This window comes from Tyto alba, unplaced genomic scaffold, assembly GCF_018691265.1.
Source record: "Tyto alba isolate M040663 unplaced genomic scaffold, T.alba_DEE_v4.0 Super-Scaffold_1, whole genome shotgun sequence".
Taxonomy (NCBI): domain Eukaryota; kingdom Metazoa; phylum Chordata; class Aves; order Strigiformes; family Tytonidae; genus Tyto; species Tyto alba.
Genome location: NW_024881261.1, coordinates 3482845 through 3597305, shown reverse-complemented (window position 1 = coordinate 3597305; position 114461 = coordinate 3482845). Strand labels below are relative to the sequence as shown.

Genomic DNA, 114461 nt, shown 5'->3' with positions numbered 1-114461 from the left:
ACTTAGACACTAAGGACCCAAGGGGGGAAAATGCCAGGTTCCTACTGAAACCAAAGGGGATTTTGGCACTGACTTCTATAGAAATGTCTCTAGTTGTTGTAGTGAGCTATAACTGGATGAAAGCTCAAAAGATAATCTTTCAGATTCAGTCTAGGAGACCGTGTGTGGGTGTGTTTATGGCTATAATTTATCACTCTGTGGTAGAGACCCACAAGTCCACCAGAGAGAGAAAGGCCCTCCTGTGTGAGACAGGCCACATGTTTTTCCTGGAAAACAGCAAGAGGGATCAATGAACCCATAGGAGAGCAGATTTACCACATAGCTGAACTGCAATGCTTGGAGGATGCTCCTTCTTGCAGTCCTTTTTACAAATTTACTTGGAGCCATTTGTGGGCCAGCCCTGACTGGTTTCCAGTACAGCATTACTTGGTTAAAAAGACTTTTTTGGGGGAAGAACCCTGGCAGTTTCTTCCTCAAAGCCAGCATTACCTTACCTTACACGTCCTCTCAAAACGTATTGAATTAATTGACGAGTTTTTAAAGACATCTATCTGGAATGCAATGTATTCATTCAATAAATCTCTATCATCTCTGTGAGCAAAAATTAACGTCATTAATCCTACTTTACAAACTGGGAAGCTGAAATACAAAGAGGCAAAGTAATCTAACAGAGACAGTCAGAGCACAAAATATAACTAGATTCCTTGTGTCCAGCACAGATCACCCAGCTGGAGGGTATCTCAGTGGTCAGAGCCCAGCTCACAAACATCCCTCTTCCAAAAAACCTGACCTTACATCTCAGGCTAGATTAGAAAAATAAAGCATAGATATCAAAGGCCAAATTCCAGCCCCATTCAAAACACACTCAGTTGAGTGTTCGTTCAGCAGAGGTTAACACTTGCAGTGATTTTTATGGGCAATATTTTTTACCATAGGATTTATGGCATACAAAGGCATGACTTCTCAAGCAGTTTCAATAGCTGTGTTATATTTAACAGTACCAAATAAAAACATAGCAGTTGGATCAATATTATATTCATATTTTATTCCATAAATAAACTTCATTGGTTTGTAAGCTGGTTGTTTTTACTTCCAAAATGTACAAATAAAGATTTAAATATTTTTGGAGGAAACATTACAGATGGTTTTAGTTCTGCAGTTTTGATGCAAACATACTTCTTGGCACCACTTCTTAATATGCCATTTCTATAAATACTTAATGCTCATAGAAGTGGAGTAAAATATACATTACAATGAAAAACACAAAAAACAGTGTTATAATCAGAATTTTAAGTATTACTCTTTAGCAGGTAAGCTTTCTATGTAGATTCACTATATAAACAGGAATAGAGTTCTTCAGAGAGCTAAAATACTGTTCCCTTTTGGTATGTTAAGTATTAATGTGAAACTGCTGCCGCTATGATTATGTGGTAATGCTATTTCAGCTAGTTTCTAAACATAACAAATAATGATATTCATTTTTCTTTACTTCAAGGATTTAACTCACAGGAAATCAATTAATAGAATACTTCTGAGAAATAAGTTTTCCAGATCTTATAAACCCAGCTCTATTGCTACAGAAACATATACTTTTTAAAAGATTAGATAAATAATACCACTGTAATTCAGTATTTGCATTAAAAATTCTTAAAATTATTTCCTCTGGGTAAACTGACCAAAAGGTGATGCTCTGAAACAGCTGTGTTCCCTTTTAGACTGTTTTTGATTACTTGAAAGATGCCTTGAAATTTCAATTGAATATAAATGATCTTTCTTTTTATAAAGAGCCAAAGATAAGAAAAATACCTCCAGGTAATTGAGATAATGGTAAATTTTATGGCTTATCTAGCAGTCAAAAGCATTCAATATCCAATTAGGATGATGGGCAAGAGAATCCTTTGTCACTCAGTGTTTCTTTGAAGGAGCTGGTCCAGTAATTGCTAAGAAAAAAACAATGCAAAACAGCCTTAAGATACTGTTAAAATACATGAGTTAGTTCTAACAGTAGAAACCTTCAGTGATACTGTAGGTGAGGTGGTATTAGCATTTTCAGACGTCAAATCTACTGGCTACATTGCTCAAAAAAAAAAAAAAAAAAAGCCCTAAAAGCTTTTTCATCTTGGACAGAAAAGTTGTAATTGGAGGAATAGAGCACTTAAACAAGGAAAAACTGGTAGTTGTGTGCAACGTGGGGCAGGATTATCTGGGAACGTCTCAGATCTGCACCTGGATTAACTGCGCTAATGCAGCTTTCTACCACAGTTATCTAATTACTCATTTTTGAAAAACAAAAGTCTAGAGTGCTTGTTCCAACACAAGGTTCAGCTGTTAATTCAAGTTTAAGGAAGTAACTAACACCAAGTTCAAGATTTAAAACACATCCTTTGCTGTCAGGGTTTGCACATGGTTAGCACAGGCTCCCCAGGCAGGTGCTGCCTCTGTGGACCCCCCTTCACAGGTAAAGAGGGGTTAAAAAACTATATTTGGCACTCATGGTAAATCCTTACCTTTTTAAAGATCTCAACACGCAGTCTGTTACTCTGGATGATGATCCGCTTCTGTTTTTCTTCTTGTTTCTTTTTTACTTCAGGTAAATTGTTGTAAATCCTGGAATGGATTTAGAAACTTAGCTTCACATGTCATCCCCAGGGTTCACAAATAATTTGTTTTTCCTATAGGAAACGCTTGCCTTCAATGCAGTACTTGTCATTAATGGGCATCTCTAAGTACTTGAATTAGATTTATGACATGGGAATTATAAATTATTATCAATAATGGTTTTGTATAAAATCTGGCTTGTTGGAAAACACTCCTAATTTTGAACTAAAAAGTAAAGAAAGAGACGGGATCAGGTTATCTCAATGCAGCAGCATAATTCTAGACCAGCTTCTAACGAGCTCAGTGGAGTTGGTTTCAATTTATAGCAACATAATTCAAACCAGAATCTGGCCTGTACACTTCTTCATATTTATGTCACAAAATTAAAACCAAGCAATTATTTTCAAGTATTTTTCTAAAATATATGAAAAACATCATTATGAGAATGTAGACTTAACATTTTTTCACTGTCATTAGGAATTCTTTTTAGCAAGGAGAACATAATCTGCCCATTTTAAAATTTTGAGTTGCCCTCAAAAAGGTGATTTCTGGTCTGATCTTTTTCCATTGAAACCAATGATAAAATTCCCAGCAGTTTGTAAAGAAAGTTGGACCTTCCTTTGCAGCAGTCCTGTTCTTTGCATGCATACAAAGCATGTTTACTTCTGATTTTTCCTCATAATATTTTGCAATACAGAGTTCTGATTTGGCTAGAGATTGTATTTTGGAGAAGATAAACAGGACACATCTTGAGCATTCTTAAAAACAGGATGAATTCTGCATGGTAGTCATTTGCAGCTTTTCTTACTGTAAACGATGGTATGAAGTGCAATGCAGTCAAAGATCAGGCACCACCTTCCTAGTAGTTTGCTGTACTTCCCATACTGTGTGCCATAATCCGGGTGAAAAAACCCAACAAAGTGGCTGTACTGCTTACATTTTTGAGTTTCCAACATGAGGTACCTGTCAGGGATTTTGCTTTCACGCCATGGGTACCCCATGCTGTCTGAAACTGCTAGAAAAGGGGTGTTCAAAGGGCAGGGTTACCCCAAATCTATCGAACTGATGCAGTGAAAGAAAACCAAGGGGTGGCAAGCAGCATGACAGACCAACCCTCCCGCGTATGAAGATAATGTGGGAATGTTCTGCCTTAGGTGTGAGATGGCAGTGATTCTCAGAGAACTCTAAACCGAAGTGAGTTGTACCTTTTCGATCTCATATGCATCTCTTTCTCTGGAATGAATCTTTCCTTTGGTCTGAAGAGGTTGTCTAGCAAAGAGAAAATAAGGTTAATATTGGAGGAATTTGCATTTACTGAAATTTTAAATGTCACATTCCATGTAGTCCTGATATGCTATTTCTGATTAAATTTCTGATGGCTTAAGGCCAGATCCAAATCTCCACAGGTCAATGGGAAGGCATTTAACAACTTCATCTGGAGCTGAATTAGCTGCTGGAGCTGCCCTACAGAAAGGGAAGGATGGGTAAGACCCATATCAACCACCTCCACTGCAGAGTTAATTTATTTTAAATGCATATGACTGTCGTCATGTCCCATGCAGCTGAGTATGCCCTTTATTCAGATCAAGAACCAGCGATGATTTCTGCTATATCAAGTGATCCATTTTCCCCACGTGCTCCCACAGGCAATTGCACCCACGCACACCGGCCGCATCCTCAGCTGGTGCGTGTTGGGAACCTGGCCTGGTATGATCATTTATGATTCAATTTACACCTGTTTTGCTGGGCTGTGAATAATTATGCTGAGCATTAGGAGGAGGAAAATTACATTACTCTTTCCTGATCAAATATGAAGATATCTGTGATGATTCCAATCAGCATTTCCCTGGATACAGGAAAATAATTTTGGATCTTAGTGGTCGGTGAGTCTCAGGACTAGGTAATTTTAACACCTTCCTTGCAAAAATGGTTTCTGAATGAGAAGGAATGGTGTTCATACAAGCTGGGAAGCCAGTAAATACATAACTAGAACCGATTCTTGATGAAGGAGACTGTGTCTAACCACGTGTATCAGGCAGAGCAGGTAGGAGAGGACTGCTGCCTGCACAGCTACATTTTTTAGATGTACACCAGGATGATGAAAGAAAAAAGTCAGGGGAAGGGGAAGGGGCAGGGTTCCCCTTGTGTGCAACAGGACGCATCCAGAGCAGGGGATGGAACATCCTGGCGGTGCACAAGCTGCCACCATGATGCACACAGGAGACGTGGATAGTTGTAACTTGAGCTTCTCAGCTCAGGTGTACGAAATAAATGGTTTTACGTTCTGGTATCTGAACACAAGGATGACCAGAGCGTTGCCTACGCCCAGCTGGGTTCAGGTGGTTTCCCCAGGGCTTTGAGGGCAGGGCTATGATGCCCTAGGTAGTCACAGCAATTTGAACATCAAAGGTAGCTCCCAGTATCTTTGCAGAATATATGTATAAGATAAATACATGTGCAAAGTTCTAAGCCCTTCCATTTTCCAAGGAAGTTTAGAAGACATAATATATGTCACAGCAGGCACCATGTCGGCCTCTTTCTGCCATCTCACCGAAGAGACAAAATACAATAATCAGGGCAGAGAAGTGAATACAGAGAATAATTCATTCCAGAACTGCCCAGTGCAGACGCTGGTCCTGAACAGATCCAGCAACCACTGCCCCAGAGAAGACCCCCTTCCCCACCAGGTTTGCTTCCCAACTGGTTAAGACACCAAAAGTTTCAGGGATATTTATGGGAGACGCGTTAACAACCAGACAGCCCTGAGCAGCTTATGGGACTACACCAAGAGGCAAAGATGTACTCAGGTAACTGTTTTATTTTTTTTCAGGAAAACGCTACATGTCCTTTAAGGTCACTGCTGTGCCTCGATGTAAATAGAAAAGGGAGTTTTGCAGCAGTTTCTATGCTGAACTGGTACAGTTTTCAAAACACAAATCGAGAAAGGAGGGGAAGCTGCAAACCCTCCTCTGCCTGAGGACTAACTTTTCTCCACTCAGCGGTAGTCTACACTTAATCATGTCTATTAAATCTTCAACACACACAAGGAACATGCTCAATTTGCTAGGGAAATATAATATGCCTTTTATTTATTAGGTTTTTTATGTTCATTTACATGTTGATTAACTTAAAAGGAACAAACACTTGGATGCTATTGCAGTCCAAGTAACCCTGAATCTTAAGGGAGCAGATTGTCTGTGACCCGAACAGTCCTGGCAAAGGATTAGGGTCCAGGCTGATTGATTTTCTGGGACCAGTGTGGATCCCAGCACACTCCAGAGCAGCCTCATCATCATCCCTTGCTGCTCGAGGTTGCACACCTCATTCTGACAAAACTAATTGTTTTAGGGATCCCTCCACCACCACTTTTTTAATAAATAAAAGCTGTTAATGACACATTAACATTTTCAGACCTCTGTCCGTAACCAGCAGAACATGCAGGGGATGAAAAACCCAGCTGGAGATCTGCAGGCCCGCGACCTATCTTGTAAACAGCGTGCCAAGTTAATCTGTATTTTTTCTCTGAGTTGTTAAGACAGGCTGGCCTCTGTATTTGAGAGGGGAAGCATCTCAGAGGCAGAGAGCTGCGTGGGTGCTGGCACACACAGCTGTTCCTCCAGAATAATCCTCTCCTGATGGTATAGAAACTGTCCTGAAAGGCATCAGACCCATCAGTGCCCATGATTCTGCCTGGAACTAGGTATATGACTGTGTTGGTGGCTTTGAAGGGAAGGATTAAAAAGACACTCTGGTGAAAATGCTCCAAGAGAAAAATAAATCTATTTTGGTTATAAAAATACCCTATGTGAAGCAACTTGGAGTCATAACACTTAGGGGTAAAAATTCAGGTAGTATCTCTCAGCTGACACTCAGGTCACTATGTATAAAAAAGTCACATGTAAGCATCAAGCAGAAATAGGGCTAATCCTTGATGGATTTTAGGATTAGGATTCAAAAATTAACTGAAAAGTAAATGAAAACTGGTATAAATGAGAAAATAAAAATCATACTTGCAATTAAATATTTGTTAATACTCAGTACTGAGAAGAAAGCGTATTTCAAAGGGGAAGAGCAGCACACGTGCAGACCTACAATAACCTGTTTAACATGATGACCTGAATTAACATTCTTTCCTATCAAGAGAAGAACAAAGTGTGGCATAAAGTGGACAATTTCCCAGGTTGGTAGTCTTCTAAATTATATTTTATCAAAGTTCCTTATAAAATTTCATAGCCTTGTGTTACTTTTGGAGAAAACTGTTCTGAAGGATAGAAGAGAAGGAATTTCAAAGCCGACATTCAGCATTTCCAGTGATGCACTGCAGTTAAAAAAAAGGTATAGACAGATAGGCATGAAACACTTCACTGGTGTTTTATTCAAACCTTGTGAAACTAATGAACTTCTGGTATTTACACCAAATCTGTGTGCAACAGTGGTCTGACACCTCCATACTGGGAGAAAGGAGCCACTTGATCAAGTTGTAAATGAAGGTAATTGGGTCATCACTGTAATATATTTTAACTAATGTTAAACTGCACCTCAGACAGGATGAGTAACTTCCCTGCTCAGGAAGTTAGTAAATGTTTAGACAGAGCAGAGGTAAAATTATTTTATCACAACCATCCCCTGACTTCCTATTTACCACTGAATTACTGAAACATTTAAAGTAGAAAAAGAGTGGCAAAATTTATGAAAGGCTAAACTTTGCCCGTCAGAATATACATACTTTTTCTTCTAACATGAATGTAAATTCTCAAAGTTTGTTAGATGTTAAAATGTGCCTTTGAGGATGTGTTGCCAGTCCCTGCAAAGCAAAGCGCTGATAGTGGTGGTTCTCTAATTAAACTGCTTTTTTACTGAACTGAAAAAATAATTCACCAAAATTCCACTTGCCCAGAGAAGTCCTAAGACATAAAAGATTTTTTTTAAATACCACTTTTTTAAAATCAAGAGTCCCCTACAAAATAAATTAGCCTTGAATCTAAGATAAATGTCAAGGTGGTATTCAGCTTAGCACACCCCTAACACTTGACTGGGAATTCATCCAGAGAATATAAACTAGTGCTTACACCCAGGGGTGCTGCCCAAACTTTTGCATATTGTACATCAATGATTTTTTGCAATGAATTACTTTAGCTGCAGTCAACAGATGAGGTTTTGGTGTTATCTATAAAAAATACAATAATCCATTAGTTAAAGTGTCAATGGTCAGCCTGCCTGGACTTTATGCTCATCTCAGAGAAATTCTGAAGCTTAAAAGTAGTCCTTCACCCAAGAGGACCCACAGAAAAGTGATTCATGAGCTTTTCAACCGCTCAGGTCTGTCCTACACTGTGGCTATTGAGATTTCTGTCCCTCCCTAATATTTCAGTCTTAATGATGGAAAACATCACTAATATCTCTAGAAAAGCTATAATGTTTACAGGTTTATGAAAACATTTTCATACTAAACTAATTTTGGGCATGATGCAGGAGATTTCAGTCCCCTCTGTCCAAATGATACTTGAACATTCACGGATTTTATCCAGAAAAAAAATTAGTTAGCATCTCACCTGGACTTCCTAAATCACTCTTGTTTGTTTGGAGCATGTAGTCTTGAAAAGCATAACATTTCTTTCAAAAAATAACAATTAATGGAGAAGGCATGACAGATCTTGGTGAATTCATCCAAAGATTAATTAAATCTTTGGTAAAATTTGCACTAGCTTCTTAATCCCAACTTCTTTAGTTTCAATTTCGAATCATGAGTGAAATCAGACCTTTTACTCCTAGATTATAAAGTCTATCATCGAAAATTCAATTTTACTTTTGGCTACTTCAAGACTCCAATGAAATTATCCCTCAGAAAACTGTCTGAACTTTGTGAGTCGCCCATTATAAGGCACATTGTTTCAATGCTGTCATTATCCACACAGAAAGCTCTTCATATTTGAAGATTTACCAATTTATAGCCACCTTCCTTGCACAGAGGCTGTCTATCTGCCCCTTTCACAAGGATGAGGGCTGGTCATCCCATTCACTGCATCACCTCCTCCCCTGTCATCACAGTGAGTCCGAGCATCGGGCTCCCAGGGGACAGTGTCACCCACTGCCAGTGACCTGCAATGTGATGCCATGTTTAGCTGACTCATAGGCACTGTTCTAAGCAATATGATGAATAATAATATCATAAAAATAGGTCATTCCTCTTCTTAATTCACTTATCTGGCTGCAGCTTAGTCCTTAGTCAGAGCTGTCAGCTTTAACCAAGAGGCCGAGTGCCAGGAGGATCAGTGGCACTACTGCTAACTGTGAGTTTTGACAAGGATGAGGAACCCAAGAAATGGTACAACCGAAGTCTCACATGAACAAGAAATGGGCTGGTGGCTGCAAACATCTCATGAACCATCAACAACATCTGAAGACCACGAGGATGCACATTAGCGGCTGCAGGATTTGCCGGCTGCACACTTACTGCAAATTCTCTGATTGTCATTTTCTCCTCTCTTCACAGTCCAAATAAAAACCTCCCTGGCATAGAGCTTCTCAAGAAACCAACCCCTTGAAAACACAAACAAACAACAGCAATCCTCGCCCTCCAGGCTTTTGCAGTTACAATAAAGCTTTTTGGAAAGATTTAGAAGCACGACTGAGGAGGTATAAACTTGTTTCCAAAATATTACTAAAGATACAGGATTTGGATACAAATCCAGAGAAATACAGCAGGCACCGCGGTAGGGGTTGAATGGTAATGTTCAACTTATATTGCCATTGCCAATGAACCACCACCCTCTCAAAGGAAGGGAAAATGGAAGGTATGAAAAAACCATATGTGCCTGAGAAATTTTTTTAAACCTCTGAAAGTGCTTGTGTACACTAAGATCACAAGGCTGTTCATTATGCAGATTTAAAGGCCTATAAACAGCTGGTAGTCCTGTCACCGAAGTAATTACATTACGGTTTTCGAGATTTAAATCCAGTTATTTGAACATTGTTCCTATTCAGTTCGTCACAGTGGGATGTCTAATTTGTTCAACATAGTCAACAGCAGAGTAGTCTATCTTGGACTAATTAGCACTCTCGAAATTTAGCAGTACACATTACACAGCACAAAGGCTAGCGTGAGAGTTGCAGGTTCTCTCCCTTCAAAGTGCTCTTGTGACGATAAAATCTTCTGCAGGATAAACATTTTCATTTTTCTAAGATTACTTTCAGCATTTCATAAAATCCTGCTCATGAATTACAATTAAAAATGGTAAACAACTTGGGTTTTTTGAGGATGAGAAGGTGAATAGAAACTGCACAGATGTTGATATTTATATGGAAACGATGCTGAATGCCAATTATTTCTTTCTACAAGAAACCAAAGTTGTAACAACACTGTCAAAACATTGGAAAACTGTGCTAGCTAATAATTTCATATTATCAGTAAAGACACTTTAGTCTGACAGAATGATCTCAGGTAGAGAAAACTCTCTGAAGGTCATTGCTCTTTTTTCTGGGTGAAAATTATTTTATTGGAATAAAACCTGCAAGTCCAGAGTGAAGTGCATGTAACAAGCTTATTTCAGAGAGATAAAATTGCAGCAAACTTGTCAAGTACAGAGGGAAACGTCTCAGGCTGCAGTTTAACCCCCATTTATGCCTGCATAAAAGCAACTGCCACCCAAGGGGACAGCCCCATCTCTCCCCGTCCTGTGCCACCTTCCCGGGCAGGCATGGATGTGCACATGGGGAACTGGGCCAGGGAATGTCCTCTGGTGATGGGAAACTAATCGTATAATTAATGTTATTGCCATTGCTTGCGGCAAGCATGCTGCAGCGACCTGCTCTGCAAGGACCTCGGGGTTGCACAGAGACACTCGACTCCTGCCCAGCCACAAATGTGCTTATAATCCATCCTTGGGGTCACGACGTTGGGGTCAGTGGAAATTAAACTCATCAGCCAACCTGCTCTTACAAAAAAGACCATTGGAAAATGTATGAGAGTGTGCTGGCGATGAGCCCTGTGAGCCCCAGAGCCGTACAGACCTCTACCTCCACAAATCCCAAAGACATCCAGAAAGAGGAAAAACAAAAAAGGAGGAAACTATCAGACTGAAAAAATCCAACCACAAGATCACACCCTGAAGCCTAGAGGTGCCATCAATACAATGCTGTATACTTAAGCAAGTTTCCAGGTCATCATTTCACCCTCCTGGGTTCTTAATTTCAAATGTTGTTTCAACGATTGTTGCTGTGAAAGAGCAGCCAGCTTCCCGAGACCAAGAAACCTTCAGGCAGGTTGCATTTGGTAGAGATTTTTTTAAGACTAGCAGGGAGAACAGGACACCCAGTAGTACTGGTACCAAATAAAATACCAATGGTTATGGGGACATGGCAAAACAACTGCCCTGCACGCACAGAAGTGTTTGGTGCCCAGTTCCATTGACTTGTAATGACGGTTGAGGTCTACTATCTGGTTTGGCCATAGGCTTCCAGATGACTACAGGAATGTGTGTGGCACCGTGGGGGGGACATACGTCACGTCTGTGCCCTCTTCAGCTGCCCAGTGCACCCTGGACAGCAGGACCATACCCTGCAAAGTGATGGTTGTGATAATGCAACACTGAGCCTCAGCCACCAACCCCCGTCCCCGGCTTTGGTGTCACGGGCTGCTGCTCCTGGACCACAACCAACTCACAACCAGGTATAGCCAGAGATAGCGGTGGCATACAGGACTTTCTGTGTTTGGACCTACAGACACACCTTACTATATTTTTCCTCTTCTAGGCCTGTATGCCCTGCATAAATCCCAGGCTCTCTACCCCTTGAAAAGTTGGCTTTGAAAGACATAGTCGGGGATGAACCCTGCCACGTTTCCTTTGCTCAGCTAGCTCTGGTTGACAGGCAGATTTTTGTGTCATCTCTGCATGGGTTCAGTACACAAACAGCCTGGGAGCTCTCTTCCAGAAGGGTATGGCCTCATTACACCCGTAAAAATGAGAGGCTGGTTCCAGGGGAGGCAGTGCTGGTCTCCTCCCTCACCACCTCCCACCCTCCCTCTCGCCTCCCCCCGCGCCAGCTCACCCGACCACAACTCTGTCTGACGAGCTGGATCAGTCATTTGATCTGATAAAAACTCAAAAAGGGAATCTTAATTTAAAAAAAAAAAAAAAAAAAAAAAAAATTAAAAAGCAGCTCCTGCTAGATCCAACTGAAATATGGGGGCATGGATGGGCTGTGCACAGTGGCAGAGCAGGCAGTGACACTGCTGCCTGTGCCCACAGCCTCCCTTGCACCCAGTTATAATGTGAAACGGCATCCTCACGTCGCTGGGATTTTGATGTCCACTTCTCATCTCAATAAATTAAACAGTGCTTGCATCACCTACCTGGACTACAGCTATATTTTAATTTCATTTTACTTTTGTTTTCTAAAACAGGATACAAAGCCCTTCCTTGCTTTAAAAACATATTTTTCATGTTAAAATGGCTTTTCCAGAGAATACAGAATAATGATGACAACAAAGGATAACTTCTCTTCCATCCAGCTTTAGGGACAGGCAGAAGGGAAGGAGAAGGCTGTGACCCTGGTGTCATCAGCAGAGACATCAGAAAGATACAGGCAGCCAGTGCCCTTGGTGAGCACCATTAGGAAGCCCTCATCTCTTCTGCGAGAGTGGTTGCAACTAGAAAAATTTGGGAGCATCTCTAGGAAATAAAGATTCCCCCCACTCTGGAACTCATTACTGATCCTAATCCTTCTGCATAATAGTATCCACCAGAAACAGTCCTAAAATACCGATTGTCAGGACTGAGAGCAAACTAAATCTGCTCGGTACACTCCTACACAGCCCTCTGACTGCTGCCTACACAGTTGTGCTTTATCAGGAATCTAGGGTTTCCATTATTAATTACAGTTATGCTTAAATAACAGATATGTGACACTTCTGTCATTATAAAAATATTAAGAACCCACAAACAGAAAATTAAATGTGTCTACATGAAGGCAGATGAGTTACAGAAACAAAAGATTCTCTTTAGACAAATCTGTCTTTAATGACCAACCATTGAAAGAGGGAAATAGTAATTAACTTGAATAATTAATGAATATATTTGAGTGTTATGATTTTATTACTCATTAAACAAGCACAAAGATTAATCTTTAATTACAATTTAAGGAGAAATAGGTTTAACCTTTCATTTTTCTGTTTAGAAAAGTATTTGCAGAGTGGTTTGGGAGACTTTCAAAGATGACTATAAAAAGGGGGGATATATACAGACAGGGGGATCAATACACCCTCAGCAAGTTTGCCAACAGCACCGAGCTGTGTGGCATGGTGACACACTGGAGGGAAGGGATACCACAGGGTTTGTTCACCCCAGGGAGGGTAGGGCTCCAGTTACCCCTGGGGGCACCACTTCTGCTTTGAATCTGATCCAGTGTGACTGTATCTGGGAAGAGGGATGGGGAGAAAAGGGATTGGGGAGTGGAATAATCACGGCTAATTTCTTACCTTAACTATGGGAAAATAGTCCTGATCAAATCTTATCTCTTTTGAATTCCTGCAGCTTCCTTACCCTCTTGGTGATGACACTGAAAAGACGGTCACCTGCCACATTCCCCCCGGGTATCATCTTCAGTGGAAACGAAAATCCAAACCCTAGTATGATTATTGCAATGGCATTTTGTGATAGGACAAAGGGGTAACAATTTATAATTGACAGAGGGCAGATTTAGGTGAGATCTAAGGCAGAAATTGTTCCCTGTGCGGGGGGTGAGGCGCTGGCCCAGGGTGCCCAGAGCAGCTGTGGCTGCCCCCTCCCTGGAAGGGTTCAAGGCCAGGTTGGACGGGGCTGGGAGCCCCCTGGGCTGGGGGAAGGGGGCCCTGCCTGGGGCAGGGGGTGCCACTGGGGGGGCTTTGAGGTCCCTTCCAACCCAAACCATTCTGTGATTCTATGACTTGCCACTTCTGTGATATATGACAAACTCCTGTCCTGTGCCCCTGCCTGCTGGGAGGGCTTGCTGGTGCTGGCACAGAGCCCCCAAACCACAGAGCAGTGCGGCCCCAAGAGATCTGAACCCAAGTCAATTAACTTGAATAACCGAAGTGGTGAATTAGTTTTATCGACTCTTTAAAACATAACTCATGTTTTGTGCTTTGTTTACCTATGCTTATTTAGCTCTTACTATAAAAAATCAATGAGTGTCTGATGTAAGGTGTCATACCACAGCAAACGGCACAGATGTCGCAATAGAAATTGGTACTCTCCAGTGCCAAGCATGCCCAGAGCCCCAAGGTGGGGACTGAGCCCAGCTTTCCTGCACTCAATCTCATTCCCCAGGAAGCAAAAAATATATGTTTCCCAGTTTGGGGACATCAAAGGTTTTCTTTCCTTGCTTCCTTCAGTTGACCCATATAGCTGTTTAATGTTTCATTTGATTTTCTTTTCAGTAGAATAATGTGTCTTCAAACAGCCACCAATTGAAAACTAAAATGTGTTGGTCTTTTAAAGAGAAATGCCAATCAGTCAAATAAATCTTTTTCTTTAGTCAACTGAATTAAGTAACAGCCAGATGGCAATTAAAAAAAAAAAAAAAAAAAAAAAAAAAAAAGTAATTTGTTTAACATATTGTGCCTAGATAATATTTACAGATTTGTTATTTGAAGGGAGCTGTGAGGGAGTTTCTTGGAGAGTGCCATTTTACTTGTTGGCTACTGAGTCTGTTTACCACTGGGGTAATAAAAAACCTAATCAACTTGAATTTGGAAATCACAGAGTTCAGATGCACTGATTTAGCAGCTTTGCATACAGCTGCTGGGCAGACAAGCGTTCTTTCACAGCTAGCTCCCTGCTGAGGGCTTCACGAGTCAAGTGGCAAGTCTGCACCTGAGGCTGCTGAGAAGACTGGATTGGGCCTCCCACTCCCAAAATTCCATCTGTGCCCCTACCTCTTGCCACTTCTCTCCCCAGAGTGGCCTAGTTGTGAGAGGTATGAAATGCCATTTATTGCTATCACCACTACAACTAGCAGCAACCTGCATCACGGTGAAGAACAAGATTGCCCGTGACAATGACAAAAAGTCTCCACGAATGTCTCCTTCTGCTGCCACAGACCACAGAAAAGACCTCATCCCCACTAACCCATCTCTGAGCTTCAGAGATTTTCTGCTTTGAGCATTAGGACAGACGCTGAAGAGCTGGTGGGTGAAACAGGAGCAGCGGGTCTCATGTTTTTTCCACAAAGTTAGGATGGAAACACTGTACACGTGGCAAGATTTCAAAGGCAGCTACAGACCTGTTGCTGGCCGCAGTTCAACTTACCACTGAGAGGGTGAGGAATGGTGTATTGCTTTTTTTTGCTTGAAGTGGATGTTGAGGAAAGCTTGCGAACAAGTGCTTCTTGGGTGCTTGCAGGAGCATCGCTCTGCTGAGCTTTCCTCAGCTGGACCATATGTTCGAGCCTCTTCAGCCTTTCTTGTGAACGAGAGATGAACTGAGGCTTATGGATCTCTAGTGCTTCCTAAATGAAACAGAGAAACTGCTTTGTTTTAAAAGAATTAAAAGGAAGAAAGAAATGTGATATGCATCTAACTGGCTTCAGTAAGAGATTATCACTGAAGATGATTGCTTGTCTGCCTTCCTATCTGTCTTTACCTCCTTTTACTCTTAGAAAGCTGACTTGGTGTGAAATTTCCAGATCAGACAAAGGAGAATTTCTGAAAAAAAAAACCCCAACTTTCAGAAAACATATCCAAAAGGTTTTGAATTACATACTTTTATAAGTGAGCCAAATTCAAGTTCTTGATGTTTTGCCTATTTCCTTGTCTCACCCCATCGCCGAAGCAGCTTGTCACTGACAGTTCGCAAACTTTCCTGTTTATTTAGATTGTCATGCAGATCTATTCATGGATGATCCAGAAAGAAAACGCTTTCCAGTCAAAGTCTGCTTCAACATTTAGGAATGTCTTGGGACAGAAGACAGGAGTAGAGATTGGTCTGCAACACGTGCCGGAGGAGGAGGCAGGAAAGCACATCTGCTGCGGGGGCTCGGTATCGACCCGGGGTCGTGTCCGTACCTACGGCTGCTGCTCGTGGTACTGGGTGTCGTGCCCATTTGGGAAATGGGCAGTTTTGAGGTACCATTTCCAAAGTGTCTTTGGGAAACTTGTAAATCCCCAAACTTTTAGCATGTTCCTCTACAAGAATGCCAGGTGGGGCTTAGAATAGGAAGCTTTTACAACAGATAGCCAAGCAAGTCTTGGTAGCTTGTGCAAGGTAACAGAATTTCATGGGAAAGGAGAAAACCCAAGGAAATGTGAACTTCTGCCCTCAGCTACTTCCCTGGATGAAAACACCATCCATGGGAAAGGAAAAAAAAGAAAAAAAAAAAAGAAAAAAATGTAAAAGGAGAAGAAAAGAAAGGAAAAAAAAAAAAAAAGAAAAAATTAAAAAAAAAAAAAAATTGACATATTAACAGCAATAATAGCAACAAATTGATATTTTACCCGCAGCGTCCGGGGGACTGGTGGAGTTTTCTTGGGCTGGGAACTGGTTTCTGGCCGGGTGAATGCATCGTTTTTCTCACGAGTAACATCTGGTGAGCGAGCCGTGGATAGTGTTATCCTGCTGGCTCGCTCCCGCTCGTCCTCCTCCTTGCGCTCCTTTATTTTGTCACTTGAACCACAGAATTCATAATCACCTTCGAGAGATTTAAAAGTTCATTAAGAGTGCATGGTTAATTTTTTATTGGGTTCTCCACCTCATTAGACATAGAGGGCAATTTCTGAAATAAGAATGCCAAGGTATTATTAATAGGCCTCATTAAGCAGAATGGATCAAATCTAATCATAGGTGCTACTCCCTGCCCTGTGACACCCAGAGTATCTTTCACATTAAGCCAGACATCACATTGAAGAATAATTAAACTGCTCGGATGCTTAGCTCCATTTGCCGGTATTCGCTTCCCAAAAGCAAGACACTTCTGTAACACAGTTGCATCATGGAAACCAAAGGATATCACGCTGAGACTTGCAGTTAGAGTTCATTTCAATTTATTGCACGTATTGTAGGAAATAACATATTGTTATAGGCCTTAATCACATATCATTTCTCTTTGACCATACTGAGGTTTTCATAAACACTTCTCTTGTTTTTTTCTTTGCTGATAATATGGTTTGCTTGCTATCGTGTCTATATATTCATTAGCCAGTGGAATGACTCCATGAAAAAAAAAAATAAACAGAAGGTTTATATGCATTATAGCATATTATTATGAAAACTGACAATTCACGAAGTCCTCTATTGAGAACAAAAAGATTATTCTCTACACTTATAATTATGCTTTAATGCTCTATAGCTGATTCTCCCTGTATGAATTAGTACCAAAAGAGGCTATGTGCTCAAAAATCAGAGTTGACAAGATGTCTTATTTAGAGGACAGAATTAATCCAAAATAACAAAAGAACTTCAGAAGAGCTCCATGTGAACTGTTTTGAAAAGTCACACTGGAGTACCTCTTTCTTGCCAAATAATTTGATTTCTAGAACTAAGTATCTGGGAATAAAGCCCATTACTGTTTTACTTCAGTTTCTAGTTACAATAAACTTAAAATATTTTCCTCTTTATGACATATTGTACATATTATATTGTACTTAAAAAAAAATATTAAAATGATCTTTGTTGGGTACATTTGCCTTATAAAAGCCTGAAATGTATTTCCTCCCTAATACTGTTCTTGTTAACATTTTGGAAAAAAACTTGAAACCTGTGAACATGAAAATAAACTCTTCGATAATCCAGGTTTACAGAGGTGTCTATTAACTTTATCTTTGATAGATCTCAATGGATGCTTCAATTTTGTAAAACTAAGTCACTTCCAGTTAGTGAAATGGCGTGATTTCACTCCAGGCACTAAAAGTAGAATGTAGGCTTTTCTCATCTAAATGGGTGTTCTATTCAGTAGCTTTACAGTCAGTAATGAAAAAGTTTTGCATACCTGCTTACAAAAAAAACTGGAAGGGAAAACACTGTAGGAAAAAAGGCTCTATGATCATTCTGGAATTTTTAAGGTATTCTTGGAGTAAATTTCTCACAAACCTACTGACACTAAAGACAATTTAACCTATGGTATATCTATCTCAGTTGTCTTTGGCAAAACTACCTTATGCATGTGTACAGCTGCTTGTGTTATCTCCATTTTAGCTGTGTGAATAAATGTTGAAAGTAAGACATCCCAATCAGTGCTGAACTAGAAGAAATTATGTTTTACGTGCTGAAACCTTGTTGATAATCAATTGTTAAAACTTTTCCTTTTTTTTTTTTTTTCTTCATGACAATCTCTCCAAATGAGGTATTTTGTGCTGTGTATGTGCACCACATAGTTCCGGCTGTCATGTCAAAAACAAAAAAAAAATTGCAGAAGTGAAAGAAAGGTATCAGAACAAGGTTGTAAAATAACCTCACTTCTGGTGTTTCTTGGTTGTATTGGGACTGCTTGACTCTGCAATTTTAATGTTTTTTCAAGATTTTCTTGAATCTACTTACAAAGTAAGCCTATCTTTCTCATTTTAATCTTGTTTTCTATTAACCATAGCAATGTATACAGTCAGATTAGATGATTGATCTCTCACCAGATGACTCATACTCAGCACTTAAAGCTGGACAAAAATGGACTGACTTTCCATTATTTCACTTTTTTCTTTGAGACTGATCTCATCTTATTATTGAAACCATATTCCTAACAACCACAGTAGGATTTGTACCTTACTTTTTAGGAGCTGGTTTTGCCTGTGAACATTTTCTTCCAAGAGGATTCTTGATGAAGCTTTTATATTGCACATACTACTGGAGAGAGACATTTTTGGTTTCAGGATGCCCTGTGCTTCTATCTCTTTGGATCTGGAGGGACCTCTTTTTTTCGATGAGCCATCAGTAGCAGCAGTGATTGTCTTTCTGGATGCAGTGTCTGGAAGGGAGCCAGAGGCTGTTGCACTGCTCCTGCCTGTGGTACATTCCTGCTTCTTGCTTCCCACCAGCATTTGTATTCCTGTGCAAAACAGAAAAAAAACAACCATAGATTCTATAACATAGGAACATTTTTATTCTCAGCCCTCTAGTCTTCGTAATTTTTGTTTCCTGCAAAACTGCTCTCAGTCGTATATTTTAAAAATTGTAATTGATACAAATTTTATCATGACTGCCATACAGCTGTACTGCAACAAAATGTTAATGATAGAAATAATCGCAGAGAATACTCTTCATAAGATTAAACTGCCTTTCTAAATAATATATATACACTCTGAGAGGTAATGTGGAAGAAGTCAAAATACCTCTGACAAGAAGGCGTGTTATGTGTCTTTGCTTTATCTCTTATTTACTTGAGAGGAACATTTTAGATGGATTAAACCTGGTCACAATTACAGTTATGGATCCAGTGGTGGCTGTGATGAAAACTGAGGTTCAGGCGGTTTTGGGAGCAGGGTTTTAACCTCTGCAGTGGGAGTGGCTGCCTCAGAAGCATGACCCATCTCCAACATTTCTAGTGCCTTGTTCTATCTCTGTGCAAAGCCACAGCAGGAACCAGCAGCAAAGAGGTCCGTTGTACAAGATAGGCTTTCCCCTGAAACTGTTTTGATGAGAAGGATGTTGCACAGCGGCTACAACTGCAGGACCCTGTCGTGTCAAAAGCGACAGAACTGCTTGGGTAAGCTCTTCACTGTACAAACCTTGAAAGAGGATTCAAGCTGGCCACCCCTACCGCCAGCAAAACCCTAAAAAACAGAAAGTGTGAGCAAATAAACACATAGAACTATCCCTTTTCCAAGGTGCACTTTAGGCAGAGTTTTGAAGGATGAAGAGGTAGAACGGTGAAAAAAAAAAATCAGGAAATTAAATCCAAAGAATTAGGGACAGCATGGAAATGGCATCAGGATCAGCAGGGTGGGGAGAAAGAAGCAGCAGTTTGGAAGTATTTTATGTCCCCTATAACCCACTCAGTGGTGGTCCCTGGTAGGCAGGCACCCCCATGGCCGTGCCCACAGCATGACTCTGCTCTTCCATGTTAATCACATGCATAAATTGCCTATTGACAGTCCTAGTCACAGGCTGACCTGAGACCTAAAGATTTATGTAGATGGAAATGATCAATAGTTATTAAAAAACTCTGAAAGATGGCAACCAAGAGATTTGGGAAGTACAAGGGAAAAAACCACAACCGGTTTCAGACCTAACCATAAGCCCAAACAAGCCAGACAGGGATTGTCCTGTTCTATATTGTGGACATAAAACATTTAATAAATGATCGCTGTTTCATGACAAACACTTTTTAAAAAGTGGCCACATCATAGTTTTCTCTGCTGACTCATTCTGAGAAGCTGCCCCTCTCTAAACACTTATTTCCAGTGTCTTGGTTGAGACAGGGAAGTAGAAGTGTTTTTCTCCATTGATCCAATACATGAGAAAGGGTGAAATGGCACATCTTGTTAGAGACTTTCTCATCTCATAGTCATTAAGTAAAATTAGATCCTGCAGGGTGGTATGGGAAGTTTTCAGTTCAATCTTTAATACACTCACAATAGATGAGAAATATTCTTTGCCACAAAATGATGGTTTCCTACACAATTTAGTGATCTGAATAGCTTTTTGATCATCCTGAATTTCTGAGGAAATCAGAGGCATTAAGGTACAGTATCTAGTGTTTTTCCCTTACCATGCAGATCAGAAAGTTTTTAACATCCCAAGTTTCTTTCTGTAACTGCCTATACAGGGAGAAGGAGTCAACTTCTCAGGGGATCCTCTAGTGAGGAATCCCTAAAGATCAGCATAAATAGAAAAAAAAACAACCCTTTTTTCTAATTAAATTAATTGATATGAACCCCAGCCTAAGCAATTTCACAGCCATACAGAAAATCTGGTCAAAGCAAGGAAGTGCACACAGAGCTCCCCAGTTCTAGACTAGCACCCAAGCTATCCCTCTTCTCCGTGGTATAACTTGTTTTTCTCCTTGCTTTTCACACAATGCCAATATTTGTCTTATCTTTTGTCAAAACTTAGCTCTCTTCTCAGATTAAAACTGTTTTGATGCAAATACTCTCAACAAACTGAATAGACTAAATTCTGTACATACACTGTGTTGGAGCTCATGCATATGGTGGTCTGTTCCTTCATTCTCTGACTGATCCCATACCTGCAGTCACACACTGTGTTTCTACAAATGTTTTATGACATACAGAGCGAAAAAACATTGGGACAGATTAATGGGGTCATGGGCATCAAAGAGTGTTTGTGGGAGGAGGTAGAAACAGGCAGCACAGTAGGAGAAGATGAAGAAAGCAGCAGGTAGCATTAAATAACTGCAGAGCAGCAGAAAAGGAAGTCTTTTCACAAAGGCAGCCAAGATGCTAGAAGGATAGAGGGAAAAAAAAAAAAAAAAAAAAAAAGAAGGGAGCTAAGCCACAGAAAGAACTTGAATGGAAAACAGATTATCTCTTTAAATCATCTTTTAAATTAAAATAGTTTACTGGCCAGCAGAAAGCAGAGAGGAGAAGAAAAGAAAGTGGAAAGGAGAAAAGAGTTTCTGCTCATCGAAGGCAGCATCACAGTAGGAGATAATCTGCCTTCCTATCAAGAAGCAGTCTGTGCAATGAATGTATGTGTTGTGAAGCCAAACGGCTCCTTCACTGAGATTGTCAGACAGCTCACACCACTGTTGTGTCCCCAGGAGAGGCGATTTGCTATGGCTGGGCATTGGTATCCAAAACTACGGCACGAATCATCAGGGTGATGAAAATGGGCTGCAAGGTATCAGAACAAAACAGTGGAGACCAGAGCAAGTGGAGGAGTTGTCTCTAAGTCACATCTCTCTAACATCTTAGAATATGGATCTGAATGAAAGAAGGAAGAGCTGCCTGGAGTATTCACACTCCATTTACTCCTAACTACCAAACTTGCTATTTGTGGATATTGGCTTCCAAGTGTAACTACAGTAACCTTCAAGAACTGAGAATTAATCCCCAGGAATTTTCTTACATGTAGTGCAGAGACAACCTTCCCTTCTATGCTGTGCCCCTTCCTTGCTAAAAGAAATGCCACCAGTGGCATCCTGCCCATAAAGTCTGGGCAATCCCTACAAAGCTGTGGATTGGAGAGAAAGAAAAGGAAAGAAAGGCCTGAGCAAAACCAGGAATGGAGTCTAAAATTAGAAAAAGGTGATGGCTGTTTCTTAGCATTTTATGACAACAGAAGGATGTCAAGAAAGAATTTTAAAAAGCAAGATTCCTTATGAAATTCAGGTATAAAAACACTGCATCCTTACTGCATGAAAAGTGTCTTCCTTAGATCTTGTACTAATATTATAACTAAATCTTAATCCTTATTAGATTCACAGTATGGTGGGGGATTTTTTTTTTTGTAGTTAATTAAGGCAATAAGAAAAGGTGTGCCTTGTTCTTGTCTAACATCAAAGGCAATCAGAATAATAACTGAGCCAATTTGCTAAATTCTTTCTTCTAATTCCCTCTTGAATTAACCTTTCAATTCAAAAGGTACACCCAAGGCACAGTCAATCCCCAGCAAAACACAGCAAAGCAACCAGAGATGGGCTCCAAAGATCAACTCCCTCATCCTCAAAGCAGTTGTCAATTACCTTAACTTACCACTGCAGATGCAAATGAAATTTAGGAAAAAAGGAAAAAGGCAAAGGTACTTGCAGGTAAGATCACAGAGTTTCACTCTGTACATTCTGGATCCATTTTTAATATACTGCGTGGGGAATTAGGACTGTTACTCTCATTAAGACTATCTGGAATTGTATATCTAAATCCCCACGCACCAAACTTGAAATATATATGCCCCTCTGAGAATAACTAGAATTGCAACTGAATGACTAGCAATATATGTTTTTTCTATTATCCCAGCTGAAGAAAGGCTTTAAAACTAATGAACAAAGACATGCAAGTGTAATGCTTTGGGAGATACAGGAGAACAAAAGTCGAAGAAACAGAAAGCAGAATGACTCTGTTAATAAAATTCAGCAAATATAGATCCTAGTTATAAAAGTTCAGCTGCTTATAGAAGAGAAAGTAAAGGAACAAAATCATAATTACATTCAGAGAAAAGTCATTTTTGCCCTATGCAAGAAAGAAAAAGACAACAGTTCAGTTTTTAAATAATGACTTAGTGAAAACCATATGATATTGGAGTAGTTAAAAATATTCTGTAAAACGAGGGGTAGGTTTTCAAAAGCTCTCTTTGTAAAGAATCCTTGATCTCTGGGTAAAATAAGTATATTGTTTTACTGTAAAGTATCTTTTTACATTTTCCTCCCTCTCCCTTCAGGGGGTTTTGCTAACAGGAAGTGACCCCGCATTACAGCAGGTTAAACTTGCCTTTCCTTGAAACATGGACAATTCAGGCAAACATACCCTTTTCCATTGTTACTTCTTTTTTTTTTTTTTTTTTTTTCCCTTTTCACTTTACAGAGGGATAATGCAGCTTTTCATACTTTCTTATAACACTCTTCCTAGTGTTTCAGTGTGAATTTCTGACGTTTCATGACAAAGTGCTTCTTTGAAACTGTCCAAAGCTCATTTTTAACAGATGCACAGGACTACAAATCCTCCACGACCACCAAGCATGCCTGACAAGAGGTGGCCAGGGAAGGAGACACACAGTGTTGATTCACTGTGTGTCATTAATGAGATCAGACATCACCAGGGTAGGTAGGCTTTACATTATAGACCACCTGCTGGGTTGTTTTGTTTTTGGGTTGTTATTTTTTTTTTTTTTAATTTAATAAAAGCCCGATGCCCTGGGCTGCTGAGCTCTCCCAGACCTCCGTGATGGGAGCTGACACTGCCAATACCCCCATCAGAGAGGAGCAGCAATTAACATTCTTTAAATGTAAGAAACTTTTACCTTCTTCAAGATTCAGACATAGGCATATGTAAGCATAGGTTTTACAGAGCCCACACATGCCTCAAGCAGGCAAACAGCGATCCATAATCCAAACCAAGTCTCCAGCCTCCTGATGACAAAGATTGATGACTCAATTCCTATCATGAATCAAGTATTACCACTCCTAAGCCATACGATCTTAGATATAAGTAAACAGACCGCATCATCTCAACAGCCTGGTAACAGAGAAAAATGGAAACATTGAGAGCAATGACAATATTATTAGTTATTTCAGTGTTTGTCAAGGGATGGAAGATAGGACAGATAATTTATTGTTCAGATCACTGCCAAGGAAAAGATATCACTTCTAATCAGTCAACAGGCTGCAGTCAGCAAGGAGAACTAAAAGATTCAGGTGTTTTTACAAAAATTTCTGCTGACCAGCAGGGAGACCTGTGTCCCTAACTGCCGTCTGATGTTTGTCAGATGACTCGTTTGCAAGAGACAATAGCAGCCACTGTTCAGCATTAGCATCCATGGAAATAATACTAATTGCAAAAAATCCTGACAGTAATATAGCTCTTCTAATGCTCCCTAATCAACGTGTAATGCTTAACAAGGTCTTGAATTTACCTTTCAATGAAAACCTGGTGCTGGATCCTCAAAAATAGGGCTGGGCCACATCCCCAGCTCCATTCCCAGAACTGTCAAGATCCAAATTCAAGGCATGTTTGCAAGCTTGAACCAAGAGAATCAGTCAGACTGTTACTTCTGATGAACATGTCATTGTGCCTATGCTAACGCTTCTTCAAACAACCCTGCCTGGTGAGGATAAGGCTTAATTATCTCAGCTATATCAATAATTCTTCAAGCTAAGAGTCTAGATTAAAAAATTATCTTCAACAAAAAGATTGGGATTTTTTTTAGCTAAATATTTTGTTTGGTTTTTATTTTGGTTTGTTTTTTGTTTTGGTTTTTTAAATTGTGTTGACAGCTGTGGACACATTTCTTGGAAGGAAGATGCTTTCTTTTTGAAAAAGCTAATATTTGACTGTAGAAAGTCATACTCATTTAAAAGAGAAAGATCATCAAGTGTACCTAAGAGCTATTAGGATTCAAACCTATAATCATTCCAAAGTGGGAAGAGCCTCTTGATGTCAAGAAACAGTTTGCTTACAGAAGACTTTTGGCAAAATTAATGTAGTCCAACACTTGGCTTCAGAGTAAACAATCCCATAATGCATCTAATCAACAGCACCTAACAATAAGTGTCTCTGTGGTGACTACCGTTTTATTTTCTCAAAACACTTTGCAAATAATTAATCAATCTCCTCTCTTGGTGTTAAATAAGGGAACACCACTTATTTCAGGGAGTTAGTGGGTAGCAATGTGCCACTCAGGACAGAGTGTGACGCACTGGCTCCAGCGGTGCACAGAGAGGCTTGGTGGAACAAGAGCATAATTTGCACCAGCAAAAAAGAAATGTTCCTGCCTGGCACCTGAAGGAGATCATCTTACACTCTGAATCATGAGAATGTATTATTGATGCAGAATATTTTAGTGGTCAGGAAATAATCCACCCACATGATTTGATTCACCTGCTTTTACCAGTGAGTTCCCAATACCCAGATGGTCAACAATAGTTTTTGTATATTTTGCGAACATTTTTCCCCCTTCCTATGTGCTGGGACAGGATGAAAGGAAAAATATTCTCTTTTCATTAAACCTTTTATAGTTTGGAGAGTGGTCAAGCACCTGCTAATTATGTTATCATTACAGATAATCAGATTTTAGGCTCATGACTCTAATCATTGTTGTTTTTCTTGTCATGCTTTTTTTGCTATGCTATACCTAAGCTGTGTCTTTAAACCCAGCACTCCCAGAACTGGTCCTTAGACTGAGAAGATCTCTGTTCATATTGTTAAGAACCATGGAAGTAGTTATTGAAAATACTTTGAAATTTGCTGCTGTACTTTCAAGACATTCTCTGTAACATCCCTGTCACAAAAATCTCAGACATCCATGTTTGCATTTCAAGAATGTCACGCTAGAAGCCATCAGGCACTATTGTAGTGGTTCAAGGAGTAATCTGATGCAGTGTGACTTTAAAAAAAATGCTCAGGATGATTCAGAACATTTAAATGGCAATTTGCAGGGTAAGAAATGTATCGACCACTTGGTATTCTCATCATGTCAAAGACACCTAGTTGTTCAGCTCTTTCTGATAATTTACTGCATCCAGGCTGAGCCAAGTACTCATTTCACAGACTGCATAAGAGTTGCTCCTAGTTTAAACCAAGTGTGAATAAGGGGAAAATGAGGCCCTTTACTCCAGTGGCATAATGCAGTCACTGAATCCACATAGTCCATCTTTTTCTCTTAATCATTATTTTAATGATTCTAATGTTCAGTCCTGGCCTGTTTGCCCTGAGTGCTAACAAGTGACTTGCACCCTCCAGAACCTTTCACTTCAAATTGTCTCACATTTTTACCAACCCTGACAGCTCAGAATAGAAACGTCCACCCTGAACAAGATGGAAAACCGTGGAAAAATCAAACCCTTAACTTTCACATGTCAAAACAAGGCGAGCTGAACTTTCATTTGGATCTTCAGCAGACAATATGATCATCTTTGGGAAAACCATTCTGATTTATGAGTCTCACTCATAGAAATGTTGTCCATAACATCATTAACTGGGCAGACATCCTTCTGTCTTCTAGGGAAACAATGGACTTTCTATCCAACAGGTTCGTTGTTATGCCACATAGTATAAAACTGAGCCTTTAATCTGCAAAAGGCATGTTTCTTGAAGGTGAGGAACTCCTTCAACTCCAGTTAAATTATTTTATGGTCATGCCCTTAAACCAGTAAAAATAAACAAGTAAATAAAAACCTCCATTAAAAAAAAAAAAAAAAAAACAACAAAAAAACACCAACAAAAAAAAACACAAAAAAACAAACCCCAAACCAAAACCAACAAACTAAGAAAAACCAACCATCCATGGGTGCTTGTTGCCTAAAATCACAGAGAATCTGTTACAGCTCCATAGGAAAATATGAGTGCTTTAATCACAGCCAGGGTCACTGTGACATCACAGTGCCACTAAATCACCAGTGTCATCATTGAAAACCAGCACAGTGGCAGCTCTGGTTTACACAACCATGAGCATCATCTCTCCCACTATTGCCGATGACCCCCAACAGTAGCTATGCATCCATATGAGAGGGCAGAAGGCCACATTATTCTTCTGAGTCCTGTAGCTTTTCTAAATAAGTGGAGAAAGAAAGAATACCCCTCCACACTGCTCCCTTGCTTCTGCTCTTACAACCAACGAGTGCCATCACCCCTTCCTTCGTCATACCAGATGAGGAAACTGGCGGCAGGCATTTGAAACAAAGAACAAAGCTCAAGAGCTTGGTACTTCATAAATGTAAAAGGCCCTCCAGACAAGAGGAGGCACCCCCTTCCTTCTAGAAATGAAGAAAAAAACTCCAAGATAAGGAGAGGCAGCTGCTATTGACCATCACACAGGTTGCGGTCCATCTTGAAGGCTGGCAGCATTTTCCAAAGTCACTTGCAACTGAGAACTAACACTGTTTTACATCTGTAAGGACCGAGTCCTCAATTTCTCAGCATCTGATATAGTACATGAAGGTCACACTGCAGTGTGACACAGGCCTAATGACACAAAACGTCTAAACTAAGGAAAATTGACAGCCTCCTCCATTTTAAATTTATACCAGATGAAGTGAAACATCAAAAGAGCTCCTTTTAATGGGCTTTTTGGCATGCGGTCCTTTGTTCTTAACAAGTCGGCACCAGCTGCTGTGTCCATAATGCCAAGTCAGTAATGTCCCCGGCCAGATTCTCGGTTGATGTAAATCAGTGTTGCTCCTCTGAAGGCAGATATTTCTATTGGTTGACATCAGCTGAAGATTTGGCTCCTCGCGCTTAGCAGGTGCAAGCTAAAGTAAAATCTTCTGTGCCATATTTCACTTTTCTCCTGTCTTCACCATCACTACTGCTGTACATATTCTCAGGCTGGAGAGTTAATTAGCATCAGCTGTAGCTACTCAAGTTTCTATACAATAAATTCCATATTGTAAGGAACAGCTTTCATCTAATTATAACTTGTTCATGTGTGTGTGTGTATATATATATTTACATACACACTAATCTTGTACTCTGGGTTATTGCGTGGTGACTTCCCCATAAAGAGACAATGAGGTGAGAACACAAGATAGGCCACATTCATTCATTGCAACATTTCAAATACAATTTAGCAACTGAAAGTAAATACTAATATTAATAGTCTTCAGTTTTAAGATTGACTACATTAGCCCATTCTGATTACCACGAGTATATATTAGTTTAAAGGTGACCTACAAATATTTTCTTGATATACAAATGTCTCAAATACCAGGGGCTTTTCAATGTGTATTTAAAATGCAATTTTCTTTTGCTTTGCAGGTAGCAGCATATCGAAATCCCCTAGCTTCAGCTGTTCTGATTTTACTCCAGTACAAATACATATAGAGAGAGAGACAGACATGCCCATTACAGAAAAAAAAAAAATAAAAATAGCTCTTGAAACAAATTAAAGTCTAGTTATCTACTCCTTGGAAAACATGCTGCTGGCTTCAGCACTTGTTAATAAAACTCTTGTTTAAGAAGGAAACAGAAGCCTATAATCATCTGGTGCCATTCAACACCCCAAAAGCACAGATCCCATCTCAGTTTTCCCTATTCACTGTCTTGGGTTGTTTTAATTAAGTAAATTATGCTTTCAAGTCGCTTGCTGATCTCTTTAGGAAAAAGTACAAGCAACTACAATACCAGCTTTCAGATCTGTCTTGTTCACTGATTTAAAGGTGTTCTCCCCCTTCTCCAGTGCTTCATTTCTGAATTTTGCAGGAGCAGGGACACAGGCAGCACAGCCCCTCCCGGACAGCCCCGTGCCGGTGCCGGCTCCTGGTGCCCACGGTTACTGCCGCCCACGTTCATGCCCGTAGTCACAACCATCATCATCATCATCGTGTCATATTCACCTTCCACTGCTGACTCACGCTTACCTCATAATCCTGATTTCCCTACTTTTGGGTGGTTTACATAGGAGTGTGATTCATGCAATGCCTTTTTCTCATCTCCCCCCCACCCTCCTTGAGCATCTTCCACATCCCCTGTATCTCAACGCAGGCCTGCTGGAGCCAGCACAGCACCTACCATCCAAACCGGATTTACATTTCTCTCCACCTCAGCTGTTCTTCCTTAATAACTCTGCACAGCAGTTTTGGGCATGACAACGAAAGAAAAACAAAAGCGTAGATGTTATAAAAGTTGAAGTGTTAGCAGAAATTATTTCTGTTTATAACATAGATGAGGTTTGTGAAGGTGCTCAGGAATCAAGGCATTGATGATTATCTAAGCTTAAAAAGATAAATTTAGATGTTGGAATTTATAATCTTTCATAGTAAAATGATGATATTGTTTAATCAAGAAGTCAAAATGTATTTAAAGTTGTCCCATTTTCTTCTCTTTGCCCCTTTTTAATAATTCAGCATAGACCCCCAGTAGGTATTAGATCGTAGAAGATGGAAAACTAGATATTCATGTGGAATATATTTTTCATAGAAAGTAGGTGAGAAATTAAGATTGAAAATTCTCCTGTCTTCCACAGAAACAAGACTGATCTCTTCATTTTTAACTTACCTTGTCTTTATGAGACATCAGCTACAGACAGTAAAGGAAATTGCAGCATTCACTTAAAAGCAGTGTTAGCAAGTTCTGACAGCTTGTTAAAAGCCATGACCAAAGGCAGGGTGATGCACATTGATCACCTGTGGCAAGGACCTCATGGATCCTGGCCCTTGGTCATATCTCTGAGGTGGGTCATGTGGATCTCAGTGGGCCATTTCAAAATTAACGGGTAGACATTCCTTAAGGTGCTCAGGGGATTTAAATGCTGGCCACTCATTAAAAATAGACACAATTATCCTATGACTTTATGTCCTCCAGCAGTTCAAGTCTGACTTCACGTGTAACATGGATTTTCCAGCACTTACAGTCCAATTTCTTGACAGGGAATGGAAATAAAGTACCCAAAGCAACAGAGTCAGTAGAAGATACAGTCCATAGCAGTGAAATCACAAGATCATATTCCATCCTTGGGATGCTATTGCATGAAACACGTCTTTGAGTGCTAACTGAGTCTGAGAGATTTGGGTTTCTAAGTATAATTACCATCCATGAGCATAGCCCAAGATTTACATTTCATTAATATTCTTAAAATATCCTTTTCATATGTGGCACACTGTGGAAATATATACCTCCGGAGATTATCTGGACCAACCTCCTGCTGAAAGCAGGGCCTTAGATTAGGTTATCCAGGTCCATGTAAAGCCAAGTCTTGAATACTTGGATTTGAACATGAAATAATATGAGTAATATTATAAGTAGAGTGATCATTACTTTAGTGAAGCCACATGAAAGATTAAAAAAAAAGACACTCCAAAGGGGCCATGACTCAAGCAGCCCTTTAGGAAACAGCAAACCTGGCCCCAGTACCAGTAAAGCAGAGAAGTATTTGGGTGCTCATTCCACTTCAGGTCCTAATAAAGCAGCCTATACATCCTGGAAACTACATTTACAGATTTCATAGAGAAAAGTCTAGCCTTGAAAGTAATTTTTCTTTTTTTTTTTTTTTTTTTTTTTTTTGCCATGGTGATGTTATTACCACTTGTACTTCTGCTGGCAGGAAGGTATTGCCTACAGCTGCAAACTAATATAAACTCAAACTTTCTGGGTCATCAGAAATGTGATGGACAAAGCACTCTCCACAGTTCCTTAAGCCATAAGATAACTATGTTAAAGTATTAACACGGTGTCAAAAATTGTTCACTGCCCCTTCTTTGCGAGTTCTTCCTTCTTCTAAAACATTTACTTTCACAAACATTTCATTACATAAACACATAACAGACCAAAGCTTAACATGAATAGACTCAAGCTAGTAAACATTGGAGGAAATAAAACCTAAAAGAATTCGGAATCTGTATAAATTGATTTGGGAATTGCTATAAAGGATGGGGTAGCTGATGGGGTAGTTATTTCGCCGTGCTGGTAAAACAGCATCTTGCAATATAGATCTTGTAATATTCGTCTGTATATACAGAAGTGCCACAGCAAAAAGGAGGAAGGCAACAGTGTTCCATTATAGATTTCTTTAGGTATTTAAAACTAGTCCAGGAAAAAAAAACATAACAGGCTGTAGGACCATACCAGATTTCTCCAGAACAGAGTATTGGACCTAAGAGATTACGTCTCCCTCACTTCGCCCATTTTTGAAACAAAAGGGAACTCACATTTTCATTTTCTCCCAGGTTAAAATCATACCAATAGCCTTTCATTTTAATGAGCGGTGAAGATGTCTCATGCATTTAACTAGGTTTCTTATGATTTGTCACCTTTAACGGCTGACGGCTATGCAAGACTTCATTACTTTGGGGATCCTGGTGAGAAAGACTGTTGTTCTGAAACATTATTCTGGCTGTTTACACACATTTCACACAGGAAAGTTGTAATAAGCTGATAAACACCTTCTTATATATTACAAAGGGTCTGATCAAGAGAAATACATATCTTTACATTCTACATTATTGCTTACACAAAAGGTGGAAGCAGTTAAAAAGGTAACGCTTCCCATGTTTATTTACACCTGTATTCTTGTGTACACAAATGGTGGAAGTCATTTTTCAAAAACCAGTATTTCTCAGCCGGTTACCTCACTTATTTCCTCTTTTCAGTAAAACTGTGGAACTATGAGCAGTGTCCTATTTCACTTTCTAATTACTTCTAGTAAAAGTTTCATGGCCACCACTGTATCACCAATCCCAGGGAAGGCTAAATATTATTCTAATCCTTGTTTCTGTAGTATATCATGGAGAGACCTTAGATGGTGCTGAACAAAGCCCTGAATACATAATACTTCCTACGGAAACTTCAGGAGGACATTGTTATTTGAAATTAAGATGGTTTTCAATGAAGTCTAAAGCTGAAATGCTTCATTTGTTGGTGTCAGCCAGTGGAAGGTCCTCTTCAACTCTCACCCCTTTACATTTCTGCCTTCAACCCTTTAGCACTGGTTGACATCCTGCTCCCCACTGTGCCATCTCCTCTTCAACAACAACCAGCATTACACTTATAAACATAAAGAAATATTTTATCTCAGGTTTTCTTCAGCAGCCAGCCTGAGGGGTGCTTCACCCTGTGAACCCACGCAGCTTTCATTTAAGGGCCTGACTCTGCAATTACTGACACTGCTGGTCTCTCTGTGGAAAATCCTGGCTCTGTGGGTAATTTTCTTAAAAGTTAAAGCAAGAGGCCTCTGAATAAAGCAGTGTCTTCTCACTGTTTGCACCTCGATAACTGCAGGAACAGTCCCACCGTCTGCAGGCACAGGAGGGTGAGTGCAGCAATAACAGCAAGGTGCAAGGGGATGGTGCAGCCCTGATTTTGTACCTTGTCCAGCCCATGAGACAGCATGCAGCTTCTCCTCTTTCTTTTTTTTTTTTTTTTTTTTTTTTTTTTCCCATTTGCACACTGGAAAGATGAAGGTACAAATGAATCTTAGGAAATAGCTTATGTTCATATACTGACCCTTAGATCAAAAAAGCTGTCTAAGAACAGAGTAATTGCAATTAAATATAGCCCAAGGTCACAGGATACATGGGGGGTAAGTTTTAACCTTAGTGCTTTTGGTAAAAACCAGACTCACTCATTGACATTCTTCCCATCCACACTCCCTTCCTGGAGAGTCAATAAACTCAGCTGTGGTTATTCAAGTGCACTGTAAAATAGCTGCTACAACCCAGTGCAGCAGAAGCTATACCACTCTGGGCATGAAGCAATCCCCACGGTACCTTTCCCTTCCCCGAGAGCAGTGTTGCGAAGAAAATTTTATGTTTGTGAAATGCTTGGAAATGTTTGAAACAAATGTGTTCAAGATTTGCAAAGCATTTACCTGGATCCATTAGTTATAAAAGCCTGGGCTTGTAAAAAAAAGCTGAAAACAAGATCATTTTTTAATTGCAAGGATCACAACATCAAGCTCAGTGTAGCTATCTCCTTAATCAAACACCTTGAAATTCAGCTCTTATACAAGGAAAGATCTAATCATTTTCAGGGGCTAAGCACTTGCATGTTGCTGGGGAAAAAAAAAAAAAATAAAATTACAGTTATAAATGTTTTAAAATAGAAATTTAATGCAGAAAACCCATCAGAGTTTTCTCTATCATCCGATGAGCAGAATGCATCGCTATCATGGCAAACATATTCATGGTAATCCTGGAACTGAAAATGTCTGGGCTGTGCTCTGACTCACCGTGCCTTTGCAGAAGCAAGGATTACTATTATCTGCTCCCATAAAATCATTGTGGTGGGTCTGTTCCAGCCTGAACCTCTGCTCCACCAGACTGAGGCTTATGGAAATTACTTACCTGCCTTGTCACTTGAATTAGGAAGCTGGAGAGGAAATGTAGTGTGATATCTGCCAGACTGCTTATCATCACCTTTCTTTGTTGTTACTATGTTATTAGGTCCTCTGGGTATATCCACAAATGCTGGAAGTTCAGAGACAAAAACATTTTTCAAAGGGTATTTACTACCCAGATAGTCTTCATTTGTTTTCTCTTTATTAATTACATTATTTTCTGTTAAGTCTGCACTCAAGTTTGATCTGAGTGGAGTCTTGTTTTCTCCTAGGAGCTTTGTTTGAAATATCTCCTCTATTGGCTTTCCATTAGCTATGCCATCTACTCCATCTACTGTTAATCTAGACAAACTGCAATTTATATTGAAGGACAATGTTGATCTATGAATTTTTTGGCATTTAATTTGAGGTTGGTCAATGCACAGATTGAGTGACTTATCTAAATAATAGATGGTATTTGGACACTGCTGAGAAACCTGAAGGTGGACACACGAGATGAATGACGGTGGTACTTTCTTTCTCCCATCACTGCTTTGAAGACCCATGCTGTTCTCCTTGTTTCCAGGGTCAAAAAGCCGCTTCTGTGGCTCTTCACCTAACTGTGAGCAAGATTCAGAAATCTTTAATGGAGAAGCATGTTGGTTTGTGTGGCCTGGTGGAGGCCAACGACAGAAGGCAGCGGGGACTTTGCTCAGGGTGGAGGACACGGCGTTGGGCTCTTGCACAGCCCCAGGTCCACGTGCTGGGTCACTGGAGCCCACAGCAACACGCCTGGCTGTAACAGTTATGGAGGCAAACCCTTTCTGCTGGTTTTGACACTGTTTTTCTGCTGCAGTGGGAGAGTCCGATGGAGATGTGATGTCATCTAGAGATTCCTGAATTTCCAATCTGCTGGGAAGTATCATAAATGCTCTGTTAATGCTGACTGAACCATGCTTAGCCAAAGATTGCTTCGTGTGGTAAGCACGGGGCTGGAGGATCGTGGGCTGCATAGGCAAAGCGGCCCAATTTTCTTTTGATTTATTCTCATCAGTCATCTGTGAAATGACTATCGGTGAAATCAATGTTGTATTTTGTGATGGCAGAGATTCCTGAAAATGAAGATTCAGATTATCAACATACTACATCACAGTATACGCAACTGTTTCTCATCTACTATTTATCACACGAGACAGCTTTGTTTGAGATTTCTTGTTAACTTTCTATTCATACTAACTTTTTTGTCACTTAAAGACACACACTCTTGAAATCGGCTCTGAATTTTTTGGGAGACTTAAATGAAAACCGTATCACTCTGGTGAAATAAAGTGTTAAAATTAAAAATGCGTATTCTATAATATTTTTTTCAGTATTTAACCTACTGTAGCAGCTGGTGGCTGCTACGTTTATTTAAAAATCAACATGTCAAAGGCAATTGACAGTTTCAGACTCTAAACTGCTCTTTCATGATAGTCTGCTGGAATTTAAAATGCATTTAAATATATTATGGTTTGTTAGCCTGAAAGTCCATGTGTGCCATCACATGCTGGAGAGGACATGTGGGCACCAGGATCATGACTGTTCTACAACCTCATCAGTTATAAGTGTGGAAAAACTTCTTCATGAACCCTCCCACAAAAGTGATATAATAGGTACTATTTTAATTAATTAATTCCTTCTTGCTTATGATTACTTGGTGGCACCTATCAGTGATGTAAGACCCCATATGTCCAAGATTGATTGACAGTAGCCCAGATTCATTTTTCCAACCGTGACAGTAAACATCTATCTTGATAGACCATCCATTATTTCACTCCATGTGACAAAGGAGGTGTTTTTGCATCAAGGCTAACCAACAAAGAGTAAACCTGAGTTTAAAATCTCCTGCTATTTTTATCCACACGGCTGGTCACAGAAGTCACATGCAATAAAGCACCTGGCCTAATCTCATTGCTGCTGTAAATTGGCTGATTAGATTGCTCTTGCTCTGTGTTCCCAGATCTCGTGATCCTAATAGAAAAAACCCCCACTGAATTGGCATGCAAAATCTGAGGATTAGCTTCATAATGAAAGTTCATCCATCTTCATTCGGGGTTTGGGTGCCATTTGCTGTACTGATCCTGCTTGTTATGAATTCATCTCAGTCATATCTGGGGTCTATCATCTGATAATCAATGCCAGCACTTGACAAGCAGTACACAAAACATAATATCCTTCTTCCTCAAGGAAGACTACGTGAGTGACAGAGTTGTTGACCTCCTGGGTGTCATGGTCATCCTTCTCGGAGCTTGGGTGCCAGAGTCAGGACACTGCACCAAAACCCATGGGGAAAACCATTCCTGCTCTCTTGTTGTCCATGCATGGAAACAACAACAAAAAAAAAGGGCTCCTTTGTGACTCTCAGGTAGGCTGATTTGGGAACCCAAATAGGTAGAGCTAGATTAAGAGTTTATTAATGAGGTGACATGGCAAGTAAATTTTATCAACTCTTTAAACCAGCTGCCTGTGGTTTTGACAATTCAATAATTTCACAGCCCCAGGGAAAGCATTTTCTACCTTCTTTGTTTCTTTCATGGTTTGTAACAACATTTGCCTCATATGTTCTGCACTGCACTTATTTCTACCTACAGGTTTAAGACCTATACATGACTTCCAAAACTCTTGACTTCCCCAAGATTCCTACAGGGCACCAAAGAATAATGTTCCTTGAAATATTTTATTTTGGATACATCTCTCATGCTCCAGTAGTTAACTTGACATTTGTTTCTTTTGTTAAGGGCTGCACAGATGGAGACATCCTGCAAGGGTCCAAAGGCATGTCAAAAATGCTCCTGATTAGCTTCAAACACATGCATCAATATTTTAAATAATTTGCTTCTCCTTTTTCTGCTTGAGTATATGCATTATTCCCTCCTCCCAATCTTTGGCAAAGAAATGGAACTTTAAGGTTTGACCAGCTGACTCTATGCTCATTGGGAGCTTTCAATCTTCGCTGCATCTTGCAAAAAAAAGTACACATGAAGTAATTGTGGTGAACTGAAAACCTCAGGCTTTATCCTGAGAACATCTGAGACAGAGTGTACTGATATTTGGGATACCACTTGATTTATTCTCCTGGAGTGTTCTTAACAACTATTTTTCCCCTACAAAACATGCAGGTTTTTTCACCCTCACCGAGTGCACACAGAATCACAGCACTTAGCCATCGTTTTATTTGGCTTTTCTGCTGCATAAGCTAAGCCTAGGTAAACAAAACCAAGTCCAAATATACTGCTCAGCATTCAGCGATTGTTTTTTAAACCTGAATGCATTCTGCTGACTGCTATCTAAACATAATTTATTTATTTTACCTTGGTAGAGCTTGATTTTCTCTCCGCAGCACTCTCCCGCCGTAGGCCTGTGCATGTCCTCTGACCGTCAATGCCCCATTGCTTTTGTGTTACTCCTGGGGAAAAAACACAGAGAGAGTGACATTATTTTCATTGTCCTGGAGGAGATGAGGTAGAAAATGTGGTTTTAAATGGAGTGCATGCAGGAGGGAAAGAGCTACTGTAAATGATCTGATTGCCCAGGGATCTGGTTATCAGAGGGATCTTATTTCTCCCTCTTCCCAGGAGAGGCACTTGAAACACCCCTGGGATCCTGTTGCAAAGATGTGTTTGCAGACAGTCTCACAATGTGTTTGGGGCTTCTCCAAAGCTTGAATATCTCTGCTTTTGATTTCCATGGCTTCAGGCATGAGTGTAGAGGAATTGGGGAAAAGGGGAAATGTGGATTTCAACAAATGTCACTTTTGTGTAGTCTGCAGAACGGGGAGCACAAATGAGCACATTGATGGGTGGATGCTATGAGTAAGATTTCTTTTGAACTTAGTCACCTTCACATGTAAAGAACTATAGTAATTTTAAAACACATCCACAAATTGTATTACATCATAACTTTCCTAGTTCAGTGATAACTATTACATCAGTACATCAGTCTCAGATTTTGTCGTTTTTTGTTTTCTGTGATCACTAGCCTGTCTGCAGCTTTTTATACAGAGCTAATTTTTATATGACACAGAGTCTGGGCTATTGTAATGATACATTACATCTGCTGTCCACAGTTTTGCCAGAAATTATGTTACTTTCAATTTTGTAATAAACATCCAAAATTGATTTTCAAAAATTCTCTATCTATCTGGACTGAAATATCTTGACATTACTGGTTATCGCTTTATAGCAACAAGTCACAGCACTGGTAAGACCTTTATTTTTTCTTTTTTTTTTTTTTTTTTTCACTTAGACAGCCTGCCAGAGAAGTTGATAATTTTTAACTAATCAGAATTTTAGTTTACATGTAACATTATATTAACAAAGGAATATAAATCAGCTCCACTTTAAAAAGTGTTCATTAAAGCATATCCACCTTAGCAGGCTTCATGGATTCATCACCTTGGGTGCAGCTGAGGAGTAGAAGAGGAAGGGTATCAGGTCTATCCCTCACCAAGAGATCTCCTTGAATCCCACCATGCAACAGCAACCACAAAACACTATCAGGATGCTTGATGAACCTTCTGCTGTAATAAAATATACTAAGGTATATTTTAATACTTTACAAGCACAGCTCCAAGATGCCAGTGCCATTATGTATATTCATAGCTGGCATGAAAAAAAAAAAAAAAAAAAAGAGTTTTGCTTTTGTCATTGAGCAACAGAAAGTCCTGAGCAACAGAGAAAACAGCTGGACTCGTTAGTCACAGTATGGAAAAAAAAGAGAATCCAGAAAATAGTCAGAGGGCCCACTACACGTTTTTTGGCAAAGGAATAATGCACAGTTGCAATCAGTGAAAATGCAAAGAACCTGATCTAGCACTGGATCACAGTAACTGCTGGCACAAAACGGAGGCGAGGTGCCCTTGGAGCTGGCTTCTCACCCTGTTGTGGCACCCTGTGAGAAGGACGTCCTGCTCCTGAAGGACAAAATCCACCTGCATCCACAAGCAGGGGGGTAGTTAGAACTGCTGGGTGAGTCTTATGGAAAGGTTATTCTCAGTGTATTGGTACTCTTGTGAATTACAGGTGAATACCTTCATGATGAAAAGCTGCTACATATGCTATCTTATTTTTTAAAACAACTAAATAGGGAATAGCTTTCAAAGAAGCATAAAGAAAAAATTATTGGATTGAGTTAAAGCAAGACCTCAAGAAATCCAAAAGTTTGATTAAAAAATACTGTACGTAATGAAAGTGACAACTTCAACTAAGTTATCTATATTTTCCCCAAATGCTTTACAGTAAGAAAACCACAGCTTTCTCAGATTGAGCTGGAAAACTACAACAGGAGAACATCAACTTCTGAATGTCAACTAGTGCACAAGGGAAACCAGAAGGCTGGCCGGAGATAAATCAGATCCAGACAGGCGTGTTTTGCCAGATGGCCTTTCATGAATTTCATGCAAATGTATTTTCAGCACAAGAGAAAGACTGAGTACTACAGGGTCAAACAAGAACAAGTTATCAAAGTCCACACTGTAGATTACATATAACATGTAAGTTATTCTTATCAAAGTAACCTCCTGTAATTAGAAATAATTGGTAAATAGGATCTTCTAATTTCCCACAGATCCCTTGGAATAGATTGGTTAATTCTTGCTTCTTTAACTTTAAAAAGTAGCTGTTTCTGGAGCAGGAGAGACAGGTAGAAGTGAGGTGGGCAGAAGAGGAGAAAATAAGTATTTTCTTTGCTAAATCATCTAGAGTGGAGTTTTGCACTGTCTTTGGTACCATATCCTGTGCAATGACATTGTCATGTTACTATGGGAATCCTATTGCTGGAAAACACTCAAACTTTTGGGAAATCATTTAATCTAGTTGCTGAGATAGACTAAATGGCATTGGTGGCAAAAGCAGTGGTATTTTTCATGATATTATTAAATCTATTCTTGGAAGCTTCACACTTGTTAATTTGTGTCAATAGAACAAGCAAAGAAACCCCCTAAACTTTTAAAAAGAGCTTGAATCTGTGTTTGAAATGAAGGCACTTCAAGAAGCACAACGGTTTAGCTGAGATGTGTCACATACAGAGTTTTCATACAAATTTTCATTGCTGCCAAAACACATTGCACTGTAACTTGTTACACAACAAAATGCAAAGCTCAGTTTGTCCCTGGTGCGAAAGCATGAAAGAAATGGCATTTCAAGTACTTTCCATCTCTGTGGGGAGTATGAGAAACTTATTTCTATCCGAGTTGAAATCCCAAGGATTTGTTTAACCTCCCCAGATCTTCCTTTCCCACCATAACCCACCCCTCCAGCTTACAAACAGGAGATGCGATGAGGAACAGAGGAGCAATTGCTGGCATATGAACTTTGTCCTATTACATCTTCACTCTTTTTATTTTTTCCCTCACAAATACTGTTTGTTGAACCAAACGATACACTCCTTGGCAAGGCATCTGGACATCCGGCTACAGACCAGGGTTTTCCTAATTACGGAGTGCAGCTGGAACCGATTCTCCCAGTCTCGAGTGCCTGGATGTCTGCCTCCGGCCAACTGGCAGCCGGCTCAGATAATGATTCAGAAAAGATGTACTTGTAAATCAGCTTGCTAAAACACAGATAGATTGCAAAGGTGAGGGTGCTGGTGAAAAACAGCGCACCGCAAATATTTGGCATGCACAGGACAGCCCAGTTTGTAGCCAGCTGAGGTTTGGTACAAAATTTGAGACACACATGAAAACAGTCTGTGGATAATGCTATTTTGCCAGTGTTTCAGGTCTTTGCTAGACACATACAGACTGCCATGCTGGGGGTGGGGGTGTGTGGGTTGTTTGATGACACCCAGAGTGACACTGGGCAGATCTAGAATGACTCTAGACCACTGACCCCAGCCTCAACTCCAGTTTTTGTCATGAAAGTTGCATATTTCATTCATTTATGCTGACAAATTTCAAATGCAAGTCCACACTTCTGATCTTTTCTGCTCTGCTCCAAGCCCTGCTTAACTCCACACTGGTCAGGCCTGCCATCCCCTCTGAGCCACCAGCGTCACCTCAAAATTAACTCCTCTGGAGGCTCCAGGAACCTCCAATGCTTCCCTCAAAACATCAGAAAACAGCATTGCAGAACAAATACACTGGTATGAAAAGGGGAAAATAACTCCACTTTACAAAAAAATTATCTTTTGCTGATCCTTAACCCACCATCTAAGAAACCTGAAAGGGGAGTCACACTTCCTCCCAGGTCCATGGCAGCCAGGGCTGCTATAGCCCCCAGGTCAACACTGTTCATTACCCAAAAATGCTCAAATTTCACACTTGGGACCTGGGAGCTACAGGACAAGGATGGCTTGGCTGCAGGGTCAGGAATCAGAGCAATCACTCAGCTAATACAATGTCTTTGACATCACTTAAAACTTTTTCTTAGGTTTTTTTCTCCGATGCATTATTCCTACTGTAAATTAGCAGATAAACAATATCGTTAAAATCAACTTGGAGGAATTAATTTATACTTTATTATGTTTAAAACATTAGCTTTCTTTAAATATTCTCGTGACTTTTTAAATTCAAATACCTGAAGAAGCCTTGAGGAAGAGTGTCATCATTAAAGATTCACCACGTTCCTCTCAGTAAGGGCTGGGAGAGATCATAATTCACTTCTTCAGATCTGAAGTGAGTCATCCAGAAAAACCATCCGGACATCACAGATACATTAAGATGAAAGCCAAGTCAGAATGAACACTAGAACCAAATTCACGTCTTCTGGTCTTCTTCATGAGTCATAAAGAAAGAATATCATAAAATTGCAGAGACTATTCTCATCTAAAATAAAACTGAACAATGAAGCTAAAGTTCACATGCCCGGTATTAAAAGTAGAGACAGATGAATGTTGAAAATCCCACCTTTTACCAAAGTCCCTGCTGACACTAAGTTGATTTATAGGGAATCTACAGGCCAATGTTGTGTTTACTTGTTAGGAGAGTGATGCATCTCCAGAAAGCCTTGGGACAGGCACAGTCTTGCCATCCTTCAAGGATGTTATCCTGTTAAGTTCAGAGAAGACCTGAGGTGTTGCATTGGTGATGGTCTGAAGGCATCATCACTGTGAAGATGGGACACGGACAGGGAGGGAAGCTAGCTCCATAGCCACATGTGAATTTTATTCTCTTACAGTCTCATAAAAATACACCTGATTTTCATCTCTGCAGGATTTAGAATCACAGAATGGTTTGGGTTGGAAGGGACCTCAAACCCCCCCAGTGCTCCCCCCTGCCCCGGGCAGGGCCCCCTTCCCCCAGCCCAGGGGGCTCCCAGCCCCGTCCAACCTGGCCTTGAACCCTTCCAGGGAGGGGGCACCCACAGCTGCTCTGGGCACCCTGGGCCAGCGCCTCACCCCCAAAACAGGGAACAATTTCTGCCTTAGAGCTCATCTAAATCTGCCCTCTGCCAGTTTAATCCTGTCACCCCTCGTCCTGTCCCCACCCCCTGACCCAGAGTCCCTCCCCCCCTCTCCTGTCCCCCCTTTAAGCCCTGGGAGGCCGCTCGAAGGGCTCCCCGGAGCCTTCTCTTCTCCAGGCTGAACCCCCCCAACTCTCTCAGCCCGGCCTCCCAGGGGAGCTGCTCCAGCCCCCCCAGCATCTCCGTGGCCTCCTCTGGCCCCGCTCGAGCATCTCCGGGTCCTTCTGTTGTTGGGGGCCCCAGAACCGGGCACAGTACTCGAGTCAGCAACCTTTGACATTCAACAACCTTCATGTAAGACTAGACAGGAGTTTTCACAATGATATCTAAGGAGCACACAATGTCATCTGACAGCTCAAACACAGCTAGAAACCACGCTGTACTTACCCATCAAGAGATGATGACAGAGGGAGAGTACATCAGTCCTGTAGAAGCATCTTTGCTGAACTTCTTATAAGAATTAGCATGCTCCTACTTACAATGGGGGTCAAACAACAATACAGATTTGAAGGAGGAGGAACCGTATGACAACTCTCTACTTGAAATCTTTCTTGTCATGAAAAAAACCAAACCAATACAAACAAGTACGTTGCCACAAAAGAAAGTACTTGAACACAGTTGCACAAAGATAACAGTATTTGAAGGCATCTTTGTTGGGAAGATTTTAAAATCCAAGTAAGCAAAACAGCCTGAAATCGTTTCAGTCTGAACAGGATTCATTATGTAAACAAAATAGAAAAATATTTTTTTAGAGATGTCAGGATGGATTTTCTTCTATTACAAGTAGCATCATGAGATTTGTTAAGTGAATTATCTTTCCCTGCTTGCACACCTTGAAGCTGTAGCTGGTTGCCTGCAGAGATGATTACAGGATCTGCCATGGAACGGACAAATGAGTTCTGGTCTGCTATCAAAAAGCCAGAAGTCATAAATCTCTCATTATCCATGCCATTAGAAGCAAGGTGCTCATCAGGGGGCTAGAAAGAGCACAGGAATTATATCTTGAAACCCATGCATGAGAGAAAAAATATTGTGTTTTCATTATGCATTGCTATTATTCTTTATCTTCACTTAATAAAGTGGGGAATCACCCCCAGCATATCCATCACACACACAGAGACAAAATTAAGTATTCTTTACTTTCTTCCTTTTCCCTTTCTCCTCTTCTTCCAAGTTTTATTTCTCTCTCTTTTTTTTTTTTTTTTAATTTTCAGTGGTGTGGAGAGGAACACATTCCTGGTTTTCTCTAGGCAGCATAAGCTTACACTAACAAATCTCAGTACCTAGAAGCAGTGACTAACTCACCAAACCTGCCAAAGCCCAGCTGTGTGGACATAACTCAGGCCAAGGACTCAAATGGGAGTATGCAGGAAGATTTAACTGACATAGGTTTGATTTCTTCAGTCTAAATAACATGGTCTGTCACTGGAGCTCCCTGCTAGAGCTCTTCTGAGATCTTTATAAAATTGAGAAAGAGGTGAATGGGGAACTCAAAACCAGGGTATTAGAGGGAAGATATCTGTAAGGCATGGAGAATTGAGGTGCATCACGAGGGATAATAGTGTTTAATAGCCAAATCATTCTCTTTCATGATTTTTCTTCAGTAGTTTCATTGCAGAAATGGAAGAGATTCCATAAATGTCACAGGTTCCAAGTCCTGTTTCAGTGAGAGGAAGAACTGGAGACAGGGAGCAATCTGTCAAGCTCTCCAACACTGATGAACCAAGCAACAGAAGTCTTGAAGCTCCACAGTTCCCCTCACCTTGGTGGGACTGGCTTCCACCCATCTCTTTGCACTGCTAAAAGCAATGCAATATTTCCCATATATTTCACTATGATTCTGGGAGACAGATACTTTTGTATAATTTGGACACATTTTCCTAAGTGGCAAAGCAGTGAGAGATTGTGCACGAGCAACAAAAACCCAAACGTTCCTTGGAGAAGAGGACTCCCCTCCAGGTAATCCTGGCAAATTCTGATTCCTGTATGAGGTGTGCTACCCTCACACCAAGATAAGGGGCAGCACAAGGGAGATGACACTTTTGGTTTCTTGCCAAAGTTCCCGTTCGATGGCCATCTTATTTTTTTGGAAAGCTGCCGATACCGAAAATTTATTTGACATTTTTTTTAAACAAGGCCTTCTGTGGGGTCTCAGCAGCTCTGGAAGCAGCATCTGCAGAGGAATCACTGGGAGGGGTTTTGTCCTGGAGGTGATATTTGGGACTGTGCGGGAAAAGGCAGCCAAAGATGGAGATGAAGGGCTGACAGGCTCTGAAAGTCTGTCACTGGCATGGCACTGCAGGCAGAAGAGGAGAAAAACCAAGAGCAAGGCAGTTGCTGGAGGCTGTTTTGTGTAAGGAATATGTAGCATTGACTTTTGGGTTAGACAAACTTGAATAAAACATTTAAATATGAACACTAGATGTGCAAGAAGTTTGTACAGAAAATGAGGAAGACAGGAAATTGAGACAAAGAAGGGAGGCGAGTCCAAGCAACATCAGCATTTACATTTTTCAGGTTCCACTTATCTCTAATTTTAAGGCATTCTGAATACTATTCCTGGTTCAAATCCTTGCGCTAAGTTTCATTAGTACCTGCTGTAACAGTGTTTGGCTTATTGACCACTGAGCACCTAATGTACTCTCAAAATACAGATGTAACTAACAGAAATATTTCATATAGAAAGAGCTACTGGAAGGGATCCTCCACCACTCTGAGTCCCCTTCACAGCATGTTATCAAGACATCCACATTTTAGTGTCCACGTCTGTTTCTGAAAGTACAAGAATGCTTGAAATAGCCAGAAAATTCTTAAATGACTGTAAGCTCGGCAAATACTATGCGTAAGCAAACAAAGGAAAAGCAGTTCTGCAGCCAAAAAGTACATTTATGAAGAGTTATTTTGGTGCTATTATGTGTATCCATGTAAGGGTCATAACATGCACAGAATGTGATGGTACAAATGGGTTTTGTAAATAAAAATACCACCCGTGTTACCTGGAACTGGTAGAAATTAGAAAACGTGCACATTTGCTAAAGTTGTTTATGTGTAATAAGAGCTAGAGGTAATTGTTGGGCCTCAGCAGTTCAGTATTTCTTACATTTATCTGCTTTTGTATGAGCATAATTTTAAAACAAGAAACTGTAGAGAGGACAAGAGAAAACCTCTGCACTGTCTGTTATGCATGTATTTTATGTGTCAATATATATCCTGCTGTGGGGATTTTTCCTCATGCTTCTGCTTAACAATGGTATTTGCTTTATTGATTTTTTTTTTTTTTCTTTTAGTGTTCTTAATACAGTGGTGATTCCAGAAAATTATGTGTGTGTGAGTACAGATGCTTTTGCAAGACATCAAAGCAGTGATTCCAACACACATCTGTGTTAGTCTAATTTTGTTTCCAAAACAAAGAGACAGGATGTTCACATGAGCCAAATTTGACACTGAATGAATTGTACAACGGAACTAAACTCAAGTGGAGCACCAGTCATGCCAGATTTAATACAGACATTTCATGTTACTTTTGTATAACAGAAGCATTCATTTTTGTGTAAAACTTGGTATATTATTTCTTCCTGGAAAGTCTTTCACATTAACTGCTATGATTACAGACATCAGAAACTGCTTGATAATAGGGGATGCAGTAGGCTAAAACGAAGAGAAGAAATCTGTGTTCACAGGATAAAAACACCATAGATAAGATTTAAATAAGTATGAAACCTAAAAAAACTTAAAAGTTAAGTTTCTAAGTCACTAGTTTGATCACAAAGTAAATAGTTATATTTTGCAGAAATTAAGGATAGTGTGCAGCTCCCACTAATCTCAATTTCCACTAAATTGCCTCGACTCTAAATCTAACGACTCTTCACACAGCCGAATTTAGCAATTATTCTACCATGTAAAACTTTTCAGTTGATGAAATATTACCTACTTTTGCCTTTTGAAGGGAAAGTGAAAACCAAATCTCTATTCATAGCATGCTTCTACCACGCAGCCATGCTTTGTTTGATATTGGAATTAGCCCGTTTGAATTCCATTGCAACAGGTTCAGAAACACAGATCACGCTAGAGATTAAAACAAAAACCGTAGTAATACAAACATAAAACAGGGCATGGTGGATTTTGGTTTTATCACCAGATTCAACAAACGATAATTGGTAATTGCGTTATTTTGTTCTTTTTTAATCACTCAGGCTTTCAGTTCAGAAACGGAGGGTGCAGAAAAGCTTGGAATTGATGATTAAATGTTAAAGCCCTCAAAATCTTAACTTTTGGCATCTCTTAAGTACTGGTTGGCAAGGAATGATATTTGGAGTTCTCAAGCTGTCTTTTGGCTGCAGATGTCACCTGAAGGAGAAGGAGCAGGGCTGGGAGCTGTCAGCACCCACCCGGCCACACCGGACGGGCAGCCCGGCCGGACCAGGCAGCCGTGGCCGCTTTTCCGAGAAGCGATAACCTGCTGCCTAGCAACAACCCAAACCTCGTGATTGTTTGTATATTCCATTTCTTGTGCAAAACTAAAAAGCTCAGACCCCAAATTACTGCATTCAGCAACATCAGAGCTGCAACAGATGGATAAGAAAACACATTTTCCTTTACTTGCTGCAAGACTTCCTTGCTCTACAGTGTTGCATTCATAAAATATACCCCCTTCCCAACACATTTTGATGCAAGACCAATATGAAAAATATTTCAATATGCCAATAGTTATTTTCAAAATAGTTGTCCGCCAGGAGCTACTGCTATGATTAAAGTCATCCACAGACCTATACCTTTTAATGATGAGGTCACTAAGACTGATTTAGGGCCAAACACAAAAGGTCACGTTCTCTTGGACATGAGTACTCTGGATAGCATGAAACAACTATGCTTACAAGAAAGCTGTCCCTGTGTTTTAGAAGTCTTGATTGTTTTCCTAAGTATTACTTATTGCATGTGAAACAAATAAAGAAAAAACAACAAAATCCTCACAACCCTTTTTCACTGTGCTCTCTGCTTGGATCAAATTTTTAGCCTGATTTCCAGAAGGAATTTGATTTATGCCCTATCTTTCTGTCTGTCCAACCAGAGGCTCTTGAGCTTGTGGGCCATTTCAAGCAACGTGACAGAAAGGTCGATAGCTGATGTCCAAGAAGCTTACTGCAAAAATCAATGGCTTTGTAGAAATGAGAGGCTGCCACAGAAGTTCAGCGGGTCTCCCGTTTGATCTGTGGACACACTTACTGGCCAGGCAGGACATCCTTAGTGTCACATTGCTCGTGGTGGGTGCTGCTCCTCATCCTGGGAGCAGAGAGGGGGCATGGGGGAGCAGATGGAAGAGGAGATGGGAAAGGAGATGAGAAGACGGAGGAGGAACACCAGGGCAATACTTGGGTACCGACTCATGGGCTTCGTCAGCACTGCTGCTCATGAAATGATCTCTTTTCTATTAACCTGTATTTTCAATTTCAGCTTTTTGTTTTCATTCTCTAAAAAAATATGGAAATCTCATGCTAAGATTATGGAAATGGAGAGGCTTAAAGAAAAGTTAAGTACTGGAGGCCAACCTAATGATAATGTAACTGCTTGACACCAGTATCGCGGTACCTTAGTCATAATCATGTACAATATCTGTCCTGTATAAAGTCACATAGTAAATCATTACTGGAGTAACCACCTTCCTACATGTGCCTGCTATGATAGACACAACACTGGATACCCAGATTTTATTACAGAGAATACCTGGAATAATGCACTGTGAAGTACTGAACAGCTTAGGTTGGTATAACGAAACGCTGAAGTGACTATCTACTGAAGGCAAAATTAAGCTGTTACGGATGATTTCCACCAGCACTTTGTTTGTCCTACAGTTGTTCTGTTCAGCAACAATCTCTGATCCAGAGCCAACACATAAACCATTAAATAATGTAGCCGCACTCTTCATCCAGCACAGCTCCCCCAGCCAAATTCGGGCCCCTCTCAATTTCAATCTTTCCACTGGGTGCTTTGGGATGGAACTGATCCCAAAGGTCTCGTCAGGTCCACCAGTTACAGGAGACAGACTTTGCTGAATGTGCTTTCAAAAAGCTCTTTGGTCATTACCAGTATTCTCTCTAACATTAACTACCATTAAATCCTCCAGCTAGAAGCTTCAGAATGACCTGCAGGACATTACTGAGCATTTTCAAACTCAACAAGGAGTATGCTAAGAGCTCACAGCCCTGTGCTGGCGACACCGATGCTCAGGTGGGACGTGACCAGGTCTGTCTGAAGCCAAGATCAGTGAACTTTGCATTGGGAGTGGGGGAGATTCATCCCTGTGCAGAGAACCAAGGCAAGCCTGGATGCTTTGACAAAGTTCAGATGGAATTTTTTTTTAGGAAATTGTCAGCTGGAAATTTAGTTGAGACATAAAACTCTACAGCCTATCTACATTGCTATGGCCCTCGTGCAAGCTGTATGTTGAGGTCTCCACTCTCCATTTTGGGCTGGCTCCCAGCTGAACTCTCTCATGATGCAACATGACTCTCCCTCTCTCACACTCTCTAACCCAAGCTAAAGCACAAAAAAATAAAAAATTCCTTGGCAACAGTCAGCATTTTATGGAGTAGGTTGTAATTATTAACCCAACTTGCTTGCAATGGACTTGCACATGCACCGTGCCAGTGGATTACTCACTGCCAGCCATATTAACTGACTTAGTTAATATGTGCATTGGCAAAACACAACTAACTCTACCTGACTTTTGAATCCCTGTGAAAATACAACTCCCATCCTTTTTCACCCCACACCCGTACTCCTGGGGTAACCTCAGGTAACTAACACATTACTGTGGGTACACTCTTCTCTGCCATTCTATTGCTGGTCCCACATTTTCCCATTCTAGGATGGTGTTCTGGCTAAATTCTCAGCCGCAAAACCTCTGCAGGTAGCTGTGAAAGGCCAGTGAAGTACTTAGTTTCCACCAACTGTGCAGTCCCTCCTTCCAGAAATAGCAATTTATCTTCCCTTCTGAGTAGCATGTACCCTCCCTCCCCCTTACTGACATTACAACATCTTTTTATCTGAGATTTCTTGGACTGATAGGCTCAGGTACATGTCTTTATTGGATTACTTGAAGTTGCTTTGGTTAACTTTGAATGCTTTTTAGAACAGGATAAGGTTTTCACTCTTTTGCTGTTTTCTTTTTTGGTTTGTAATGGTCAATTTTTGCATTCACCCAAAAAAGTTGCCTTGTTGACTTTTATGTCCAAAGGTGAAATGGGGAAGAGTTTGGCCTTTGCTGGGACACATATAAGTGTGTGCTGAGAGCACTCCAACAGCTGTCCCACCATGAGGAGGCAAACACATTCACAAGTCAATAACTTTTCATTTTAAACCATGGACATCTATTCTCCTCTTGGAGCTTAGAGATCCTGCATTTTGGTTCCCATGATACATACATGTAATCTGATTAGTCAGAATGATAAACAGACGTGTATGCACTGGTACTGGATCTACAGAGTACTGCATTATTCAAGAGAGTTAAGACTAAAAGGCCAATTTTTAGAACAGAAATATTTACTGTAGATTAAAATCCTGCCAACTGAAGCCAACTTTAGAGGATTAGCACAAGATTCATGTGCTGCTTTAGTCACTCAAAAGACTAAGCTCAAATAATGGTAAGAAAGAAAGAGTAAATTCAGGGTTACTTTTTTGTACATTGCTTAATAGATCCTGGTAATCATAATCCTATAGCACATACTGATGTTACGCACAGACATGCACTGCAGGGATACCTGCAACGACAGCCACAACAGCATGCTTAATCTTACACTCATTTCCGTTAAAGGGTTTGGCCTCCTTAAACAGATCAAAAAACAGACTTTCAAGATAGTCCCCTTTTAAAAAGAAGAAAAAAATTAAAATTAAAATACTCTCATAAGTAACTATATTATTTGGATGTTTGATGGGACAGAAGTCATTTATGATGTAAAAAAAAAAGGAAACAAAATTTCAGCAAGTCATTCATGTTACTCTAAATAAAAAGGCAGAAGTGCTTCTAACACCCTAGACTGAAAGCATTATTTTGGAAGATGCGCCTAGTCTATGTCATACCTATTTAGGACCATATTACTACACTACAAGTATTACTGCATTAGTTAGAGTAATATTGGGATTAACACCTTGGCCAGAATGTTAATGCTAATAGGTATGTAAATGCAGATTTATATACTTCATTCAACATTTAAGGAAAGTTTATTAATCCACAATTAGGTGGTGAGTTGTTGACTTTTTTCTTTAAATTTAAATAAAGTACCGAAACTGAGCACAAAACGTTTCTGTACCTTGGGCTAGTGTTTCTGGCTGTGGTAGCCATAGTGATAACACTAGGATTTTCCCAGGATTTTCAAGGTTGAGGGTTTGGGGTTTTGTCGTTGTTTTGGTTTTTGGTGGTCTTTTTGTTTGGCTGGTTTTGTTTTTTTTTTTTTTCCCCCCAGACAGCACTGTCAATTTAGTTCCCTGTTGCTTTTAAAAAATAATAGCTAAATCAATAAGGTACTATTGACTTCCCTGACACCAGCCAAGTGAAAGTTTCACCATCTCCAAAATTTATTCTTCCAACCCCCTTGCTTTTCTACCAAAGCTTCGAGTTAGCAGTTACTCTTTGGCAGAGCTGGATTAAGAACTGGAACACATTAATCCCAAATTATTATAACTTCACATTCAGATTCCTGGAATAAACTCCTCCTTTAGGGATCCAACCCCCAAGTCAGCTCCATCAGGTTGGGTCAAAACTAATAGGGAAAGAAGCAGGGAAGAAAGCCTATATGGTATGAAGTAGTGCTGTAATAAAATAAAATATCTCCTTGAATGAGGAGTTTCCAATACCTTCGCCTCCAGCAAGTTATGATAACAGCCGCTGCTTTGTATGAAGAAATAAACAGCTTTATGTTACTGACCTCTATCACGTATAGCCATGAAATCAGAGTGCAATTGTAGTTATGTGCTGCTTTTTAGATATTCATTTCTCTTCCCTGGTGCTTAAAAGGGCTGACTGAAGGCAACTCATACTAGATTAGGCTTCCAACACCTTCATGCATTATAGACTTCCAAATACATTTTTTTTTCGCCGCTCTCAGAAGGTGAAAGTGTTGAGTCATTTCTTTTAGATATCTGATGGAGGTTGTTGCTCATAAAAAGAAAAAGCCGGCGGTTCAAGGCAGGGCTAAGTGAAACACCGCCAGCCGGCTGCGGCCCCGGGGAGCAGCGCCTGAGTCTCCCCGGGTCTCCGGCTCCTGGCTCCTCCGCTTCGCTCCGCTCACCCTTTCCTGGCCTAAAACAGCCAGGCACTAGCAGCTTATCCGAGATCATAACATGGATTAACAAGGGCTCATCGGATGGAACCGCGTGCCAGAAATAATTATGGTTTAAAATGCAAGAGCCTGGCAGGAAGGGATTGTCATTTGTGAAGCCAGTCCATTTAATGGAGAAATAACCCGCATATTACAGTAGAGGATAATTTGGCAGTTACAGTTTCAGTGGCTCAGAGACATAAAATACAGTCTCATCAATGTGTAAGATTAGAAGTAATTAGCCCCTATATGGTAAAGTCATCAGTTAGAAACTGGGCTCCATCTGGGGACTTTTTGTAATGATGCCTCAGGGACAAGTAAGATGGGACCTTTGACTTACATGATTTGGAAGGGACTGAGACCTAATTAAATCTTCAAAGATGCAGTAACTGCAGTAAAAGGGATTTTAAAATATGAAACATATTCCCTTTCTCTAAATAAACTAGGTGTATTACACTCCGGAACAGTAAGAGAATTACTCAAAAGACAGTGAGCAAACAGCTGCTGTGCTGCTGCCAAGTAAAAGATGATACAGGATTATACAGAACTGAAGAACATTTAATAGGAAGTGAAGAATATTTAATAGTTATTTTTTTAAGCATAAGGTTTTATTTAATTGTGGTAAAAACCAAACACACAAACCCCATCGTAAATCCAAGAGAGTACGGGTTTTTTTAAATCTGTTTCTCCAAATGCATGTTACAATAAACACTGATTGCCTTAAATAAATAAAAGATAATTCTCTTGCAGAAATAATATACAATTTACTTTTTCACTCATCACAAAAAAACAGACTTGTAACTTTTCAGAGAGGGATACACAGAGATATTATATTTTTGCTACTGAGTTCCATAAAGCACTTACCATCTTCCATTTTCTTTAAAAGGCTTGGCACTTTGTACTGGAGAAATGAAAAATTTTAAGTTAGCTTCTTAGCAATGATTGCCTCATTTACGTGATCTATCTTCTCCCAAGGGGGAAAAAAAAAAAAAAAAATCACTCTATGATATTAACATTTCTCTACCATAACTCAATAATCTGCATTATTTTGTCAATGCAGAGCTGGATCATTAAAGCCTGGAAGCTAAATGGAAAAGTATTTTAAGGCCATGAACTAAGAGTGGATTAACGGAAATATACTGATCTCAAAGAAAAAAGAGTACCAAGCTGACATATATAAGTTTACAAGCTTCATCATGCTGCTTAAAAAAGACTAATTAAAACAGCATCAAACTCATATGTAGGCAGGTCAATTCTGAAAGAAGATACCATCTAGCCAAAAACTTCAGGTTTGTTTTTTTTTTTTTTTTCTACATTTGTAAAAAAGTCTCAGAAACAATTTGACCCTTGCATATATGATGGTGGAGGGGCTATATTTTTAGTTAATTTATTTTATAAAAGAATAATCTTCAGCCATTCCTGAGAAAATTCAGTGCTTTAATCTACCATAAAATGTCTGTGAAATTATACACTATTTGGAATTGCCTGTAGAACTGTAAACTCAATAATCCTTATTTCAGCTAGACTTGGTGAAAGGCTATCAAATCAAGCCTCCAGCTACAAATACATTATCCTGTAGAACACACCCACAGTCAACTGTAGAACAACTAAACACATGTTACTAGCATGATGACCAAGACCATTCACTGAACAAAAAGAGCCCCATACAAACAAACCACCGACAATAAAGAAGTCATGGTGGCATCTCACTGGGGGTGTATAGAGCTATTGTAAATCAAACACTGCCATTGCACTGCACAGTTGGGTCTACCCTGTCTGGTCTGATCCATGTGCCATTTCTGTGGATATCCATAATGCAGTTCCACCAGCAGCTATATCGAAGGAGTACAGTGGGCTCTTTCTTTACGAGGAAAGAAAATGTAACCAGCTACTCTGTTTTTAGTAGAAGATCATGACAAGCTTGATAGCTAGTCAATCATCATGAGAAAAATCAACAAAAATCTAAATGCTCAAGTATTTCAAGCCTTCAAGTGACCTTTCAAGAGGATTTCAGCTTGAAAATACAATATGAGGAAATGCTATGGATTTTGGAGTTCATCTTATATGCAAAGCTTTTGCTAAATGTCTCTTAGAGTTTGCTAGAAATGTAAAATAAACAGCAGTGGGGAACAAAGCTAGGGAAAAAATGAATTAAGGAAAAGGTGGGCTAGTGTCCAGTGGGTGACGTAAGTCAAGCAACATATATAACTATTTGTTTTTGATTATGCCTGTTGGAAATACCACTCAGCTTTCAGAAGAAGAGCAATCTCTCCTCACACAGTTAGATGAACTGGGAAAGAGAGGGGATAAAAAAAAGATAAATCCTCACAGAAAAAATAGTCCCATCTTAATAAAGCAGTCCCCGTGCAGGAAAATGCAATGTAGAGAAGGGCAGAGGAGAGCTTTACTGGGAAAACTCTGGGGACTAAAGGGGAGGCCTGCAAAGAAAGCCTGGCTCCTTCTACACCAGAATAGAACAGCACAGTTAATGCTTTTAAAGCTGAGAGAGTTTTTTTGGTTGCTTTTTTTTTCCCAACTAAAAGCTGAAGAAAAGTTGGTTATAAAAGCCTCTGTATCTTTCGACAGAGTGGAAAGGGAGAGTCTCAGGTTGAAAAAAAAATAATTGTGAAGAACAGTCAAGACAAGGAAGACCACATTTATAGATGGAGCATAAAAATAGCAACCAAAGCAATACCAACTGTGTGAGTTCAAATAAGAATACATAGCATAGAAGTGCTGAGTAATCCAGAATGCCTGCTTATTTTTAAAAAAGGGATATTGATATCACAGGCATCTCAGAAATATGCTGGGATCCAGATAAATCAGTGGATGGTATGAGAAAAAAAACAGTGTAAGTTATATAGAAATGACAGAAGACCAGGCTAACAAAGAGGCAGAGCCAAGAACCAAGGAAAATATACAGTAAACTAGGTAAATAAACAAAATACACACAGCAGTACCTCAAAATCTCCTTAAACTCAATTTCCATCCTAAATCAGCAAGAGTATACTAAGAAACAATATTTCCCCAGAATGATCCAGAAAAGGGACCATCACTGCAAAATACTGACACTAAATAAATTGAGACTTGTCAGCAAAAGTCAAAAAAGAAGCAGTATGGCAGAGATCTACAAAAATCACCACCAGCTTTCATAAGATGCATAAGAAGAGATATGGGGAGACATAAAACTACTGAGTAGATACACACACGTCAGAAGATATTTTTTCTGCACAGCATGTAATTAAATTGTGAACCTAAATGACCAGAATCAAGATAATGATGTAACTGGATCCTTGCTCTGACCCTGTGTTGCTATTATGTTCCTGTCACAGGGCTTCTATAAAAGGCACTGTGGTCATACTTTAGAAATATTTAGGAAAATAAGACCTTAAGAAATACTGCAAAGTTGGGTTTGTTTAGGTGGGTTTGGGGTGTTTTGTTGTTATTGTTTTGGTGGTTTGGGGTGCGATTTTGTTTGCTAGGGGCTTGGTTTGGGTTTTTTTAGACACCAGATTTTTTTGCCGATATTCAAAGCCATAATCATGGTAAACTCCTATACACAGCTCAAGAGTATTCTGAAAGTATTCATGAATGTCAGCAACAGCAGTGTTTTCCTGTGAGATGACACATCTAGGAGATTAACCCACCTTTCACATAAAGACAATCTGCAAGAAAATTCTACCCTTTCCAAGGAGCAAATTGTTCAAATAACTCCATTATGCAATTATTTTAGTATGTATAAATTGCAAAAACCACAACAAAGGAAGTTCATAGCTGCTGTTCTCTTTGATGTATATTTACAGAGGAATTCAATAAATTAACCAAACAGAAACAAGTTTAGAGGTTCCACTTCAAACTTATTTGTGCCAAAACAACATGCACTGGGCTGAAGAAGAATTCTCTGTTCCAAAATAAAAGCTAAGCTGTTTATTGAAATACAAAGCAGCACATTCAAGGCTTTTGCCCATCCCATATTATGGGAGGATACTCTAGAGAGCAAGGTCATAAGTTTCATAGTCTGTATCGCTGTTAGGAAGCAATGACAGATTTATTGTAAGGATTTGTCAGCAACAGCAGTGAGGTCACCATGCCCCAATACACCGAAAATGTTCATCTACCTGTAACCCTATTAGATTTGCAAGCTAAATATTTCCTTACCCAACCTCTAGGCTTGAGAAAACACGTATTTACCTTATAAAGCTGTAATTCTGCATCAACATTCAGCTAATTGGAGGTTTACTGTCATTAATTTAGATAATATACATTCATCTTACAAAAATAACTTCTAGCAGCTTCTTTAATTTAACCTTTCTTTTAGCCTTCTTTTTTTACTGTCACACAGTTAGCAATTCAGTGCTCACAAATGACCTCCTGTGCCCCAATCATGCCATAACAATCAATGCTAGAAAATTCATAAACCAGATTAAATTCTACAGCTTTGTTCTGATGAATTAGTGGAATTTGTTCCCTTTAGCTTCTCAGAGTTAATCTTTGATTTTTAGCTAAGTGCACTGCATTGGAAAGAGTAAACTAGGGACACATAGTATTTTTGTTATTTACGTGGGTGTAAGGGAAATAGAGCCACAGCATCCATTGCAGTAAAGCTGACTTTTAAAGATTTTTGCTGTTTATCTTTGTTATCTCACCACTTAAAGCAATATATGAGGAGGAACTTCCCATTACACAGTTTTTTTCGGTATAAAATTTGGCATTATTACATTGTACTATACTGATTATACTTTCCTACCTCATGTCACACCATGCCAGAATGTGGCAGAGCTGAGGATCATTTTCCCAGAAAGCTTTAAAGGTGGCAAATGATCCCAACGTAAAAAATTAACTCCATCACTGCAAATCACATAACATGTTTTGTTCAACGTAAGATTATTATTCACCGTTTAAATTAAGGATTGCAAGGGAAATTCATTCTGAGCTTTTTCCATTTCCCTCATACTCACAATTTGGCTAATGAACCAAGAAACCAATTAGTGAAACATCTCAATTTATAGCAGGTTGAGGTAATCTTTAGCCAGGGCACAGTTAAAACTCCTGCACTGTGAAAAGATGACTTTTCATCTTCAGAAACAGCACTGTGGAGTTAATGAGCCCTCTTAATACAAAGCATCAATGATGGCACTATTTGCCCAAAGACAGAGACTTCAGCTTTCCCCAGCAGCACTCACCAGAAACCAGCAGAATCTGGGTGAAATATCTACCCAAATAGAGCATTTTCTTTCTGTTGATGTTCTGTGGATCTTGGGGTATTTGGGCACAGGGATGTGCAGTCCATGGTGGCACGCAACAGAGGTTGCATGGCTATGAGGAGCTACAGCTTTTGGAGAAGCTTAATTTTTATGTAGCAGTTGTCCTCTTGCATGTACAGTCCCTTCTTACCACCATGCCTCCCTTCTGCATCCAAGGCTTTGTGCTGAAGACTTCCTCCCAGTTTGCAGCCCTACTCACCGGGTAGGGCTGCTCAGGCTGCTCTGAGCCCAGGCTTTGCGCATGGCTGAGTAGAGGGACTATTATAGAGGCCATTTTCCACCTTCAATACTGAGCCAGGGGTGTCCTCTGAGGTGCCCTGGTCCACTGAACCAGTGGGAAAAGTTTCATGCTTTAGACGCAAGGAAATCAAGAGGTTTGAGGATTCAAAAGAGAGAAGGCAGAGGGGACAGTGCTCATACCAGCTGATGGGCTCACGGGGAGGCATAGCTCAACTCCCACCTTCTTCCCAGATCCACAGTTCAAACGCACTCCTTCATTCCAGGTGTCCCAGCTAGTTTCTCTAGTTATAAGTAAATGGCTCATTAAAGGGCTAAAGAAACAGAAGATGGACTCTAGACCTGAGACTCTTAAGTGTATTTTCCCAGTTCCCAGAGCAAATTCATTAGCCAGTCTGAAGGGTGGGTCAGGTGAAACAACAGAGGGTTAATGGGATAAAAGAAAGCACAAAGGAATAGGGGAGGCAATCCACTGCTCAGAGGAATTCTTTGCTCCATGGACTGCTCATGCATTTTGCACTACAAAAAGTACTTTAATGAAGTACATTAAAAAATAAGAACCAAGAACTGCAGCCCAGGCATTCCCTTCTGCTGCTGTAAAACCAACATAGGTGGCACTAATTTCTGTGACACAGAATACACCCTTGTTTGCTAAACCACATTTCTTGCATGAGGTTTCCATCCTTCTACTACCTGTTTCTTACCATTATGTTATCACCCATGGTTAAACTGATTAAAGATATATGTTGTGTATCAGAGGGGCACGCGTGCACGAGTGCAAGACATGCATCAACTGCTTCTTCCTCTATTAAACCACACCAAATCCTTACACGCCTACCTAGGACCCCAAAATAATTCCCATCTCCCAATTATCCTACCAATTCTCACATACCTTAATCCTCATTATCACCCTTGACATCCAGAAATCAAATCCAATTCCACCTTCTCACGCATCAGCCTGAATGCCTTGCAGCTAATTGGGGAAAATGTCTCAGAGAGGGAGCTCACCTGAGCTGGAAGAGGGGTAGAGTAGTCATAAGGGTACGGCAAGGACCTCTACCAGATGTGGATATCTTTTTTTGAACTACTGCCCGCATGGAGGTGTTTATCTTATGTATCTCAGTTAAGTACTTATTCAAAGGCATTTGGATCAACCCATGCAATGTTCTAGTAGCACTACGGTGTGCACTTCACAGTTCAGGAATCCCAGGTTTAGAGGAATTTCGTTTCAACAGGAGAGCACTTCCAGGGATGATCCTGTGCTGATACTCTTTCTTGCAATCAGCTTGTGCAACCCCAGTTGGAAAAGGAGAGAAGCAAGTGAAGGAAAGCACTTATGCTGGAAGTGGAGCCTGCCTGACACGTTCACACTTAGTGAGGCCCAGAATTGGACACAATTCAGAAGTTGTATATAGACAGACTCAGATTGCTACAAACATGAAGTGCAAGAAAGAATTTAAACTACTCAAATGTTGTTGAGCTGCAATCAACTAATCACTTAAGAAAAAGACCAAGAGTCACGAACAGCTTAATGTAAACATCTTTGCAGGATGCAAGAATAGGCAAAAATTAAAACAAGTATTAAGTTGCATAAGGAACAGAATATGCTATAGAAAATACAGTAGCACTAAACATCATCTAGTGGTATGCTAAAGTACTGTGCCTACTACTGCTTCTCATCTGTAAAATTTTAAGGGGACCCAAGTTGTTTAGGTACATCTGTTATTTTTAGCCTTTATGTACTAGGTGCTCTTACAGTGAGAATTTGGGAATAGGCAATAAATGTGGGAGGCTTTTTTAAAAATATTTAGTGCATCAATAACCACAACTTTGCTGAAAAAATATTTAATTCAAATTCAACCAAGAGTTCCTCTGAGGCTTGGGCTCAATTTGATGCTAGGTGGTAGAAGTCAGCCACTTCCTTTTCCCTTAGAATAGTGGAGAAAAAAAAAAAAAAAAAAAAAGCAGAATGAACTTGACTTTATTTACAGCAATGGTAATATTATGAGAAGCATGAGACTTGGTAATTGAGTCAGGAGTAGAAGGGGAAGTCTCCTGTGACAGCCTGTAATTGTCAGAGCTCCAGTTAAATTCAGCAGACACGAATTCAAGCAATATTTCGAATGCCTGGATAGTACCTGTATCAAACCTGGCCTCTGGACCTCTAGAGATTTGCTTCTCACTGCATTTTGGTTCTTCCATTTTAATACAGCACATATTAACCAGAAAACTGTATGGGTAATCCTCCACTTCATGCTAAAAATATTTCATATATAAGTGCATAAAAAATTCCATCCCCTAGCAACTGCAAGATTCCTGCTTGAAAAGGTGATGGGAAAGACGGGGCTCCAGGAATGTTAGAGTCAAGCAAGGATGCTGTGGGTGTGAAATTGTTGGCAATTATGTCTGATCACTGGCTGCACATGTTTTTGCTGAATGCGTTCCGATTTACTGTAGAAATTGGCCTGAAGTATTACCAATTTCTGTGAGCCCTAGTTAAAATAAACTGTGTTCATGATACATGTACTGCAGTGAGACTCTCAAGTCCAGGGAGAGCTCTGCACAAGCGGGAAGCGTCAGACACCAGAACAACAACAAATTAAAGAAACGAATCGTCTCAGGAAATATTATTGCTGGTTTCTGAAAACAAGCTAAAATGCAGTTGCTACCTGAGGAGCACAAAGGGGAAAAGAAACAACATTAAAAGTAATAAAGCAGAATTTGGACGTAAGAGGCAGAGCAGCTCACTGAAGACCCAGACAGTAAATGAGCATAGGTGATTTAGACCAAGTCATCACCCAGTAACCTTCCATGCCCATCTATCGTCTGGAAGTCCCAGCACATGAGGAAACACCCCTTGCTCGCTCTTTCCTTAACTGTTTCTCACAGACCTGGAACAAGACTTCATTTAGCAGCCTGTAAAATGCAGACATTAGCACAAGTTTCCTTGCAGCTCGCTGAGCTATTCCTCAGGTTTCTCCCTCCTGGCTCTTTCTGATCTTTTTTGCTCCCCGAGCTGGACGAGCTCCTGGAAGGAGCCACCGAAACAACTCTTCAACTCTGCACAAGCCTACCGAGCCCCCATTCAGCCCTTTTTTTTTTTTCCTGGGGCACTTCCCGAAGCATTCCCTGCGCAGTCCCATTTGTTCAGGGAGAGGTTTGCAGACAACACCACAATTTGGGAGTCACGGCTTTGCCTCAGCCAGGCACTGCAGGAGCTGTGGTCCTGCTCTGTTGCAACCCTTGCACCCTATGCCAGCTTCGGGGGGGTAAAACCAGAAGAGGCTATGCAAAAGGGGGCCCTTCTCACAGCCCCGAGCAAGGAAAAAAAAAAAAAAAAAAAAAAACAACCTGGTTTTATGAAAGAGGGCTCAAAGACCCATTTACAAACCCTTTTATCTTTCCACCTGCAAGAGAAAAGAGACCTGCAGTGAGCGGTGTTTGGCTCGCACTCTCACATCTTCCTCCCACGTACAATAACCAAGTCAGCCCACATTTCCCACAGGAGAGAAGTACATGAAAGCAATTGCTAATAGCTCAGCTGCTGGCGGGAGGCTCTGCGCGCTGCGGAGGGAGGTTTCGGCTTTGGGCAGCCCGGCAGCGTAGAAATTGCCATCAACCACACAAAGAGGAGTCGAGAGACCAATGCAGATTGCTGGCCAGCAAACCCGGTCTCCTGTCGCCACGGAGGATGCAAAAAGAAGATCAAACCTTATTTAATGATCTCATGTTGCCACTGTGAGTGTGGGTATCAAGGAGACGATATAAGCACGGCTCCCTGGGCCACGGCTGAATTTTCCTCTTAAGGCAAGGCTTCAGCCCTTTGGGTGAGGAAGAGGTCTTTTTCCCAAACATAAAAGTACTTATCCTTTGAGCACGGAAGCGTCTTTCTGCTGCCTTCCTCATAATCTTTAGATTAATTTGCTGTTCTAAAATGTTTGTAGGTGATACGATGACGGTTTTCTTTAAAAGAGAAATTGCTGATTTGTATTCTGAAATCTCTGCTACAAGTTTTGGGGGGTCTTCAGGATCAACGTACTAAATTTCTGTTTCTCAGACTGTACTACCTGCCTTTTTTAGTCATCCTGATATGAGGCATTTCTCCATCAAGGTGATTTTCTCTCCTGCTCACCGTATCTTTGGCAGAAAAAGCATTTTAGCTAACTAATTAAATATAAAGGCATTGTACATCAAATATCAGTAATAATATAAGGCAGTAACATTATGTCTACCAGGAAAACAAGTTGCAATATACATTGCATCTGTAATATACCACTGTGATAACGCTTTGATGCAGCCGTGCTTTAAAATCTTTCCTTGGCAGAGTGACTAGCAAGCACCAGGATCAGGCAAGTAGTTTTCGGATAAGAGGATACTGTAATGATGAAGACAAAGATCCTCCTCCGTGCACCTTCTCAAAAATGATGCAAACCCTTGACTGCCTATGGGGAAGTCCGTGGAGCTGCTTTGCTCCTAGGTCCAGCTTTTACCAGGTTTTTTACCAGCACTCAGCTCAAATGTGCCCATGTGCTCTCCTTCCCTGGGTTTCTCCTCCCAGCCACATCTCCAGTGCTTGTTCGAGGCTGTGTCCTCAGATTTCTGGCTCTACAGAGTATTATCACCTCTCCTCTCCTGCATTCTACATCAACTAGTATAATGTAAAGAAAAACTCTGCTCACACGTGCCTTATATGAGTATGTTTTGGGTAGGGCACACTTACATGTACCTCAGAAACTGCTATTTTTTCTCTGTTTTGCAGTTTTGAGCATTTAAAAATATTTTTTAAATGAACATTTAAACTTCTATGCTGATACTAGTATATCCCAGCATTTCAAGACCTAACCTAACCTAAAAAAGCTTATGTTTTCGTATATGCTTTTATTTTTTTTTCCCTCCCAAAGGATTCCAGCATCTTTCACAAGCTGCAGTCTTAGAATGATTAAAATTAAGCCCTTTCTGGAGCAGTCACTAGAAGGCATATTGATAACTTGCCTTCACTACCCATTTCAGTGGAGCAAAAGACAGAAACCTTAGCTAAGCAAAACAGCTAAATGTCAACTGATAGAGGAAATGTGTGGGATGCTCAAAATGCAGTACATGTAGCCACAGTTTCTTCTAAAGTGCAGAGAAGTAAATAAAGATTTTTTTATGAACAAGTTTACGTTGTTCCAAAAATTGTACTTTTTTGGAGCATGCTAGATCTAATACCTTGTTCATCAAGTTATGATCTTCATCAGACGCATGATACCTAGTTTTTGATGACCCACTCATCTTCTACCACCAATGTCCATAAGTCACCAAAAATGGTCATGAAAAGAAGTAAAAAATATTAAGTACCTATAAACAGAGATGGGCTCCTAGAAATTGCCAGTAGCCGTGGCCACATTCACTTGAGCACTGGAGGATGCAAGCATAAGGCTCACATTCATCTCCATTCATATTTTTAGTTGAAGCTTAAAGAACAGTAAAACAAACTAAGCTGTAAGAGAAAATATGTATTAGCATTTAGATTAACAGCTATTATCTCCATTTACCATCACCAGACAACAGTGAAATACATGATGATGGTTTAAGATTTTTTTCAGAAATGTTAAGGGCTCCCTGAATTCAAAGGGCTGGGAAACACTGGCCTGTAAGATAAATGGCACTGGCCCTGACATGTGCTGCATATCCTCAATACATCTGGACTCTAGCTGGAATTAAAATTCATATTGCAGTAGCAATTAAAAGACAGAACTAGGTCATGAGCTGTTGTGCAAGGCAATATGCAGGCAAAGAAAAAAAGAAAAAAAACCCAAAGCAAGCAGCATTTGCCCTAAAAATTACAGCGTTGAGAAATTCAGAAATATGAGGTAGCAAAAAGAGGAGGATACAATAGGAAAATGACAGTTTGGGTGAGTTAGCTATGCACTCACCTTTCCACCAAGCAAAGGCTGTTACCACTCGGCAGTTCTCAGTTTGCAATAAGACAACTTAATTTTAAGGAGAGGACAGGGAACGGCTGGACGGGCGATGTCCAGCACCCACCAAGCGCCCAACGCTGGCTGCTGTGCTTGGCCCCGTACCCACGGGCTGCTGCTGCAGGTGGGATATGTTTCTTTACACCTACATACAGCATTGTTTGCAAGAGTCAGTTCTGTGGCTGGAAGATTTTTATAAAAGAAACCATAGCAACCCTCCTAAATCTATGTCCATTCTGGTACGCAGCTTTTTCTTTTCTCCCCTTAAGTTCTGCATCTCCATCCACCTATTTTATTCTATATGGAAAGGATTGTATGAGAGATATATTCACAATGCACTCTATGGTATATCATACTCGCTGTGACAATGCACGCTGTATTATCCACATTCAGTTCTAGATGCAGAGAGTAAGAATGAAATCACATGGCTTGAATTCCTTTTTTAAAATTGTGCTGAGAAATTTTGTGCTGTTACCTGCAGGTGAGCACAGAACCTCACTGCAGACTGCTTTTCTGGTTTTGCAAGACTGCACAATATTATTAATGAAGGTGAGCACCCACCTTCACTTTAATGGGTGTCTCATTTTCACTCAGTCACGTGAGCAAAAAGATGGTTGAATGAAATTTTAGGGAAGTGAGAGCCAGACATATACTTGTTGATTAAACCGTGTTTTCAGTCTAATTTAGCCTAAAGGTGATCTGTTAACAAAAACTGACTACACAGGAAAAAAGTATCCTCCTTTTTTAAGACTTTGCAAGGGAACTCGCCAGTTAAAATCTGATATTATTAAAAGAAAAAATAAAAATATTTTAAATGCATTTCCAAAATAGCCCACACTATGCACAAGAGCTATGGTTTGATTTATGAGTACAATTGTCTGACAGCTGTGAACGTATTTGTTTCATCTACGTGGCCAAAATGCTGGATGTGAGGAGAGCTGCACCAGCGCTGTGCTGGGGACAAGGAGAGGAGAGCGGGCTCCTCCTCAGCATCCAAAAAGCAGCATTTTTGGTTTCAGAAGTGGCAGTAGGCAAAGGCAGAAGAGTCACAGGGAGTACCTATCCATGTGCGGCCATGGGCTCTGCCTTGCCCTCAGTTCCCCATGGGGACAGCCAAGCCAAGCCATGGAAGACATCTCCCCAGCTTGCCCAGTTGTGTAGTCAACCTGCCAACGTTATTTTACATGTATGCAGCTCTAAGAGACACTAGAAATCCAGATCAGTAGAAGTATAAAACACAATGAATGACATCCAAATAGATGGATTAGAAACACAATCCCAGAGGTGCTCCACACCACCTATAAGGACTGCAGCTAGCGTTGTCTTCTGCTGCTAAAAACACTTTTTTTTTTTTTTCCATATGTTTATCCTGGGCTATACTACAGATACAAGGAAAATTCTATCCTCTTGACTCAAATCTTCATCTTCCAAAAGATGGCCAAAATAACTGGCAACAGCTAATTTTGTCACTGTCTATTGTATGTTTGTTCTGCACCACTACATCCTCTGTTCCTTATAAAGCCTCCACTGGTAGCCTTTCATCATCAGGAAAGGTTTATATAAAAGCAACAAAGATATATTTTCAGTTGTTTGTGATACTTCCCTATGCAGGATCCTAATTATTAATTGTCACACACCATCAACAATTCAGGATACAACACTCAGTGAGAGGCTGTGCATACTTTCCAGAGAATGGAGGAAAAATTGTGCATATTTAAAATAGATAGTGATCATCATTGTATGCCTGAGAGTAGTTTACTCTGAATTTTCCCAGCTGGTCCTGGTGGACTGTCAGGCATGTGACTGCTGTGTTACACCATCACACAACCGTGATTAATGCAGGTTGCACATCACTGATGGAAATCTGAGACAGGTTTGTGCCTGGGACCACACACATAGGTTTGAGTGTGACTGTCCTCTGCTCCCCTCTCCCTCTCTGGAAGGACAGAAAGACAGAAATATCACATGAAACAAGAGCAATGTTGAAGCATGCCCAGGGGAGATTTGAGCTTGGGGTTGGGGCTGGACCACAAAGAGAGTAAGGACTGCTGCTCCTCCAGGCCTGGCTGCTCTCAGACACAGAATGGGATTTACAGCAAGGGGACACGTGGAGAACAAGTGAAAACCTTTATTTTGAGAAGTTCATATGCACTGCAGTTTTACCTGTGCTATTGTACTTTGTACGTATAGTCATACCAGCTCAGCTTTTCCACTTAGAAGCCACTAGGCAGCTACTAATAAGCTTATAATTAAGGTAGTTAAGTTGGTTCAGTCTTTTGTTAAGGTTAAAGACCAAGCTGAGTCATCCACAGTGTCTTGTGGTTCCCTTCTGCTGGAGACCGTTCCCTGGTCACGCACATGGCACTGCTGTCCCCAAGGTCCTACACACACCAAATGTGGCAAGTCCCATCACAGGGACATGCTGGACCATGGGACACATCTCCAGCTCCAGGCTCTGCCCCATAGCCAGTGACCACACCGTGCTACCTTAGCTGAAGTTTGCTGCACGGCTCTGACCTGGGGGACCAGTAAAGTAAGTGGCTGACTTTCGGCTGGTGTTGGCTTCGCCAAGGCCACGCTACCTGCGTGGGCTCCACGCTGGCTTTTCCAGTCTTTCTTCTTTCTCTGCCACAGACTCCCAGACAGCTGCAAAACAACAGCCAGAAAATTCCCCCTACCTGTACTTTAAAACTCGCCTTTTATTTTGTGCATTACTAGGGCTTAGACCTGGAGGCTGGTATTGTTTCAAATACCTTAGCCCAGCACAACTATCATTTAGACCAGCTTTGCAATGGAATTCCTGAGTAGGAAACCTCAGCGCGCTTCCACGTTGATGCAGCAAAGTCCATCAACCGTAGCAAAGCCCACAGCCAGGCAGAACAGCCACAATGCACTGCCTTTGTGTCACCAACCCCAAAGAGTGACAAAATACATCTCACACAAAGGAGGGAGTGCTGTCAAACCACAAAGAACCTGCTCACAGCACGAACACCCTTAGCTTCGTTCTCACAGGAGCTTTTAACCTGGAGAAATAACAGAGACTACGCAACCCCCCTGCCCTCTGCCTTGGGTGGGAAGCGAGGAGAGATGTGCATCCTCTAATGAAGAGACACACGAGAATGGTGTGCCAGTGATTACAGAAAACATCTCTTGCTGTGCATCATTTGTATGCACAAATTAAAAAAAAAAAAACAACCAACCAACCAACAAACAGGCTGCTGCAAATCGCCGCACACATGACTTTTAATATAAAATGAGCTGAACCATTCTAGATTACTTTTTTTGGCTGAGCTTTAAAGGCACTTCAATAAATTTGCATGAACAGCCAACTCTAAAATTCACAAAATGTAATAAAAATTAAAGCAGGCATCTGACCTCTGTGCATTGCCAGAAGGAGATCCTTAAACAAAAATAGCTGCATGTGATTTTTTTTTTTTTTTTTTTTTTTTTTTTTGTGATTCAGCAAAGGAGAATGGATGTAGAAAAAAGTACCCTCAAAACTGCGGTTATAAAACTCAAGTTAATATGCAACCAATGTTTGTGGGCTTCTCCAAGGATCAGGAATTGACCACGTGGGCAGGGGTCAGGGGATAGAAAGGAACTTACCTGGAGAGATTTAATCCTCCTACTGGGACCCTGTATGGATTAAGCAAAAAGAAATCCTGTCGCCAAGGGTCCCTTTAGTGTCTGTCCTCGTAGCAGCTTCCAGTCTGTCCTTCCAGCCTCTTGCCCTAGTCATTTTATTCCCTCCAGCAATCTACTGTCCGTAAGAGCCCCATAGGCTCAGCGTTAAACTGCTTCTATGTGATATCCCTGTGTAACAATATAGTATACATCATTGGCAACTACAAAACAGCAAAATCTTTGCCATGTAATGAAGCTGATTAAAGAACAATCAGTTCATTCTCAATATGACCAACAAAAAGCCAACAGGTACTTAATACCAACTTCACTTAAGTGTGAGTTTTGCATACCATCTGGAACCATCATCCACTGCATTTTTACTTAATTTTTGTTTTGGCCTCTTCAGAGTACACACAAAAGAATATTTTGACAGCGAAAGCATCTAAACACAGCAAAAACTGCAGTGGTTATAGGGTAACAGTGATATCCACACTACCACTGCTGGCATCCAGCACAAACACAGGTTGATGGCTTGCAGAGCACCAGGAACAGTTCATGACTATTTATACTTCTCAACCCCATTGTATCAAAAGCTTTTAAGTAATTAGTTTTCCCTCATTAGGAGATGAACTGCCTGGGGAAGGGCACACAGGTGCTCCCAAGGCCCGTCCTGGATTACAGGGCAGGTCTTGGAGTGGAAAGCTCAGAAGTGCCAGGGGAGGCTGATGAGGAGGGCAACACAACCACAACAGTTACACAAATGTGTTATTCCCAAGGCAGAACTGCAGGTGTTATTTTGGCAAAATCAGAGACCACAACAGCAATCAACATATTCACAGGACGTTACTGCAAACCCCATGTATTTAAATCAGAAAGATGAACTGTATTTATCAACATCACTTTTATGGAGACTCAGATATCAGTTATGAGACATCAGGTGTCAGAGTGATTTTTTGCTAAAGTTGCATCCTATCCTAAAAGGAGCAAAGTTTATATACCTCGTACCAAAAAGTAATCTGCAAACACAGTCAACAGGGTGAGTAGTGCTATTCCACTGCAAGCACATTTCTAATAAAATATGTGGGATATGTACCTTCTTACTGACACATCTAATACATTATTCCATTTTTCTCTTTTATACTTTTAGAAGCAAAATAGACATTTGGTAAAGTCTAATTTAGTATTATCACTAATGCATTCAAACACATCACTAAAAACTCTGCTGTTAAAATTACATTACAGAAAAAAACAGGTAAACCAGACACTGTTATCTCCTTGAAAAATATGGGCCTTATGCTTCAGCACCTACTGATGTGAGCCTATTGAAACCAACAGGATTACTTACGTGAATAAGGATTACTCCCATGATTAAGGAGTGCAGGATTACATCCTTTGTTTGCATATCTCCCGTTATTTACATACCCCTATTTTCACCTCTTCTTTTTTTCTTAAAACATAGGGCATTTAATTACTGTTAGCACCAGATATCATTATGCTGTACTTTTATCCCTTCAAAATTTGGCTGTCTTTTGGGTGTCAAATAAAATGCTTTTATGATCAAAACAAAGAAAATAAAGTAGAAGCAGCAGAATCTGGACTATGTAATTAAAACCAGACAAATAAAAAGAGGGAGAGCTTGTTATCCAGAATCAAAACTTATTCATGATTCATTTCATATTCACACTCCTATCCAGGGCCTCTGTTCTTGGGAGCTGATTATTTATATAAATTTTTCAACCGTGCCAAGTAGTGAGTTACCTGAGAGTTCTCAGGCAATGCCGATAGTACTACTACTGGAAAATAACAAAAATCAGACAAACAAATTCAACAGCTATTATAGGTAGGTATACTGATAACGAATAAGGAAGCAAAGCATTTTGATGCCTTTCACCTAATAAAGAAGAGGTAAGTCTAGCCTTAGTTCATCACTGCCATATGCTTTACATAAAAATGATATCTCCTTCCTATCCTTAGAAAAATTGGGTAAGTTACCAATGCTTTTCAACTATTTGATGATACAACAGAATAGTTAATGCATGGTAAGAATGTTATGCAGGTCTCAGTTTCTGTTCCCAACCCAGTCAGAAGTGTGTTTAGCTGAATAAAGAGCAACACATATTGCCCTTACAAGAGGGAACCAACATTTTGTATGAAAAATAACGCACGCTCATTCAGATTCTCCAGTTTGTCGCTGAATTACATTAGTCCCAGTTTTGGTTGCAAGAAATCAGACTCGGATCATAAATATGGTTTGTTTGAGTAGTGTGCTACAGGGATTTGAAAGTTTAAGAAGGCTTGATTGTAACTTTAACATCAGTTCCACAGATACCGTTTACATATTTTCTAGAGTTAAAAATAAAGATATTGCACACCTTTTTAGGCTTTTTAAAGTCATTTTTAAAGCAAAAGGAGTGCAGGCTCTTTTTAGAAAGACTGGTAAAACACTGCACAAAACTACTGTAAAGCGAAAAGAGCTTACAGGGGATTCAGAGAACGTCAAAAGTCGCACAAACTTACCAAAGCAACCCGTTTTCTCCCAGGCAGAGCAGTTTATGGTCAGGTACATTTGAGTGACGAACGACTGTGCTTCCCGGGTCCATTTTGCATAAGGCTTAACCTGGAAATCCAGCCGGCTGTGTCGGGCGCAGCGGAGGCGCGGAGCTTTCCCCTCTCCAGATGGCATTTCGGGGCTCCCGGGGGATGCGCGGCGGCCCGAGCGCGGCCGGGACGGCTGCCACTTGTTGCGGTGGTGACAGGGGAAGCCAGGATCTGCCTGCTCAGGCATGAATAATTCATTCCCTCCACCTCCCCGCATTAGCATGCTGCTCAGGCAACTCCGATGAAGCAATTCATTTTGTCCTTTGTCTTCAGGAAAAACTTGCTGGATTAACGAGGGCTATCTGTGATGATAAAACCTGGGCCTGCTGATTTATTTAGTCTGATTGGTTAGAATTTGTGTCCCTAAATGCAGGTTTTATGACCAGAATATGAATTCAGCTGTGCATCCCCAACCTCGGGCAGGCGCAGGTTGTTCGGCTACAGCAACGATATCTAGCTACAGCACATGAATGTTTCATTTTCTTGACTTAAATATTGAAGCTGGGCTCTTTGTTTCTGAGTGCTTCTTGAGCAAAGTTAAGAGGAAATCTTCAAGTACACTGCTCGCACGTGGCTTTGCTCATATTCCTGTAATGACCTCTTGGACTGCTAAATAGCTAACACCTGGCTTCCAAAATGTTTGTGTTCTGAGTACAAGATATGGGAAAAAAACCTGCAATGAAAACCAGCAGATTTATAATTTTCTTTTAAAAAAAAATAGTCATACATTGCAGTGTTATTTTTAAAAGGACGTTTTGAAGGTGACATTTTTCAATGTGACATTGTAATTTGTATTTAAAGTTTTTAAAATAATTAACGGTAGCATCATTATTTTCCTCAATGTTTACCATCTAGAAATCTACAGTAACTGAAAATAATACCAGTAAAATAATCATAATTCTGATTAATTATTCACACAACTAATAATTGAACACAATGAAGGATTTTTTGATCAATTCCTTATGTAGATCTATAATGCATTATTTGGATGTATAAACACAGATTTTTATTATTTTATCTGATACTGCTAAGAAGAGCACTGGAATATTGTATTAGCTTTGCTATCTATATTTAATAGTACACTGGCAAATAAGAGTGTAGGAAATCGCTGCAGAAATTATTTGAACTTGATAAGGAAAAAGGTCTTAAAAATATGTGATTCAAGCTGGTTTGCCATCAAAAAGGATATTGGGAGTTAACTACAGTATACAAAGGGCTTTACAAGGAGCAAATACCTCAGACAGAAGCACTTCTGGGGTACATATTTCTAATGGAGTTGGTGATTACCTGCTACAAAAATCTACTGAGTACACTAGTGACCTCTGTATTTCCTGGACACCTTTCTAGAAGCTATGCTTTTGCCAAACAACAAAATATTCCTAGGCTCAGAACACGTTTAAAGACTTAAAATGCAGAGAACATAAAAAGAAATACCTTAAAATCCTTCTAGCACTGTACTTTGCTCCTGTAGTTCATTGAGGTCTACGGTACATAGCTATCAGTTGCATATAGTGATTTTGGTTAATCCTTAAATCAAAAAACGTTGCAATGATTTCAGAATTTCATCCAGAGTACCATTACATTGTAAAATGCAAGTTAAACTGATGAACATTTCATGGCAGACTTTATAATGTTTGCTGCTGAGCCTTTCTAGAACAACCCAGGTGGATGTTGTTTTCCTCCCACCATTTTCTCATTATTCCACTTAAGAAAGAAAAAACAACTTGGAGCACAAGGATATGAGATAATTTGATATTGCCTGAGAACTTATAAGTAAAGCGTCTTTCTGCCTCTGATATTTATTCTCAACTGTTATAGACTGAGAGAAACACAACTTTATTCAGTATTTGATGTAGATGAAATTGAAGGGCTTTTAAAACTTTGATCACCAGCTTAAAACTGCAACAGGGACAGAAAAGTTTGTGATAAAGTGCTAGATTTTGGCACAAACTAGAATTTGCTGTTTCTTCCAGATTGCAAGTGCGGTAGGGTTTCAAGGTGGTGATTGCAGAGATCACTGCTGAGGTCACTCCCTCCCATGGTGGACTTCTAACAGTGGCCAAAAAATATTTTTTTTCACCTGAAATAACTCTATTTCTTCACCTGGACTAAATGTTGAAAATGTCCTTTAGGATATGTGCAGCATTAAAGGAAAGGTTAGGCAGAAAGGAGAAGATAGCCAGACAGATAGTGGCCAACTCAGTCCTAGGAAACATTTCCCTGCAGGATGTACAGAGACCAAATTTGCTTTTCATTCTGTATATATAATGATATCTCTGGCTGCAGCTGTGGAAGGGGATTACACAGGTCAATATCAGCAGAACAGCTTCAGCAATGAAGTTGGCATGTCCTGCAACTTCTCCAGAGGTCTCTGGGTAGACGATGAACAGGAATGAGTGCAAGAGGTACAGAGAAGGAAAAAAGGAATAGCAGTCTATTGATGCTATGTGAGTTTTGCCTGAAGAAATGATTGACACAGTTGTAGCTCAGACTACCTATTCAGCCAATGTCACGTATGCAAGTCAGTGACAAATTATGGTTGACTGTGCTTGAAAGCTACAAAAATGTTGAGTAGCGTGAGCAGGAAGATGGGGTTCCTATCCATTGCCATCAAAATATCATCTTTTAGTACTGTTGACAGTTTAATAGCTACTTCTGTACGTTGGAGAGCATTGTGAAGTACTGCCACTATATTATTAAGCTAGGCTGGAACTTTCCGGCAAATGTAGAGGAAAAAAACACACAAATGGAGCTTCTGAAATAGTTTAAGATTAAAGGTGTGCTGCTCACAACATGAATAGTATCTCTCTAATTGCATTTTGGGAGGACTCAATAACATTTTAACCCGCAATTACATTATCATATATTTTTTCACATCAAATTCGTACAATTCCAATTTAAACATCCAGATGATGGCATTCAGTTCAAATTAAGCATTTTTAATTCCATTTATTTCCCTAGGCAGCTGAGATGAGGGGTGGATATGGGGGATCTGCACGGCCTCCTGTTGACCGGTGAGATACAGCGTGTAGTGCTCCAGTGGTGAACATCAGAGCTACCAGCCCTTTAGCAAATCTCCACGGTTCATAAAAAAAAATGCCTTTGTGCAAAGTTGCATCCATGTATATCATAACTTTAAATAATTCCTACAATATACTAAGTTGCAAACCTTTGAAATGGTTTGCATGGCCCCAATCTGTCATAGTTCAGAGAAGACATGTATAGTATCACACCGATTAAGTATATTGTGTAGCTGGGGAGGGACAGGGTGATTGTGTGACTACGGAAAAGATTTGGGATTCAGGAGACTGGAGTGTGACTGTCTATTGATACCTTTAAATTAGCTATCACTGTAGTATCTGGTTTCTGTCAAGGTATTGCAGAAAATCAGTGAGATGCATCTAGGAGGTTAGTGAATCAATTCTCTGCTCTGCCCATGGGCTGACCCTTCCCCGTGTGCTGTCTTTCAGCCTGTCACCTCAGTTATTTGTCTTTTTTGTTGTTGTTCCTTGGCTCCATCGACAGCCCACGTGTTGCCTGCCGAGAGGCCTGTCTACGGCTGCCACCTACCCGAGGTGGCATCTATCCAAGGTGGCCAAGCTGGCTTCGGGATGAGGCACCGAACGGTGGCTCTTCTGGCACGTGGAAGCAGGAGGGGCAATGCTCCAGGATGACCGAGGACAACACCATCAACCAGCCCTGGAGAGCCGTGGTAATGGGGTGGCAGACTTGCCAAAGTCGGGGTTATGCATTCTGCTGTGACATTATTCGCCATCTGTTTTTTTGAAGTACCAGAAAAACAAAGCATTACAAAAATGTCAAGCTGTGAAAAGAAAAGTCAAAAGCCAGAAAATTCAAAGTTAATGCTGATTCTTTAACTCAAGTCATTAACTCGGAGGCATGCCTGAAGTCTGGGCAGAAGCCTTAGCTGAACTCTTGCTGGTTTGTGCACCCAGCTGAGGAGTCGCGCATCCAAGGGGCCACAGATTCATGTAGGGATAGAGGAGGGCAACGGGGACTGGCTGAGTTAAGAGGCTGGATACCACTGGTATGGAGAAAAAGAGGGGCAATCAAGAGACAGATTTCCTGAGGAATTAGGGAGGGGAAGGGAGGTGAGAAAATAGATAAACTCATCCCAGAGACTGTCAGAAAAAGGAAGATTAAGGACACTGACAAATGAGAAACCCAAGAGAGAAGACATGAGCTAAAAGGTGGCTAAGGGAGGAAAGAAGTTCAGACAGGAAAGATAGGGAATAATTGTGGGGGAAAAAAAAAAAAAAAAAGCAGAGAGTGAGAGGAGAGTGTCTTGAATAGGGATCTGGTATTGATCTGGCACAAAGATGGGGACTGGTGTGAAAAGGGAAGGACGACAATGGTCTCTCAGAGAGGAAGAAATGTAATTAGGACTTTGAGAGACTGCAGAAGAAAAATCCAGAGGAAGAAAAGCTCACATTTGGTGACAGTGGACAGAAGGGTCAGGGCATATTAGATTTGTTCCTCTTTGGTAGTCAGGGTGGAACAGGATTCAAGTCTCCATTCCTCTCTCTGCCCAGGATGCTTTCCATATTGATCCTGCTAGCTGAGTCCTATCCTTAATTTCTGTTTATTATTTCAAAAATTCAAATTACACACAAGAAATAGAGACTAAAACAATCATTAAGGCTGCAAATGAAACAACCCCAAGTAAGGAAATTTTAAGAAAACTGAGGGAAGGTTTTTGCAAACCCTGTGATACATACACACACACACATATATATATATGTAGCTCTTCTGTTCAAGATCTTAGAGCATTTTGGCTCTTTGAAAATACACACAGCTGGATACTTACATTTAATTAAATAGTTTTTAAGATAATGACTACAGCAGCTTCAGCATAATTCACAATTAAAAGCAATCAAACCCAAATTTCAAAATTGCTCTTATTCAAATATCTAGCATCTGTAATAGCCTATATAGTTTTCAATGAAATGGGAGTCATAAAACTCCATTCCAGAGTTTACAGTTGTAAAATGTACAGATTTATGGGCAATAAGGAAGTATCTATGTATACTTTCTTGTGCCTTTCATTTATTAGGTTAAAGCTGAGACATCCCCAAAAAACGTCTTTAATTAGTTTAAGCACTTAATTTAACAAAACCAGCAGTTTAAACACATACAAACTACTATTCTCCTGCCACCGTGTATGTGAAAAAACTATTATTTTTGCAAGATTAATAAAGTCACAGGTGATTTTATAACAACCTAGTTAAAGCATAATTTAAACCTAAGAGCAAGCATGTTTTTGCATCAGCCCTGAGTCAAGGGAAAGAAAATATTATCTGTTAATAAATACCATAGTACTCTTTTGTTTTAATTCTTCTACGTTTGTAATATGTATAAAAACAATTTAGAAAGCAAGTTGCTTTGCTTATAAAGACATGCAATAAAAGTACTTGTGTAATTTTTCCCTTGAATAAACAAGTACATATTTTCTGTGCATTCCATGCATTAAGGAAAAACAGTGCGATGATGAGAAAATAATTGAAGTTAGAAAGTCAGGAAAAAGTACTGTTAAGTGGACTGAGGGGATAGTTTGCTGGCTCACATTTCAGATGCATTACATAAAGTGAGTAAATATTTGCATGGGGTGTAATTAACATTTTTTTTTTTTCCTATAGTAGAACATGTCATTATAAAATACTGAGCGCATTCAAATACGCTAAAATCAGTGGGAAACCAAGAGATCCAGCATTTTTCTCAATAGAGGTCAGAGCCCTTTTGGCTGCAATCCATTATTGGCTCTCTCGCAAGCCCCCTTCATCCCAGGCAGACTCGGGCGGTGGTTTTCAAGAGATGAACGTAGGCTCCGAATTCCCACTAGTGGAACCTACTGTGAGGGCCTAAATTCCCACGGCCTTTTGTAGCCATCTCAAGAGATGATAAAGTTTCTTTAACTTATCAACAGACAATACAAAAATTGGACTATGGTAGAAGAAGGGAGTGGCAGTGCAATTTTGTGAAATCACCAAGAAAATGTGGGTAACAAATGTCTCCCTGATAAACATCCACACAGCAACAGCGAGCTGAACTGTGCATTATTTGTCCTCCAGCAATTCTGTAGCAATTGTTCCCACAATGTTTTTTTGCCCTCATTATTCACCAAGTTACTCCTCTAAACTTCGCTTAGATATCCTTCTGTGAATACCATTATTTTAAGCATATAACAAGTAATTGGTAACTTCAAATACTTTTTGCAAGGACTTTAAAATCCTAAGCATTGACAAAGTATTTTACTGCAGTTAAGAGTTACTTTCTCAAAAGTCTGCTACAACACAGGTGAAATCCTGGCCCTTACAGAGGCAATAGCAGATCTGCCCACACCTTTATTGGTGTCCACATTGTACCAGAAGCCCTATTTGCCCCATCTTTTTTATTGCCATCCATTCATTACTTAGACATGAGGGATATCTTTCTGTTACAGGCCTTCACAATGCCCATCCCTATGGGCCCTCACTCTTTGTTTAATAATTCCTGAATAAATCATTCCTCACCACCGCCTCAGTTTAAGAACAGGACTTCAGAGCTGGTGGTAGAGGCGAGAGAAGTTGCAGTTGCCTCCAGCTGCAGAAGCAGGACCTTGAGATCAGCAGGGTGGGAGAGATGCACAGCCAGTGCCCCGTCTGATGCCCACCACCAGAGACCCTCATGGCCAAGGAAGACCCAGAGGAACAACTGGAGTGGGACAAGGAATAAGGGGAGGTGTCGCATATTAAATTTACTGTGAACTGTGCTAAAGGCCAACATCCTATCCAGAGATATGAGAGAGAAGCAAGAGGTTTTGTTTTCAAGTGTTCTTAAAACTTGGAGTGAAACACCTCTTCCTTTTTGTTATTAAAAAATAATGCCACCTAAATTCTTCATTATACTTCTTTGTTATCACAGCAGAGATTATTACGAAGAACTGTCTGTACTGCACAGCCTGGACCATAACAATCAGCTGCACAGAGCAACTCTTCTGTACAACAGATACATCCTATCTCTTAATGATTCGCTTCATGGGCAATTTGTACAAAGAGGAAGCATTTGCTTTTTTGAATCATTTTAGTTTCTTGCAATAAATGGAATAATAAATTGACGTGCCAAGTAGCTAAACAGAGAAAGCACCTGTAATGGCTTCTGTTTCCTCAAATATTTATCTCCCAAACATTTTAAAAACTTAAACGTAAACTATTTAATTGCTAATAAACCATTTTATATTAATTGGGTGCAAGTAGTAAGCTAGAAATATATTCAGTAACTGCCTGTGCTGTTCACGGGTCCTGAGTAGCTGTACTGCTGGACTTGGACTATATCTTCATTATTTTATCACCAACAGTTTTAAAGAATCCTAAACACTTAAATGAGAATAAAGGCAGGGAGATGAAGTTACGATCTATTACATAGATGCAACAATTTAATATTGCCTCTGCTTCCCAGAAGCGGTATTATCCACATTGATGAAGAGAAAAATCCTAGCATTAGTTCACATAATTTGGTGTAAGCTCCACTGGCGTTAGAGTCAAATTCTGTGCTTTTTCCTGGACAACATTTCTAAGGTCTGTCTTAGACAACAAAAGTCAGAGTTTTGACTTTTAACTGCACATTGCAAAATGCTCATACTGGTCTTGATTAACCTCTGTCTTCGACTATTAGAAATATCTCTCTGACCCTGACAAATCCCAAACCACCTCACTTCTAGCCATCGTTCTTCACAGATAATTTTTCTGGCTCATTGCTTCAGCCAAATGACTCCGCTGTTCGCAGCCCTCCACTGGCTGCTCTTCCCTATTGCTTCAAACACAAACTATTACAGAGATGTTGATCCCTGCCCCTGCTCCGATACAAACACCGGCTTGGCTGCTGCTGCATCATACCTCTCAGTTCTGAATTGCATTCCGTGCCAGCCTGAATGGACAGAAAGAATTCCCCTCTCAAAATCTAACAGGAGACCTGCTTTTCCTCTTTCAAACCCTCCCTTAAAGGTCACCTCCGCTGCGAGTCCTGCAGAGAAAACACACCAAACACCTTGATTATGGTCAAGGAACTGCAGTCCCAGGGGAGCGCTTGTGATCCTCACAGTAACCTTGTATTTCTGTCAGGTGTTTGTGAGAGCCACCCATATTTTCCCAGCGTTTGCTTTGACAGTAAATTCTCTGGCACCACATTTCAGTCTCTGTTAAGTGCCTATCCCAATGAGCTGAGACGCCTGGCCGGTGCTGCAGTACAGATGGGACCATGATTCTCGGTTTGGCAGCCACACCAAAATAAATAGATCATTTCAGACCGGATCAATTTAATGCTTTCCCCTTCGCATTTTCATGGGTTCATTTAGGGCTCACAGGAGAGGTCAGCAGAAAAAAAAAAAAAAAAAAAAAAAAAAAAAGTGGTACACGTGAATCGGGAGCAAGCCTTTACAATAGCTATAAAAGTTTTCGGTTGATGTTTAGCAAATTGTCTTTTCCACACAATTCACAGGGTCCTAGGATAATCCCGATGGGAAAGGATTTAGGTGGGCTCAGGTCCACCCCCAGCCCCAGGCAGGGCCGGCTCCGGGGTCAGGGCTTTTCCCCCAGCCGGTCTTCAAACCCGCAGGGACGGGGACGGCACAGCCCCCCCGGGGAGCCTGTCCCTCTGCTCCTCTGCCCTCGACCATGGTAAATCTGCAGATCTGGCTGGGTTGCTCAGAAACGTGTGGATTCACAGCCCGAGAGGCTGCTCTGATTTCTAGCAGAAATCTACATGATAAAAAAAAAAAAAAAGACGAGAAAACAAAAAAACAACAACAAAAAAATCCTGTTCGCCCACTACAACTTTGGAATTGCTTAGATAATGGAATAGCATTGGATCACAATTTTAATATTACCCATGCTGCTCAGGTGTCTCATTGTAGTTTTGAAATTAATATTTTTTTCAAATAAGACTATGAAAATGTACATGCTACCATGAAGCATCAGAGCAAGCCCAGAACCGTATCCTGCACTCTTACTTACTGATCACCATTTCCTACTGCTGTACCTTTTCTGTCGGTCTGTTTTAGTCAGAAGCTCTTCAGAGCCATCCTGGGTGACATCTTGGCCTCACTGGAGCAGATGGAAAAATCTCCCATTGGCTGCTACGAGGTACAAATCCTGTATCAACTTTGCTTTGTCGTGTAAACCGCTAAGCCTCCCCAAGGTGTATAGGTTTTGATTACTTTGCCCTCTACAGCAGCTGGGTCTCATGTGAAGAAATTTACAGGCAGAGTAATCTGCTTGACCCAAAACAGTGAGCAACAAGAAGTAATTTCATTGCAGAGTGTATGGGTTTTCACATTTTCCCTTTGGCCATAGTGCCGCCTTCCAATTCAAGTAAGAAAATTAATTCCCAGTAACAAACTTACAGGGGGCTTGCTTCACTTCTTGGTGTCCTGTTGCCTGATTTTCTAAGAAATTCACGACCTTCATAAATAATTCAAAAGGGAAGAGTGAACCAGAGGATGACAAAAGTTTATCTGACTGTAACTGTTGCTAGGAAGGGTGTCATTTTTGAAGAGGTCACATTGATGGCAGGGTTCTAGTAAATTAAAACTTAAACAGGTCAATGAGGTTGATGGCTGTGGTTATGTACTGGAACTCAAGAAAACACAACAGTGATTAAGGGTAATGCAAATGCTATTCCCATCTCTAAGTTGTAGGTGACTGCATTTTTATTTTTATCATGAGAAAAAAATTGAGTATGTGAAAATATATTCTGCAGAAATTAAAAGCAGAGAGATCTGTTAGATTAAGAAACTGTGCTGTGATTCCATCTTAAAATTTTGCTGTGCTTAAAAAGATTAAAAGACAGGGAAGGAAGAAATCCCTATTTCAAGAAGATAGTCCACAGGTTGTGTCCACTCAGACCAGCATGGAAAGACACTTTTGATCTACAGGTCTGCCAGCTCATCCTCATGGGTACGTACATTTTTAATGTACATTTTCTCTGGGACACAGTTCATGCCTGTTTGTCACAGGAAAGAATGATGGACCTTTCAAGAGTAAAATACATATTAGAGGGCTAAAGTGTGAGATAAATTTAACATACAAGTTCTGAAAACTTCAGGTTAATTAATTATTTTAATTAAATTACATACCAACAAAGTATAATCCAGTCTTGGAAAAAGACAGCTGCAAACTTCTGTCTGTGAGCCTCCTGTGTATACACACAGAGAGCTGGAAAGCTATAGGGTGATCAGTCCTGTGACACAATGGAACATCTTCCATTGAATCATGAAGATAAATGTATGAATGTAAAAAAAAGAAAAGAAACCCCTTGTCACTCTTTAAAACTTCATATCAATTTGTTACAGGAACTGTACACATTTTACTATTATCTGTTCTTGTAACAGTTATTTAATTAAGTGGCTCTCCTTAATGAACTGTTCCAGTTGTTGTTAGTATTGAGCAGGTCCTTCCAAAAGAAGCAGTCATAAACTGCTAGATGGGTTTACTCAGCTGTGGCATTTCTAAGCTGATTTAAGCAGTCCATCAAAATGGAGTGAAATTAATTAATTCACTGGAGAGCTTTGCCTTCTCCAAACTTACGTAAAAAGTGATGCAAACTAGCAGTGATCAGATCCACATTTTTCCAGGCAAAGCGATCTAAATTATTTTAATAATGCTGAAACATCTACTCTTTCTAATAGAGAGGTGCAGATCACTGAAGACAGGATAACTGTCTATTGCAAAAATCCAGAGTAGGATAACCTTATTCCTATCACACTGGAATAAATTTCCTCCTTAGTGGCAGCTTCTGCATTTTGGGTGCTTGGCTACACCACAGAGACTCCGTTTGACAGCCCAAACTGTTGCAGGACTGTGAAGAGCATCACAAGTACAGAGTAAAAGACAATAGGAGCTGGATTATGTCCAAGTCCAACTGTCGGAGATGCTGAAGCGGACAATTGCCTTCTGGTTCTTACTAAGGCTTTTTCAGGTTTTAAGTGCTTCCCCGATAGCTTGGTACACAATTATAGGTGGATTAGAGAAAGTGGTAATAGGGTATTTTTGGTCTAATCTTCTCTCAATTGTTAATATTAATTAAAAGAGTTTTTCCTCTTCATTATACAATAAACATAAACCACTTCTTTAAAATGAGCATTTTAACTTACTTACTAGCTACTTAGTGCTGCTTTTCTTTCCAGCAATTTCTTTTTTTCTTTTTTTTTTTTTTTTTTTTTTAAGGAACCACACCAAATATCAGGAGGTCTGTGAGAACAAGAGACAACTCCAGCAGAAACCATAGTAGGAACATGGCACGCATTACAACTAGGTGAGGATGACCTCATTGCATCCAGAACTGGCTGCAACACCTATCTCCTTGAGTTGGTGTTGCCTTAATACAACTGTCAAACTCACACACAAAAAAAAAAAAAAAGCACAAAAACTACAAAGTAATCAAGCCATTTCAGCCAGAAACAAAGAAAAAGGGAGATAGAGAGATATGTTCTATCTGAATACCTGAGGAGGATTTCAGTATCTCTGATAAACCACAGATTCCCGTAAAGAGTGGTCCTGTGGCCGTGTCGGAGAGGATTTGGCCATGAGATACAAAGCAGCTGGTCGTTCTCTTTGCAACCTTGCAGCATCTGACCACAACGACAAATCTTCAGCTTTTTATGTTATTTTAAACATACCCTTGATGTGAATTACGAGCATTTGCCATAGAGTGGATTGCTTCGGTAGATGGTTTCATAGGTGAGTTTGCAACCCTTTACTGCAAAGTAAACACTGAGTTGACATTTATTACATACTCAGCCATGATTTGCAAGAGGGATTTTTGCACCTTGCTTAGGAAAGATCCCACAATATGAGCTAGCTTTCAGAAGACATTTCTTTTCATCCACTCAGACTGATAACATAGAAACTAGAAATAAATAAATTAAATATAGAAGTAATAAACCCTCCTTACTATTATTAGGATCATACATGTAACAAGGCGCAATGATAGCCAGCTCTGGTCAGGTATCAAATCAGAGAGATTATTCTTGTAGGTTGGATTAACTCTGGTTTTACTTACTAGCTGAAAAAAACACCCTATCTTTTAGAAAAATAATTCACACAATAAGCCCTCTCAGTAACATGAGTAGCTGGATTAATGCAAACCCACACTGGGTACCAAGCACACACAGGTGCAGAGATTTCTGAGGTTGCTTTGGGATGTTTTTTGCACTGGGGGAAAAAAAAAAAAAAAAAAAAAAAAAAGTAGAAACAGCAAGAAAAGGCAGCAAGGATGCACTACCCAGGGCCACAGAAGAGCTGAGGTGTTGCCCAGAGATGAAGCTAAGGAAGCATCACTGGTAGCAGAGGGGGATCGGTGCGGTGAGTGAGGAAACGGCCTCCTGCTCTATCATCACTTTCTCTTCCTAATGGAAACATCAAATATTGTCTCACCATTCGGAACAGAAGGAATAACATGGTTATTAGACAGAGCCATACCTTAACTCATAGAGTGCATTTTCTGTGATTGCTTCACAGACAATCACTTTTTTTGGTTTCCAATGCCTTAGGTAGGGGAGAAAAAACGAATGCTATTACAGATTAGAAAATAGCTGGGGTCACCATATACATGAGAAAAGAAAGGAAAAATAAATGATAAATGCATGATGGGCAAAGGCTAAAGCTGTAAGGCAGAAGTACCAAAGTATAGTTTACACTAATATAATTTGTATTTATAAATTTATAGCTATATTACATATCTAATTTACTTATATACAGACAGATATCTATATAAAAATAAACTACGTAAAGTGAAGAAAGCAGCCTTGAAAAGACCTTTGCAAACAGCTTGGATTCTGGTTTTCCAAATGGGGCAAAAAAGAAGCATAAGTGCCTCATAGCAAATCAGAACAAAACCACTCAATTTCTGTCCTCAAGTCAGCTCCAGGTTACCTACGCCAACTTCTATTTTTCAGAGAAAAACTGCTAATCCAGAAAATTGCCTTGCTTTCAACATAAAACTCAATGAAAATTGTATGCTGAGCATCAAACTGTGTTGACTTCTGGAGCACTAGATCACACCCAGTGCAGTGCAGCAGCAGATCAAAATCTGAACTTCCTCAGCATCGCCTTACAGAGGTGGGATGCTATTACAGAAGTTGTGTCAGAGCTCTGATTTGCTTTTATCTAGTGCTGTATTTCAAGCTTCTTCTCCTGATAACAGTATCTCAAGGATTCGGACTATTAAAGTTATCTAAAAGTGATAATCGTTTTCTCTACAGGGAGTACGTGATATACTTCCCCTCCTTCTCTCCTACCATTTTTCTCTTTGTTGATACCTCTCCACCCATCTCTGCAGTTTTATGCCAGCTCTGGCCTCCAATAACCTCTTTCTGTACATCTTAATTTTTAAAGGCACCCATCTTCGTCCATTAGTTTGCCTCTGTCTGCAGCATGACCTCATTTCACTGTAAGGTTGCCATAAAATCATCTACTACTGCCCGTTTGCTGTCCAAACACCTGCTGTGTGTTCCCATCCCCATGAATCTGCATTTTGCTTTGCTCCTCTTATTCTGTCCCTCCCCTGCTTTGAATGCTGACACTTTTTTCCTAATTATTTTATTTACACATATACTTTTTCCACTCAGTGCTCCCATCTTTACAATATCTCTGTCACAGGTTCACCACTTCCAACCTCACTTTAAATGTATGTACAAAGATCTTGAACTTTTGCCCATTTTTGGATGTAAATAAGGTGGCAGGATGTGTTACCTGATTTGTGTAGGCAGAAGCCTTTTTAATCTAATATTACTAACATGGAACAGTCAACTGTTGCAATTGCAGTTAAATGCCAAATTAATTGAGGACAATTTGTCAGTTTTGAAGGACAATTTAAGAAAATGGATTATCCAGAATTACCTGTGCTCATGCTTTGTCATGTGAAGGTGTTGTAGGGGTCAGCAAGAAGTCTCCAGGTCTAGTACTGGACACTCATGGTGCAGCTTTACATCTGGTTGGCATCTCTCTGCTCCCACAACACAGCGTGGAACTACACTGTACTGGTCAAAATGCAAAATTATCCCCAGTTCTCAAAGAAAATAAAATCTGACAAAACATACATTAAAAAAAAAAAACAAAAAACCAAAAAAACAGCCCCTCATGCCCTGAGTCACAATGTGTGTCATAGCCCATATTCTAGGTTGGGGCTCCACATCTACGTCCCTTATGGTCAGCTTTCCTGGGAAAGCTGAAATCAGTCACAAATCTGTCTGGGTGCTGGTGCACCACCTCCCCTGGAGTGTGGGGATGCTAAGGGAGGCTGGCAGCTTTCTAGGCTTCCTCTTCACCAGAAGGCTTTTGTAAAGGCTTTGATAACTCCATTTCTCATGAATAAAGAGGGAATTAATCTCGCAGCAGGTCCCAAGCCTGCTGCTCCCAGGTGTGCCAGCTGTGTCAGGCAGAGGTGAACGCCAGCTCAGTGGGAACCAGAGGAACATGCTCTTGCCATAAGATAGTGCTGCTGGAGCCTGGTATAAAAGCCACCGCATAACTATGTGCCTCGAATGTAATTTCAAAGTCAAGGCAAGCTATTATTTTCAGCTTTGATTTATCTGCAGGCCACTCTAAATTAATTAGGCCAGGGAGCCCTCACATCACCTTTCCATCAGCTGTAGGACAGCGACGCTGGGTGTTGCAACCACTTGCAGTTTTCCTCCGTATGGTGACAGCCGGGATCTGATCCCTCCTGCCTGCAGCATCTGTCCTCCTCCCTTGGTCAGGACCTCGGGGGCAAATGCTGCATCTCCCCAGTGAAATCCTTGAATTGCAGCTCTTGCAGTCATGTTGCTCTCCAGATCAAAATCTCCAGCCACCCCACCTGGCTATCCTCCATCTCTCACTTGCAAGCCAAAGGGAGCAAGAGCAGTTGGGGTTTCTTCTGTTTTTCTTGCACCTCTTGAGTAGCAGCTGAACAGCCTAAAGTTTCTCAAGCTCTTTCCCAGACAAAAATCTTCTCTTGATTCTTCAGGTCCATTTCTGAGTTTCCCCTGCTTTTGTGGAGGAGGCTGTCTGCAAGGGGCAGCATTAGCTTAGGGGAAAGTTATCTTCTTCAGAGGGGAAAAAAGCCTATAGCAGATCTTGTGGACTTATCAGCTTTAACTTCCTTGGAAGAATTCTTGGGACTAGAGGACGGAGACAAACCCCAGTGAGGTGGGAGAAGATCAGGAGGTTACATATCACTCCAAATAGCCTTGAGTGCATTGTCTTGATGGTGCATCAGTACAGAAGTCCTGAAGAAATCTTTCTCCCTTCACCTCTCTTTGTGGCTCCCATACAGTCTCCCTCCATAGGTTAGCTGCCAGTAAAGCCTCAGAAGCTATAGAGCACTCTTCCCCATGGAGTGTGAAAGCCTTGATATCCTGCGTAGCTAAAGGCAGAGGGGACACACCTCTAAGCAAAAGAAAAAAAAGCCCAACTCCACCCCAAACAACAATCCTTTATTTTGACAAGGTGCCATCCCAGCTCCCTAATTACACCTTTCCATTAAGTACAACAACCAGCAGCTGTTCTGTGAAGCCTTTTTTTTTTTTCTCAAGAAATTATTTCTCATTGGTTAAGTACTCTGGTGGATGGGAGGAAAGAGAGATTTTTTAAAGAAGAGAGGGAGAAAGCAAAGACACAGCTAAAGTTCAAATGATCTCAGCCCTCACACGCCTGATAACACGTCTGCACTCTGGCTTATTCCTGGATGTCAAAATAAAGACTCTGAGTCTGAGCTTAATAATTTCCCCAGAGCGCCATTGTCCTGCAGAGACAGTTTGCCTTTCAGTTCTCAGCTGCTGCCAAGGGAGAGGTGAGGGAAGTGAACCACTTTATTTATTGAGTTGGTTGTTGCAACAATTCAAACTGAGCTCAGCATCACTGGCTACTTCTTTTGGGTCGGTTCCTGGAATTAGTAGGTTTTTTCTTTAGATCTGCGTACCGGAGTCTCTCTGCTTTTTTAACACAGTTTTGTCCCAGCTTCAACTACATCTCCTAACCTGAGAAAGGATTACTCCATCTTTGATATCACAATTAAAATGGATCAGGGGGGGGAAGCAACGATTGAGCCTTCAGCCATTGTGCTGATCTGCTGAAAGTGCTGACTTATGCCCATGAGCAAAAACATTGAATCACCAGGATCAATAAACAGAGCTGTAGTGGTGCAACCGCTGCGGGCTGCACTGTTAGACTTGTACTGGCAATTACAGAAACTGGGTTGGCTTTACAACTGCTTCAACAAATGCCCTCTAACCCCAATTCTTCCTATGCAAAAAAACCCCTTAACTCTCCTTTGAATTACCAAAATGGTATGCTCGTGTGCTGCTGTTTTGCCTTCCTAAAGCAAAAAAAAGTACGTCGATTGTTTGGTAAATGCTTATAGTTCTCTGTTATGCTGATTTTCATTATAAACTAACAGGTATTAAGACAGCTGTTCTTAAATCTACAAAGTTGGATGTGCTCTGTAGAGAAGGTTTATAAATGAATAGGTGATTCAACATTTTACTTTCTGATGCTGCGGGCAGGCATTTAAATGGGATTGAACGTCATAGTTTAGTTGTTTGGAAGTTCTTAGTATAGATGATCGCAGATACAAAATACTTGATGAATTATAAAAGAGGCCAAGGGACGGATCGCTATAGATTTTATGCCTCTAGTGGCACTTATAAAATGCCTACAGGAGAAAATAACATGGTCTTAGCTGGGACCTAACTGAAAGGGATCTTAAGACTGAAGGATAAAGGCAGGGAGAAGAGCCTTTGCATTATATTTTGTGTATGTCATACTCCGGAAAGTGAAGACATCCTCAGACTTCTTTAATCTACATTTTTCCCAGCTGCAAAACCAGAGTACTACAGTGATGCTAGTAATTGTAATGTGTGTTGACTGTAAGGCAAAACGGAGAGATACAAAGTACCTTCTTCACTCTGAGATCAGCTTTGCAAGTCAATATTTACACGCCTTTACAAAAGCCAGTACCAAATATTTGGAATTACTATTTCATTGGTAAACATCAATACCAAATATTTGGTTAAAACATTCCAAATATTTGGTAAAATCCAATTCTACTGATTGCAGGTCAGAATATAGAGAGTTAATATTTTAAAAATAATCCTTAATTTTTCATGTGTTATTTTGACATGAGAAAACAAGCAGGTTATCGCTATATTTTTTGAACAAAACTGGTCCTTCTTTCACCCCAAATTTGCAACCCATTACAGCTTTTTCAAAATGGAATTATTTTTTTAAATCACATATTCATCCAATAAATTATATCAGCTCTTCCTCTGTGTAGGAATTTTATCTGTTGGCTTTGGAATACTAGGAAAACTGAGTATGAAATCAGGATCCATCAAATCAAAGAGGAGAATTTCTTCATCTGATAACCTTCCCCTGCTTTGTTTTTTCCATTGTTTTTTCACTGTTTTGTTTTGTTTTGTTTTGTTTTTTTTTATCTTGCTTATAGTTTTCATTCATTTATCTAAAAAGCATTATTATGAAAGATTTTACCCAGAAATCTTAAAGAGTACTGGAGTACTGTTGGATAGATTTCCCTATAAAATTCCACTACCTGGAGCTCCTAGAACTGCGTTCTGTTGATTTTTCCCATGACAGAAGATTATGTGGTTTTAATAGAGTATTAGTAATATGGCCACATTAAATACCATTTAAAACCTCTTTCAAATTGGTATTGACCGTGGTGAAATGGGACCATGTAGATATCCCTGGGATGAGAAATATGGATGAATATTGTATTTTCATCAGAGGCAGAATTTTCAAACTGATACAGAAACCCCTTGAAAACATTATCTATACAGAGGAGCTAAAAATAGACTAGTTGTTATATTCACAACAAAAAAAATGGCTTCTAAGTAATTATCAACTATCTCCACGTGTTGAAATACCATTTTGTTCCATAGCTGCTTCAATCAATACACTATTTATTTTCAAATAACCATGCACTAAGGATCATTTGGACATATATCCCATAAATACACATTACTTCATTATTGACTCTTCCTATCCACTGCTGCATTATTAACAAGCAATCCAAAATAAGCAATCAGGCAGTAAACAGGAGGAATTTATAGCAGTAAGAAATGGTAATGACTCTTATACAGTAATTGCTCCCCAAAAATATTTTCATAGGGATGACCCGTTATTATGGGGATTATGCCCCCAGGGATTATTTTTCTCTGTGACATTCTTTATGGCTAGGTAAATTTAACCAGTAAGCCAGTGAAGTGGGAAGAAATACAATATTTGCAATGAGCTGTACCAGGGAATGTACACAAGACAGTTAAATTGTACTTTTTATCCAAGGATCCAATCACTTGCACAAACATGAGTCTGCTGAATTGCAGTTCCAAAAAACCTATTGTTTTAATCCTATAAATCAAATTTCTGCAGTTGCTCAGTAGCCGAGAAAAGAAACCAACCAGCCAACCAAACCCTGAAAGCAGAATTGTTTCCTCTCTTTACTTTCGGTGGAGCACTGGGGGCTGCGCTCCGCCGAACATGCAGTGCCATCTTTATGCAACTCATGCAGGGAAATTATCCTCCTCCAGTATTGTGGGATGACTGATGTCTTTCTCATAAAAGATGATCAACTCAGGGGCAATATCAAAGGCTGCGGTGGCAAATTGCCAAGAGCTTGAGGGCTGCACCTAATTTGCATGTAAATTTACATCAGTTTTAAAGCCATAAAGAAGTGCAGCAGTAGTACTTGAATATTTCTTGATAGGTTTAAAAGCATGCTGTGTGATCACCAGAAATAAAAACCTGAATGTGACCAGCTTTATTGCCTTCCACGCTGAGTTCAGGGCTGTGCCTTGAACCCTCTGATCTCAGCGGCAGATGCTCAGCATCCCCCAGGACCCCCACTCTAGCAGCCTGAGCTGTAAAACCCTGCTCTCATCATCTTCATCTTAATGCCGTTTAATATTATTTTACTGTCCCATCGTTAGAGCCAGATACCATGTTCAGCTGCAGACCTGTTGACATCCGTGCCCAGAGAGGGGTGCAGCAGAGATTAGGGGGGGGGGGGTGTGGGGTGGCTGCTGCACACACCTCCCCCTTGCATTTCTCTGCAGCCAGGCTCTCCTCTTCCTCCCCGTTGAAGCATGCTAAACCCAAACCAGCCTCACTGATATGTTAGTAATAAAATGCTATGGGTAGAGAGACTGTATGAAACTGCTGAGTTTGCAAAATGCACTCCCGTGCATATAATCTATAGCAGCTAGGTATATTGTGAGCATATATATGCTTTCCTTCAATGCATGCCCTGCCACAGTGATGTGGCTCTGGGAGGATTAAGTCCATTTTGCCTAAAACCAATGTGAATTGCAACAAGTTGGAGCAGGTGGAGGGGGGGGGGATAAGTGGAAAATTACTGAGGGAGGAAAAAGAAGATTGAGAGGGCAGAGGCAGGCCTGTGTGCCAGCCTGTCTGCAGAGGGAGTAAATAGGAAGGATGAGTTCAAATCTTTGGATTTTAGGTTTGGCCTGAGGAAGGGGATAATGCAGAAGCTTCCTGGCAGCTCCTGGCTGCCTGAGGCCAGAGTGCACATCTGACCACAGGAGCTGCAGTCAAGGTGATCTTCTGGGCAGCTGCCAGATTTGCTTTATTTCCAAACCTTTCATTCATGCTCCTTCTGTCAATAAAAATCCCTGCTTGAATAGATAAGCTGAAGCCTGGTGTCTCATTAAGCCTGAGAATTCAACCCTCTGTTATGCTACTTTATATCATTAAGAAATATTTCCCAAGCTGATCCACTAAATCCTTGTATTAGCTAGTACAATTAAATGTAATATGGAGGGAAAAATAGGATCTAGTGGGAGTTCTCCGGAGCTGAGCAGCACCGAAGCGATGTAAAACGGCCAGTTACCTCACCTGCCCAGGGACAGAAACTCTGCAGTTTGATGGATGAGGTATCCTAGAAATGCATGCAGAACCGCTATACAGCACAGGCCTGTATCAACAGTGGTTTTGCTAAATTTTGTTAAATGAGGTGAATGAGAAAGGTGTGTTACAGTGTTGGTGAACCCAGCAATGTGATAATTGTAACATCCCCACACACTTAACTGAAAAGTGCACAAACAAGTTAGAAAAGGTGGTACTTACAAACCCTAAATCATTCTATTTTAAATTGCTTAAGAAAATGCTCAGCATTTCTCAGGATGAATTGTGGAATACCTTGAAGTGAGAACATAAATCCCAGTGCTGCCATTCTTTTTCTCCAAGGAGTTATTAAATGAAGCATCCAAAATAAAAAAGTCAGCCTGTTGGGCTTCTAGGATTTTACTTCTGTGTCAGATGTAAACTTTGTGACTTCTGAGTTTCAAAAGAGTGCCCTAAACATGTCAACCATTAGCAGCCATACTTAATGAGATTTGCAGATAACCCCTTAGCAGAATGTGTAGAGATTAAGTTAATTTAAATGATTCATCTCCACTGCAGCCTGTTAGACTTGTACCTGACAGTCATTTACACAGCAACAAAATTCTCCATCTATCCGCACGGGGCAGTTTTATAAAGGTATTTCCAACCTTAATAATGTTTGCTCTCATTTGTTTGCTCAGAATTTTCTTTTGAGTATTACTTTCAGCTAGGTGCTTGTCCCAGTAAACTAAATTGGAGATCTCACAGACGAGTATCCACTCCTGCACCGCCGCAAATGAGTCACTTCCCAACGGCGTGACAAGCCTGGCTGGGAAGGGCTCTTCCAGCTGAGGCTTCGGGGCAGATTTTACTGATGTGGCAGTACTGAAATTGGTATGTGGCCAAGATATTAACATTAGCACTCCACTTTCACACATGCATGCACACATACACACACAGAAGAGCCACAGGAACTCTAATGAGCCCAGTTCCAACGACTGTGTCAGTCTGCATTAGCCCAAGATTTAAGCTCCAGTCTTGCCCCCATTGAAGGAAATTGCTAAACTTGCTCCAACTTTAAAAGGTACGAGAGCAGATCCTTACATCTGAAATAAATCAAGGAGAAAAGCTCTGCCAAGTGAATCGCTGGCAAGTTTGTGTTTTCTAGAAGATCTTATTCCCTGCCGCATGGAGCCGCTTGGCCAAGTCGGCCGCAGCAGGAGGTGACACCGCAGGATTGTGTAACATGCAAACTCCTTCTGCTCCCCCCAACCCAAACAATTAATGACTAATTGAAATTACTTCTCCTGAACTGACCTAGAGCCATATGGATTAAAACAGATTTCTGAATGCTAATTACACTACATCATTTTCCCAATTATTTTTAAAATTGGATTATGTACCGGGAGATGGGATGTTTGAAGCAGCCACTAATGAGCAAATCATGCATAAAAAACTTGTTTGTTATGTTGGTGATTGAACAAAATAAGGTTGCAGGCACGATGTCGCTTCCAAATAAACAAGAGAAACCAAAGAGATTCTGAGAGTAGCACCAATCTGCAAGCTGTAATTCAGGTAGCTTCAAAAGCCATGTTAAAGCCAGAGACTGTTTTAGAGTATTTTAACAGATATTTCCCTCACAGGAATGGCTCTAGGAGGGAAACCACCAGTTCCACCCATCAGGCTGAGAGCTGCAGAAAAGATGGGCAAGGAAAAAGGTAAGCTTGAAATTCAGGTAAAGGATGGAGATGGGATCAGGGCAGGGAAACAGGAGGTACCAGAGGATGGCTGTGTGCTGTGAAGTGCAGAAGGCTTGTGATTATTAAACTGTGCAAATGAAGGAAGTATTAGTAGCTCATGAATCATAGTTTTATGGAGCAATATAGGTGCAAAAAAAGCCATGCTGCATTACTGTCTCCACTCTGCTTGCCTGTGAGGCATCCAGGACAGCAGGGACACGTTGCTATAGCATACAGTGAATGTGCGGCTGTGAATGCACTGCTCGATGGGTTTTGCTTCCTCTTTCTCTCATTTTCCAGTAATGGCTAATGTTATTACTGGGTTATTGGGGGTTTCAGGGTATTTTCCTAAGAAATGACAATGTTACAGAAGTGATCAAGTTGCTTACAATCCGTTTTCAAAAGTTGCTGAGGAGCTTAAGAACTTAAATCTGATTATTGAAGAAACACCACTAATGCTTTTTTCTAAATGTTTGCTCCAGCTTTCTGATGTAATCAAGAATAACACAGCAATTTAATTGCTACAAATAGTCTATAGATTCCCTGCTCAAATATTACAAAATCTAGTTTTAGTCCCTTTGTACATTTTCTGGATGAACAGTTTTGCTGTGGCAAGTTAAGGACAATACTCCAGGTCAGTTAAGGATCTACGGATAGATCCGTAGATCTATCAGTCCATCTGCCTACCTGTCTGTCTGTCTGTCTGTCTACCTCCCTTCAAGTGGCTATCATATTGCATGAAAAGATTTATAGCTAATTTGTCACAGAAGTTCTTATAATACAATTTGACAGCCAATTTCAGTGCTGTATTTTTTTACTCATGGAATTAAGACATTTCTCTCTTGAAAAAAAAAAAAACAACAAAACAAACAAAACACCCAACAAAAACCAAACCATATATGCAGTTTGTAAAGAATGAGGTTTCTAGAGTATTTGCTCCAAAGCTTCAGATTTAAGTCTATAAATAGGAAATAGTATTCATTTCTCAATAATACAGAATATATAAGTCAATATGGGCTTAGCTTTATACCTAATTTTTCTGAGTATCCTCCCTAACAGAGAAATTATGAGGTCTTTGCATCATTTAAAATAAGTCGTTTTTTTCTCTTTAAAGCACATAAATAAAAAGAGACTTTCAAAAACTCTGGATACTTTTACTCACTGGATTGATAAAGCTGGTGAGTTGTGCACCATTATTCCCTCATTAACAAGTCTCCTTACCATTTTCAAGGTATATATTGCCCACATTTGTTTTTTTTTTAATCTCTTATAAATACTCAGAGAATTCATTTCTGATTTAACAGTTCTAACTTTGAAACTTATGTTACATTTCTAATATCAGAAAAAGGTATATATCAAAAAGAGAATGAAATTATAATGCACTTTGTAGAAACAATCAATGTCCTTGAGTCAATCTCCCATTTACATTTTTTAAACTATTTTCTCTGGTAAACTATAAGACAAGACTTCCATAGCAACAGAAACAAAACTAGCTCTACATAGCAATGGATGCTAACACAATTGCAATAAGAAAAAACTAACAGTGGTAGATTATTTATTTTTAAGTTATTTGAATGAAGCACAGTTAGCCTTAATGAAACAAAAAAAAAAAAATCCAGTGTTTTTCTTCAGTCCAGCCATCGATCAAAAACTAAATAGCATATTCTGTTAATTGCTTTCTTCAAAGTATTCTCACTGTTTTCAGGGGAGTGCAATGGTAAAGAACAATTCTTGTTGTTTGGAGTTATATTTTATTTTATTTTAAGCCTGAGAGACAGTTCAGTCTCCTCCTGATGAAATCCTGACCTCGCTAAAACAGCAAAAGAAAAGTCAAAGAGCTTTTTGCCATTAACTTTGGCGGCCAAGATTTGACCTAGAAGATGCATTTGTGTCATCATTTTGCTCTGCTCTGGTTACCCAGAGAACCAGGTGAGCGCCCAGGAATGCATCCAGAAAGCAGCATCACTTCACCAGATTTCATCCTTAATGTATTAAGGGCAATTCTTTACTTGGCATCGGTAGCATAAAGAACTGCATTGACCCACAAAGAAAACTTCTGGGCAAACCAGAGCCTTTTGCTGTTCAGCAATTTCATCTTCAAGCAGCTAAACCCAGCTGGCGTGGGCAGAGTGAGAGCTCCGACAGACGAGCAGAGCTTGGCAAGGCTGACATGATATTAATACATTTCTGGAGGTGCAGCAGCGGATCCAGTCACTGACAATAAGTTATTTCCAGGCTGGTGAGACTCCTTTGACTCTTGTGCGTGCCTGGCAATGCCAGTTGCCTTTGATAGTGAGTTTTGGACAAGAGCAAAGCAGTCCCAGGAATTAAACACTTCTAATGAAAATTTTTGGTGGTCTTTTTTCCTGTATTGATATTGCCCCCATTTCTCACGGATAATTTCAGTTTGTGTAGTTTCACATTAAATGACTAGTAGGTCTTCCGGAGTCTTAAAGCTACTGTAGGAATGGGAGGAAAAAGTCTACCTGAACTATTTCAGCCCCTTACGTGTGTTCATGTTCAAATGGTAGGCTAAGAAACAAGCTATGACTTTCTGCTTGAGAACATGCCTATTGCTTTCATTTCAGACTTTGGAAGTTGCTTGGTTTTTTTCTTTTGCTGCCTTCCAAGTCACAAAAATACTGTTGAAGTAGCTGTTGGATTGTGCCAATGCTTTTTCATGCTTCTTGTTGGTGTGAACTGTGATGACTGTAGACAGTAAGGTAGCAGTAAAGACAGTATGAGTCTTTTCTTGCTTGTACCTGCCTAAACGCATTGACACAGGGACATCTTTGAGGTTTATTAAAGGGATGATGCCCAGAGGTTTCAGCGTTAGAAATTTCACTCAAGCATCACCAATGTTTTGCTGGTTGCTGGACCATCAGTGTGAGTGCTCTCTGGAAGAGAGCTGCAACAGGGGTTGCACTGGGAGATCCCCACCACCTGTACATTTTCCCACAGGATTTAGTTTTACCTGTTCTGGTGACTTTCATGGAGCCCATTCCTGACGATTTCTTTGAGAAATATGATATGAAGTAGGTGGCATAGAGTTAGTTTCAGTGAAATCATTTTGCATACACTTAGAGGACTGTCTCCAACTCTTATCTCTGTTTTGGGTTTTGGTTTGTTTTGTGTTTTGTTTGGTTTTTTTTTTCTTTATGTGTGTGTTTATTTTTTTTTTTTCTTCCTTCCTTCATTCTAGTATTCCCCCTCTTTGTTTCTTGTTTACTTTTTAAATTATATGCTAAATAATTCTGTGTGGAAACCTTATAAATGTTTTTTGGGGGGGTACATTTTACCTTCTAGTTAACACAAGATTGCTTTTCTTGCCTTTCTTGTTTGAGGCATCCATAGCTCCCGAGACTCTTAAAAAAAAAAAAAAAAAAAAAAAAACACACACAGAAAAGCTATTGCTACCTACAATTCCTTCCCTGCACGTAACCTCTCTGCCCCTAATCTGCTTGCTCTTGTACCCATTGAATCAGAAGTTGGCAAAATCAGGTCGAGCAGACCTGAAGACGTGGGAGCACAGACCCTGCAAAAGCACGAGCTCCCCGGTCAGCAGCAGGGTAGAGATTTTTTGTTCTAACAAGAAGTTGCATAACTTTCATCTGTTGTAGGTATTTTTCCATGCTCTTTGGAGGCTCAGTTAGGGCATAGCGAGGGAGATGTCAGGCAGAGAGCAGGACAGATTAGTTTTGAGGGTAACAAGTATTGTCTGCAACAACCACCTTACCATCCCATCAGGGAAGTCACTGTCTGTCATTTGGACCCATGGAAAAATTCTCAAATCTTCAGCAGTTCGAGATGACCACCTCAGCGAAAAGGATACAAGTCCTGGCTATGCATCTTTTTATACACCATCTGCCTCTGAACTGAAACTTTCCTTTAACCTAATAGCAAAGTGTGACCATGCGTTGCAGAGTTTGGCCCACACAGATGACACTGGACTCACTCAAGGAACGGAGCTGGATTTGCAAATGATTTACGCTGACACACCAAATGGATATTACTAGCTGTATAACTCTCACTTGTGTCACTGTATTTCAGTGATGCTAGTGTGCTGCTACAGTTATATTTTTTTAAGTGGATTTTAAGAAAATATTTTCATCAATATTTAAAATCCATTCTTAATGAAAATTTAATTGTGTGCGATGGTAATTTTAATCTAATCTAGTCAACAATCTTCTGGTAATCCCAAAGTCAGAAACTGTACCCCAAGTAACCAAAATTTTTCTTGCCTTGTTTTCCTTGTAACTGTTTTATCATTTAAAAATGTTTTGTTTAGAAATCTAGAGCTACCTTACACCTAGTCATTGCCATTACATTATGCTCTTTATTTGTAAACAGAGTGTACTTTAAGGAGCATATACCATCATTAATAGTTAATAAGAGAAATAGAAATAAAAGCTCCACAAGCTGGTCTTCTGACTAGGAGGCAATTCACCACACTTTATGGGAAAGGTTTTCATTTCTGTTAGGTATCTGTCTGAGATGAGATGACTCTCTTGCAGGGACATAAAAACAACCCCCCTATTTTTGCACTTACTGGGTACGTAATCTTCAAATAATGAGTATTGGGATGAAAACAAATCAAGGAAGTATCCTGGAGCATTTTCACCCACTCTTGCTAAGGACAGCAGTTTTGCTTGATTAAGGATTACAGGATCAGAGTCCCAATAAGCAGTTAGTGGTGGAATTGAATGCATGATGTATTCCTTCTCCTTTCCCCTGAACTAACTCTGCCACAAAATGAAGCTGGGATATTGATGACTTCAAAGGAACTGTAAAAAATAAGAAACAAGCCATGATCAACCAACATACGTTAATATTCCATGACAGAGAAAAACTGTTAGAGGGGGAAGAATGATTTAGAGTCCATGGTATTTTTCTGCGAGGTGTAATGAAGCTAGCAGGGTTGTATATCCACTGTACACAATGCAGCAGCATGGGAGAGGTGAAACACTATTTATTCACATTTTTGTTAATACAGTTATTAGCTCAGCAGGAGATGCTGTGTTTAATTTATAATCTAGCTCACTGTGGGTGGTGGCTACAGGCAAATGATCAGAGTGAACTTTTGACCCAACCAGCCCCCACAAGTCACAGGACATCTGTGGTTTCCCAGAATTACAGCAGCTCCTTGATGCCCCACTGGGAACGGGTTCCCCGGTGCTGGACAGTATGCAAACATTTGTATAAATTACATTTTTGAAGGATTAATTTTCCAGTGCACTGTATGGATGCAGTCTTTGCTATTCAGTGAATACAACAAACGAAGAAGCTGTCTGTTGTCTGGTTGGGACTCAAGCAGAAGTCCTTGATCAAAGGACAAATACCTTTATATTTAGTGATTCCCTAATCATTCTCTTGAAAAGGTTTAACACCGGCATGTGTCTTTGGTGATGGGATATTTATTTAGCTGTCTATATTGCTCTCTTCACATTAATGACATGCTATTTTTCCTTCTACTTAATTAAGACTACCTTCAAAGAGAGCTTTTATAAACAAATTAGGGTTATCTGACTGAGAATTTTAAAGGGAGCACTGTTTGATCAATACAATTGATTGAAAAGATCTAAACCTATCTCTAGGATACTTTATTTCTGTCTTAGAAATTTCTGAATGCCTTGCTTAAGCAGAGGTCTAAGCACGTGACTGCTTTATAAGCCTCCTACACCATTACCTGCGCACTTTTAGAATGAGGCAAATAGCACCAAAAAAAGCTTCAAATAGAGCTATTGCCTTTAAATAAAACTGTGTGAAAGGGAGTTGTTGAACCTGTCATGCTTTCAGAAGGATTAGGGATCATGGAGAAGGTGAAGTTGATGACAAGACACCTGCTCATATATTTTTAACTTCCACAAGATGCAGCTGAGCAGAGAAAAGAAGGAAAACACAGAACCCTTCCTCCATCCATCCATCCACCCATCTTTCCACCCATCCATCCATCCATCCATCCATCCATCCATCCATCCATCCATCCATCCATCCATCCATCCATCCATCCATCCATCCCTACCTGAATAACGAGTTGTGTACTGATGGAACTGGAAAGATCTTTAATCTATCTTATAAAGACAACAGGAAATTCAAATAGATCATGTTAACACGTAAAGATCTATGTAGATTCAGATGCAATGGATTAGATGCACTATTAATTTGTATTTCTTATACAGAATGCAGTCTTGGAGTCATGAATCTCATTTTGGATGCTTTGATATAGGATTTTTCAGTTTTATTTTACAAGTAATTTTGAGATTGCAATAAACTAATGAATTTAGAAAAATTTAAATATACCCTCCAAAACAACTTTTCACTTTGTTGTTTACCTCAACATTTTATCCATATGTATGAACTTCCTAACCAAGGGATCTGCATTTCTACACACATCTCTTATGTCCACTTCATGATGCAGAAAACATTGCACTGTACAAAATTCTAATACAAAATCCTAATTACACTTCAGACCTACAAGCAGATAAAATTAGCCTAAAGAAGGAGCAGAAAAAGGCAACAAAAAGAAAGTACCTGAAGAGTTATCAGATACAAGGAAATTACATCTTTGTCTCACTAAGTCAATACTGCCACAAAATTCATGAGTAACTAAAAATGTCATGATAGCTGTCCACTAGCTCAACAGTAAATTCTCTTATACTGGGGAAAAAAAAAAAAAAAAGTTAGTCTTGCCTGCTCCTGGATAGGCTTAGAAATATATATATCATGTCTGTACAACACTAGTCTCTTGCTTCTCATTTATTTCAACAGAAGATGCATGTTTTGCAGAGGGAAAATTAGAGTTTATGGATATCCTTCCTGTATTTCCAACACCTGGCTATAACAGAGGATTCTGTGTTCAGTCTGCACTGGGATCCATTTCTATCCTATGACAGTAATCATTTCAATATGATATTGATAACATACATTTTTGGACGGTTAATTTAGTTCAAATTTATCTGTGCCAAGATATCAGGTTGATAATTGATCTCCAACTTTGTTCTGCAACATTAATTAAGTTTTAGAAAAGCTTACAGATCAATTAATTTTAGTTAAAGCAAATCTGCACCTATAACAACAGGACTCAGATATTTATCACTCTACTATTATTCTGTTTTCATGCTTCAGTAATTCATGTTTACATCTGGTTTAAGTTTTTCTAATCTAAAATAAATCAGCATGAAAAAGCATTTGATTTCTCATTCAGATTCTCAATTGCCTTTTATTACAAAGATAATATCCCTTGACTGAGTTTAAATGGTAGAATTGTTAGGTTAAAAATAATGAGCAAAAATGTTGTCACTCCATAGTTTTTGCAACTTAACTAAATTTTTTTTGTCTTTTAAAAAGGTAAAAGCAAACCGGGATTCTTTTCTACGGACAAGAAAACGTAACATCATTTCAATAGAGCATAGCACTTGCATGTAATTTCATCTTTATGCATTCATTTACAACTGTAATATTTGGATAGTCTTTATTTTAACCTACAGGGGCCAGGCTGGAAATCAGTATTTAGAAAGATGCTGCTGCTGCACTGAGACGAATTGCTTTACACAAGCTGGGTTTTCCAGCGGCTGTACCCAGCCCATGCCTGTTACTCACCTCAGCTTGACACAGCATCCTCATTTCACAGGGGCAAGAGCCTTCCCAGCCACAAACTGACAGCTGCCTCACATCTCTTACAGGCAACACTCCCTCCCCCGCGAGCCCCGTGTGCCTGAGCCACGCGTGGAGGTTTGAGCAGCACGGAGCAAAATCGCTTGTCCTGGCTCGAGTTCCAGCCAGTCTGGCAATAGCCACGATTAATCTCTTTGCTCTAACACTGTTGACTTCCAAGACGTTTTAAAGTTGATGTGAAAAGCCCCTCACCGTCAGGACTTGACTTCGCCCTCGCACAGCCCTCCACATGTGGATACAGGAAGAAAATCCGCTCGGGTGAAATCAAACCAGTTGCAGCAGCATCAACTTTATAATCTTTTCCTAAAATGCAAAAAGGCGGCCGTTTGCAGGTGGATGTAGATCCTGCACATGGATCCCTGCCTTTACAGAGGGCTTTTGTTTGTACTTTTTAAGATAGCTTCCATTTACTTCAAGCAGTGCCCACGCCTGCAGGTAAGCCCCACCACCTCCCGTCCCACCGGTGTTTTGCAGATAGCATCCACGGTGGGTTTTGTGCACGTGGGGAGTGTTCCTGGCACTCACTGCCGTCTCATGGCACATAACGTGGCACTTCTCTCCCTGCAAAGTGTTTTATGGTGCTAAAGAATCACAACTGCAGAATGTCCCTTGAGTTTCCCCACAACCTCCCTTGTGGAGTCACTGTTTTCTCAATTTTGTTTCAGAGCTTTTAAATGCATCTAAACCTAAGCTGGGCACAGTGACCTTTCAGCACAGCATGCAGAAAACTCAGAATAAACTCTTTTCTCTGTAACCCCCACTTTTACCTAACGTTGCACTTTTCACGAGCATTCACCTAGACACTTTACAGATCTGCAGTATGGGGAAGAACATATTTGCCCATCTCAAAATTTTTGCTGTAGGCAACTTAGATTTTCCTCAACTTGTAGCCATTATAAACTGATATCTAGCACTATATAAGGGAGGAAAAAAATAAGTTTGAAAAATATGAAGTCTCTTTGTTTTTTATTAGAAAATTTTATGTACATTGTGTTATGCCAATGAGGTGTGATTTGTCACATTGTTAATGGGGCAGGATACTACTAATACAAGCCAGTAGATCCACCTTTATCAGGAGCAGAGCAAATGGCTGTAAAAATTTTCCCAAAGTATTAGATTCTGGGGTTTGCATAATGTGATATGCCTCTACCAAGCACTTGCTGTGAAACAGTAACCATAGCTAGTACTGCAGTCACCGAAGTAGTGCAAAGAGTTAAAGGATGCTTTCTGAAGAAATTACTGAGTTTTTCCATGTGGGTCTTGCCTTTTTTTATTTTTTACTTGACCTTTTCTGAACACTTCAGAGGGGTTTTTTACAGCCCACTCATCCTAAACCCCATGTAGATTCTGCATTGTATTGATTTTGTTCATCATAGAAATGCTGACTGGAGAAATAGACTAAAACTCTACTCCTCTTAGCTTTTTACAACTTCCATTGGCTCATGAAGGTCAGAGGAAAATGCCATACCCCACCCTCCAAATAAGTGGCTGCTTGGGAACTGGAGAGTAATTTTCATATTGATATATACATCATGAGCTACTGTTCAAACAGTTCCACTGTTCTAAAGAAAGACTGGCAAGACCAGCAAATTCAAGTTTTGGTCATCGTCTTTTTTTCCTACTCCCTGTGATAATTTTAGTCTGGATGTCAGGAGAGTATCTTAAGAGCGCTTCTACTCTTCTACCTTCTGCTTATCGATGCAGATCAATTGTCAACAGGAAGTTTTAATTCAAGAATGCACTATCGCCTGCAAAGCACTGTAATTAATGAGAGTTCCTTTTGCATTCAACTTGTGGAGTGGGTGAGAAAATAGGTACATTACACAGCACTTGGTTTAATCTCCATAAGTGAAGCTGCAATTTTTATATCCTACCTAGAACTTTGGTTGGATTTTTTTTCCCCTAAATTAGCTTAGCCATAGTGATAGTATGGATTCCCATTTCTATATTTGATGGTTTCTTTAGTATGCAGTTTTTAAACCGAGAATAGGACAGTTAAAAGCAAAAATTTCACTCTAGCTTCCTCTGGCTATAATATCTAAGGCAGAGGACCCTCTTTGAAGCAATAAAGCATTTCAGCACAGCGTGAAAGGCACCATGTGCAGAGGGAGATGGTGCAACGCACCCTCCGCTCCTCCTCAGCTGCTCCCAAAACACAGGGCAGAAGGAAGGAAGAGCCCAAGCTATTCTCTCTTAATCAAGTTTGGCATGAAGGACATGTCATACCAAAAGAATCATCAGAGACAACTCTTGCCCTTTCCTCCTCCTAAATTACACTTTCCCTTATGTTTTATAAACCAAGATATTCTGGGGTGCTTTTTGAATGGAAGAGTACAAAATGTTGTTCTATTCTTCAGCTTTTATTGACGATTTTATCCCTTTGGAACAAAGGATTAATTTAGTTTTTCCTATTAATAGACACATTTCTACAGCGCTTGCACAAGTGTGGAAAATGGGCACCACAGCATTATTTTGCAGTCTGCTTACTCAATTATTGCCGTACCAAACATGCTATTTCAGAAACGTCTTTCAAAGTAGGTCAAGACAAAACTAAATAAGCAAGTGATCTCTGTGTACCTTTCCAAAAATAGGTGATATACCCTGATTTGAGGGAGGTTCTGGGTTCCTGAGGACCTCATTGGCTATACCACTGCATTTAGAGGAATTTTAATTAGGAGTGTAAAACTAATTACCTTCAGCTGCCTGCTCTGGAGCTGTAGGTGCTGCTGACAGCAGGGCCCTGACAGATGGGCAGTGGTACAGCAGCCGTTGTGATAGTAAAGGTGATAAAGTTTAGACTATTTTATTCTCTGTTTCTGATTTGCCTCTTTCGGTGTTGTTTTGGATTATCTGCTTCGATACTCTAGCAGATGTGCCAAGCTTGACTTCTAGGGGAGGTTTATCTCCTCCCTTATCCAGGACAGTCTGTTAATGAAGCTGCCAAGGGGGATTCTGGAAGATTTCAGTGAGCTACCGAATGAGGTTTGGTTTATTGGTGTTGCTATTTTTTCATTTAAAGTTTGGCGTGGCATTGGGCATTTTAAGTTCTCCACAGATCTGAGTCTTGGTTTATCTCTGCTTTAGTTTCCTGCCTGTAAAATAGATTAATCACATTTACTCATCTCACAGGAGCATTGTGAAAATGCATACATAAAAAGATTGTCAGATGTTCATATATCATTGAACAAAGAAATATTGGTACCTAAAATAAACATCTGAAAGCCTTCCTGTCCAGAGCAGAGAAATACAAAGAACATTTTTCCATGCTAGCAGCCAGCAAGTAATTTTGAGAGTGAGTAATACTTCCCTTCAGAGACAAGCACCAAGCACATCCACTGAGCTGTAGATTTAACTGAAAATGTGTAGTTATCAAATGTTCTAACAAGTCAGGGGGCCCCTAGGCTGATCTTGCTCATTAATCCTGAATTTGGCATAAAAGGGATCAGAAAATAGCATGTTTGTTTAATTGTTTTTTACTCTGATCCCTTTCAAATCCATCCTTTTCCATTAACAACGGTCTTTAAAGCATTTCTAGCCAGGCAGACACCAGGAATTAATCCCCCCAATAATGCGGTTTTCTGGCACTGCCACGGTGTTGCCAAGTTTCACCATTGCAGACTTGTTCCTAACACTGTGCTCCTAAAGGCAAGTGACTGTGCTCTGTCCTTTGCTTTCCTGTTCTTGTTTTTTCCTTTTTTTTGTTTTAGGATGAAAGTCTGTTCCAAACCCCAACAGTTGTTCATACGCTTCCAGATTTTTCGAGTAAATGCATCGTGCACACTCAAACCCAGAAAATAATTAAAATAGTTTCATTTATTATGTCTCTGTATACATATAATCACCTTAATTCCATGATTTTTGAGCCAATAACTTTTGTTGACCTGATTTCAATTTTAATGGGATTACTGCTCTGACCCTGCATGTTGTCTACAGCTTTACTGCAAATGAAGAAAAGACAAGGATTTTACTCTCATGTGTAGAACAGCACTGCAGAGCCAATTATATGTGTTAAAATCTCTATCTATATTTCTGCAAACTTAAAATGAGAATTTTGTGTCACTAACAATTTATAGAGATTTTTGGGGAAGTGTCTTAGAGCAATGCAAAGGACTTCAAGGTCCTGGAAGTCTGAGTGAGACTTAATTAGGCTGAAAAGCTCTTTGGTGGAGTTGCTCTTATCATGTCTGCATGAGGACTGAGCCAATGACACCATGATAGTACTGTGGCTTTTCAGAAGATCCTTTACTATAAAGCGGAGTTACCTAACTACTTTGGAGGTTTCACCAAGTTCTAGCTTATTTTGAACATTTCTGTGAAGCTACCAGCAACAGCTTGACTCTTCAATGCTCTAAAGACTTGTGGAAAAAGCCATTTACTCTTTCGTTCCCTGCCCAGCTCCTCAATTCCTTTCCAATTCCTCCTGGCAGCAATGAAATCAGAACTCAAGAGAAAGGGTTTAGGCTTGGGGATGTTTTGTACCAAAGTCCTTCCCTACCTTGTCAAGTGAAATAATAAAGTCAAACAAATTACACCTTCTGTTTCAGTCCTCCAGCTGTTTTAGTTAGCAGGAGGCTTGTGTAATTCAGCAAATTCCCACTCTCCTTGCACCCACCAGCTCACACGTAATGGGTTCACTCCACAGGATAGGCTAAACCAAGAGGAACTTTCTCAAGAGAGGTCAGTTGACAGGTGTTACTCTATTTTACTGCAGATATTATCGCATCAGCCCTTCCTCTGCTACTCGAACACAACCGCTCCCTTAAGCAAAGCGATGATCCCAGCCGCAGGTGAGGACGGGCACCCACCACCCCGGGACAAGGAGCTCGTTTGCAGGCTGTGCTGTTGCTTCTCCGAGCATCTCGGCCAGCTGAGGTTATTAAATCCTGCCATTGAAGGCACAGGAAAATGCACCTTTCAGCACGAGGATGGCTCTGACTGCAGAGCGGCACTGTCCTTGAGGACAGCGGAGGGGCCGGGGTTTGAAAAACGCTCTGACCTGATAGTTAACCCAAGCAAGGAACAGTACATGTCATGAAACACTGCCTTTTTTCTTCTTCCTTTGCCAAAAGATTTTTCTTCTAGCTTCTAGTCTAACTTGTGACTTTAAATGAGAATAGAGATGTAATCCTTCAGATTTCCTTAGGATTTTCTTCTTTCAAAGTAAAAATCTAAAAATCCTCACCTTTACAGATTTCAATTCTCACCTTTAGATCCTTTTTTGCTGCCAAGTAAGGAAAAGGAATATTTTTGCACAAAAAGAGCATACCCATAATTTCAATCCCATTTATCAGCAAATGTTCTGTAGCAAGACATACCTATATTGCTTTGTAGCCCCATCAGACAAGGTATTAATAAAAACTACTGTTACACAGGTACTTGTGAAAAGCTTCCAGCAGTCCTCTGCCAGCATTTCACAAGTGGGGATTGTCAGTTCACGTATGGAGTGCCAAATTGAGATACTTAAGGAGTTCTTCCCTTTCCCAAAAATAGCCTTGTTGGGTGTGTGAAACTGGGGTAAGTATCCCAAGTCATTTATCTTCAAAGAGTTTAGCCATTCAACATGAATTTCTATCATCCAGCCCAAGTAAAATAACTTTCCAGTAATTCCTGTGGTTTATGAATTAGGACTGACTTCCTTCCAAACAACACACTAACCGCAGGTCTTCTATCCTGACCACTTTATACCATTATTAAAATTACTTGAAACCTTGGCTTCTTTGACATTGAGGAGAAAATTTATGACAGGGCTGAAGTCTAAAGAAAGTTCATTTGTACATTAGGGAGCAAGTCCCTCCCCAATAAGGGTCTTGCTGGATTTCAGGAGAGACATGGAAAGGTCTTTGAATGCCTGTCATCTTTCAGAATAACAGCATCAATATGCGCGAAGGTTAATGTCTCACAAAGGACTAGGAATCTGCATATTACATTTATCAAAAGATGTGTAAATGAGCCATATAGGAGTCTACTACAATGCCTTGCATAATTTATTCCATGTACAATAAAAAGGTGATCAGATTTCATGCATGTTTACTTTTTGAAAGATAACTGCCTGAGTGTTTGAACTGGCTGTGGAATACAAATACGGTTCAAAGTAATGTGTTTATCTCTCTGACATTTTAATCTTTAAAAGTTTCTTATTCTCATTGTTTTGACAAAGTGATTCTCTTTTGTGAGAATAATCTCTCCCAAACATAAGAGGACTTGCTTTGTTTGAGACATACAATATATCTGAATGTTTATTAGATATGCAGAAGTGAAACAAAAAACCCATAGTAAAAGCATCTATATTTCTGATATTGTTTATTTTCCTTCTAGAACTTTAAAGGATATGAAAATTAATTAAATCTGAAGTTATATGTTGAAGTTTTAGAAACAGAGAAATCCTTGTTTCATAAATAAGTGACAATGTGCAGACCTTCATGCTGCAATCCCTTGCTCTTGGAGCAAGGTCCCTGACAGTATAGGCTGTAAAGTTGGGCCCTTGTACATCCATTTCCTTCCCCACGGTGGTAAATAGCTACTAATGCGAACTATCTCGCATTCATCGTCTTAGACTAAGTATTATCTAAAATAAAAATGTAACTTAAACTTTTTATAATGCAGGATTTCACATTGCTGTGGCATCAGTTAGAGTGTCTGAAGCTTCTACGAGTATCAAAACATTTCTGATTTCAGCAGATGGACATTTTTCCCCGCAATTACAAATTTACCCTTATCTTTACCTTCCACTTGCTAGTTGTTATGTCTTTGTTCTCCAGTGTCTAGCAGGTGCAGGCAAAACTTTTTTTTTTTTTTTAGTTTTCCTTTTTCAGTTACTTTCCACAAAATCGGTTCTCACCACATGAACATCTTCAGATGCTGTATAAGAGGATCGTACCTGGTGTTTCTCAAGCACACATTCATCATCGCTTGAAGACTCTTCCCTGAAACAGATGCAGCAGAGTTTCCCAAATCCTTCATGCTAGAGGGATTGCTGTTGCTGTCGGGAAGCCCGGCGGAGGAACAGACCCCTCTTTGTTTTCAGTTCAGGTGCTGAAAGTTTTTTGGAGCTGCTGTGAAACTCCTTCATTTAACCTCACCGCCCAATTACTTTCAAACTGTGAGATAAAGTTTTCAAGCCTGCTGTATCTAAAGCTCCAGAGAGATACTTTGGCATGCAAAAGCCTCATCCCCAGCATTACGCTGCCCTTCCGAGTCCTTGAGAGCATCGGCCGGCCCGTGTTTCACCCCTTGTTTGTGGTGCTGCTCCCTCGTCCCATGGTTATCAGGTATCTCCCACCGTTCCAGTTTCAAAGGCGCGACCTTATTTCACGCTGAGTAAGATACTCTGAAATGAAGTATCTAATTACAAAGCAAGGAGCTGTATTTTTCAGCCTTAAAACTCCGGTTTTAAATAATTCTTAAATGTCTTTTAGAGAGTCTCCAGAGCACTAGAGTTTTGCAGAACTCTGCAAAAGCTTTTTTCCTTAACATGACTGATAAGTGAGCGTGCATATAATTGACGCAGTGTCCTTACAGTTAGAAAAGATAAGATATACACTTGAGTAAGAAGTAACTTCCCACACAGAGCACATTTTGCAAAATTATTCTTTAATAAAAGAGACTCATGTGTAACAACGCTGCAATAATGTATTCTGTATACTCCTGCATGCTTCCAGGCCAGCTGAATTCTTACAAATTCACAGAACTGTATTAGTAGACATTACTCATGGATTATTTCAATTTACAATAACAAAACCTCTTTTCTTAATTTGCATTATCACTGATAAGTCATCATCTTCAAGAAGCCGTGTCTTTATGCATTGTACCCAAGCAAACAGCTATAGCTTCCACAGATCTAGAGCACCAAGCCCGAATGGATTGCATAGTCAAAGACGGGTCACAGCAAAAAAAGACAAATGAAACCTTGGTTAGTACCGTGTGCTGACAAAGTTGGTTAGTGAAACTTTTTAATTTAGAAGAACCAGGATTTTGCTGCCTGCCGTAGGACATAAACCGTTCCCCACCGTACAGAAGCGCTGCTGTGGCTGAATTCCAGGGAGGATGGTCCAAGGCTTGCAACCATTGGGTCTACAGAGGAGAATGCAGTGCCAAATCCTGGCAGATTCACTTAAGCAGGTGAACTAAAAATAAACAGACATAACATAAAGTGCCTGGTAAAAAAAAAAAAAAAAAAGAAAGAAACAAACAAAAAGCCAGTCCTTTCATTGCAGTGACTCTAGTGAAAGTCAGTGTTTGGCTATCGCTGCCTTCATTAGGTGGAACTGGATTTCTTCAAAGTCAACCAGCACCTCCTCTGTATGGCTCATCTCACTATTCTGTTGCAAGTCTTAGACCATTTCTTTTCAGGAGACATGGGCATAAGGGTACAAGTAGCATTTCTTCATCAGTTCACAAATGCTCACAATTCAAATGTGTCCAGCTAGTATAGGCACATGACTTTAAAAATGTCAATCACTCATGTCAAATACTTTTATGCTACAATATGAATATGTCAGTAATACTTCATTTTTAATTTTAATTTTTTTTTTTTCAGAGAAGAGTCTTCATGAGGAGGAGTGGAATGACCCTAACTAGCAACCATAGAAACCACATAGAGATAATGCTGTCTCAGGAGACAAATTTATTTCTCATCCAAATTTAGATGGCCTATTAAGGTTTGTGGCTTCCTCCTCCAGATTGCTTCAGTGGGAAACCATCCTTGCTAGTTTATATAGAGCTTCCACATAATGTATGAAAGATTACACTGAACATGGATTATATATTAGAAAATAAAATCCTGTTGAAGCAGGATCCCTGAAACACTCGTCTTTTATGTGAAAAAAACCCTGCTACAACAATGTTTTATTCTGGGAGACCAATTGCCTCTGTGTGAGTCATCAGAGGAGTTGAAGTCAGCGAAAACATTTGTGATAATACAATGAAGCAGCAGAACAAGTTTTTCCACAATGAATGTATTCAAAAAAGGCCTGTATACTTACACACAGTACACTCTACACTCTGGCTATATTCACAGTATGCTGCAAGATTTGATGCAGGTGTATGCCTTGCTTTGAGATACATGTTGGGTTATTTCAGGCTATTTTCCATGCTAAAATTGAAAATGACCTAGGAAAAACAAATAAACAGATGAAAAATACAATTTGACAGCAACAAGTCATATGAATGGGGAAATACACTATACCATTCCATAAAAACATTATGTCAGTGGTATCGACCCCCCAGGATTTCTGGGCTGGAACTATTCACAGGGGCAGAGAGAGCTGCCTGGGGCACATTGGAGGAGAGAGGGTCATCTAGTGTGCAATCGGGTTTTGGGACTGTAGCTTTGTATACCTGAGGAAATTTGCTCTTTTTGTCAAAAATTTCAATTTATAAATGTAATTTCTGTAGTGGAATTGTACTTGTGTCTGCTAGGAATGATATAGCCTGTTCCCGAGCTGCCCTTGGATGCAAGTTGGCATATTGATTTATTTCAAAAGGGTGTCCAGGGAAAAGAAAGAGTTTTCCTGTTCCTTGAGAGCTGACCATACTCTTACCCCTCCAGTTTTTACACACTAAATTACCAGGGCTGGCTACTACGTGTGAAACTTTCCTCTCCGTGCGGATGGAAAGGCTTTCCCTGTGAGCTGTGAAATGCAGCATTTTGTTCTGCTCTAATTATGTCCTGGATGTTGGGCGGTGTTTCCAGGCCACGTCCTTATGTTCCTACTGTCTGAGGAAACCAGCCAAGTGCTAACGCTGGATGAAGAGTGGGGAAAAGACCTCCAATCTATGATTTGTTTTGCTTCTTAAATGAAGAGACATATTGCTCTGTTAAAGCACAGCTGTGTGTGAGGGGGCAATGACATTGCAACAGCAGCTTCAAGGGAAAGAGAAGTTTTGATGGTAAAAATCACCACGTATCTCTCACCGAGATAAGGAAGCTCTGGGTAGGGTACGGAGCAGGGCAGGATCACTTTTTCCTCTGCATTTCTCCCTGGGGAAAACTATGGTCTGGCTGAATCAGCAGTTTGGTGCCGCTCGGTCACGTATGGTGAGTCCATTGCCAGGATGGCCAGGGCTGGCCGACGGGCACTGCTTTATTTTCTAGTCCTCCTACACCTGCACTGCACCAGAAAAGTACGTGGTCTCCCAAACCATTCCCTAGCTCACCCTGTGAAAGACAAACATATTCACAAATTTATCTTTCAATGTATAATCAAGGTATATGAGCTCCAGTGACTGGAGATTAATCTAGTCTTTTTCTCTTGCAGTGCAATAGAACTTGCAATAGTTAATATGCATTTAAGCATTTAAATAATGATTTATTTTTAAAAAGCAAAATAACTACAGGTGCTCTATGCCAGATATTTATGCCTCTGAACTCTTAATCTATTTTATAATGAGATTAACATTCGCTGCTCTGAAAGATCTTCCACTGCACATTATGCAGCATTTCTGTGCTTATCTGCAGGGGGCTGTGCGGATCCAATAAAGCATTAAGTGGGAGGAAAATAGATTACTCTGAATTCATGAAGTGATAACTTAGTTTCTTTTGAAATGCTGATGACATGCAGTTTTTTACTTCTAGGTACTTCATGGGCACAGTCAGGTATGTGGCTTCATATAGTTTGTCACCTTCTCAGAAACAGAGTCCCTGAGGCAGAAAATGCAACTAGTAGTAAATGCTTTTTATGATGCCAAAGTCTCTTTCAGCTGTAGATATTTAATTGCTGCCTCAGCCAAAAGTCTCTTCAAGCCTCCCCAAACCCGCCGGGAAACAATGGTGTCTTGTTTTTTTGCAAGAATCATAATGTGAATCGGCACCTCCCGACACCAGGAGGTATTGTTACCAAAACCGAGAGAGACAGAGAGAAGGGATAGATAATGATTTCTGTGAGAGGGCATGAACTATCTCCTCCTTGGCTTGTTGAATTCTGTTCATGATTGAAATCCTGATGCATCAGCTAAGGAAAAGTAATGGCTGCTTCTCAGATAAATAAATTGTGAACAGTTTCAGTGTATATGACTACCATAAAATGAGAGTCACTTCCATGTTTTCCCACTTGTGTTTGCCTTTTAAAGAACAGAAATCTTTTTAAACTTCTAATGCTTTCAGCATTTTGAATGGAAAATGTGGAGATTTTATCCTCTGGAGAGGATCACCTATAAACACTAAAACTACTGAGCACTCTAAAACAAAGAGATAAGAAGAGCTTTGCTCTTGCTTCTTTCACATTAAGCTTCAAGTGAATTCAGCAACAGTCATTATCATATTTAGGAGTTTTTCTGTCCAACCTTTTTGCCTGAAAATACTTTCCTTTTGTATCTCTGACAAGCATTTTTCTTGACAGGCTCTGAAAATCACTTAGAATATTTGGAAACAAAACAAAACAAAACAAAACAAAACAAAAAAACCCACAACCTCTCCTCTTTAGAATCTCTGAAAAAGTTTACTCTTTTTCAAACAATTTACAGCATATTATGAATGTCAGTATGAAAAAATGACTCTGTGTTTTCCCTTGGTGGACAAAGGCAGCTCTGTCGCAAGGGAAAGAGTGAGTTGTGCAGATGGGGTGGCAGAGGACTACTGTTCCTTCACAGAAAGTGGGGTTGGCATCATAGTTCATGCTGTTCTGCTTCTGGTCCCTGGGAAAATGATGACTGCAGAAATTCAGATACAGCTGCTCTCATTAGTATTTGTTTACCCTGAATTAATGTTATGTCGTAGTGTTTTTAGGTTTGGATTTGGGACCTGATAAAACGCGGTGGGGGGAGAAAAGTTAGGCGTTCGGGCTGCCCATTTGCAAAACAACCTTGTTTAACTATCGGAGTTGTTCCCATCACGGTACCTCATAGAATCCCAGAACTGGCCACGGCCCTTTGCATGGTGAAAGCAATAAAATTGCTTTCAAACCAAAGTCGGTTCTAAATTTGGCCTCAAAATTCTTTAGTTGCTGTTAATGAATCAAGAATACTATATGAAGCCACTGTATTTTCTGTGGTTTTAATCAAACTTCTGATTCAAAAAAGGAAGAGGAACTTTTTATTACCATGCATAGATTTAATTTTGTAAATTTCTTTAACCATTGCTGATCTGAGTGTATTTACGTATACACACATACCGAAAATGTTGGGCAGCCTCAGATTTACAAAGTCTTTCTTGCTAAGAAGAAAACATGACACAGTGAGCTGAGCTACAGCAGGTGAGACATTAAGTTGCAGCAAGTAAGGGCAGCCAGATCTTCACATGTTCCTCCTCAAATGGAAGGACTATTTATTAAAATTGTAATACTACAATTAAATGTAGAAAATTGATGGACCTGACAGTGCAGAAACCACAAGCAAAATGAGGCCAAAGAGGCAAAGTAAGAATTGCAGCTGTGATCTGTTAATCGAATTAGAAATGCATGCACTCTGAATCCATCTCATCTCATTAAAAGATATACATATACATCCATTTAAAAATTTCCACTGCCTATGAACAGAACTGCTCCTGGGCTCACTCAAGCTTTCTGTCCAGGCTCTGCCTCCTCCCCTTCTACTGCACCTTCTCTGATATCAGCAATTTCAGTGACCTTTTAGTTGGCATGCCATTTTAGAAAGGGCTGCCGTCTTTGGTTGTAGACACTTAACTTACTGCAAGAGTGATTTAATTTAAAAGTAATTTGGTATTTTGTGTAGTAACATTATTCACAATGACTTTATTTGTTATAAAACAGGATAGGGTGATTAAATTCATTTTCATATCATTGTAATTTAAAAATTAAATGAAGCACCAACATTCAGAATTGTTTGTATTTATGACGTTGGATGTTGCATCAGAATCATAGAACCACAGAATGGTTTGGGTTGGAAGAGAACTTAAAGCCCCTCCAGTTCCACCCCCCCTGCCCCGGGCAGGGCCCCCTTCCCCCAGCCCAGGGGGCTCCCAGCCCCGTCCAACCTGGCCTTGAACCCTTCCAGGGAGGGGGCAGCCACAGCTGCTCTGGGCACCCTGGGCCAGCGCCTCACCCCCCGCACAGGGAACAATTTCTGCCTTAGAGCTCACCTAAATCTGCCCTCTGGCAGTTTAAAACCATCCCCCCTTGTCCTATCCCCACACCCCCTGACCCAGAGTCCCCCCCCACCTCTCCTGTCCCCCCTTTAAGCCCTGGGATGCCGTTGAAGGGCTCCCCGGAGCCTTCTCTTCTCCAGGCTGAACCCCCCCAACTCTCTCAGCCCGGCCCCCCAGGGGAGCTGCTCCAGCCCCCCCAGCATCTCCGTGGCCTCCTCTGGCCCCGCTCGAGCAGCTCCGGGTCCTTCTGCTGTTGGGGGCCCCCAAGCTGGCCCCAGCACTGCAGGGGGGTCTCCCCAGAGCGGAGCAGAGGGGGAGAATCCCCTCCCTGGCCCTGCTGCCCCCCCTGCTCTGGCTGCAGCCCAGGGCACGGGTGGGTTCTGGGCTGCCAGCACACGGGGCTGCCTCACGGGCAGTTTTCCCCCCACCAACCCCCCCAGCCCCTCTCCTTGGGGCTGCTCTCCAGCCACGCCTCGCCCAGCCTGGGTTTGTGCTGGGGATTGCCCCGACCCCCGAGCAGGACCTCGCACTTGGCCTTGTTGAACTCCATGAGGTTTGCCTGGGCCCATCTCTCCAGCCTGCCCATGTCCCTCTGGATGCCACCCCTGCCCTCCCCCGTGTCCCTGCACCACACAGCTCGGTGTCACTGGTGATCTTGTTGAGGGTGTATTCAATCCCACTGGCCCATCCCTCAAATCCACGTCTCTCCAATTTAGAGACAAGGATGTTGTGCGAGACAGTGTCAAAAGCTTTGCACAATCCAGGTAGATGACATCAGTTGCTCTTCCCTGCCTACCAGCACTGTAACCCCGTCATAGAAGGCCACCAAAATCGTCAGGCACAATTTCCCCTTAGTGAAGCCATGTTGGTTGTCACCAATCAGCTCCTTATTTTCCATGTGCCCTATCATAGTTTCCAGGAAAATCCACTCTATGATCTTGCTGGGCACCCTGGTCGGGTGGTCTCCAGCAGACCCCCACTATAACGTCTCCTGCCCCTGTGCCCTACGTTGATCCTGACCCACGAGCTCTTGGTCGGCTCCTCACCCATCCCCAGGCAGAGCTCCCTGCACTCCAGCTGGTCACTGACACAGAGGGTGACCCCCCTCCTCACCTCCCCTGCCTGTCCTTCCTAAAGAGCCTGTACCCTTCCTTTCCAACACTCTGTGTTGTAAAGTTATATGTCACATATTTGGGTAAGAAGAGAAAGAATCCTGATACATATGGCCATTAGGAAATATATCTTTCTATTTCCATGGCATTTCCTTGCCATTTTCGGTATATTCTAGCCATCACAAGCCTTTGTTTAGGGTATGTTTTAGTCATAGTTATCAGAGAAGCTTCTTCCCTTCTATGTCCAATTTACAGGGAAAGGTGACACAAGTACTTCCAAAAAAACCCTTTCTTCTTTTCATTGGCAATATATAAATTGCCTTCCCTATTTCCACGTTTGCATATACAAAGGTCCTGTACATGGGTTAGAGCAGAACTGAACTGACATGTGTGTTCCTGACTTCAGGGAAGGGAGAAGCAGTTCTCTGTTGTTATTAAAGTCTAGATAAAATATTATGCAGCTGGCATCGTGTTTAAGTAGTTCTTAAAACACTACTTCTTAGAACAGGCTATCCATGTAACCTTTAAAGCAAAATAAGTTGTAAAGAGCAGCAAGGATGAAAAATGCTGGAAGTAAATAATGCTGAGCAGAATAAGCTCCTTTGTGCTAAATTACCTTAAGTGACTTGATTGATACGACAAAGGCAAGTGTTAGACAAGATAATATAAATGTAGACCTTACACCTAATAGTCAGATTAAAAAAACAAAACGAAAAGCAGCACAAATTCATGGACTGAAAGAAAAAGATATAAAATGCAACTGTAGTTGGTCATCCTAGCAGGAAATTGGACAGTAATAATGGGCAGTTGCTGAAGACTGAATTATTAAAGAACATATAACAGTGGATCAATGCTGATCCTATAAGGCTCTGGTAGTGGCAGTGCTAGGGACTAGACTGGTACATACCTTTTGCAGCTAGGGAAAGTGCTGGCCCTTGGGATAAATAATCTATTTTCCCCATGCAGAATATATCATTGAGGGCTTCAGCGTGTACTGTTTTACCAAGTTTTACCCTGAGATAGCATCTTTCAGGGTTATAATATCCATGGAGCTTCACATTGCATTTTGAAGCCAGTATCTGCAGCTGCAGCAAGCCACAGGAACTGAACTGTTCTACCTGGGGGCTTCTGTCCATTACTTGACCAGTTTTCCCCTTCTGAGAGATCAAAAAATGAAGGAGCTTTTATCTGTAGAGTTTTGCTCCATCAGAGAATCCAGACTTGACCAAAACACCCCCCATCTTGTTCACCTACAGGTTCAATACCTGAACGGGACATAAGGACTGGATCTGGGAGTTGAAGGGGTGTAAGCAGAGAGGGTGTGGAGCATCACAGGACTCTGGCTGCCACGAGCATGAAGTCACAGAGTTTCTGCTTAACGACTTTAATCTGTGTAACGGCAATGGTAGAGCTCTTTCAAGCAGCCTCCCTTGTCTACATGGGCCCTGTTGCAAATTATTTATGGAAGTTTGTGTTGCTCCAGGTCACAGTTCCATGGGTCCCTAAGCCCTGGAGGGAAGAGGACAATTGGTTTGAAACCACCCCTGCCTTTCAGGCTTAACTGTCTCTTGGTTTTAATTTGCTCTGGATCAAGCTCTTGCTCTTCTCTGATTTAAGTGGTTTCTTAGAAACATGTTACGTATCCTGTTTTGGGAGATTAGCCCATTTGCCAGAATTCAGAACAGAAAAGGCTCCTTTTTCTGTTCTCTAAACTCAAACCAATGTTTGTAACTCAGAGAAATAATTAGGTAAGTAGTTTGTGAGTTAATTTCAGCCCCAGCATGTTAATATGTACTTCTGTTTTTTCCAATCTCCTTTTATGCCTTGCCTAAAGTCGCAATTGATGAAAATTCATTGAAATTATGAATAAAATAGAATTAATTTTTCATCTCATGCATAGCTGGCATTTATGTCTCTTTGCCATAAGATATCATTGAGGCTGAGTTTAATAAGATTTAACAAAGATACTTCCAGGAATGGAAAGAACGTTTGGAAATACATTATACAGCCTTAAACAGAATTTTATCCTATGTCAAAATAGCTGTGTTACAAAGTGTTAAGAATGTGTTAGGAAGAAAATCCATGGGCAGCATCCTTCTTCAGGCCACTCCAAGGATGTTTACTCTGCTCTTGCTCCCGCCATGTGCAGCGTCGGTGGTGCCATGGCCCATGGTGGCCATGGCCATGCATTCTCAGTGTCATTTGAAATGGAACTTCTTTGACTTCTTTGGTCTTTCTCTTGGCTGCAAAAATCTCATTCCAAAGAAAAATAAACTAGTAGATGACATCAGTGCTAATAAGAATAAGAGACTTGTCTCCCTACATGTTAAGATCTCAAGCCAGAACATATTTAAGTACCAAGGAAATCAATGAAGATTATTTACATGCTGAAAATTTACCACATCCTACAACAGAAAATAAAGCAATGAAAATCCTACGTTTAATATACATATGAAGCATCCATATCTGTCTTACTTTTTTTCATTACTCAGGAAGCATGCAAAACATAAGAAAAATGTGTGAACATAACTGTGAAATGAAAGCATACAGGCAGGTTAAGCAGATCATCCTGAGCTCCACTGTTATTTATACAGAAATAAAACTGTAACATAACCCTATGCATCACATTAAACTTAGTATTATTTTGGA

At 40.3% G+C, this 114461-nt stretch overlaps 1 protein-coding gene across 4 annotated transcripts; it reads right to left on the bottom strand.

The window, feature by feature from the left end:
* Window positions 1-1034: 1034 nt before the first annotated feature.
* On the bottom strand, window positions 1035-104710 carry CUNH10orf90 (chromosome unknown C10orf90 homolog). Of its 4 annotated transcripts, XM_032992138.2 has the most exons (11): window positions 104539-104710; window positions 71927-72131; window positions 68276-69029; window positions 36272-36366; window positions 32950-34033; window positions 18331-18609; window positions 16070-16263; window positions 14886-15084; window positions 3804-3867; window positions 2508-2607; window positions 1035-1940 (listed from the first exon to the last, which is right to left on the bottom strand). In XM_032992138.2, the coding sequence occupies exons 3-11, from the start codon at window positions 68577-68579 to the stop codon at window positions 1902-1904; spliced, it is 2358 nt and encodes a 785-aa protein (XP_032848029.2). In that variant the 5' UTR covers window positions 68580-69029; window positions 71927-72131; window positions 104539-104710; the 3' UTR covers window positions 1035-1901. The 4 variants fall into 4 exon arrangements, with proteins under 4 accessions (XP_032848029.2, XP_032848036.2, XP_032848042.2 ...); XM_032992145.2 differs by lacking the exon at window positions 71927-72131; XM_032992151.2 differs by lacking the exons at window positions 71927-72131; window positions 104539-104710 and adding an exon at window positions 104384-104525.
* Between the last annotated feature and the right edge of the window lie 9751 nt (window positions 104711-114461).

Bases quoted from the DNA above. Each gene is read 5' to 3' on its own strand.
- CUNH10orf90 (XM_032992138.2), bottom strand. From the start codon at position 68,579: ATGCTAATGCGGGGAGGTGGAGGGAATGAATTATTCATGCCTGAGCAG. The intron at 18,610-32,949 runs GTAAGTAATTTC...TGTTTTGCACAG, and splicing joins TAATTCAAGTGACAAGGCAG to GAATACAAATGCTGGTGGGA. The intron at 16,264-18,330 runs GTAAGGTACAAA...AATCTCTCGAAG, and splicing joins GCAAAACCAGCTCCTAAAAA to GTGATTATGAATTCTGTGGT.